Source organism: Arachis stenosperma, chromosome 3 (genome assembly GCF_014773155.1).
Source record: "Arachis stenosperma cultivar V10309 chromosome 3, arast.V10309.gnm1.PFL2, whole genome shotgun sequence".
Lineage (NCBI taxonomy): Eukaryota > Viridiplantae > Streptophyta > Magnoliopsida > Fabales > Fabaceae > Arachis > Arachis stenosperma.
The window spans coordinates 164,157,403-164,259,672 of record NC_080379.1 but is presented as its reverse complement, the minus strand read 5'-3'; the positions used below and the strand labels follow the sequence as shown (position 1 = coordinate 164,259,672).

At 33.5% G+C, this 102,270-nt stretch overlaps 8 protein-coding genes and 1 pseudogene across 10 annotated transcripts; 4 read left to right on the top strand and 5 right to left on the bottom strand.

Moving 5' to 3' along the window:
* Nucleotides 1-9,740: 9,740 nt before the first annotated feature.
* On the top strand, nt 9,741-13,512 carry LOC130970674 (nuclear transport factor 2-like). The gene is made up of 9 exons (XM_057896831.1): nt 9,741-9,848; nt 10,471-10,646; nt 11,222-11,525; nt 11,647-11,882; nt 11,972-12,128; nt 12,240-12,361; nt 12,465-12,530; nt 12,801-12,855; nt 12,955-13,512. The coding sequence occupies exons 2-9, from the start codon at nt 10,473-10,475 to the stop codon at nt 13,218-13,220; spliced, it is 1,380 nt and encodes a 459-aa protein (XP_057752814.1). The 5' UTR covers nt 9,741-9,848; nt 10,471-10,472; the 3' UTR covers nt 13,221-13,512.
* A 747-nt stretch (nt 13,513-14,259) lies between these two features.
* LOC130970304 (uncharacterized) lies at nt 14,260-33,002 on the bottom strand. 2 transcript variants are annotated; one of them, XM_057896343.1, is made up of 12 exons: nt 32,576-33,002; nt 31,634-32,231; nt 28,547-28,622; nt 17,078-17,294; nt 16,279-16,402; nt 16,108-16,175; nt 15,967-16,026; nt 15,706-15,864; nt 15,224-15,370; nt 14,924-15,138; nt 14,699-14,807; nt 14,260-14,615 (listed from the first exon to the last, which is right to left on the bottom strand). In XM_057896343.1, exons 4-12 carry the CDS (start codon nt 17,195-17,197, stop codon nt 14,523-14,525), a joined length of 1,095 nt encoding a protein of 364 aa, XP_057752326.1. In that variant the 5' UTR covers nt 17,198-17,294; nt 28,547-28,622; nt 31,634-32,231; nt 32,576-33,002; the 3' UTR covers nt 14,260-14,522. The 2 variants fall into 2 exon arrangements, with proteins under 2 accessions (XP_057752326.1, XP_057752325.1); XM_057896342.1 differs by having other exon boundaries at nt 31,634-33,002.
* LOC130967191 (uncharacterized) lies at nt 26,623-27,727 on the top strand. Its single transcript, XM_057892007.1, has 2 exons — nt 26,623-27,298; nt 27,354-27,727. Exons 1-2 carry the CDS (start codon nt 26,623-26,625, stop codon nt 27,725-27,727), a joined length of 1,050 nt encoding a protein of 349 aa, XP_057747990.1.
* A 10,471-nt stretch (nt 33,003-43,473) lies between the features above and the next one.
* LOC130967892 (alpha/beta hydrolase domain-containing protein VTE7-like) lies at nt 43,474-47,244 on the top strand. Of its 2 annotated transcripts, none has more exons than XM_057892932.1 (10): nt 43,474-43,704; nt 44,200-44,297; nt 44,388-44,485; nt 44,579-44,631; nt 44,816-44,911; nt 45,049-45,138; nt 45,468-45,560; nt 45,855-45,950; nt 46,608-46,673; nt 46,834-47,244. In XM_057892932.1, the coding sequence occupies exons 1-10, from the start codon at nt 43,528-43,530 to the stop codon at nt 46,987-46,989; spliced, it is 1,023 nt and encodes a 340-aa protein (XP_057748915.1). In that variant the 5' UTR covers nt 43,474-43,527; the 3' UTR covers nt 46,990-47,244. The 2 variants fall into 2 exon arrangements, with proteins under 2 accessions (XP_057748915.1, XP_057748916.1); XM_057892933.1 differs by having other exon boundaries at nt 43,492-43,704; nt 44,582-44,631.
* An 885-nt stretch (nt 47,245-48,129) lies between these two features.
* On the bottom strand, nt 48,130-50,492 carry LOC130965212 (PLASMODESMATA CALLOSE-BINDING PROTEIN 4-like). Its single transcript, XM_057889944.1, has 4 exons — nt 50,235-50,492; nt 49,690-49,929; nt 49,569-49,605; nt 48,130-48,700 (listed from the first exon to the last, which is right to left on the bottom strand). Exons 1-4 carry the CDS (start codon nt 50,284-50,286, stop codon nt 48,412-48,414), a joined length of 618 nt encoding a protein of 205 aa, XP_057745927.1. The 5' UTR covers nt 50,287-50,492; the 3' UTR covers nt 48,130-48,411.
* An 8,213-nt stretch (nt 50,493-58,705) lies between these two features.
* On the bottom strand, nt 58,706-61,682 carry LOC130968140 (14-3-3-like protein GF14 iota). Its single transcript, XM_057893236.1, has 7 exons — nt 61,465-61,682; nt 60,351-60,657; nt 60,164-60,251; nt 59,966-60,075; nt 59,730-59,878; nt 59,565-59,621; nt 58,706-59,046 (listed from the first exon to the last, which is right to left on the bottom strand). Exons 1-6 carry the CDS (start codon nt 61,535-61,537, stop codon nt 59,566-59,568), a joined length of 783 nt encoding a protein of 260 aa, XP_057749219.1. The 5' UTR covers nt 61,538-61,682; the 3' UTR covers nt 58,706-59,046; nt 59,565.
* Nucleotides 61,683-64,829: 3,147 nt separating this feature from the next.
* LOC130968138 (probable methyltransferase PMT5) lies at nt 64,830-69,544 on the bottom strand. The gene is made up of 8 exons (XM_057893235.1): nt 68,473-69,544; nt 68,177-68,312; nt 67,715-67,955; nt 66,419-66,644; nt 66,075-66,231; nt 65,652-65,956; nt 65,292-65,424; nt 64,830-65,035 (listed from the first exon to the last, which is right to left on the bottom strand). Exons 1-8 carry the CDS (start codon nt 68,991-68,993, stop codon nt 64,886-64,888), a joined length of 1,869 nt encoding a protein of 622 aa, XP_057749218.1. The 5' UTR covers nt 68,994-69,544; the 3' UTR covers nt 64,830-64,885.
* A 5,756-nt stretch (nt 69,545-75,300) lies between these two features.
* Nucleotides 75,301-78,210, top strand: LOC130967190 (transmembrane 9 superfamily member 5-like; annotated as a pseudogene).
* Nucleotides 78,211-91,061: 12,851 nt separating this feature from the next.
* Nucleotides 91,062-93,128, bottom strand: LOC130967189 (protein MAIN-LIKE 1-like). The gene is made up of 4 exons (XM_057892005.1): nt 93,057-93,128; nt 91,712-92,454; nt 91,507-91,594; nt 91,062-91,280 (listed from the first exon to the last, which is right to left on the bottom strand). Exons 1-4 carry the CDS (start codon nt 93,126-93,128, stop codon nt 91,062-91,064), a joined length of 1,122 nt encoding a protein of 373 aa, XP_057747988.1.
* Nucleotides 93,129-102,270: the final 9,142 nt, after the last annotated feature.

The window sequence follows — 102,270 nt, the reverse complement described above, 5'->3', positions numbered from 1 at the left end:
TTTTGTCCATTTGACTCATGGGTAACGGCAAGGAAATCCTAACCCTTGTAAATTGGTGATTTAATGAGCTCAATGTTGATTATTGTGATATTATATGAATTAGATCGTATATCTTGTTGAATTGGAGTTAAATTTGTGGATATTGAAAGCTTGGAATTGAATCTTGGGAGCTGAAAATTCATTTGGTGAGGAGTTGGAGCTTTGAAGCTTGAGGAACAGTGAATAATTGAGGGTGTTCCGGGTTTATGGAAGAATCGGCCAAGGTATGATTTTTGTTTCTCGTAGATAATATGTAATGTCGCACGAAAACTTAGGCTAGTTGACCGTAGGATAAATTGAAATATGTAAATTGTTTATGATTAGTGATTAATGATGAGAATTGTTGAACGTTAATATGTTGACATGTCATATATGATTTGTATATGAGGGTTTGTGATATTTATGAATAGTGAATTAATAATTGAATTGTGTAATTAGGTGTGAAACAATTGAGGAAGGATGGAGCCAAAATTGGTAATGAGGAATTGGTTGGAATCGTTATAAGAGTGGTTAGTGATGAATTGATTGTGAACTTGTTGAGTTTGTTACAGGAATTGTGTTGATGAATGTTATTGATGAGTATTGACTTGAAGTATATTAAATTGAGAACTTTGAATTAGTTGAGGAATTGAGAATTGAATAGTTTAAATGGTTGAAAGATTGATTAAAGGTTGATGAGGATTTGGTATTGATTATGAGTATTTTGGAAGTGTTTTGGTTGATAAAAATTCACTATTTTTGAACTATTGACCATTCCTCGGATTTTTCAAACCTTTAAAAACTCTATTGAGGGCCCGATAGCTAGGTTTGGGTTACGGAATAAAAGTAAGTATATTAGGAAATTTAGAATTAGTATGGAAGGAGACTTGAGAAGTGCATGATTGAGTTGAGGCGGTATTATAAGTGATAAATGAGACACGAATTGAGATGGATGAGCATGTGACCGGGTAAGAGGCAGTAGCAATGACCACTCACTCCGAGTATATGTTAAGGAAGTATAGAAATGTTGAGAATGTATGGAAGACGAATTAATGATTGAATGATTATGAATTTTAATGATAATGAAATGTGTTTCTGAATGTGACTCCGGGTAAGACGCAGTGGTACTATCCACTTGCTCCGGGTAAGAGCCAATAAGTCGAGTAAGATGCAGTGGTGGTATTCACTTGCTCCGGGAAAGTTCAAGGCTTTGGGTAAGACGCAACGGCTGAGTTCTGTTGCCGTTTGCTCTGGGTCGAGAATTGTAACACCGCCTGGGTAAGAGGCAGAGGTGAGGTTGTCCCCTGCTCTAAGTACGCGGGTAAGATGCAAGGGTTGCGACGTTGTCCCACTTGATCCGTGTTTGGTGTTCTGTCCACGGTTAACTACCAGGACTTGTCGGGTTGGCTTTATAACCGACAGATGAGACTCATCGGCCATAGGACAGGCATACATCATCTGCATATGTTTGTTTTGTTTGCTAAGCTTTACTTGGGTTTGCCTTTGTGATTATTATGTTACCTACTATACTTGCTACCTGTTATAACTGTATCCTACTTGTGTTTTCTTTGTCTATTTTGTTTGTCTGTGTAACTGAGATGCCCCTCATCTGGCGGAGGAGTGAGGAGGACAGTTCCACCAAAGTTTTGGAGGATTGGAGAAAGTTGAGAGATAAAGGGAATAAATTGGAATTAAGTTAGTGATTGAGTTAGAACTAAGAGCCTTATATGATTACCCTATTTATGGTTTCCAGTTTAATCTTTAAGCTTTTAATCTGAGTATCAGAGTTCTAGAATCGCCTCTGGCTTTCCCGGAATCTTATATATTATGTATGTGGACACCAATACCATGCTGAGAACCTCCAGTTATCATTCCATATATATGTTGTCGTTTTTCAGATGCAGATCGAGATGCGCCTCGGTGAGCGTCTGGAGTTCCCTCTACAAATGAAGTTGGTTATTCTGGGATTACTGTATTTTGTTTTTATGCTTTGTATATATGTATATAGATTCTCCACCCTTGTATTTTGTATTTTGACCCTCCTAGAGGTTAACTTGGAGAAACAGGTGTTTTGTCATATATTTGGGGTCACTCTTTTGGGTTATATATATGTATATGTATACTCTGATCGGCCTTTGTTTCGCAAGCCAGGCCTAGAACTTGTTATTTGTACCTTTGGAACTCTGATCTCACCTACCTTCCCACATTTATCCGATCGTGAGTGTTGCATTATCCTATTTGTATTTCATTTAATTTTTCTTAAAGGCTCTTAGTTAATTCCCTTTTTCAATATTTCTATATATGTATTTCCTTTTAGAGGTCATAATACCTCGCCATCTCCGATTTACGTCCAAGGCGTAAAGCTTTGTGTGGTAGGGTGTTACATGTCAGGCCTCCGGTAGCTCCACAGCAGGCCGCGCAGAGGAATGAGTCATTCACGCTTAAGCTTGTTTGGCTGCGGGACCGTGTCCGCCAGATGCCCCCTACAGACGACCCAGAGACCCTCCGAGAGCACGCTAGGTGCTACATTATGTTACTGATAGGAGGATATCTGATGACGGACAAGTCGAACAACTTGGTTCACTTGCGTTGGCTCCCACTTCTGGAGGACTTCGGGCAGTGCCGGGCGTTGTCTTGGGGCTCGGCCGTGCTTGCCTTGACGTACCAGTCACAGTGTTTGGTGGTACACTGAGGCGTCACGAACATCGCCAGCTGCATTCCGCTGTTGATATCTTGGATCTACCAGAGATTTTCTCAGTGGTGTCTAGCAGATAGAGGGATCTACCAGTATCCTATAGCTGCGAGGTAACAAATGTTTATTTATGTATTTAGTTATCAATTTGTAACTTCCTACGACCTGTTGCATAACGAACTGCTTTTATTCTTTTTGTTGGTGTCAGGTTGGTTGGATTGCAGCAGCATAACATAGATCAACATGAGGCCAGAGTCTTGCGATGGCGGGTATCGATCGATCGGTTACGATTTGATGAGGTTAGTACCACATTTACGACGACCACGTTTTCATTTTAGACATTTATGTTGCCTTATTTTTTACGTCTTGGCTATTAGCTCTGTTACGGTTCTTTTAGTCTGTATAGAGACCGTACGAAGACCCTGCTTTTGCAGGCTCTGTGCCCTCCTTGGTTCTTCGAGGAGGAGGAGTGGGGGACATGGATGTCAGTCGTCCCCTTTGTCTGCTTCAATATTGAGCAGTTTCACCAGGTTGACCGGGTGAAGAGGTAGTTCAATGGAGATCAGCAAGTCTCTAGCCCTCCAGTGAACCTTGACAGGTATATGTGATGTATTATTTATCTTTGCTTACCCGAGTTTAGATTTCAGTTGTGTTAAAATCATCACATGTATGTCAGTCAACCACATCAGATTATGTACTTCTTGTTTTTTCTGATAGGTTCCTCACATCCACTGGCTGGGGTGAGGATGTGTGGTGGCCTTATCGACATTCTGAATGGTACAAAGGCTGGCGTAAGCATTTTGATCCTGGTCGCAGGATCTCTATACAACATATGTTTGACACGAGGCCGACCCGGGAGTACTACGATTGGTGGCGTGGGGCTTGCCTTGTTAGGCATCTGTCAGGCCAGGAGGTTTTGGAGGACCCGAGACTCGCCGAGTTATCCCCCCCGACGTACAGCCCACTACCAGCCAGCCGAGGGACGATCTCCACCTTCCCTGAGGCGTGACGGACCGGTGTAGGCGTGTGACGGAGGTTAGGGTGAATACCCGACAACCTGCTAGGAGGGACAGAGGCGCTAGAAAGCATAAACTTGGCCAGCCGGTTAGGAGGGAGAGGGTCAAGCCCCGTTGGGCGCGGCTAAACGTAGAGTCCAACGAGGAGGCAGAGTTCGACCGCCAGGAAGATTACGGAGACATCCCATCAGACAGAGAGATCTCACCTCCTGGTCTGCCTCCTCCACCTCTCCCAACCCACGCATCGCATCCACTATTTGGTTCCAGAGGATCTCAGCACCGGACAGTCTAGAACACATCACCGCCGGGTTGGCATGATGCAGGTCCTTCCAGCAGCCATAAGGAGGAGCAACTGATTGACGAGATATTCTTCGATGACACCTTTCAGCTTCATGCGACTAACCTGGCAGCGATGCAGCGAATAGCCGACTCATTATGGACCGGCAGGGAGCAGGGTGTCGAATAGTTTCATCATCCATCTGCTTTCGTGCAGAGCTCATCTTGGATCCCACAGATATCATCGATAACTAGATCTTTGTATGGGGCGGGTCTTCAACCGGGATCCTAGTATGGACCCCGCCGTCCTACGATTATGGGCTATTGCTGACCTCATCACAGCCTCAAGTGACCCCTTCGGCAGCTCCACTGTCTCACCCTCAGGGTAATTTACATCAGTATGCCACTTTTCCACCCTCTGGAGGTGTCTACATCCCGTCTCAGCCATACCATGTGGAGCAGCCTCATGATCCTGCTATGTCGCTGAGGCATATGAGAGACCCTCGACCTGCCCGACCTCAGCACTAGGTTCAGCCTCCACCGTGTGGTACCGATCACCGACGTCACTATCAGGATCCCAGCCATAGATGATGTGTTATGTTTGTATTTTATAGGTTAATGTTGTATTGTATATGGTTGTCTTCTTTATTAGTTAGGGTAGCTTGATGCGAACTTCTATATTTTAAACTTATCACATTATCATCTTGTTTATGCGTAGTCTCTTTATGATGATGTTTTTTTCATTAGTAATCATGTCCGCAAATAGTTTTCTTACTACAAATCTTAAAAAGATACAAAATCAGTTTATATGAATACAACCGAACTACTGTAATAAAACTATTACAATAAAGCAAAATAGCAACAATAAGATTGAAATGCTACAATAAAAGGATGAAATACACTAACAAGAGTTGCCAACACTAAGCATCGCCTGTGGGTTGATTAGGACAACCCCTTCTAGTATGACCGACTTGCCTGCAGAGGCCACACCGCTTCTCATGTCGCTCGACTTCGTCCATGTCATTCCGAAATTTAGTTGACATGGGCCTTCCAGTTGCCTTCCGACACATGACTGGGTTAGGATGCAGCATCGTCCTATACCACTTCGGCCACAATGACTCATCCGGTATCAGTGGAAACTCCATCTCGTAAAACTTGAACATTGTTTACTGTCTGTAAACTTGATGCACATACGGGGCCCACTTAATACTAGCGGCGGCACACCCGGCAAGTGCATGGCGGCACGGATAATGAAGAGACTGGAATAGTCCACAGTCACATGTTTCCGCTGATAGCCAAACGCAGAAGGAACCTTGCGACCAACCCTCGAACGACTTTAATTCCTCCATGATAAACACAGAGGCCCGCCTATCACAATGAGTGACACGCATCTTTGGGATGCCTTCTCTGTTCTTCTCAATGGCAGCCATCAGCCTCTAGGAGAAGTGGTTTTCAGCCGCCAACTTTGACTGCGCCTCCCTGCCCTTTGTTACGAATAACTTCTGCAACCTTTTGTACGTGATGTGCATGATGGCAGAAATCGGCAAGTACCGTGTTCTCTTGAGAACTGCATTTATGCACTCTGACAGATTTGTTGTCATATGACCAAACCGTCTCCCATTGTCGCAATGTTGATGCCAAATCTCTTTGTTGAAATGACCAGCCTAGTCCGCCATCGTCTGGAAAACCCCTCTCAAGGCATCCATGTACCACTCATACCCAGCCTTGCTTGGACTGTAAGCAGCGTTTATAAGGTATCTCTTGCCCTCGACTGACTTAAAACAAGTCATGAAGTTCGTCGTCATGTGTTTGATACAGTAAGTGTGGAACGCTCTAGGAGAATGCCAACCACTATCATTGACACTGAGGGCGGCCTTGATGGCCTGCAATCTATCGGAGATAACCAGTAGGCCGTCTTGTATGGTGACATGGCATCTCATATTAGTAAGAAAGAACGACCATGACTCGACAATGTCCAAAGTAATAGGCAGGATGTTGCTATTGTCGTCTTGTGCCACCGCAATAAGCAACACTCCACCGTATCTGCCATACGGATGTGTGCCATCGACAAAAACAAATGACTTGCAGTACGTGAAAGCCTCAACACAGGATGAGAAAACCCAAAATACTTTGTCGAACATGCTACAGTCGTGGACCAGAAGGTGTCCATCGTAGTACGGTCCGGCCCGTATCTCACAAATGGTGCGAGAAGAATCACTATCGGCACTATCTGCTACGTATTCTTCGTCTAACTCTTCGTCACCCTCCTCCACCTTTTCCACTGGAATGGCAACATGAATGAGTGGTGGTGCAAGATGTCGGTTGTCTTGTTTGTAGGTCGAGTTTACAGAACCACCACGACCAACATCTCTAACCTCTGCGGAAAGCTCCATCACTTGTTCCGCCACAATTCTCCCATGGATGTCGAACATGAGCCGCACATGCTCGTCCCCTAGAAGCCGAAATAGTCGAAATCGAAAAACTCCATTACCTATAGATGCCAGCAACCTATACTCCACCCTTACGACCTCCTTCGTTTCTGTACTACCGAGGTTGCTCAATATCAAACTCTTCAACTTAGACAACGTACTTACACACTAAGTTCGTAACAGTATTGGATTGTCACACTCTAATATCACCCGATTGTCACCATTTCTCATATGACAATTGGGGTAAACACACAACACTATGTAAACGAGGTACTGGCCATTGTTGCCTTGTTTTTGTGAGAAAAATGGGACAGAAAAAAATGAGATAATTTTGCACATATCTCATTTACAGTATAAATAAAATAAAAAAGTATTTATTTCGATAATAATTTTTTAAATTATTTATTTTAATAATTATTATAATTAATTTATTTATTAAAATAAAAAAAATCATTTTCAATATCATGTTTTATCCCATTCTTAAAACCAAATGAAGCCTGCATCATAGTGTCCACGAGCCCCTTCTTTGGCCAAATAATTTGCCACACCGTTCGCACTTATTTGTATAAGAACAAATCGCAGCTGCCAACGTAGAAGATACTTGAGCTCAAATTTCTTTTAACAACAATATCATATTCTCATGATCTTTTTGGATAGCACCAATGATTAACAAAGAGAAAGGCATTCATTAAGTCAATCTGGTAGATCACATGATTAACTTCCACTTCCAAGACCATCAGCAAACCACGCCAAATCTCTCAAACTTCAGCTCGTAGCACAGTCATTCCAAGGACCTTTTTTCAACTGCCATGAATTTAATTCCTAGCTTCACTGCGAAATATACATCCAAATATAGTTAGCTTTTTTTTCTTTAAAGATGCTTCCGTCACACTTTAATTTTAAAATTTTAAATTCTAGACAGACTGATGAAGTGACAGGCAGCTAAATTATTTGATGTTCTAAAATGTGCTTTAGTGATATATGAAATCTTTTTTAAGCTATTATCATGCTTTTAAACGTAGTAGGGGAGACAGTGAAAGAGGAAAAAATAAAAATTAGAGATCAAAAGATTTTTATCAAAAATAATGAAAATGAGAATTGTAACCATTAATATCGTTGATATTAAGATTTTTAAATTAATTTTTTTATTTTAAAATTTAACCTGAGTTCATTAATATTTAAATAAGATTTGTTCTAAACATTTCATTTTTATAAATTAAGATCTATATTTACATTTTAAATATAAAGAAATTTTTGTTTTCTTTTATAAAAGATATAGTTCATTATAAAATTAACGAATTACATTATGAATGATCAAAATAGTCGATAATATTAAAATTGAAAAAAAAATAACATATATATTTATATATTAATATATATTAATTAATTTTAGTGATTAATTTTAATATATAAATAATATTTTTTAAATATATTGAGAATATTTTTTTGTTCGTTAACAAAAATAAAATCATTTATGTCAGGGTTAAAAAATTTGGGTGAGGAATGGGTGCTTTATTCAAATTGCGATGTTCCAATAATAATAATACACACGAGGAAAATAAAAAACCAAACCGAAATATAATGAAAATTGATAGTTGTTTAGAGGATATTTTCGTCATTTTAAACTTTAAAGACAGGAGGTAGAATCGTATTCAAAGATTTAAGAAGAATTATATTATATCATCTTGGATATTAAGAAAATTGAGAGTTTGTCTAAAAAATAATAATGTTAAAATGACGGTAATTTATAAGGTCTATTGGATTAAGTCAAGATAAAAAGAGGTTTAATAGTATTTTTTAAATTTAGTAAAAGACACAAATTTAATAAAAGACACATATTTAATATTAATTTTTAGAAAATTTGATTTAATTTTGATTTATTTAGTAGTATTTTTAGAAATTTTTTATTTAAATCAAATCTGATTTAAATTAGTTATCATATCTTTAAGATATTAAATTTAAATCAAATATGATCTAATCAAATAAGATCAAATTTGATTTAAATTATTTATCTTATCTTTAGCAAATTTAAATTAACATATCTTTTAATTAGTTTGTTAGAAATCTATTTAAACACTTGTTAGTGAGATAATTTACACAACTTTTGATGAATAAAATTTTTATTGCATTATACACGTTTTTTATTGTGTGACTAAGTGAGGTGAGTGCTTCATTTATTGGATAAAGAAGATTGAAGGATTCAACCTAAAGTGATTCTTCAACTTTAACCTTCGGATTTTAAGTTGTCAAGAACAAGTTTTTTAAAGCTCTAGCAGAGAATTCTTTCTAGTGACCTGAATCGTTAAAAATGGGTATCTTAAGCGAATTCTTTTATCTATCGTTTATATATTTCTGCTGTATCTCTTTTTTTATTCTTCTATATATATCTTTTTATATCGTCCTTTTGTTATCTCTTTATCACTTTTTAATTTAGTTGTGAAAGGGAGAATGGTGTAGGACACAGTTATAGAATGTATAGATACTTTACGCAACTATAGTGTCAGAACAAAAATCAGATCGTTAGATATTTGGATCCCTCCGATTTGGTAGGCTTAATTTTTTTACAAAAAAATTGGATAATCCGATTTCTTCATTCCTTGTTTCAAAAAAAATAACTGTTCCACATTCATGTCTAGCACCCACATCCTTCACAACAACACACAATCATTCACTTGCTTCTCATATCCAAAAAAAGGAGCCTTCCTTTATCCTTTGCTCTAATTTTTTTTATCAAAAATTCTAAAATTAAAAGAGAGTATAACACTAGGGAAAACCTTGAAAAGAAACTTAACAAAGAAGTAAGTCGAAAGGAGAATTTGAACTTGAATATACTACTAGTTGTGGAAATTTAATCCAAAATCTAATTAACTCTAAGTCGTTAATGAATTTCATTGAATAAAAGATTAAAAAGTTCAAAAACGAAAAGGTAAAGAAAAAACTTCTCAAGAATCAAATTTACAAAATCAAATAAATTTAGTAGTTAGCTGACTTGATGTCGATGATGATATTCCAATATTCCATTGATATACTATAAGGGAATTCATTCAGGTCAAAATCCCCTCCGTGAATATGCATATATGGCATGTGTGTTTTTGAAATTCAAAACTCGTAGGTACACATTGACACCGATTTCTTCGCCATGGCCCACATCCTCCTCTTAAAACCAAAATCAGAAACAACATTACAAATAAATAAACCCGGTTCATGCAGAGAAAACTAAACAAACCGGGTTGGTCCAAATCGAGCCGAACCCAGAAAAACCGGATATAAATATATTCGGTAAATTTGGCACTCGTTGGAGCTGTAGAGATCTCACTCTACTCAACCGCCTCCTCTCGCACTCACCTGTTCTTCCCTCTCTTTCTCTCTCTGTCTCTCTCCTTCTCTCGTTCCTAGGTTTTCATTTTCCCCTCGGAGGTACCTCTTCGTTTCTGTTCTTCACCCTTTTTTTAAAGCATAATAAATTTCACTTCTTACTACCCCCCTCGAAACTGACGAATTTTAATTTTTGTTTCTCTTATAAATGTTTTGAGCGAAGACAGTTGAATGCTACGGTTGTAGTTTTGTGCTCTTTTTGACGATCGATTTGGTTTCGTTTGTTAGACTGGTGTGTTGGGATTTATTAGGGCTTTGATTTTTTCCTATTCAAAAATAGCTTGAAACGGATCATGGCTTAGGGTTTATATTTATTGTTATTTAAATCAATTAACTATAGCTGCTGGATTTTTTGTTTTTACCTAAAAAGGCTGGATTTGAATGCTTTTGTGACGCATGGTCATGTCGTATTCATCTGTAGCTGATGACAGTAATTATTCTGCCTGCATTAAATATATACAGCTAATTAATTGAGGTTAAGGAGGGTAATTGCATTCTTGTAGTATTCTCTTTGAACAGTCTCTTCTTTATTCCTCTATTTGTTATAAAGGGTTTCGGAAATAATTTATTAGTTGTGGTTGCTGTAATGTTTGAGTGACTGATCGTCTTGTGTCATTAGCCTAACCCATTAGTCTCTCTGTGGTTGATGTATTGTTTGATGCAGAGATGGCAGTGTCTGATGGATCCCCGACCCCGCAGATGGTTGGCAATGCTTTTGTGGAGCAGTATTACTCTATCCTGCATCAAGATCCAGGCCAAGTTCATAGATTTTACCACGATACCAGTGTCCTAAGTCGGCCTGAAGATGACGGTACCATGACAACGGTGACCACTATAGAAGTAAGTAGTATTAGCTGACGTTGCATCTCTTAAGCAACATGAATCCAAATTGACCCGTATAATTTCCCCAGCTGTTAATATCACCCAAGCTTTTGGAATTGCATGGTTCTAAATTACTGTGTGTCACGATTGTCGTTGCAATCCAGGTGATCTTGATTGTTTGTCACAATTACTATAGTTAAAGAAAATGGCATGGAATAACAGTTAGCCATATGGATGACTGAGATGAACCTCATTAGCACGGCATTATTGATAGTAGTATTATATATTATATTTTTCTATTGGGTTTTCATATTTTAGACTAATTTGTTTGTCTTGCTATTCAGTCCTATACACTCTTCCATTGTATATCCAAATCTTTGTTTATTCGAAACTTATCCTGAATGAATTCACTTCTGGTAGCCGTTTGAGCTGTCTGTGGTCTATGAGAAATAAAAATCAGCAGTGAATTGTCCATGCTAGTTTTTCACTGGGATTTTATGTGTTCCAATTAATTTATTTTTCTGTGGTGAATTGCAAATATAATTAAGCATCTGCTCTTTTCTTTTTAATTATTTTACTTTATTATGCAACAGGACATCAATAAAAAGATACTATCCCTGGACTACACAAGCTTTAGGGTAGAGATTTTGAGTGCTGATGCTCAGCCGTCTTATAAAGAAGGGGTGATGGTTGTCGTGACTGGCTGCTTAACTGGAAGTGACAATTTGAAGAGGAAGTTTACTCAGTCATTTTTCCTAGCTCCACAGGACAAAGGATACTATGTTTTGAATGATGTATTTAGATATGTTGATGAATACAACTCAATTGAGATTGAGTCTGTGCCAGTAAATGATGTTGCTGAAAGTGCCCAAGCTGATGCTTTTACCCCTGAACCAGGTAATTCTTCTGTTTACATATTATGATTGTAAAAGATGATTCCATTCCTGTTGCTTGTCACTGTGTGGTGTCTAATATTCTAATTCTTGTTTTAAAATTTTGATTTCGACTGTGAATATAGAGCCAATCCCTGTTCCTGAAAACATTCCACCTAGTCAAGCAGCTACTGTGGATGCTGAAACTAGCATCAGCAAAGAAGCAAGTCAACCACTGGAGAATGGAAAATTGTCTGCTGCTGATTCTGTTGTTCCAGTTAATCATGTGAAAGAACCAAACTATCAGGAACATCAACCAAGCATTGAGAAAGTTGCTTCTAATATGCAGGATGATGCTCCAAAGAAGTCTTTTGCATCCATTGTATGTTAATTCCCCCAAGTTTATTCTGTTCTTATTTTATTGTTGTGTAGCATTTGACTTATGCCACACTTCTAAATTCTTTACTTTAGGTGAATGCATTGAAAGAAAATGCTGCTCCCTTCCATGTGAGGACATCCCCTGTGAAACCTGTAGAACAACCACGTGTATCTAATGTGCCTGCATTAGAACCACAAGCACCTGCACCTGTCCCTGACAGTCCGTTGGAAAAGAACACTGAGAATACAGGTAATTTGCTCCTTTTATGGTTAATTATATTTCATATATGTAGTTTATATTTTGAATTTGTTGTCAATTTATTGGGGAATTCTTTCCTTACTTGTCCATTTCTTCCAACAGGGAAGGCTTATGCAATATTTGTTGCAAACTTGCCATTGAATGCAACAGTAGAACAACTAGAACGGGTCTTCAAGAAATTTGGGCCCATTAAACGTGATGGTATTCAAGTGAGAAGTAACAAGGTCAGTATATTTAAAGCCCTTTTTTCTAAAATAATGTTAATCTGTTTTTTTGAATGCACATCAGCAAAACCAATGCTGATAAATATTTTGTTACCCTTCGCAGCAACAAGGATCCTGCTTTGGTTTTGTGGAATTTGAATCTGCTACTTCAATGCAAGGAGCCCTCGAGGTATTGACTTGCCTAATATCAAATGTCTTAAATGCCTTTCATTTCTTATTAGGCTTTATATCCTTTTTGAACTTTCTAGGTTTGGGTTTGTTGTTTCTAATGGTTTGTGTTTCTTATCATGGAAAGCATGTGATTCATGGCATTTGTAGCTTAGTTATTGTGTTTTTTAGTGATGTGTTTCCATATTTTATTATATTTTAATGCATGAGTAGCGTAGATGTCTTTTGCAAGGTATGTCTGTCATTTAATCTAACGTGGATGTATTTTCAGGCCTCTCCTCCAGTTATGTTGGACAACCGTAAACTTTCAATTGAAGAAAGGCGAGGTATGTGACCAACATTTCTCTTGTTAAATTGACAATATTGTTGAAACCAACATGTCACCTCATATTCTCTGTTATTAACATGCATTCTTGTTATTTCAGCCAATAATGATAGGGTGAGATATCCATCAGGACGGGGTGGATACCGAAATGATAGAAATGAAAACTTCAGGGGCCGTGGCAACTTTGGAGGTGGTCGTGGCGGAGGTGGCGGCGGCTATCTGAACAGGAATGATTTTGAGAAGCGGAATGAGTTCTCTGGTCGACCTCGAGGAGGCAATGCTAATGGTCGGAGCAATGGAGAAGCTGTTCCAAGGAGTTATGCAAATGGAGGGAAGGTTGCCCGTCAACCAGTGAAGGTTCAGTAAAGTTCTTCATTTTGTTGGCAATTGAGTGAACATTGGCATTCTCCGATAGATAGCGGCTTTAGGGATTTTGGTGTGCAATTGGATTAGAGTTTTTCTTCGTTGTAGCTGTTGTGATCCTTCTACTTATGAGTTCGTTGGCTAAACCAAGTTATTACTCATACCTTCGTCTCCCTTGCTTTTTTGATCTCTTCCAATTTTGTTACGTTTTGTATCTAATTTTCTTGAATAATTGTTTGGAATTGGTTACGGTTACACTCCATTTTTTAATACAATTTTTTTGGTCGCTTATTCACGAGTAGTAGTCTATTCATACAATTGATTAACTGAATGATGCATTAGTCTTTCCTTAGACATAAAAAAAAAACATTTCTCTCGTGTAGAGGTTACTTCGAACGTCATTCTTAATTTCTTACAAATTCCTCATGATTACTGAACATCCTTGCAAAAGGGTGACAAATTAACACCAAGGTGGATCATTTTGAGTAAAAAAGTTGTTTAGACCTGCTCTTTTGCCGCTATGTGACTATTTTGGTTTTGTTTTTGTAAAATTGATTTTAGGTTGCTCGATTTTGATGGAAATTGAATTATTTCTTATCATGAGATAAAAAAATTCACATCTAAAATAAAAATGAAAGAAATTACTAGTGTATTTAAGTTTCCAATATCAAGAAGGGCTCGATGGATTTAAATTATATATTATATATAAACTTTTTAGGTTTAACTGAGTATTTATTTGGGTACTATTAAGTTAATAGTAAAAATTCTTTAATAAAAAAATTTTAAATTTTTTGTGGACAAATTTCTAATAATAAAAATAAAAACATTAAAAAAATTAAAATATTTTTTTTTGAGAAGTTATAATTTATATTTAAAAAAAATAAAAAAATATTTACATAATAAATAAACATAAAATATTTTTATATTATTATATTCAAATATAATTAATAAAAAAATTATATAAAATATTTAAATAAAAAACTACTTTTATTTTTCTAAATTTTTTTTAAAAAAATATTAAAAAAAAAATTCTTAGAGAAACTCATCCCAACACGTCCTAAATTTCATTGTCGCAATAGCAATAATAATAATAACAATAGTCTGTAATTCTGTATATTGATAGGGACAAAATCTACATTACACACCCCTCTCCCACTTGAAAAGAAAACGATAAACTTCGTCAAACTCTCTTCTCTTCTCTTTCTTCCCGTTCTGTAAAAGATAACTCGGCGTTTGAATCTTCTACAAAATCCTGGCAATGCTTAGCTGAGACTTCCGATTTCTGAGCATCTAACTTCTAACAATTTACGCATCGACCTTGACCATCTTAGCTGCCCCTCTAGAAACTTCATGAAGGTAGTTTCCAAATACCCTCTGATCCAAAATCATGTTTGGAACCTGGAGAGAAGATTCAAATGTCAAGAACCTTAAAACAAGGACAGACAAACTAAAACAACCGAGGTCCGAGGAGAGGAGAATACCTTGTCTCCAAAGAAAATCTTCGTATTATTAGCAATGGACTCGATAAACTTAAGCTCAAGAAATTCAGGGGTAAGCTTCAACTTGTTTGCTTCAGCTTCCTTTGTTACACTAAAATCTCAAAGGCAACAGAATTAATCATTTTTTTTTTCTAAGACCATGGATTACAAAATGAAATATGAAATTCATAAACTTGCATCAAAGAAATTAGGAATATAAAATCTCACCGGTAGAAATCTGCATCTGCAAGACTCTTTTCACGTGCCAGATACATTGCATTCTCGATTTCTTCTTGTCGTCTAGCACTATCCTTTTCCAACAACTTTTGCTCCATAAGGATCCTGCTAACATTAGCATTCTTCTCAGCCTCACTAATAGCCATCTTCTTGATTGTCTCTGCCTCCTTCTCAGCTACTTTCTGCTTCTCAATAGCAATTAAGACCTATCCGATAATATGCAAAGCACATTGCTGGTTAGCCTCATTCAAAACAGAGAAAAGGACATACCGTTTACAGTAAAAAATAAACCTTAGTACGCTCCTCTTCCATTTGTTCGAAGTTTCGCCTTATGCTATCCGGAATTGTGGGTTTTGTTACACGGACACTGATGATCTCAATACCCGGAGCATAGCGGGTGCAGTCAACTTGAAGAGCGTCTTTCATCTTTTCATCAATCTGAAAGGGCTCCAATGCTTGCCTTGTTATGATTTTATTAAGAACAAAGAAATGGAAGGACATATTGATTTAATTCATCTATTACAGAGGAGAAAAAGCCACAAAGTCCAGAATGATAAAATCTTTAAGACTTGCATAAAATCCTTTCCTGTGGTCTGTGGATGACAATAGGAGCCACAATTTGCTAAGCACAATTACATCGTTCAACTATGAACCCTAGACAATTACATTGGCTTAAATTGAAGTCCCAGTAATTTTTGCCCCATTAAAAATCTGTATTAAATTTAAATTAAACTGTTGGTTTTAAATTATACTTGTAAAAATTCAGACCTAACCTGATCAAACACATCTATATAGACTTGTTGAAGACTGTGAGAGCTGCAGAACTGATTAATCTCATGATGAATTTTATCATATATCCATGTCTTATCATACTCCACACCATAATTGAGCAATGTCTCATAGACAAATTCTTTGCTGAGTCGGTTAACAACCTACAAAAGAATACACATCATCGCATATATAATTAAGGATGTAAAGGGTACACCACTGGTTAATCAGAAACATTGCAGAAGAAAAGATGCACTCGTTAGTACCTCGATCTTCCCAAAATTAATCATGACACCACCTTTCGTACCACATGGTATATCTGTCACCTGCGACGGTAGGTGTAATCCCAAAATTGAACTTATAGAGCAAAAATAAATGACAATTCAAAGTTGTTCTAATAAATTTACCATATCTGTCTGAAGTGTCACTTGTACAGGTTCATACTGAGTTATGAAAGGCATTTTTAGATGGAAACCTGGAACAATATTGACCGAGATCAGAAGCAAAAACTTGTTGGCAAGCACATATTGAAGAAAAAAGGAAAACATTGAAGAAATAGAGCAAAGAGTGTTTGGTACCTGGATCCGAAATGGTTTTCAAAAGGGCACCTCCCCTCCAATATACTCCAACATGGCCTTCCGGAACTTGGTGCAGAATGGATAATGAATTTTTGAAGGATGGTGATCCCGAAGGAACCAGAACCTGTAGATAATATCTCGTATTTGAAGAGATGTTTTCCAAAGTAGTAAACAGTACAAAGAAAACGATAACCAAGCCTTATTATACTAGTCAATTTTGGTGAGAAACCCTATCCAATTCACTAAAACTTCCAACCTAGATAATATTTACAGCGCCAACCACAAACGAAAATAGTAAAGCACCAATAATGCACTATTGCATTCTTTGAACTGATTTGCTTCCCGAAAACATAGTAATAAAGAACTAATGACATAAAGAACAATGCATTACCACAATAGACCATTCATGATCATTTTGAGTTAGGTTAGAGTACCTAAGGGTTTCTCAACCTAGAAAGCAAAGCTGCGACTAAGAGCAAACATGTCTATTGACGAGAAATCTTCCAATAGTAAAAGGAATTTAACTTGTGAGATATCCAGAAAATCGATGAATGAAAGGGAAAGAAACGGCACTATGCAGGAACGCAACGCGAGGCATAAATCAAAACTAATTGGTACTTTACTTGCTACAGTTATAGCAAATCAGAAAACCGAATTGGTAAAGTATCCATTGGACGAATGAGATTTGTCGCTAGGAGTACAAGATCAAGAGCAACAAAAGCGTGAGTTTCCAGATGCAACATTACATACTGATGGAATGCTGCAATAGTGCAAATGTGAAGTGGAGAGATACACATACCATGGCGACAATGGCGAGGAAGATGAGGAAGGGGACGAGAATCGAGGAGGTGGAATCAGGTTGGCGCGGCATCGGAGGAGTGAAAGGTGTTTGTGGTCGTTGCGGCGGCGGGGTATCCATGGCGGTGGAACAACGAAACAAGCACGCCCTTAAACTTAACGTCACTCCCTTTGATTATCTGAGTTGTGTTATGCTATGTATACTCTTCTCTGCGTTTCTATTTGCAACATTTATATAAACGGTTCAGCTAACTCCAATTAGCTAGAATAAAAAATTTAAATCTTCTCAATTTTAAATTTGTATTTTAGAAAATAAAATATAATCTTTTATTTTTAAATAATATTTTTTATATTTTTTTTCAACTTATAAAATAAATAATAAAAAATTATATTTTTTTTAAAATAAAATTTAAAATTTAAAAAAAATATAAATTTAAAATTAAGTTCGTTAGGAGGCAAATAAAAACAACTTCCTAGTCATTATCTTAGTTTTTCAAATTTTAAATTAAAAAATAAAAAAATGACTTAATTGACTTGTTATATAATTAATTTTTTAGATTTTTTGTTTAAATAAATAATTATATCTGTATATTTTAAATTATAAATATTATTACTGTACTAAAGTAGGAATTTTGTATAAGTAATTTCATAGAAGATGGCAATGAAATTTCACTCTCTCTTTGCTTCTTTTCTCCCATCATAAGATGGCAAAGTGTTAGAAAGTAGCGAGTAATTTAATATAAAAATTTTGTAAACTCATTTCGAAGAAGTTGCTTGTAGTTTGTTGAGAAACATCAGGTGCTTGGCCACATGGAAGAATGAAAACATGACTCTGATATAGCAATAATAGCATCCACTATCTATTTAAAATAGAAATCTTGAGTAGGTTGAAGATTTTAGGTTATTTAAGTGTCATGATTTTAGATTATTCATTACTGTTTATGTCATGTATGTATATATGTTAATACTATTAATAATTTTTAATAATGGTTATCACACTTAATCTATAAACATATTGTTTCTCCTGCATACTCTTTTTTAGAGGGAAATTATGGAGGGATTTAAAATAAAATTTCATGTAATTGTAGTTTGAATTTCGAATGTATCCGCCTTCTTTGTTGTTTGTATAAGTACATATACATATATCTACGTGTAAAAATATATAATCTAACATGAGTAAAAGATGTGACTTTTTTGAAGAAATCTCAAAAAAAAAATAGATCATTAAGATTTATGTTGTAAGGATGTAGTATGGTCTTCCATGACCAAATAGTAGTGAAGCTGGTGCTTTAGAAATTGCATTGCACGACTTGAAGGTTTGTTTAAACCATGTCAACTTCTAAATTATTATCCAGAATTTGTTCAAACTATCTTATAACATTATTGTTATTTTATTGTAACCAGGGCAGTAGGATACATTGTACGATTCAAAAATCAGTTATACGACTGTTCCGGCCCATTCTGTCGGAGGGACAGCTATATAGTATTTCTTCTTTTATAGTCCAAAAGAACAATATGTGGATGAAGTGCAGATAGATTCAGTATGAGATCACATTATTACAAAGAAGCATGGTTGTTCACAAGGTTGTCAAACTCACGAGTCTAAATAAATTCTTAGAGCTGACCTAAACTCAACTCGCAAGTTTACTTGTAAACTTGTACAAGTTCACCTGTTATGAAGTTTACATATATATATATATATATATATATATAATATTTACTCAATTATAACCTTTCAAAATTAATAATATCAATCTTAAAGCACATAATAAATTAAAATAATAGCATACATTATAACAAATATTTTAAAATACATATTCAAATTCTCTATAATTATTCTTATACAAATACAACATAGAATACACAAAATTAAAAATTCTAAATTAGTAATACTAAATCTTTAGTTGAACATTGAATAATATCAAATAATTAAATTAACTCTAATCAAAATAATTAATTACTAATCAGCCATGAATGGATGAATCATCTAGCCATCTAACATGAACAATAAGCAATAGGCTAAAATTAGAAGCAATAAAATTTAAAAAGAAAAAAAAACAAATCAAGAAGCAAATGCTCAAAGAAAAGGCAAAAGACATATAAAAAATAGAGGATCCAGAAGAAAAGAAGGGACAAAATCCTAGCAACAGCAAATCGAAGACAAGGGTGCAGCAGGCAGCCGCAGTAGTGGTGAGGGTGCAGTAGCAGCACGAAACAACGGCGACAAATAGTCATGAATTTCACGATGGTGCAAACCAGAGCAGAGATAGGACTGTAGGAGAAGTAGTCGAACTTGTGAACGGTGATAGCACGATGGAGTTGCGGATAGTGGAGATGTGAAGAAATACAAAGCAGAGGGCAACATAGGTAAAATTCACAAAGACAATGGCGCAAATCAGAGCAGATGTAACAGACACAGTCGAACAACGGCAACTCGACAGGGAACGGCGACTGCGACAGAACATGGAGAAAGTGAGACTTGAGAGAAACGACGTAGATGAGTGAGTTTTCTTTCTTTCTTTGGGAGTGTTATCGTAACCCTAATAAAAAAAGTATTTTTTTGTTTCAAAATGATGCCTTTTTGAGCAAAAATAAAGAAAAACACAAACTCGCTAACTCGGTCCTAAACACACGAGTTTATCTGAGTTTGACCGAATCTAGCCGAGTTTATTCAGGATAGAGTCTATGCTCGAGTCAAGTCGATTCCATATCTAAACTCGTAAACTCGAGAGTTTGACAACAATGGTTGTTCATATCCCTCAACCACTCTTTCTGTTTCAACCATTTACATTTAAGAGTATTGCGTCTATCCTGCAAGAAGAAAGGCTTGATCAGAATTTTCTTTTTGGTAATAGTTTAGTCCAGACTCTGTTTAATGTTATTTTTTTATGATTTATCCATTAATATAGAACATCTTTTTGCATTATAGATGTACTAGCAGAGGTTACAGGGAAGGAAGGTTGTTAGTGGAAGACCTTGAGTAAGTGTTGTGTATTTAAAGCCTTATGACAATCAGGTTGATGTACAACTCATTTAATTGTTATCAAATATGCTAACAACTTCCAATATATCAGGAAGAATTCTATTAGTTGTACCTTATTTGGTTCACTGGTGGACTTAATACAATCTTATTTAGATGGTGACAAGACTGAACCTCTCATAGTTGCATTCCAACTATTCAGAGCAAAGGAATGAATCTAATTCTATAAATGATTTAAAATTTTAATTAAAGATGCTTTTTAGAATAATGTAGATATTTATTGTTTTGTCTTAATATTCAGGAAACATTAGTATTCAGAGTAGTTTTGACACGTCTAACATCCACATAAATCCCAATATTAAGGAGGCCGAACTATTTAAAAATGGGTATATATCTGTTAATAAGTTCGTGGAAATAAAATATCATGTAAATTTACTCAATCTTCTGTTATATAGTTTGGTGGACAGCACTCAAGGTGATAGTTGTTTTTCATCCCAGAGAATAAGTCATATGTCATCCAGTTCATATCGATCTACTATTGATGAGCTCAGAAACGGGATATGCAAAGTTGAAACAATAGACAGTGTGTTGAATGCAAGTGATGTAAGCATATAAAAGAACCATATATCCTTTTGAATATGGCCATACACCATTATTTATTATTTTAAGAACAGCAATTTTTTTTGTTTAGGTTGGATTTAAATGGATACTATGTACGATTGTTGACTATGATGTCGGGAGAAATGATAGGCTCTTCATAGCTTGCAAGTATTATCATAAAAAATGCAAAAAGATAGAGGAGAGGTTTGAATGTGACCATTGCCGCAAAAAGGCAGTTCAGATAGACTTGCGGTATAAGCTTCAAGCTTATGTTTCTGATGCAACTTGAAGTATATGTGTAGTGTTGTGGGATACCGAAGCAAGCCAAATTGTAGGGTTGAGTGCAACCAAAGTCAGAAAAAGCTACAGTCAGGTACAATGAACATATTGCAATTTGTTTATCCTCATTTAAAACATAGCATTAACATCCTATTGATTATTTTAAGAATTTATAATGAAGGATGATTCTGATGACTCTTACCCGAAGGTACTGAAGACGACTTTGGACATGAAGTTGCTATTAAGGATTAATGTGAAAAGTAATAATTTGAGTGGTAATGAAAATGTCTATAATGTCACAAAAACTTGCCTTGATGAGCACTTTATCCATAAATACAGCCAGTCTGTAAATGAACAATCTGTGGAGGTAAGAAAATTTGAAAATAGCAAACTTTACAATAAATTTATATAGTTTAAACAACATGTTTCTCTTAAAAAATCATGCAGAACAAGTCTATCGGATATTGCAGGGGTTGGATAATGTTACTAGCTTGGATTGTACTACTGATGTTGTTTATCTCGGTGATGATGAATCTGTCCAAGGTGGACAGGTAAGTTTTTTAGTGTATAAAAAAGGAAATTTCAATGATTAAAAAAAGTATGATTAAAATGTTCAGGATTACTAACTATTTAATTTGTTTTGATCATCAGAAATCCGTCAATGAGTCTAAGACAATTAACAGCGGCAAGGGAAAAGCTAAAAGAATTGATGCAGGAATTATAGGAGTAGTTGCGAAAGAATTGGAGAGTATACCCTTAGGGCAGTTGTCAAGTACTAAGAAGCCAAGATTGAGTAGTAAGAAAGAAAAGAATCTCTAAACTCTGTTCTAACTTAGAGAGCTAAAAGGATTGATACATGAATTATAGGAGTAATTGTGAAAGACTCGGAAAGTATACTCATAGGGACGTTGTCAAGTACTAAGAAGTCAAGGTTGAGTATTAAGAAAGAAAAGAATCTTTAAACTTTGTTCTATCATATGGTATTTAGTTTAATTAGTAATGATGTTTATGTCTCTAGAAAGTGTGCTTTTAGAAATTCGTTTTCTAATTTATATGATGCTAATGACTTAATCTTTCTTGCATGGAGTAACCCATATCAATATAACTGTTAATTATAAATTATCTATCTATATCCCAAACTTACAATTATTATATTGTAGAGTACAATATATATATATATATATATATATATATATATATATATATATATATATATATATATAATTTACAAGGAACAGATTCAATAACAATTATACATAAGAGAAATCATTTACAAATTAGTAAAAGAACTATTAGAATACGATATATCAACTTTCACTATTCTCAATCGCTATTTAATTAATAACCTTTAGAGGATAGTCAAAGCATGCAACCAAATATATAGATTGTAAAAAAATATATATATAATAAATGACTGCAAATACATCTGATTTTAATATTATATTTATTCATATACAAAAAACTGTTGACAAAAGAGAATCAAAATATATTAAATGTTGGGTTAAATCATCCCTTCCAGCATAGGTAAATCTATGCTCATTCAATGTTTGCTTAACAGTGATATACATTTAAAATAACAAGTAATGTTTTACCTTGGAGTCTGTGAAACCAAACACAGTTTGAAATAGTAACCTTTAAATTTTGTTGGGTATAGTCTTTTTCTAGGATTTATATTTAAAGGTTAAAAAAAAGGGTTTAAACAATAAATTAAAATCACACATGTGACTCCTATATAGCCTAAAGTAGTTACTATAAATACCCTATACAAGGATAATCATCATCAGATTATAAGTATTCATATTACATCCCTTTTGTCCACATCAACATGAGCCAAAGTGCTACCTCAGCAGAGATGAACCTAGAACAAGTTTTTCCAGATGATAACTTGCTTGAAATTTTTAGGAGAAGCGAGTCCAAAACAGCAGCGAGATGCAGGGCGCTAGGTAAAGTATGGAATGCGATATTATCTGAATATAGCTTTATGAAGGAGAACACGTTTGCAACTAAAGGTAAACACTTGAATCTACTTCTTCAGATTGGTTTAGCTGCTTGGGTGTATTCGCCAGATAACATAAGTATGATTGATTGTGTCAGTGGAGCCGTCATACTATGTCAGCTGCCTATTGAGATTGATTAATCTGGGTGGTGGACTGTTATTGGTAGGGGTGGCAACGGGGCGGATTTTTGCTCTACCCGACCCCGCCCCGCTCAACAAAAACCCGCATTGAACCCGCCCCGCTTCTACCCGCGGGTAGTAAAATGTTAAACCCTAACCCGCCCCTGCGGGTACCCGCCCCGCCCCTACCCGCCCCAATAATTATTAAATCCAAAAAATAAAATAAAATTTTAAAAATTATATAACCATTATTTACGTTCATAACATAAATTAAAGTAAAAATTTAAATATGATACAATATTATTAATCATTTTACTAATTATTCTATATATTACATATATTATATATTAAAAATATATATTTTTATATCTATTATATATACAGGGGCGGGTAGGGGCGGGTTTAACCTAAACCCGACCCCGCCCCGCCCCGCTAAAACCCGCCCCGGTGCGGGTGCGGGTAATTACCCGCCCCGAACGGGTAGGGGCGGGGTGGGTACCCGCGGGTTCGGGTAGTGTTGCCACCCCTAGTTATTGGGTCTGAATATGGGATGCTATGCCTGAGATATAGTATCAATGGTTTTAATTATGAGGTGTTGGTTTGGAATCCCCTTCTAAAAAGTCTTTGGTGCTTGGAAGACCCTGCTGACAAACTATGCCGTCAAGCTATGATCGGGTATGCATTTGGTTTCACTCCTAGAACTGATAAGTATTTCATTGTACATGTATCAAAGAGCCATATCAGAGATCGATTTCTTCATTGCAATGTATATGACTCGGCTTATGGAAAATGGAGACATGGTTATATTAAGGATCAAAGGCCGCAGAATCTGGGTGAAAGTTCTGCCGTACACGGAGGCAAGGCCTTTTGGATCAATTGGGTGGGAAGGCAATCCAGTATTGCCAGTGATATAGTTATCTTTGACGTGATGACGTTCGAAATTCAAAAAATTAAGATAAGTGATTCTCCAAACCAGGATTGAAAGCCATATTTTCAATCTATCACTGTTTTCCAAGACAATTTGTGTTTAATGGGTTATGAAATATCCAATATGGAATGCCACACTATTTTATCTAAGGTTGACATTGAAACCTTCAATATTGTTCCTTGGAGAAAGTTTATGGAGAATAGGCAAAGGAAAATTCATTGCAACCCCAGTTTTATCATTGGTGAAGATATAATCAGAGTTCACGAAAGGATTAAAAGTTCAAAGAGGACAAATTTACCTCTTTCAACAAAGGTCTTAGTATCCAAAGTCAATATGATTACTCACAAAAGGAATACCATTTACTATAGTTCATGACCCTATGAGATGTGTCTCAAGTCTGCTACAATTGTATCCCAAGGGTTGCTTATTCTCTGTATAACAGCTCAGACCACCTGCTAGCACGATATTGTCCGCTTTGGCACACAATGCCTCACGGTTTTGCCTTTGACGATAGGGATGATAGCCGAAGCCCCCCCCCCCACTCATTCGTCAAAACGCGTCATGCTAGGGAGAGGTATCCACACCCTTATAAGGCATGCTTCGTTCCTCTCCTCAACCGATGTGGGACCTTACAATCCACCCCCCTAAGGGAGTCCAGCGTCCACGCTGGCATATCGATCCGGGCTCCGGCTCTGATACCATCTGTAACAGCCCAAACCACCCGCTAGTACGATATTGTCCGCTTTGGCACACAAGGCCTCACGATTTTGCCTTTGACGATAGGAATGATAGTCGAAACCCTTCACACTCACTCGTCAAAACGCGTCATACTAGGGAGAGGTATCCACACCTTTATAAGACATGATTCGTTCCCCTTCCCAACCGATGTGGGATCCTACATCCTGAGGGTTCTGTGTTGTTAGTGGAAGTAGTATTATTAGTATTTCTTTTATATTATTAGTTGGTTTATCAAGTGTTGTAATCATGTAGTTGTATCAGTTATTAATAAGTATATCAAGAAGTGTTTCCTAATGTGACTTTTGTTTTATCAAGTGTTGTAATCATGTAGTTGTATCAGTTATTAATAAGTATATCAAGAAGTGTTTCCTAATGTGACTTTTGTTCATATTCATAAGTAGTTGTATCAATTATTGATAAGTAATTGATGAAGTGTTATCACTATTTATAAAATTATTCAAAACATATATTTGATTTATTATGCTATAATGAATGATTTTAAAGAATCAATGTATTCATGAAATTATCTTTTAGTGTTTGGGGTTTATGGATTTAGAATTTAGGATTTAGTAATTAGGGTTTAGGGTTAGGGTTAGGGTTAGGTTTAGATTTTAAGGTTTTGGATTTAGGGTTTATTATTAGATGTCTATATTATTTATTCTAAAGCAGATACCTATTTTAAAAAAGCAAGATTATTGAATATCAATGACTTTTTAGACAATAAATATTAAAGTTAAAAACGAAACATCACTCAATAGCTATTCCAATCCATTGTTCACTTCCATATCAAAAAGAAAAAAAACTCACTCAGAACACTAAAATACGATACAGCAATAGATAGAATTAGCAATATCAGAAGCAACTACAAATCTAAATAGAGTATCTGTGAAGTGAAGCCTACTGCCCTCGGTGCTCACTAACCCAAAACAATCATCAAATAAATCAATATAAACCCTATTGGATGTTCTGATAGAAGATCTTCACCCCTTCAATCATCAAATCATCCGCCTACCTTTTCACTTGCCAAGCGAACAGATTATTTTATTCAAAGATCACGAATCATTGAAAGATGTGGTCGAAAGGCCAACTATCAATCAGTCCATGTTCTTGGAATGGTTTGAAGCAAATCGTGAATTTGAGGAAGCAAAACAGTTGAGCTATGCAGGCTTTCCTTCCAAATTTGTATGGAATGCTAATTCCGAGAAATAGCATCGTAGAAGGTCACATAATGTAATTGGTCGTGTTTATTTTGTTCCTCCTTCTTCGGGGGAGTCATATTATCTTATGATACTTCTCAATTTGGTGAAAGGACCAACAAGTTATGAGGACATTCGAACATAAAATGGTGTTGTTTACAAAATACAAATAATTTTGGGAGGCATATTTTGCTCGCTGTTTGTTGGATGATGACAGGGAATATATTGAAGCAATTGAAGAAGCAAGCATTTGGGGTTCTGGCGAATACCTTAGGAATCTATTTGCCACTCTTTTGTTTTCTAACTCGATGACTAGACCCCTATATGTTTGGGAGAAGACATGGAAAATACTCTCCGATGATATATTTCATAATAGAAGAAGACTACTTAACCATCTAGGTATTAACTTGCTTCTAGATTTTTTTAATTTTTAAATGACATATTTCTATATCAATGTTTGCACTTGATTATTTTTTTTAATGTAGGACTAACAATATCCGACAATGAGTTGTTAAATCTCACTCTCATAGAAATTGAGACAATTCTCGAGGAATAATCGTAGTCTAATGGACTACCCTGACATGCCTTTTCCTAACATTAATTTTGAGGATGGGGTTTCTTGCGATCTTCAAATAATAACCTAATCAATGAGGAATTGTTGTACGACAAACAAGACTTAGGATCAAAGTATTTATTAAATCTTGCGAAGATGACCACTGAGCAAAAGAATGTTTACGATACTATTATCAATAGTGTCGACCGGGGTGAGGGTGGTTTATACTTTCTATATGGCTACGGTGGTACAGGAAAAACATTCATTTGGCAAACTCTTGCTGCATTTTTGCATTTAAGAGGCCAAATTGTATTAACAGTTGCTTCTAGCAGTATAGCCTCTTTGTTAATTCCTGGCGGTAGAACGGCTCATTCTAGATTTGCAATCCCTTTAATTGTTGACCAATTTTCAACTTGCAACATTAGACAAGGAAGCCAATTAGCCGAGTTGATAGTGAAATCTAAGTTGATTATATGGGATGAAGCTCCAATAGTTAATAAATTTTGTTTTGAAGCTCTTGATTGTACCATGAGAGATTTGCTTAAGATTGTGAACTCCAATAGTAAAAATCTACCATTTTGCAGTAAAACAGTTGTGTTTGGAGGTGATTTTCGACAGATTTTACCTGTAATACCTAAAGGTTCGAGACAAGATGTAGTTAATGCAATTATCAATTCATCTTATTTGTGGGATCATTGTAAGGTGTTAAAGTTGACTCAAAACATGAGAATAAAGGGATCTAACAACATTGAAGGATCTGATCAAAGTTTAAGGGAGTTTGCAGATTGGTTATTGAAGATAGGAGATGGAAAGATTGGTGAGATTTCTGATGGTTGGTAGAATCAAAATTCCATATGACATCTTGATAAAAGATTGGATTAATCCAGTTGAAGCTATTGTAACATCTACATTCAAGAACTACATTGAGGATCCAGATGACGAGAAGAATTTACAAGATAGAGCCGTGTTGGCACCAACACTTCAGACTGTAGATGAGATTAATGAACATATGATGAAGATTAATCAAAGACAGCATGTTTTTTGCTTTAGTGCTGATATGGCTTGCAAGTCCGAGACACAAACAGATGTTGCTGCAGCTGTTCACACCCCTGAATTTCTCAATGGTCTCAAGTCTTCCGGTCTTTCAAACCACGAAATCAAATTGAAGGTTGGTATATCGATTATGCTTCTTAGAAACATTGATCATTCTTCGGGTTTATGCAATGGGACACGATTGATTATTACTCAGCTAGGAAAATGAGTTATTGAAGCCAAAGTAATTACCGGTAGTAATGCAGGACAAAAAGTGTTCATACCACGTATGAACCTGTCCCCTTCTGATCATAGGATCCCCTTTAAATTTAACCAAAGACAGTTTTCTATAATGGTTTCCTATGCTATGACCATAAATAAGAGTCAAGGTTAATCTTTATCTAATTTAAGTTTACTTTTAAAAAAGCCTGTTTTTAGCTACGGTCAATTGTACGTGGCTCTTTCTCGAATAACAACTAGACAAAGTTTCAAGATACTAATTTCCAATGAAGCAAGAAAAGAGTCAACTGTGATAGATAATGTTGTCTATAATAAAGTTTTTAGAAATCTAAATTGAAGGTAATATTTCGAATGTATTTTATTTCCTTTAAAAAGTATTATTGTGATATGAATATTTTTCAATTTTATCACAGGAAACCTATCATGCAGAAGAAGGAAGATTTTTGTTTATAGAAAGGTGCTAATATAATCTTAGATTTATCATATTTTTTGTTTTAATCATATGTTTTATTGCTTTATTGTTATTAGCAAAATCTTCTTTGAATGACTTCTCAAGGTTGATTCTAAGATTTTTAAGGTCAAATTTATCCTATCTTTTAAGTTATGATAGTTACATGTATCTTATAATATTAGTATGATTCACAATATATGATATATATACTTAATTCTATTAAATTTATATCTATTTAAAGTACAGAATAACATACGCATGCAAGATTATCCATCAGAAACAAATATATTATAATTGAGATAAAGCCAAGAAATTATTTGATGTCTAAATAAATCAAGTATATCTTGACTCACTAACCTTATATGTAGTTATCTATCATATCAGCATCTTGACATGCAATTCTTTCTATCGTTCACTGTTTATTAGTAGTTATCTAGCATAGACAAAATCATAGTGTTATAATCAGGTTAGTCTAAAGAAGAATAAAGCAACAAGTTTACAATTGAGTTCAGTAATAGAACAAATACTCAAAATATGCAGATCATATTAACCAATCATAACTATAATAGCTTAACATCTCTCTACTTTGTAATATAATCTCAAGAATAATAAATTAACCAGAAGCAACTTAACATCTAACAACGGCTTAATTAATAAAAACTCAGGTATGATTTAATTATAAAATTTTTTTAGGTGGTGTGATTAAATGTGAAAACGCCAAGTAAAGTTTTTTAACTGAGGTTTTAAATTTGTGTTTGAGAAAATCAGAAAACATGTCATAGTAGCAATTGATTCTTTTTTTTTTAATTATATAATATCTCAGTGTTATAACGTGGACAAATTGTATAAAGCGTTGTTAAAAAATATGACATAAAATTTTTGAAAATTAAAAAGAATGCCATGACAATTATGTCATAAATAGTTTAATTTAGAATAATATTTTTAATTGGTTAAGTTATAGCGTTACATTATAACACTACTTTTACCAAAAATAATTTTTTAGTAAAAAGTATCTACCATATAATTGCTACTCATTCAGTATCACAAAATAGATAATTGTAGAGTTTATTATATAAAACAATTTTTTTTTTTATTTGAAACATTTAGAATAGCGGCTCAAAGCCAAGGAAAAAAAATCATATGCGTTGTTGAGTATATTATGTAAATGTTTTCTTTTTTAGTTGAGATATTTAGAATAATGGCTCAAAGCCACGAAAAAAATCATATGCGTGTATAACAATAATAATAATTAGCATGAATTCACAAATGGAACAAAACAAACGATTGCATATTAGTACTTTATTTTTTGGAGATTATCAAAAACAAGATCGCAAAATAGTATTTTTACGGGCAATTTTAATTAAAAAAAATTATTGGTCGAAAAGAATATAATACTATGAGTGTAATAAATTTTTTTACTGGAGATCTATATTTGTAGTATGAAACAATTAAAGAATTTGTCAAAATTAAAATGATTAAATCATTAAATCCAGTGACAAAACTACGTTCGTCATTACGTTAATAAGAGGGCAATGACCTCCCCAAATTAATAATTTGTAAATTCTAAGTCTCTAATCTTTTACTTTGGCCTCTCTTAATTTTCAATTTTTTCTCTCTTAATTTACATTTTTCATGTTGCCAAATCACAAAATTTAAGAGCTCCAACCCAAATCTTGCGCAAGTTCTTAAATAATCGTTACACGAGTGTATACTTTTTGAAAAAACTTTTAACTTTTCCAAAAATTAATTTGCAACTTTTTGAAGAAATAGAAATACATGACTTCTCTACTTCTCAATAAGTCATTCTACCACTTATTTAAAAAAAATTTAATTTTAAAATAAAAAAATCTACTTTCTTTCTTCACTCTGTAGAAAAATACTGACCCTTCACCACCATTTTTATGCAAAATTTGCTAGAAGCACTGACCTTCCACCATAATTCCACCATCATTCTCACACAATGTTCCAAACTTCATCATTTTCACATAATGATTCATTTGATAGAAGTAATTTTTTTTTTGTGACTATATGATGGAAGTATTAATCTTCCACCACCATTTTCACACAATATTGCATTTGAACAACTTACTGCATATATTCCTTCTAAGTATTTTTTTTATCATTTTATCACTCTATTTTTTATTATTAAATTTGTATTTAACTTATGGTATAAAATTTCAGTTTTAATTTTATTTTTTTCATATGTGATTTTATAGCTTGCTATTATTTTCATAGTTAATTATAGCAAATTCTCGACCTCAATAAAAGAAAAGAGAATTCTAATAGGAATAAAAAAAATAAAAAACAACAACAAAATATACATTGATACACATTTTATATTTATTTTTTATTTTCACCTACCATATCTACACAATATTAGTGATTAGGTTATGTAAAATCAATATTCAATATTGAAAAGTATTTGTTATCATCGTTATTTTAATATTCATTCTTTTCTGTAAAAAAATTATTTTTTGAGTTATTTATCCAAATGCTACAACTTTAAAAATAAGTACTTTTATAACTAAAAATTCAAACACAAAATAACTTATTTATAAACTGCTATTAATAAAAGTCCTTATGTTTTAAGCTCTTTTTTCAAAAGAACTTATTTAAATTATTTATCCAAACTTAAATTATTTATCCAAACTGGCCTTAGAATTAAAAGTTAAATAGCTTCTCAGCCAGAATATAAGAAGAATATACGACAGAGGACATATTGGTGTGAGAAATGAATATAGAGACAGAGGTGGAGGAAAATATACAACCATAAATTATTACACGAATTCTATATCAAAACAATTATTCGTATAACATCATTTCTAAATATATGAATGGAAAAAAGAAATACAATGAAATTTAAGATTGTACAGTTAACTACTTTCACATTCAAAAAATTAATATTTGTGTTTCAGTTTTAGATGGGTGTCAAAGCCAGTCAATAAAACAGATTCACTAATAATATATATCATTTCGTGTATAAATATATTTTTGGAAAGAAAATACATATTAGGTAGGGACAGCTAAATAAATTAAATAGTAATTTGTCAATATTTACTTTTCTCACTAATGAAGAATGAATGTGTAAAACTATTCTATAACCAAAGATTAATACATAGACCAGTAATTCACTAATAATAAATATCTTTCCATATATGGGTAGGTACAGCTAAATAAATAAAATAGTGATTTTTCAGTGTTTGCTTCTCTCACGTAGAATGAATGTTTAAACTATGTTTTAAATTCCCAAAGACGAAAGAATTTTGTCCGTGTGAGTTTTTTGATAGGATTATCGCAAAGCAAACTTATGTTATATGCACATTAAAAAAAGTTACAGAATCACTTTTTTTACACAATCACAACAAACACACAAATATTTAATATTATTATTAACGAAATTAGAATGTGCATAAGATACATATATTAGTAGGAATAATGCAATACCTTTTAGTCGAAATCTACAAGAGAAACTTTACCGAGAGAAACAGCAGATGCTTTCAGCCAGGAGGCGAGGAATTCAACTCAATAGGAAGGTTAAAAAAAAGTGAAATACAGTAAAAAAAAACAAACACAGTTAGATCCCTGAACAAGATGGGTACAGATACAGATCCCAAACAGCAAATAATGCAATTAATTCCGAACTACTTAACAAAAATATATGAAGATGTGAATATTGAAATATTCTGGAAATTGCTGGGAATATAATTTTTGTATAATATTTTATATAACTAGATATTCCGAAATTATTCCATACTTCTAAACTCAACTAACCAAAGAGAAATATACCAATTATAATGAATAACTCAATCTTTTCAAAGAGATCTTCCGAAAACATATGTGTGAGCTTTGTGCTCTGATTATTGCATTCATAAAGCAAAATCACAAATCACTTATGTGACATACGTTACAATCAGTTTCTTTTCACATAATCACAACAAACACGCATACCTTTTATGTTATTATTAACGAAATTAGAATGTGCGTAACATACATATATTACTAGAATAATTCAATACCTTTTATGCGAGATCCAGAGGAGAAACTGAAAAATATCAATTTCAATTAAGAAAATTAGTTCTTTGAAAGAAGCAATAGAGTTTATTATCGATTTACAATTAACCAATCAAGCAATTAATAATGAATTCTATCCATCTATTAGCAATTATCAATCAATTCTATTAGAACATATTATTTAATTATAATCATACTGTCACATTCACAATATTTTTCAATTGGCAACGATTTCTAATTAGGCAATCAATAATCATATTGTAACGACCGAGTATATTAACAATTAACAATCAATTAGAGCCACTCAACAATCAATTCAAACAATGATCATTATATCATAACCACTCAAGTCTTACGGCAGAGAGATTAAGTAACCTTCGGTGGTCCGCCAACGAGCAGAGACGAATGGTAAAATCCATGACGCAGGTCAGCGTGCAGCGGTAACATCCAAAGACGATGAGAGAGGAGCAGCAACAACCACCCACAGAGACGGAGGAGAGGCGCAGGGTGGCGTGGCGAGGATGAACCACAGCTCGAGCGGAGACGAGACGAGGGAGGCGCGATGAGACACGAGAAGCCGAGTATAGAAGGAGGACTGAGGCAGGGCGTTAGGTGCAGTGATGGCGATGACGGGCGACAACAAGATCTGACGAGCAAGAAGCAGGGAAGCACAGCCACAGGAGGTGAAGAAAGCCGCGGCGACGACGGAGTTGAGCTCCCAGCGCCCAGATCTGTGGTCTTTGTGACCGTGTGTGGCTGTGTGCCGTTAGGAATAGAGAGAAGATAGTGTGATTCATAGAGTTTAGACTAGGGTTTTCTATATTAGCTTAAAAAAACAATTAAAATACCGAACTGGTCCGGGTTTTTTAAACCCACCCGTTCACAACTTTTTACCAAACCGTCCGGTTCACCATCATTTGCCAATGGTGAAAATATGATGCTGTCATATTCATGTCATGAAAATTTTTATAATTATTTATTATGTTAATATTAAATTAATATTGTTTAGATACTTTTTATAATAAATTTTACAAATATATACAAGGAGTTAATGAAAACTATATATATTCTATAATTGTGGTTAAATATTTTTTTTAAATTTTTTTTTATTTAGATGTGATCATCAGTACTTTTTGAACAAGTAATAAACATGACAGTTAAAAAAATTGTTTTCAATACAAAAATTTATATAAACAAGCTTTGTAGGATAATGTATAAATAAAAGACTACATCGATTTTTTTTAATTAAAAGAAAATTTATGAGAATAAATTATTAGCAAATTTATATTATTTGATTTAGTTGATGTATAATCTCCGTTTTTTTAATAGTTATTATCGCGCAACGCGTGGGCAATTGGACCAGTCCAGGAAAAATTTTTGGGTAATACTATTGTGTCGAAGGAAAATTTTGTTCTCATATGCTGAAGAGGCGTGGCACTAGAGCAAAAGTGACGCGTGTTAACATTATTTTTATATTGATAGACAACTTCCGTATCAAAATGTAGAATAAGTAGAAATGTCAATATCATGAATATTAATTACATTAGATTAATTTACTTTTAATAATGATAATTTATTTGTTGGGCTTTATTGATTTGTAAAACATTTAGCTTTGAATTTTTGTGAATATTATCTAAAAAGTAGAAATTAGTCCATGAAATAACAAATTAAAATAATAATAATAATAATAATAATAATAATAATAATAATAATACCTAATAACAAGAAAGAGTTAGGATATCACCATCTAAATTTTTTTTTGGTCGAAATTTATATATATATATATATATATATATATATATATATTCTCATATTTAACTTGTATAATAATAAAAAATAAAGATATTTTTAGTTTTAAAAAATATTTAAAATTAATTATTAGCATTATTTTTATTATATTTTTTATTTTTGAGTTTATATTTTTTTATGAAATTAGTAGACAAAAGTCTATTGAATAATTAAAATTTGTGCTGAAAAATTTTGGTTTTGTTAAATTAGATGAAACGTATTTAAAAAAAAAATTTTAACGAAACCAAAATGTTCCAGAAAAATTTCAATTATTCAATAGATTTTCATCTAATTTTATAAAAAAAATATAAACTAAAAAATAAAAGGAAATAGAGTAAAAATAACATTATTCATTAGTTTTGAATAATTTTTTTCTTTTGAAGCATGGACGAATTCAAAAGAGACCAAGCATAATTTTTTTAATAAAGTTAACAATTTTAAATATTTAAAGTTATTATATATTATATAATTTTATTTTAAAAATAGGATAAATAATTATCTTAAATAAATAATTAAATTATTAAACTCAAAAATAAATAATAATTCTTAAATTGAGATAAATATTATTTTCAATCATTTTTTGATTAAATAAATTTCTAAAATTTTGAAAATGTAAACTTTTTTTTAAAATATTTTTCTCTCTTCATTTTCACACCTATTATCATATAAAAATATTTTATTTATAATAACTAAAATATCTTTACATATTATAGTACATACATAAAAGTAAATTATTTTAAACTTTATTTATTTTTCTCATGATATTAAAATTATAACATATTAAATAATTTCATTAAAACAATTATATTTTATATATTTTATTTAAAAATATGTTTTAAATATATTAAAATAATTTGTTTATATTATTTTATAGTATATTTATTTATGATATGAAGCATAAAAATATAATTTACTGTTATAAGAACTAAGATAATTTTTTTATATAACAAATACTTATTAGTATCTTTTAATTGAAAAATACTAATTATGATTATATATATTACTAAATATATAATATTACATTTAATTATATAATATTTTAATTTTTTGACTTATCTTTTACTAAATTTTTGGATTTGTCTTTGTTTTGAAGGTAAAAATATATTTATTATTATATAAGTTAAATATGAAAATATATATAACAAAAGTATAGTTTTAAATAAAAATTAAATTATTATTATTATTAATTTAAAAGGTTATTATTATTGTTGTTTTAATTTACTATTTTATGGAGCAATTTTTATGATCCTACTTGTTAGATAATATTCACAAAAAACTCAAAGCTACAAAAATTTTTCAAAACTAATAAAGTCCAACAAATAAATTATCATCATTAAAAACAAATTAAACTAATATCATTAATATTCATGATGTTGACATATTGTACTTATTTTACTTTAACACAGAACTTGTTTATAAGTATAGAAATAACATTAACACGCTTTACCTCTTTTCTAATGCCACGCCTCTTCAGCACACGAGAAAAAATTTTTCTTTCAATACGGTAGAATCTCCCAAAATTTTTTCTGAAAATAATCTACTTTTATTATTATTATTATTATTATTATTATTATTATTATTATTATTATCCCGTTAGAAAATTAATAGAGAATCTGTACAATGAACTGCTTATTTAGTTCAATATAGATTAAAAATAAAAATTATCCCATTTACTCTAATTTAAAAAATATTGTTCATTTTTTTTAACCACCATTATACACATTATACATTTTTTTTTACTTCATTATACACCAATTACATTAGTTCCCAACTTCCCATACTTTTCCTTATTATTATTATTATCCTTATTATTATTATTATGTGGTGAAATATATGGTAAAGATGTTGTTTTAAAGATGTGCTATGTGGCAAAATCTGAACCACATATTCTAAAACCACACTTTTAACTTAAAATCGTAGCCCTTTACAAAGAAAAGCGTCACCTAATGGAAAAAACTAGTAAATTAGAAGATTTAAAAGAAGAAATAATTAATCTATCAAAATTAATAGATCAAAAACTAATGATCTTAACTAATGTCAATTGTAATGACACTGAATTTTTAAAATCAATACAAAACGATTTTTCTCAAAATCTTTATTTTACTATAAGTTTTATTGAAGGACTTCAAAAACCTGAAAAAACTTATTTTTCACATGGAGTTTCTAAAAAATGTTATCATGGAGATAATTATCCCCATCTTCATCATACTTTTAATCCACAATTAAATTCTATAATAGATATGCTTGAAGAAATATTAGTTTCTCTAAAATTTCAAAAAAATAAAGAAAAAGAGGAGCCTAATATAATAAATAAAATTGAACAGATACTTGATAAACATTTCCAAAAAGAAATTTCTAAAAAAGAAGAAGTCCAAAATAAAATCGATGCAACAAATCTAAAGATTAGACCACCTCTAAAATTATGAATCTTGATGAAAAATTAGAAGAAGTTACAATGCTTTTTAAACAATTAAAAATGGCTCAAGAAGACAATTTTATGGAACAAGGTTTTCAGATTAAAGAAGAACCAGAAATTTCTGAAAGAGATGAATATGTTTTAGATTATTCAAGTGATGATGAACCAGTACATCCAGTACAAGTAAAAGATGAAGCTGAAACATATGGGAATAATAATCAAACCCAATTTAAATGGGAAACAGGTTTTGAAAATTATGCCTTCAAAAAAGGTTTTATAAGCAAAAATTCGAAATATACTAAAATACCATCTAAATACGTTCCTAAAATTCAAGAACTAGAAGGAGAAAAAATGCTTGATCTAGATTGCAGAAAGAACGAAAAAGAAATTTTCGAAGATTGGATGAACTCTTTTCTATTAGAAGCTTATACAAACCCAAAATTAAATGAATTATCTGAAATGGATATCTGGAATTTCATAGGATTCCATACTAAAGGAACTATAAGAAATTATATGTTATCAATAGATAATAAAATAATAGAAGAATTAGCTGAAAAAACAACAGCTTATGATAAAATAGCACACATAATGAGGATTCTATACAAAGAATTTTTTGGAAAAAATATCATAAATCATAGAAAAGAAATTTCTGAAAAAGAATATTTAGAAGCAAAAAATCATTTGGCCAATATTCAGATTTTCGATCTTTGCTATATAGAATCCTATATTTGTGAATATAGAATATATTATTATAAATTAAAAGAAGAAGATAAAAATCATTATCTTAGCATGTATATCACAAAACTTCCATATCCTGCTAATGAAATTATTATGGGAAGATTTATAAGAGAAATAAATAATAAAACAATTGAAAATAATTTCGGTGGAGCAACATCTGCAATAAGAGAGGAAATAAAAGAACGATGTATGCAAGAAGCTACTCAGAAAAGATTTAATAATATAATTAGAATTTGTTGTCAAGATAATGAGGAAATTCCTCAAAAATATGGTTCTAATAAAAATATTCGGAAATACCATCCTTATAAAAATTTCCAAAGAAAAAGAAAATATCATTTTAGAAAAAGAAAATATTATCCAAATTGGAGAAAAAAGAAATATTTTAGGGAAAGAAGTATCAATAAAAAACAAAAGAACTATTGCCCAAATAAAAAAGAAAACTGTAAATGTTGGTATTGTCAAGAAGAAGGACATTATGCAAATGAATGTCCAAAAAAGAAGGATAAAAAAGACCTAACTAAACAACTGGAAATTGCAAAAACTTGTTTTATGGAACCCTTAGAAGAATCTGATGATGAACTAAAATATATTTTTGAATATGTCTCAGAAACAGACTCAGAAACAAACTCAGGAACTGAGTAATAGTGCTACGTTTATTACTGTAAAAATTACAGAAAAATTTATTAATGCCTTCATAGACACAGGGGCAACAAAATGTTTTGCAAGTTCAAATATAAGACTTAACTGGAAAAAGTTAAAAAATCCACTAAGAATTAGAATAGCCGATAAATCTATACACAAAATTAATTTAAAAGCAGAAATGGTTGAAGTCTTCATTCAAAATTACAGATTCATTGTTCCATCTATATATAAACTAGAATCTGGAATAGATTTAATAATAGGAAATAATTTCCTAAAACGATATCATCCTTTTATCCAAGAATTAACATATATAGTTCTAAAAGCCCCATATGATTCCTCTCTAAATCAAAGGGCAAAATTAATAAAAATCCCAACTACTACTATAAACGAAATTTTAAAATTCAAAATATTTTCAATATTAGAAGAATGTTATTTAAACCTATATTTCCAGATAAAAATTCCAAAAAATGACCTTGAAATCAAAATAGAAGAACTTTTAAATGAAGTTTGTGCTGAAAATCCTTTAGATATTAAAAATACAAACAGAGAATTAATAAGCATTAAACTAAAAGTTCCTACAAGGGAAATAAATGTTCCAAATAGAATTCCCTATTCAGCTAGAGATAAGGAAGAATTTTCATCTGAATGTAAAGATCTTTTAGATAAAGGAATTATAAGACTAAGTAAAAGCCCTCATGCGGCTCCAGCCTTCTATGTTGAAAACAATAACGAAATTAAAAGAGGAAAACGAAGAATGGTTATTAATTATAAAAAAATGAATGAAGCAACCATAGGTGATGTTCATAAGCTCCCAAGAAAGGATTCCATTCTAGAAAAGATCAAAGGAGCAACTTGGTTTTCATCGCTCGATGCAAAATCAGGATATTGGCAACTTCGTTTAGACGAGGAAACAAAGAAATTAACTGCTTTTACTTGTCCAACAAAAGAATCAACAGGAGTATTACTCTACGAATGGAATGTCCTACCATTTGGACTAAAACAAGCTCCAGGTATTTACCAGAGATTTATGGAAGAAAATCTAAAAGATCTAAATGAATTTGTTCTAGTTTACATTGATGATATATTAATTTTTACAAAACAAGATAAAGAAGATCATCTTCAAAAATTACTAATTGTCTTAGAAAGATGTAAGGAAAAAGGTTTAGTCCTTAGTAAAAAGAAAGCTAAACTAGCAAAACAAGAAATAGAATTTCTCGGATTAATTCTATCTACTGAAGGGAAGTTAAAACTTCAACCGAATGTTTTAGAAAAAGTAGATTTATTTCCTGATAAGATGGAAGATAGAAAACAATTACAAAGATTTTTAGGATGCATAAATTATATTTCTGATCAAGGATTTTTAAAGAATATAACAGACTATACTAAAAATTTATTTTCAAAAATAAGTATAAAAAAGATTTGGAAATGGGAAGAAAAGGATAGCCTGCAAATTAAAAAAATTAAAGAACTTTGTAAAAATCTTCCAGAACTTTATATTCCAAAAGAAGATGACTATTTAATAGTAGAAACAGATGCTTCAGACAAGACCTGGTCAGGCTGTCTAAAAGCTAAAAAAGCTGAAAGAAGCTTGAACAAAGAAAAAGAATCACTAGATTCTAAACATTCCTCAAAGGAATTACTATGCAGATATATTTCTGGAACATTTACACCAACAGAACAGAGGTATACTACCCATGAAAAAGAAACTCTAGCAGCAATAAAAACTATTAAGAAATGGAGAATTGATCTACTTCCCAAGGAATTTACATTACGAACAGACTCAAGTTATTTAACAGGTTTTATTAGATATAATTTACAAGCTGATTATAATCAGGGTCGTCTGGTAAGATGGCAAATGTTTTTATTACAATACCCAATAAAAATCGAGTACATTAAAGGAAATAAAAATATTATTGCAGATACATTGACAAGAGAATGGAGTTCATTGTCCACACAATGAATCAAGAAATCCAGAAGCTTGAACAAGAGCTTGAAAAGTGCAATCACTGTCAGCAGCTAAGAGCTCAAATCCAATCCATCAAGAAGGTCATCGAAGCCATGAAAGTAACCCAACAAGCAACACCAATACCAATGCTGACAACACCATCAGAGTTCAGCCAGCTAAGCGTGGTGGACCAGCCACAAAACCAAAAACCAAAACTAATTTTTTTCTGAAAAAATCCCTGAAAATAAAACTCTGGCAGAAATAGTTAAAAAATCAACTCAGGACAAAAAATATTATGTCATCTATAATGGCCCAATGAAAGGAGTCTACGACGATTGGGCTAAAGCAGCCCCATTCACCCACCAGCCCAAAACTATTCACAAAGGAGGATTCTTGACAATAGAAGAAGCAAAAGAATCCCTCAGAGAATATGAAGTGCTCCACCCAGAGCAAATTCTAAGAAGAGCTGAAAAAGCTCCAGCTCAAGCCCAAAGAACTCCAGTCCAAGTTCGAACAGGAATGCTGAAAAATATTCCCACAAGGGCCGAAATAAATGACAAAAAAAGGGTTTGCAGATCAAACTGTAGAGAAACCTTAAATCTGGTTCTAAACTGGACTCTAGACAAAAGAGCAATATTGAGATATTATCCCATTAACAAAGAACAGCTAACAAAGCTGGTAATCTTCCCAGAGGCTTCACCCTCTGATACATATCAGTTTTTTCAATACGGACTAATTGATACAATCCTAATTTTTGACAATTTAAATATCATTAAAGAATTTCCTGCAGGTTTTATAGATGCAGTGAAAAAATTTAAAAATATGATTGATGCGAGAGAACCAAGGGATATATCCCTAAAATTTACAAGTAGTCAGCCAATCTTCAATGAAGAAGGAGAATGTCTAATCCCAGCATTTCAAGTAGTTTTCATGTCAGTCTTCCCCGGAGACTTTCAACCAATAGAACAAGTTCAAGATCTATCAATTTATAGCGACGAAGGAAGATTGGCCAGCACATTGGCAAGAGTCTTCGAAAGAGCCCAAAAAATAAACAAAGAATCCAGAACAAGAATAAATTACAAAAGCAGAAACACTCTATTTGTTTCTAGTAAGAAAAACCAAATTGAATCAAGAGAGATGAGACTCCTAGTGGATTTTGAATCAGCATTTTATAACTTTTCTGGGTTACTGGAAAAGCTTCCTGACGGGATAAGGAGGAATCTATGCCATTTACTAAAAGACAAAGAAGACCATAGGTGCCAGCTGTGCACCTCAGAAATGTCTGAAGAAAGCAACAATGCCGAAGACCCCACCCACGTGGGAAAAGAAGAGGATGAAACATCAGAGTCATCCATCAACATTATTGTTGAATGACGTGAGAGCTTACGTCACAAAAGCACCAATAATGTAGTTGGTGCAAACTAAGTGCGCAGTGACGCATGCAATAACGTCACAAGAAGGGTAAGGATGGGATTTGTCCATCAAACCCAACCATTATAAATAGAGTGATAAGTCATTTGTTAGAGCATCAGAAATCAGAAAGCAGGAAGCTTAGAGTACTCACAGGCCAGGAGGGCAAAGAGGAAGTAGCTGAGGCGATTCTGGAGTCTGATCCATTAGAAAAATAATTCTAAAACTCCCCTCTGGAGTTAAATTGTAAAATCTCCCCTCTGGAGAAAAACACCTATTGTAAAATAACATTAAATAAAAGTTCATCTCCAGAAAGGTACATCTTCATCTCAATCTTTTTATATTATGAATTACTTAGAAGATTTGGAAATAACTGAAGAATCTGATTATTATAAAATAACTGCTTTACTTGATAATGAAAAACAAGCTATTTTAAAATTAGAACTAGATCTCAAAGCAAATGAAAATTTTAAACAAAGCTTTTTAAAAGAAATTTTTAATAGAAAGAACATAATATTTTATGGAAAAATGCAGTTTGAAGCACCTGTAAAAATAGAATCTGCTAATGGAGAACTTGAAATAGCTCTAATAGATGAAGAGCAAATAAACGAACAAATAAAGAAAATTAAAGATCAACAAAAGAGATCTAAGATCGGATGGATTCATATTAGTACCATCCAAGTTTTAGTAAAATCAACATATATGAAAGGAATTAATTCACCAATAAGTTTAGCAATTTGTGATAAAAGAATTATTGATCCCACAGATCAAATAATTGGAATTATTCACGGAAATCTGGCAAATGTAAATGTTAAATTTAATACCCATATTGGATATGCTATCCCCTTATCAACAAAGAATTTTGATAGATCTATAAGCCTAGCTTATAAGTTTCATAGACAAAATTTAATGGAACAAAACGACGAACCTTTTTCAATTACATATGCTATAAACTATGCATTAACCAATAGTCATCATAGTATAGAATTTAAAAACAAAGAAGGAATTTATATTGATGATTTATTCCAGAAGGTTGTTAAAACTGAAACACCAAGGCGCAAACCTATTGAAAAACCAGTTTTATTATTAAGAGAACCGTCAAGAAAATCGTGTTCCTCTAGTTTTCGAATAAGAGAATCTAAAATCAATAGTCCTTTAAGTTTATCCCATTTAAAAGATGATGAAAAAGATTCTGAAATAAGAGATTTGACAAAAAAGATTGAAACGCTAAATGAAACCTTAAATAACAAGCTATGACAATAAATAAAGAAGAAATATATGTGTCTTATCAAAATAAGAAACAAGAACTCTTTGAAAGAGAAAATCATTTGAAATATTTAAGGTTTTCTGAAATAAATCAAAGAGCTTTTGAAGCTTTAGTATTATCTTATAATAATCTGAAAAAAGAAGTCGAAGAATTAGAAGGAATAATAGAATCTTTAGAAAATAACAATGAAGCTATGGCAGAAGATGCAGAAATTTTAATATGAAAGATTTTCAAAAAAGTCTTATTTCTTTAAAAGCAATCAAAAGAAATATGAAAACAAGGATAATGGCTATTGCTATAAAAATAAGAAATTTGGCAACCGAATCCTCAGATTTAGAAGCAGGAATCAAAAAGGTAAATAGGAAGATAATTAGAACAAGAAAATTAATACAACGTTTTAAAACTAAAAAATCAGTCAAAAGTCTAAAAGAAAATATTAAGAATAAACAAATTTATCGTGCTCGTAGACTGCACTATCTCCACATACAAAATATGATTGCATTACAAGCTTTTGAATCAAGAATACATGTTCAAAATATTCAAGTAATGCAACCTATACAGGTTGAACCCCTAGAACAAGTACAAATTGAATCTGAACAAGAATTACAAGTTCCTTTATCACCTTTACAAAATCCTATAATCTAAGAAGCATATAAAATGCCTGGTTTAGCAAATCAAACTCTACAAGAATTAAAAAATGATTTAGATTTTCAGAAAAGTCAAAAAAGATATTATGAAGTAAGATTACAGAATAGTAACATTTACACAAGAAATAGAGAAGAAGTAGAACAATTCTGTAGAAATTGTATAGAATGCATATCAAGAGAAATAGAAAAATTGTTAAAAGAAATAGAAGATTTTAATAGTGCAAACCCAACCCAAGAAAAATATTTCAAAAACCAGCATTAAGAAAAATTGGTATCAGAGCCAAGTTAACGATTAAGGAAACACTTTCCTTTTAAGTAACATTTTTAGTGACACGCTTTCAAAACCATAAAAGACAAAAATCTTTAAATTTGCATCTGTACACTAGATGCCCCCTTATTATGTGTGTCTGTGTGAGGCGCATTTTATTGGCACCTGAGTCAGTTAGCGGTTAAAAATTCGCAGGCTTGAGAAAAATGATGGGTGCTTTATCATTGGCATATCCATTCAGCAGAGTCACAGCCACCAAAGTAAGTGAAGCTCAAGCTAAACCTAACAATGGCTTCCCTTCGTTTCTTCCGAAGCAAGTTCACACTATCAAAGACCCCTTTGCTCGAAACCTCGCCATGCGTATTCACCGCCTACCCGTTTCTGTAACAACTAAACTACTTACTCATTACTTTGCTCTCTCTGCGTTTCACTTTTCGTGATTCAATTCTTTTGCTCTGCAGACTCACATGTTCATTTTATATATGTTTTAAAGTTGCTATTAACTGTGGTTATTGGAAATGACTAGCTGCTGTTGTTTGTAATTTGTGATTATGATTAATATTTTCTGACAAGGCATAATTCTCTAAAGTCTAAACCCATGGATATACAAGAATTAACACTTCAATTTGTTCCATAAAAAACAGAATTTATCTTTCAATTGGCTAGAGTAGCTGAAATTTCAGAAAGTAATCCAATATTGTCAACTTCAGAAAATTGTTCAATGTTTGATAATGAATTGTTGTGCCTGCAGGCGGCTAATATGGCCACCTCATGAATATATTTGAATTCCACTCCATAATCATCATCGTCATCATCATTATTATTCATAAATCTAATTAGTATATGGATCATTCTCTATTTCAATATGACACAATCAGGTTAAGTTCTCAGAGAATCCTATCATGAGTAGTTGTGTGAAGCCGTTAATGATACAGAACAAGGCAAATCCAGTTGTCCTTCTTCACGGTTTCGACAGGTACTCCAAATGTGCAACAGACATAATTAGATTCTACATTTTTGTGCTAAGACTAGCCCTGGATTTCACTCTCTTTCTTATTATTTTCAGCTCATGTTTAGAATGGAGATATACATTTCCATTGCTTGAGGAGGCTGGTTTTGAGACATGGGCCTTTGACATTCTCGGTTGGGGATTCTCCGATCTAGGTTTGTTTTTGTTACTTACTCTTCCTATTTTATGTTTGTTCCTCTCCCTGATTTTTCATTTTAATGATGCTCAGTTTGTCTTCTTTTCTTCAGCAGAAAAACTTACTTCATGTGATGTGGTATCAAAGCGCGAACACTTCTATCAGGTGCTTAATAAACTATGTGAATTTGAGTAAGACAGTTATTCTATAGGGTCTGACCTGTTCCTCAGCCTATATTCTGAAGGAATGTTTGTATTGCCAATTTTCAAGTTTCATTCAATGTGTATATTGTTGTTTTTCTTGCAATTGTTTCGGATTGTATTGAGGATGGATTTGATTTACCTACCAGTTTTGGAAGTCTTACATCAAAAGGCCAATGATATTGGTTGGACCAAGCCTTGGCTCCGCTGTCGCCATTGATTTTGCAGTCAATTATCCGGAAGCTGTATGTGCTATCTAATAATTTAAATTCAGACTATCAACAACAAGCCAGTTTCTGAGTAATTTATTTTACATTAAGCAAAATTTTCATTTAGTGACTCTGGTGTGAACTTATCATTCATTTGCAGTTCATCTTTTCAGGTGGAAAAGCTTGTTTTGATTGATGCTAGTGTATATACAGAGGGAACAGGAAACCTAGCAACCTTACCTAGACTTATAGCCTATGCCGGGGTGAGTGTTTTTCCAAGTTACTAAGCATAAACATGTTGCCCATAATTATCATGAAAAATCTATCATATCTAAGCATCATGACTGCCATTGCTTTGTATTGGAAAATATTACCAGTCTAATAATTTTCACTCCTTTTTCTGCTTAAACCTTATAATGGCAGTAATTTGTTTTTCGTAATGCTTATTCATTGGTAGATTCTATGCAAAGACAAGTTCAATCTCTTAACCAGAGTTTTACTTTTGTGGGGAAAGATACGTATGGGAGTGGTGAGGATGTAATCACCCTTATATGATGCAACTTACATTCACCTCTGCTCTCTCTTCATTCAGGCATATGTATTGAAGAGTGTTCCATTACGGTTGTATGCAAACTATATGACGTTCAATGACATTTCTTTCAGTACCAGCCTTGATTGGACTAATGTAAGTTCCCAGGTCCTAAAGCTATCATGTTCTTTGATCACATTGTATATATACACCCGATAATCTATATATGTTTTCTAGTTAAAAAATTTGCCATTTGGCACATGCAATCCTCGACCCTTATACTTGCCTAGCCATATAGGAATGTGTCCTGCCTGGAACTTATTGTGTATGTTCAAGCATCCACCAAAGTGCCCTCATCGTACTAAATGGCACTTATACTTGCACGTATTTAAATTGCAAAATAAGGTTGATTAACATGGTCTTTATATATAATATTATAATTCTTATCAGATCGGCCGCTTGCATTGTTTGTTTCCATGGTGGGAGGATGCTACAGTGGATTTTATGATTAGTGGTGGTTATAATGTTGTTTCCCAGATAAGAAAGGTATTTTCATTGCAGTATTACAAGTTCGTAAATGTATGTTGTAGTGGTGACATTATGTTGTTACGGCATTGGAATATGAAAGTTTCATCATTCTTTTGATGAATATATATCAAAATTTGATAATTCCATAAAGTTATGTGACGTTTTCAATAATATACCCTATCCCCATGACCAAAATAAAACAGTCTACCATCAGTATGACTATAAGTTCATATTTTGGCCTACATTTCTCTGTGTGCTTGGGAATATACTTACCAAAAAATTTTAATTGTATGAGTCATACTTTGTTAAAATGTTATTATATCAAGACACATTCAGGTAAGGCAATATAGTATTGTATTTGAGACTGTCTTTGCACTGAAGTACTGTATACATTACATCCTCAGAAGGTTGCTATCATTTATTAGTCTGTTGTTCACTGATAATGGTGAGAATTGAAACTCTCTTGCAAGGTGACTAGTGTTCCCCTTTATTATACTTTTCAAATTAAAACAGTTATGGTTCAAGTTTATCCTCACATGACTAGAAGCATAACTTTGTTAATATCAGAAACATGCTTGACTACTTTTGAATGTAGTAGTTTTCTTCCATAATTGTATGTCCAGAACTTAACATCTTCCTGAATAAGATGTTTTATATTTTGTATATGTTTCTCAGGTAAAGCAGAAAACACTTGTCATTTGGGGAGAGAATGATCGGATCATCAGCAATAAGCTTGCTGTGGTTAGTTAGTTCGTCTTTCTATATTATTATAAGCAAGAAACACATAACATGCCACAAAAATGCCATGATTTTGAAACATAACCCTCGGTTATTTTTGTTTTGGGTTTATTTGACTTAATTTTGTTCCTTGATAAAGTTTACTGACTATATCATCTTTCAGCAACTGCACTGTGAGTTATCTGATGCAATTATACGCCAAATACCAGATTGCGGCCACCTTCCACATGTCGAAAGACCGGCTTCTGTCGTCAAATTCATTATTGAGTTTGTTCAGAGAGAAACCAAGTTAGTAAATCAATGTGTTTCAGCAGAATGATCACCTTTTTCCACTCTCCAACAGAGAAAATTACTGAACAGGTAACATTTTGCAAAAGGAGCAAGCTGGTGATCAATAGAGTTAAATATGTTCAAAACAACATTGTTATGCTCGAAACTAACAGGAGACAATCTTGATTCTTGATTCTTGTTGGAATTCCATATCCCTAACATTATGTATTAGAGAATGTGTAGACTGTTGTTCTTCATTCAGTCATAATTTTTCTTAGCTTAACCATGATTTTGTTTTGTGACATTGGCACACTACTAGTAAATTTTTATTAGGGTGTTACTATGATTGTTTAATTTATTCGTAAGTAAGATTTCAAATATCCAAATTTCTATCTTTTATACTAAACAGAAGGTTGGAAAATGTTAGGAATCATTCTAAGCATAGGTTAACGACTTAACTCTGCCATAATACTACAAAAATTCGATCAAGTTTTTATGTTAACTAGATAACTGTCAATCTTTTGACGGCCTAACTTAGGTCAACTATGTAAAACTTTGCAATAGTTTAAACTTTAAATATACACAGGATTCTACTTTTATATTAGAAGTTTAAAACCAAATTAGGTAGATCAAATCTGTCTAATTATATTATTTTTTCCTAGTTTGATTCTGTTCAAAATTACTAAGATGTCGTCTAAAGCATGCACCTTTATAAATTTTTTTATTTTCTCATTTGTCAGCTACGCATGTTGTTACATCAAACTAAAGTTATTCTAAGTTGGTGTATTGAGTATTGACTTGGAACATCCATAAGAGAAAACGTTCCCACGGAATGAATGATCAGCAGCCACACCCCCACACGAGAAAGGAAAATCACAAATGAAATCGTGTTCCTCATTAGTCATTGAAAAGACCTTTGAACTAACTAAACTTTTTCATTAGGAATATGAATGTTGCAATTTACAAACTGTTTTTCAGGTTTTTTTTAACCACTTGCAAAAAAAAAATGTATATGCGGTACCATGGCAGGTAAGAAACAATCAGGGTATATATCATACTAATAAAAAACTTGTGCAGCTGAAAATGAAAGAAAGTGAATGAATGAATAACATGTAAAGTGCTGTGCTAATCATGCAGGATAATTATTTAAGAAATGGGAGAAGAAAAATGGCAAAGTGGCATGGAATCATAGATTAAAAAAATAATTTATATATGGGCTAGGAGGTTCCATTAAATTAAGAAATAGTGCCTCTCATAGTCATAGATATACAAATGGAACAAAGCTAAGAAAACTGACTAGGTTTGTTTCTACACTAATATGTAGTCAAAATCAATCAAATATAAAGTGATGATAATGAAGCCAAATTCCCCTACCCTTTTTTATTCCAAAAAAGAAAAAAAATTGGGTTTTGCTTGAATTGATGACTATGGTTGCAAAATCTGGTCCATACATATGCAAAACAAGTTTAATCTAGACCCTCAAGACTAACAATAAGGTAACAAAAAGGGACATTAGAAACATGGTTTTGGTGCCTTGTAAAGGACTCAAAGCAGCTCCACTCCCATCATTGACACCAGTTGAAGATGATGGACTTATTCCAAACACACCAGTAGGACTCCCTGTTCCAAAACCGGTGCCGGTGCCGGTGCCGTTGCCGGTGCCGGTGCCGTTGCCGGTGCCGGTGCCTGTTGATGGTGTAGTGGAAGGTGATGTTCCTGGTGTACCGGTTGAGGGTGTTGTAGAGCCTGATCCAGCATTGCTGCAACAGAACCATAGAATAACAATATCAGCAAATAAATTAAAGACCTTATGGATTAATATAATACAAGAAGTATCAATCAATAACAATAACTCTTGTGTAACTCAAAAAATGTTTGTTGTACTCATTTTTTAGAGGGCACCATTGATTTATTAGCATTTTCTATCTGATAAAAATTTAGCGAGATTCACATTTTATCTAATGGTAAATGATAAATGAGTTGGCATAATACTTGATATAAAAAAATAAAATAAATATCCTATCTAAGAATATTATATATGAGAGCACAGATGTAAAGATCAAAGTGGTTGAAGTTGACAAGAATAATTGTGGAACATCCTAATCATGACAGCTAATATTTCAATTTCAATAGAACAAGCATATGACACGGCTTAGCTCAACTGGTGGAAATCTAGAAGTCCTGAAAAACAAAAATTTTTAGCTAAAACTGTCAAATAACGCAAGTTTAGACTAATTTTTTTCAGGGTACATAAACCAAACAAAAAAAAAAAGTTTCTTTTACTATAACCCAATAATAATAATAATAATAATAATAATAATAATAATAATAATAATAATAACGGTTTTGACTAATGTTGTAAAATGCAACGTTTTTTCAATGCTGAATAAAAGCAGTCAATTTTTGAAATGCTTTTGTATATTGCTGAAACCCACCAAAGATTCTAATAAGCTTAGCCACCCACCCCAAATGGAAAAGTGGAATAATCCTAAAAAAAGGAATCATGTTAAATCACCTTTACATCTAAATGAAAAAGATATTCAAGAGTAGGAACTGAAAACACTCCCAAAACAAACTAGTTTCATAGGATCAAAAGACACATACATAATCAAGTCAAGATATACATACCTAGGACTTGAGGGGTAAACACAACCAGAAGATGTAGCTGCAGATTAAAAATTAAGCAAATAAATTAGTAAAGAAAAATAAGGAAGAGAAGAATAAAAATTAAAATTGGAGTTGTACTTACAAGGTGGATTTTGACTAGTGGAAGCAGCACCAGAAAAATCACAGCTGTCTTGAGCATTACCCTTCCTTTGGTAATAGCTATTAACAGCATAGTTACAGTGATCTTTCACAGTGTTTGGTTGGTAACAAGCTCCATTTTGGAGAATAGCACTACAATCAGCTCCATTCCCACAAGCATAATCTATTGCTTTCTGAAGTGCTTGATCACCTACACCATCTTTGCATAAACAGTACAGAGCATCTGTTCCAGAAAATAAAAAAGAACAATCAGCTTATACAGCAATCAAAATATGCAATTCAGAAATAGCAAAATCAACAAGGGAACAAAAAACATGTTTAGAAATTTCCTTAACTAGCAACTAAAATTCACTCTCTCAACTAGAATTACATAGCATGTCTTTGATCATCATAGTAGAAATCCACCTCACAAGAACTTAAAGCAAGAAAAAGCAATAATCAACTATAGGAACTCATGATGTCAGAGAAAACATACATGGATCAACAGCTATCTATAAATTTTGAAACTTCAAAAATAGAAAGACTTACTTGAATGGCCAGTGAGGGCCAAGAGAAGCAGGAAATAGAGGAAAAGGGCCATGAAAAGGTAGAGTAAGAAAGGGAGAAGAAAAGAGAGAGATAAAAGTGTTTGGAGAATGAATGAATGAATGAAGAATCTGTGAGGGACAAGAGAGAAGTGTTGTGGTTTAGGTGTCTCTATCAAACTATATATCACTATGGCTTGTGTTTTACATCATTTAAGTGAATGATAAAGGCATTATTATACAATATAAAGGCATAAACTGGGAGGGTACTGTTCTGGGGAATTGTGTACAGGATTTCGTTAGTTTTATAATTCACTGATTACTTTGTCATGTTTTCAAACAGCCAATTTTACTGTAAAAATGTTTTTTTTTTTTTTTTTAGAGTAAGGCCACATATTTCTGAAAATTTACATTTTGAATAGATTAGTTAATAAAATCTTTTAAAATAATAAAGGTAATAAATTAGAATCTTCTATTTTAAAAGGCTTGATTGGGTGCTATTTTCGAAAAAGATCTTTTATAAAAATAAAAATAATTTTATGTTTGAATATTTTTTGTAAAAATTTTTTTTATTTTTTAATTATATTTAGATAAATTAAGATAAAAGTACTTATTTATTTATTTATTATATGAAAAATAACATTTTAAAAAAAAGATCTTTTAAAAAAAATTAAATGGTAGCTTTGCAAAAAAATATTTTTTTTCTAGTATTTTTATTTTTACTATTAAAAATTTGTCAAACACATTACAAAATAAAAAAATTATTTTTTAATTAAAAAAATCTTTTTTTTATCAATTTAACGGCGTCTAAACAAATACTAATCATAAGACTAATTTAAAAATAGTGTGATCACATTTACTATTCAAAAGATTTTATTAATACTTTTTTTTAAAGACTAATTTGTGTGAATTATAAATTTTTAGAGATTTATTTGTCACTTTATTTTTTTTAATTGTTTATTAGTATTGATTTTGATTCCATGTATTAAAGGGAAGAAAGAATCAAAGAAGTGAACTTCATACAAAAATATATAAAACACACATATTTTTTAATTAGTTCTATCTAAAATTATTGAACAATTTTGAGTCGTTGAAAATGGTTTCTTTTCCGTTAATATAAGGATTTTTTTACTGTACTCGCTGGTAGTAAATAAGATTAATAATTAAAGAAAAGGTTAAGGAGAAGATAGGACCACTTTTATATAAACAAATTAAACAATTACAAACAGCATTTTTCTTCATCAGTACTCTATCATCAACTTGTGTGATCAAATTAAAAGTTTAATCCATGTTATAATGAAATTAAATCCACATTAAAATATTATATAAGAGATAAGGTTGATATTCCATAAAGAGGCCTAGCTAGACATGTATGAGATGTTAAAGTAATATTGTGAGTTCAACCACCATGTTAAATATATATCTTTTATTAGAAAAGTATAAAAATAAGTTTGATATTGATTTAGTTTACTTCAGGATTTAAATTTAGTATATCAAAATTAGAGAATATTTTTAGTTTAAAAAAGTGTTACCAAGAAACTAATAAATTACAGTATTATATATATATATATAGAGAGAGAGAGAGAGAGAGAGATCTAAGCCATTAAACTTGTGTTTCCTTAAAAATTTCCTTAATGCTTTTCATGTAGATTTGCACTTTAATTTAGAGGGGTAAAGAAGGTTATGTTCCGCGGCAACGACTTGTCAATTGGCATGGAATTCCAAATATGGGAAATTTTGTTTGAATTAGCATTTATATGTATATGAAATGTATAGGAATATTTGGCACAATTACAAAGATAGACCCATATGTGAAAAGCTTCTTTTCAAGAATTCTCATTCCATATATTGCGTGGTCCTTTCTTCTACTTGTGCGTTGGCTTCGAGTTGGAGCAGCACTTCACTTTAAGTAGTTGTGGGAAAAACTATCGAAAAATATCCACGAATTTTAACAAAAGTATTTATAAATTAAAGAAATTAATTATATATTTGTAAAAGATGAATTTTGTACGATAAAAATATTTAAATTTTAATTTTTTGTTGATTTTTTAATAAAATTCTCAAACTATCTCACCTTCAACCTCAATTCACTTTTTCAACATTCTATAACCTAACCTGCACCTTTAAAACTTTTGTCATAAAGTCTAAAACTATTCCTACAATAGACCAAGCCGAAATCAATAGTAATGGTGGTGGTGGTGGAGGATCAAACCTCAATCGGTTTAGTTATAAGTTTACCGAACCCTCTTTTTGCATGCAGCAGCACTACGGCCCTCTTTCTTCTCAGGTGCGCGACGACGGTATTCTCCTCGGCTGGGTCAGGCGTGCCACGACAATGTTCTCTTCGGCTGGAACAGGTGCGCCACGGCAATGTTCTCCTTAGGTTGGGTCACAGGCATGCAACGAAGATGTTGTAGTCACCTTAAGAGTGAGAGGGAGAAGCAGTGAGAGGGGAGGAGATTAACGATGACGGGGTAGATGAGTGGCGGACGACAATGAAGATGTAGGAGGAGAGTTATGTGACTCTGTGAGGGTTTTTGAGAGAAGGAGAGGTGAGGAAAGAGGAAGAAGTGAGAAGAGAGGAAGTGACGGTAGAATGAGATTATGGTGGGGTAGTTTGAAAATTTTATTAAAAAATTAACAAAAAATTATGGGTTTTTTACTTAAATAAATGAAACAAAAACCAATTTTACTGAATTTCCCTAAAACAAATTTTCAAACGTGTTTTTCCCTCTTCCTAATATTATGTAAATTGTCCTAGGGTGATAAGGGTTATGTAATACGTTAAATATGACACCCTAGAATGATTTATGTATGCATGGCCTAGGGGATTCACGTGTAAATCGTCATAGGGCTGGCAGGGTTACATTTATGCATAAATCATCCCACCCTGCCAGGAGTCATGTGAATTTGGGGTAAAGCACAAAGGCCTGCCATGATTCACATGCAATAGCGTAACCTAGGTAGCATGGCACAATTTATGGTCTTTTTAGAGACCCTCAAAGTCTAGGGACGATTAATGCTTGAAGAGTTACCCTAAGGTAGCTGTAACGAGTTATTGCTTGAGTCTTCCCATAACACACAGTGGCGACTTACGTTGGTGCGGGAGGAGCCACCATATTCGGCCAACTTTGGGAGAGAAGGGTTGGGAGGAAGACAGCCCACAGCGGTGGAGGAGGTGGCAGTGAGCAGAGGCGTGGGGCATTCACTAGCGACGGTGCGGCGGCGGCTGGGCCAAAGGAACCATTGGCCGGCGTAGTGAGGCACAAAGTGATGGGTTGCGCGTCAAAGTGGGAGGAATCCGTCTTGCGGGAAGGATGGCGGCCAACTATGGAGATATGTATTGCCTTAATGGTATTGCGCATGTTGTCGGATTTAACGATGACGAGGTTAGTCATTGGAATGTAAATTTAGTTGAGTTGGTTAATTTCATGGCTCTAGTGATTACACTAATATGTTGATGAATATTAGTTTGAATATGCATGTTAGAACACTTTTTAATAAGAATTTTGTGGGTTTGACTGTTTAGTGATTTCGTAGGTTTTTTGTTGGGTTAAATGATGTTAAGAGTTCAAATTTTTTAATGAGGCATGGATAAAGTGGTCGATAATTTTATGCTTGTGATGTTAGACTGGTGATAATTTTTTTCTTGTGCTGCTAGAAGTGTGATACTTTGATGAAAACATATAATCTGGCCTTTTTAATTTTAGTAGCTTATTGGATAAACCTTTTATGCTGATTAATTTTTTTTTGTATAATGACCGGTTAAATTGTTTCACTAATATTTATGTTTTATCAGCCAACTCAATACGTTAGGAGCGTTCGTAGACAACAAAAGATGATAATGCACGATTGTATACTGTCGTACTTAGATCGTGCCAATTTACTGCATGTTGCAAGGTTGAATGATTATTGGTTCAAGCTTGATGAGCTGCTTATTAATGCATTCATGGAGCGATGGCGTCTTGAGACCCATACGTTTCATATGTCGTTCGGAGAGTGCACGATAACACTACAGAATGTGGCATACCAGTTTGGCCTCTCTATTAATGGACATGCAGTGAGCGGGTGTCTTAGTGACTTCGAGCGGTTGATAGAGGGAGGGAAGCCTACCTGGGTGTGGTTTGGAGAGCTATTCGGAGAACTTCCACCGGATGATTGTATCGATGACTTCATGGTTTCTTTTTCGTGGTTCCAAAACAAGTTCAAAGTCTTGCCCACCAATGCATCGAAGGCAACGGTACAGATCTATGCACAGGATTACAGATCTATGACCTGGGGTCCTACACATTCCGCATCTCTTCGGTTGATCCAGCTCAGTCTCATCCATACTATTCCTTATCCTGGTACTCCGAGGACTTCCAACAGTAGCTCGCATCATGCCAGAGTCGGGGATCACATGAGGTCCCTCATAGACGGTCAATAGCTCTTCCTGAATAGGCGGAGAAAATGCCAATCAGAGATGACTAAAATGCCGTGCTGGGGAGTCACATGCTGACAAAATTGGCCAAGGAAAAACTTCTACGAATCTATGTTTTCGCCTTCGACTAACCTGAATGCTACTAGGAGAATGTTCGAGTTTCTATCTTGGGCAATAGCCACTAGCAAAATACCTCCATACTTCCCATATAAATGAGTACCATCGATGTATATCAATGGCTTGCAATACTTGAATGCCTCAATACACGGAAGAAACGTCCAAAATAATCGATGAAAGAAAATCGTCGTTCCATCCACCGTATTACCTGCCCTCACTGGTGAAGTACGCAACACCGTTATAGTGCCTGGAATATACAACTGAACCCCGGTGATCCAACTTGGTATGTGGTTGTAAGACCACCCTCCCAATCTCCATATATCTGAGCAATGGCCTTCTACTTGGCCATCCAAACCTTTTTGTAGCTGGGGTTGAAACCAAACTTTGACAACATCGCATTCTACAATACCTTAACAGAAACTGATGCATCCGTCATGGCCAATAATAGAATTAAAGCACAGATGACATGATAATCGAGCTGCCTGTGATCTGTTGATATCTCAGTTGCTAGACATGTGTGCGGTCCGTTGTACTTTTTAACTTTTTAGTAGCCTTTTCTCTGCCGTATAGTCACACGTATCATCCAGTTACATCCATTTCCAAACTGCACACACTTCCCATGATACTTCAATTGGTCAGACTCAATCACTTTATATTCTATACCATGACGAATATTATAACTCTTGATTGTCAGTACAGCTTCGTCTTTGGTTTCGAACCGTTGCCCGATTTTAAACTCGTCCGTGCCAATCATACTAGGCCTATCTCCGTGAATAGTAGGGTCCTGTTGATCTAAAAATGCAGGCTGGTTCATTGCATCAAGGTCTAAAGTGGAAAAGTGTCGATGGTACTGCTGCGTCTGACTGCTTGCATAGGTTTGTGCTCCCCTGGTACGTGTGGTGTCTTCCTCGCCATCGCTTTCATCACCAATAATTGGTGGATCCGAATCCGACCCATCATCGCTTATAACCTCCGCAAATGGATCTCTCTCTCTCTCTCTCTTATTTCCATGAATTTCGGTGCACCGTCTACTACAGATACTGCTCCCATTGCAACTATGAGCTGCCCAAACGTACGCCCATCACCCAAGTCATTTGTCGGAATGGGCAAATCAGTAGCAAATGATGGTGATGAAGCAAAAGGAGTCACCGGTTGCCTAGTTGGAATGGCGCTGGAACTCCCTTCTATGACGCTAGTTGGCGGATTCGGAGCGGATCCACCAGAGCTACCCTCTATATCAACCATTATGGCAAACAACTCTATAGCGCCCAAGTCAGAAAATCTTGCTTAACTGTGGAATATAACTCGTATGTCGTTATCGCCAAACATCTCGTACTTTTCAAACTTAAGATAACCTTGCCTCAGTGATATAGGAATACAAAAAAAATAATTGTTTCACACATTTTTTGCCACACTTTTCTGTCTCTTGTAATATACTACTATGTAATTTCATCAAAGTCTTTGACAGATTTACAAATACACCTATCTGCTTTTTAATAGAGAACATAACACCTTCACTTGTGTTTTTATCAATCTTCCCTCGATGATGAATTAACAAAAATATACTCTCATCCATCTCTCCCTAAACTCACAAAGCTTCAAGTGTGATTTGTTTACGACACACTCGTTTATTTATAGAGTTTTTATCATCATAAATCGTTTTAGGCTCCTCGGGGTTACTACGTTGCGTGTAAATCATGGCAGGCCTATTAGGTTTAGCAAAGAGAATGTAAATTGCGCCAGGGTTGTTAGGGTTAGAAAAGCACATTAATCGTGGCAAGCCTTTGTGCTTTAACCCAAAATCACGTGAATCCTACCAGGGTGGGACGATTTATACTACTCAAGTTGTAACCATGAGTACCTTGGCACGATTTATGGCTATTTTAAACTAGGCCATGCATGCATAAATCGTCCTACGTTGCCATATTTAATGTATTACATATCTCTTATCACCCTAGGACGATTTACATAATTTTAGAAAGAGAGAAATACGTTTAAAAATTTGTTTAAGTGGAATTCAGTAAAATTGGTTTTTGTTTCATTTATTTAAGTAAAAAAATCCAAAAATTAGCATTTGGATATTTTTGTCGTACGAAATTCATTTTTCATAGGTACAATGTTAATTTCTTTAGTTTATAAATACTTTTATCAATGTTCATAAATTTCATAGGTACTTTTAATATTTTTTGGCAGTTGTGCATACATTTTTTCTTAATTATTTATTGAAAATTATTTGCTCAATAATTTCATATTAAAAGAAGTGAGGATAATTATTGTTATATAAATTTAATTTTAATCTACTACCAATATAAAATAATTTTATATATATTTAATCGTATAATATTACATCACAACAAATAATTATTTTTTATATTAATTACGTGAATAATCATAAAAAAATAAATATTATTAAACGACTAAAATATTTTAAAACTCTTATTATATATTGTAAGCTTTAAGTTTTAACCTCAACAATTTAGTGTTGAATAAACTAGCAAAAAATAAAAGCAAATGGTCAAAACGCCGTACATCTATTTATAGTAATACTTTAGAGTTTTAATGGTTTTTCTCTCTGAGATAGTTAAATAACATTCTTCTTCCCTATTTATAAAATCTATATTTTCCTCTATTTTTATGACTTGAATAATAAACAAAATATATATATATATATATATATATTATGTATATAATATTATTACATAGTAGTTTGGTCTAATAAATTAAAGAATAGTTATTTTAATCTTATACAAAAAAATAAAATATATTTTTTAAATAAAAAGAAGAAAAATATTATTTATCTATCTATCTCTTAAAAAAAAAAAAATAAAACATCATATATAAAACTCTTGAAACACACTATACAAAACTCATTTATTTATTGCCCAAGATTACTACTTGCATTGCAATTCCAAGATTGCTTTTAGATTACTTTGTATATATATTCCTAAAAAGTGCTTAATTGGGGGTTTGACCATTAGAGAGGCAGAAAGTTACTGGACCCATGGACAGCACTTCAGAAAGGAGTGAAGGATAAAGGTTTGATTAGTTCATGGGGATATTTGATTATTTTCGTTATAAAATTAATAATGTCACTCTCAATTTAATGTTTATTTTTTCTGATAGAGTTGTATATTTATTAAAAATAATATATCTCAAATTAAAATGACATCATCAATAATTTAAGAATAGTAATTTTACTCCTTAATTAATTACTTAATCAATATCAAATTGAGCCTTATTTTTTTTGGTGGCTGGGTAGGGTTCGCCAGGGTGAATATTGAGATGGTAAATGTATAATAAATGCTACTACTAACATGTTTTAAGGGAATTCAATTATAATATCTAAATGAAATATGACAATAATAATGTGTTATTTTTTTTATGCTTCATGAACACTAAAAATTTGAAATATTTAGCATTCGGAAAAGTATGAGGAGCCAATGAGATATTTATACAATGTGTACAATGGAGGTTTGTAGAGTATTAGAGATATAATTATTAGTGTTACATTTTCCCATCAGCTGAAGCTTTTGGAATGAGTGGTATCATGACATGGTATTAAAGCGCTAGATCCGAAAGGTCAAGAGTTCGATCCTTGGTGAACCCAAAAATTAAACTAATTTTTCGAGAAGATGTTTATTATCCTTTGTACTCGGATGGTTATTCTAAATAGTAGCTATTTAGATTTAGATAGACACATAAATTCCTAAATATTCAGTTTTTATAGATTACAACATATATATACATTTGGTGAAAAAAAGTTTTATTTTTTTAGATTATTAGACATAAATTCTCGAATATTTGTTTGTCGGTAACTAATTATTAATCTCTAGGTTAGATTTTCTTTCCATTCAATACTTCGATTGTAACTTAGAACTCATTCAAAAACAAGAAAACAAAAAAAAAATCATCAAACCAAGACAATAGAATTTCTCCAATAACAACAAAATCTATTTAATAGTGGGAAGACAAACATTTTGGAGTGAATCAATTAAAAAGTAATCATCGAAAAAAATAGATGCTTTTAGTAGGTGAACGTAAATATGACTCATCATTATATTGTTTCAATTTACTACTTAATTAATTAAAAAAAAAAAGCAGTAATAATAAAAGCTTTGGTTGTTGGATTGTAAGGGAAAGCGCAAGAATTAGGAAGTGGCTGTGGTTTGCAGCTCTGCATTATATTGTCCGGTCCAGATCCATTGCAACAAAAATGCTGAAAAGTTGCCTCTCTTGCATATATCTAGGATTATTCTTATCCCTAGCATTGCTGCAAAATCTAAATTAAAAGGACAAAAAAAAAATCGTCAAAATTGTTTAAAAACACTATGATTAGTTGATTAAAATAATATTTTTTTTGTCAATGAGTTATAACTCAAATGACATAGTTTCTCTATACTCATATAAAAAGTCACGAGTTGAAATTTCTCTACCTTCAGTAAAAAAAATTATTTTTTTATAATTAAAATGAGTTTTTTTTTATTTACTTTGAGATCTATTAAAAAATTAATATATATAAACAATTTACTTGAAAAGAATTGGTATTTCATAAAGAAGGGAGTATAGTTATTAAAAAAATGTTAGAAGATTATGAAAATTTAGTGTTTTTAACCATCATTAAGTCATTAATTCAATTTTTTTAATTTAGTTTTTTTAAATATTAATAACTAACTCATGCCAAAACCAATAAATTTTGATAGTTATCTAACATTCCTCTAGTTATTATATACTATTTCATATTTCTCTTAGATTTTAAGTCGAACAAAATTAAGAATAAAAAATATTCCAAATACATACCTTAAGACTCAGGTTCAGCAGGTTTTGATGCTTCTTCTACTGGTTTGAATTCTTCACCTGCATTGAATGAGAACATTTACTTTTTGAATGCAGTGTATATATTATCAGATATTATAAATAACTAAAACATAAAAGCTTGATATTGGCATGAATATAAAGAAATACCTCCATCCTCAGGCAAATCGGAGGTCCAGAGAGTGAGATTGTCTCTCAACAATTGCATGATCAAAGTGCTGTCTTTGTATGACTCTTCACTCAATGTGTCTAACTCCGCAATTGCCTCATCAAATGCTTGTTTTGCCAAATGGCAAGCCCTTTAATTCAATTTATTTCAGTAATAATCCCAATACATAGCTAGTAGCATATATAACCAAATCACTCAAGTAACTAATATATAATACCTTTCAGGAGAGTTCATGATCTCATAATAAAACACTGAGAAGTTGAGTGCAAGTCCAAGACGGATTGGATGTGTTGATGGAAGATCTGAGTTTGCAGTTGCTGAAGCAGCCTATACAATGCAAACAAACATACATAATATAGTACTCTTTTGCATCCATCAATAATTACATAAAAAATCAATTACTCGTATAAAATACCTCGTATGCCTTGAGTGACTGTTCAGCTATCTCTTTCCTTTCTTGCTCAGTCTTGAACTCGGCAAGGTAACGATAGTAGTCACCTTTCCTGGATTACAAAAACAAGGCAAGACGCGAGAATGAAATCACTCGTCTCAAAAGTTTAAACTGATAGAAAAAAAGCAACATGAATGATTATATCTTATACATCTTGTAGTAGAAAACAGTGGCTTCTCCAGAGTGGGAAGAAGGAATGAGATGGTGGTCAATGATGTCGAGAATATCACTGCAGATCTTGGAAAGCTCCTCCTCCACCTTTTGGCGGTAACCCTTGATGATTTTGACGTTGGCCTCATTCCCCTTTGACTCTTCCTTCTGTTCGATTGAAGACATGATGCGCCATGAAGCTCTTCTTGCACCAATCACGTTCTTGTATCCCACTGACAGCAGGTTCCTCTCTTCCACTGTCAGTTCCAGATCCAGCTTTGCCACTGTCTTCATGCATTCTACCATCTCTGCAACACATTCCTCGAATTCTTTAATAATTAATAATATTCGAAAAAGTATAGGTAGACAATAAAAAAATACTGAATAATAAATTGGATATTCATTTGATTAGCTGTATGGTTATTTTAATATTAAAATTTAGATAATTAATTTGGAGGTACAGTATGTTTTTATTTTATTAATAGTTGTTTATGTTGTTCAAGATGATTATTATTTACCTAATATTCTCATAATATTCACTAATCATATAACACTGATATTATTTTAAATTGATTATATATTATTAGAAATTAATTTTGATGCTAATATAAAATACGACATTGAAATATAAAATAAATATTAAAAATAAATTAAATAATACATATATTATACATAAATATATAATAATTAATTTAGTATACATAATATTTTTATATTTTTATAAAGTATTTTAGATCAATTTTTCTTATGATAATACTTAATAACACATTTTGTATCTAAAGATGGATCTCACCACCATATCTTATTATGCAACAACTCTCGTAAATTTGAAAATAAAAAAACTAGTTATATTTTTTTCTAATCATATCATCCCTCCTAATTTTTGTCCTTTTCTTAATTAGATTTATGAAAGCTAATGGGTTTGGTATTCGCATTTGCATTTGCATTTGCATTTCTTTTTTGAAAAAATCCAACAATTCCGAAGGTGAGTAATATAATACATTCAGCAGCATAAGCATGATGTGATTAATCATAAAAATGAAATGAAATAATGTTAATTAAGATTAAAAAAAAAAAACAAATCATAACAAGGAATGGTAAAAACTAAAAAGGACCTTCATATCTTTCAGCCTGCTCAGAAAGCTTGGCTAGGTAAACCTGAGTCTCTCTCTCCTTCTCGGTAGACATTGTTTGTATCAGAGAGAGATGAAAACAACAATAGCTTTGTAATAATAATGTGTGTTTGGTGATTGTGAAGAAAAAGAAGAAGAAAAAGAATAAGAATGCGTGAAAGAAGGGAAGGTGGGGTGGAGTTGTTATAAAGGAAGGAGCAAGTTGTGGAGGAGAATGTAAGACCGAATCTGTGCCGTTAGATTATTTTGGAACCGACCAAAACGGAAATCAACCTCTTCACTGCTATGCTGTAATTCCATCTACTTTAATTGTATTCTTTCTTAATAATAATCATACGCTGATTTGGATTTATATGCACCATACAATAATGCATACATACGTGTATATACGGTAATGTATATTCAGTATTGTTGCCGGACATGTCTTCTTTATAGGGTGTACAACTTCTGTCTCCTTTGACTTTGACATGGGGCATGTTAAAAATAAAAATAATCAAGTTTAATTGGAATAATTTGATTTAGTTTCCAATTCAAATAAGAAATAAAAAGTTATAGACTGTCTTTATATAGGGTGGAAAGAGTGAAAATGGCCGAACTTTTGTTTGATTTGTCAATTAACTTTTGTAGGAATTGATCTAATTGAAAGGTTGAGGAAAATGAGAGAGTTTTATAGGAAATTTGTGTGTTCTTTTATAGAAAAAACTTTTATGTGCATCAACATTATTTTCTAAAAATTATAAGAGAATAAAAGCAATGTAATTAATATAGGAGCAACTCAGATAAAGACGTATAAAATATTTTTTTTAAAAGATATTTTTTAATAATTAAACTTTAACATATATAATCAATTAAATTGTATTATTTTTATCACAATTAGGCCAGACAATTAATTTGACAAAAAATGATAAATTAAATCTTGAATCGGTCTAAATTAATATTATTTTTTTATAGAAAATGACTACAATACTCTTATTATAAAAAATGATTAAAATACTCTTATTTTTTATATATCGAAAACTCTAAATTCTAACCCTACGTGGCAAAAAAGTAAAGGGTTAGAATTTATGATTCTCAAAATTAATATATATAATAGGAGTATTACAGTTATTTTCTATAATAAAAGTATTATAGTCATTTTTTATAAAAAAAATATTAATTTAGATCAGTTTAAGATTTGATTTACTATTTTTTCGGTTAAATTAATTTGTCTGATCTAATGTTGACAAAAAATAATACGATTTAATTAATTATATGTGTTAAATTTTAATTATTAACAAATATTTTAAAAAAAAATAGACGTCTTTACGTGAGTAGGTCCAACTAATATATTATGTGAACTAGGTTCACCAAAAAAGAAAACACAGTTGGCTAACCTAGAGATGAGTTTTTCAACGTAACATAGAGCATGATCTTACGTATTAATATTTTCATCTCTTGATAGAGTGAGATTCTTTGTTCGATTCATAGAATTCGAATATGGACAACAAAAGTATTCCATCACTAAGAATATAAAGATATGCCGATGCAAAGCTTTTAAATTAGAATATGATATCGAAGTTGTTTTAGTTGCCAGAACAGAACAAAGTTAGATTGGCTTATTTTTTGCTTACATCTATGTGTATGTAATAGTGATAGGCCATGATCTACCAACTCAAAGTTATGGCGTGTTTGATTTTGGTGAATAATAGTTATTAAACTTACAATGGTGAGAGTTGATATAATATTTGGGAGGACAAAATTAAGATAAAGTCTAGCTTATTTTTGTATAATGTCATTCTTTTGACCAATACCCAGTAGTAGCCGGCCATAATGGTGATGTGATATGAAGTACGAACACAAACCAATTACCAGTTTGCTAAACAAGCATGATCCTTCAAAAGTCAAAACCTACATCAGCTGGATTGGGATGCATGGACAGAGTAATAGAAAATAAATATAGCTTTAGAATTAATTAACATGTGTAAAGTAAATAAGCTACCCCTCAACTTCAAAAAATAATGAATTCATATCACGTTATAACAGCTGGGTCGATTCAATTTATCATTCTTGAATAGTTGAATTGATAACCGCTTGACTGTCAGATCGCATGTAAGATAGAAATAAAAGGTTTCTAAGTTCTGCTTTGTAATATCGAAACATAATTTCATAACGATTAAAAATCACTTTTTTTTTTCGTGTTAACTGTTAAACCTGCAACATTAACAGGTGACCTTTTTTTGTTTTTGGTGATACATCGGGGCCTAGGTCCCCCCCCCCCCCCCCCCCCCCCCGCGGCGGGCGGTCTATCTTTTGCAATCAGAGCATTTAGCAGGTGACACTATCACTCTACCAAGGATTTTCTATTTTTCTGTCCTAAACGGGATTCCATCTGAATTTAGTTTTCTCTTTTAATAAATTTAACTTTGGGCCCAGTCAAAGCGGAAAAGAAAACAAAAGAGAGAGGGAGGGGGGGAATCAATTATTTATTTATTTATGTTCTGGTGGGTCCAACTCAATTTTCACCTGTAAAACATTACATAAAAAAAGGATCTGCAAGAGCATTATCATTCCAAGTGCATTTTATTTTGAGTCTTAATTTAACAAGTGTCTCTTAAAAGACATTAGATGGAATCAATGGAATTACAGCAAGACAGAGTTTTTAATGGAATTACAGCAAGACAGAGAGTTTAAGATCATCAACGGCCGACCGAAGTAGACCAGATGAACCCAAGTAGATGGAGTTGCAATATCAATTTCATTCTTGGATTTCGAGGCCATTCACAATTTTTTCTCAAAAACTAGTGAATCAATGATTCAATAAAGAAATCATGAAGGGAAAAAAATGCTAAAAGATATTAGATGAATGAATTACTACAATCAACATTAACAAAAAAAATTAAATGGAACTGAATTCAACATGAACCTTCACAATCTACAGCTTCCTCAATTCCCTGACGCAGTTGTGGAAAACATGGGGAACGTCAAGGCTTTGAGCACTCTATATACAAGACGTGCCAACTAAAATATATCCATTTTCTGTAATGTTACAAACAGGGCAATTATCAATTCGTCGCAGGCACTCAACATAAACATTAAGATGCAAAATTTGTGACACCGTTTTTTTTGGGGGGATTGGTTATGATATCATACACTCTTTACAACATGCAACATGGTACATGGATCAATATCCAAAAGTGTCACCATCATGACCAATGCAAATGTATTTCTGCCTAAACAAACACGGAGTTTTGTTTGTTTTAGTGCAGCCATAATTTTCAATTTTTAAGTCTCATAAAAGATCTCTACCCCCGTTTAACTAAAAAAAGGGAAAATGCTATACAGATTAGAAAGTGATTGTGAGGAATTACCAGACCAAAAGAATCGTGATCATATGCAATGGTGAGAAATACTAGTCTTCAACCAATTATTTTTTCACAAACTGTTTCTGGCATACAAGAAGTCGTTGGTCACTGCCATTCTGAAGATCAATTAACCTGGCCTCCCAACGTAGCTGTGTTGCAAGCTTCCGAGCCAACTCTATAGCCCACATAGTATCAGAAAGAATTATCCATCCCTAGAAAATGATGGCATGTGATAGACAATTAGGATTTTATGGACCATTCCGATATTCTAATACTTAAACTATATGTAATAAACCAACAAACTATCATCACAACAATAAAATGAATACGCATCATTAGTGTCACATGGCAAAAACTGAATACGATCTCTGCTCTCTTTTTCGTCAGTAGTTAGTACAGAGTACAAAATCAATGATGAAACTTTCTACCATAGTAACCATGAAATTGTAAGTAACGGGGATGTTGTACCTCTGGACGTAATATTCTATCCATCTCCAAGAATAATTCTAGCATGTTGCAACTCTCTGATGCTAGATGTGAGATGAGACCATTCGCATGAAGCATGTCATATGTCCGGGGGTAGGTGGGGAAAGGTTCGCACCTTGAGATCAATAGCCAGATTAAACAATGAACTACTCAAGCCAGAAGAAGCATCAACTTTATTTTACAATGAGTTTTGTTGATGAACTCGAACGAAAAGATGGTATAGAGGAGGAAATTTTGAGGTTTGAACAGTTGGATGTTCTTCAGAAATGGATTTTGCTATATAACATAAATAAAGCAGTTTGAAACCCAACATGCATACACAAATAACAAATAGCAACTTACCAGTCATGCATAACACCAACAAAACCTCTATCTAGTATAAGAGGAAGTGCATTAGTAGCCCTGGCGGGAACAACATTCATAACCCACACCGATTTTTTCTCCTCTAGAAGAGCAGCATTTAAACCTCCATAATTAGCGTTCATATCCATAACATTTCGTATCATGTTATATGGAGGCATTGGGTCTTCATCTCCAGGTCTCTTTGGATGGTCAGAGAAAATTAGTGGTGTAAGCAATGACCAATAATTATTGACTGCTGATCTCCAGAATTGCATGTCTTCATAAAATTCTTCAGGCTGAACTCCTGCAATGATAGAGGGAATTTTGAAAAGGCAAAGCATTTTAAAACAGGAATGAAATTACGGAAGAAAAGCAGGTAGAAATATGCAGATTGCAAAAAGCTGATAAGCCACAATACTTTCCATGAATTTCAAGTTCAGCTGGGCTCAGCTCAGATCCAATGGATCTGTTCTGTATTGCAATCCAGTGCCTGCTAGAGGTCCCACTGATACATGGTACAATAGGATGATAATATAAATGGGTATCATCTCCTTTGCATAGCTGTATACCACGCTGCTTCCTACAATATAAGAAATAAACTTCAACAAAAAAACCTATAGTTGGACGAGTAAGTGTTTCAGAATATTAGCAATTGAGTTTTAAAAAGGATTGGAGGAGTAAGTGTTAATATTAGCATTCTCAAAGAAACAGCTATTGACTAAGATTACTAGTCATTTATGTTGTTCACATTATACCACAATCCCTACCGAGATGAATAACAATCAACATCAGCAGTCTTTTGCCAGATAAAAGTCTCATCTTGCTGAGCTAGAAGAGTCCAACAGAGTTGCTGGGTCAGCTCTTCCATTGGGTTCAACATGATTCTATTTTTCTCCCGTGATGAACTGCCATGTGGCCTGATTGTGGGCGATGTTAGAACAAAATATCCTCCAGGTTTAAGAACACGGTCAACCTCTATAAGGAACATTCCATCTGTGGGATGAAGTCAATGTTAGTGAGCAAAAGAAAGAGAGAAGTTCATGCAGAAGCTATACTATATTCACGATGTTATAAAAGTCATTGCAAGATGGAAAAGTAAAGAGAAATGGAAATGATAGAGAGATTACAGAGAACGGAAGTGAAAGAAAAAGAAAAAAATACATATGATTCTCATATGACCATTCTTACATCATTTCAATCATCAACTTGATTGAGACAAACAAATTACTTACAAATGAAACCAACATTATATTATTTAATAAACCCAAAAAAATTTAAATGCCAAAAAACTAAGGTATAATCCAGCCATGGAACAATAGATCACATAGACTACTGGCCATAAAGGCATAAACTATCTAACACAAACAAGAAAGTGAATTAGGCCTTGACTATAATGATATCCATTCCCTGATACGTCATATAGAAGATACATAAATATGAAACACAAAGGCTACAGAAATTGCTATCCAAAACCTGAACAAAAAACTTATTACTGTCCGTCGTCAAGGATCAACAATCCCAAAGTTATAGCTATTAGTTAAAAACCCCTTCATGCACGAGCCCTAAAAGCTTAAAGAATGGATAATGTATAGGGCTGTAGGCCCACTTTATCTCGTAAAGAAAATGATAGTCATAAAGAGTGGGGAGACAAGTATCATGACATATGGTTAAAGATGCTCTAATTACCTGTCAAGAATCAACTAACCCAAAACCGTCAACTGTTAGGTAGTGGCTATGAATAAATTTGTAAACAAGGTTCAACAGATAGTGTTATATTAAGGATCAGTGTTAACTCAATCAACTATTTGGCATTTGACAGACATTCTTATTATACTTATACAGCCATGCAGGCTTCAACGGCATATGTGATACAGCTTAATCATCTTCTCTCATTTGTTATTTAACAAAACTTTTGACAAAAACTATACCAAATGTCAAAACATGACACCATACATCAACGTGAAAAGAAATAATACTAACAAGAGGAATTGAACATTATATATGTGACTAAAAGGAAATCTACAATGCAAAAAATGAGAGTAATGCTCATAAACCATAATTACTTTTTTCATCCCAAATGATGCCACATTTAGCACAGTGAACCATGCCATATGATAATGACGGATATGGAAGCTGTCTTGCAATAAAGTTGCCAATCATAGCAGGGATGCCTCTCTCAAGTGCCAATTGGACTTGGCTGCCAGTTGCCTCATATGCCGCAATACAGACTGCCATTATTTTCAGTGACAACAAATGAGCTCCAAAACTACCAAATCCACAATTAATATCTAGTACAGTTTGAACCTGTTACAATGAGATCAATCTAGATCAGTCACATATATTATTCAGCCAAACAACATGATCCTTGATTAGAATCAGAAGACAGAACAGAGACAGCTGCATATCAGAATCATTTCTTAACTTCCTATACATGGAAATGTCATACCCAACCCCTTTCCCTCTAAAACATTATATCGTTCCCCAAAGAACACCAATTTTCGGATTATGATATGTAGAAGACTTACACCAGCTTGGAGAAAATCAGCATCACTTCCTAAACCTATCATCTCTGCAAGCTGGCGAGAGTAATCTTTCACACCATCGAAGATCAAGCCATCCTCTGAGTGAAAAGCAATTTGGTTCTCTTCTAGTAGCATCAACCTATGGAAGTTGACCCAAGAAAAAAAAACAAGTGCAAACAACAAAAGTATGAATCACAACAGAGAAAACCTATCAAAAACTGGAATGCAGGAACAGTATTTTAATTTTTGACCCAAACAAGGTCATCCTTCGCACTCTATCCTACAATTAAATGAAGTACCTTTTGGTCATACTTCCAGAGGAAAGAAACTGATCTTTGCTTAACTTCACATTCCCACTCCAGATAACATCCCGGCCAATCGGCCATTGCAGGGGAATCTTGTAATCCTTGGGAGGGCGAACCAAACACCTCTCCAGTCCCCTCGACGCTTCGCAATGCCGATCAAACTCCTCCCCTCCTTTAAACCCAGACAACAAATTGGCAGAGACATTGTGGCAGGGCACAAAGTTCTCCCTCTCCTTTCCACAAATTCCCAGTTCCCTCGGCTTAGCGCCACCAGCGGACGACACAGACGTCAGCTCCAAATAATCAGCGGCTGTTTGCTCTTTTATCCTTCTGTAGTTAGAGTAGACGATTGATGCCGGATTACGAGTTGCTGAATCAATGGCACTGGAAGAAGACGGAGAAGAACTTAACAATGCAATTAGAGCTAGCACGCTGATCAGACACACGACTAACCAGCTCAGTGGCGGTTTTGGACCAATAATTATGAACAATTTATTGAACCAGGAGCTTCTCATGTCCAAAGAAAATTCTGGAGAACTTCACTTCTGCCACTTCTCACACACGCTCAAAACAATATATTTAAAAACCGCACTAAATTTTGAATTCCGTGAACCCTAATTTTCGAATCATAACATAGCTTTAAAGCGTGAATCCTCCTTACTCTCCTTGCAAGCATTGAAACAAGGAGCTCGGCGCAATAACAAGAATAAAACAAAGTTCGAATTTTCACCCGCCGAAACAAACGATTCTGAATCTGAGGAGATTATCAAGCAATGCTGATCGCGCAAACTCACCGATCAAAGATTCGGATCGCCTCTACAGAATTTGGACTAGTCACTACTGAATCCGAATTTTTTATTATTGTCTTTTTTTCGGAAACGCAACGCCAAGTAAATCGAATCAAAAGCAAAGAGCGTAGAATTGGCAGTGAATGGAAATGGAGAATTAGGGTTTTTGGTTGAAGAAAAAAAATGTGTAGAGAAGAGAATGCGATTTGATTGAGCAAGGAAATTCCTCAACGGTGGAAGAAGAGCGCTATTTCCGGTTATGTCAAAAGTCGTGGATTGCTCCTTTTCCTCTTTTCCTTTTTCTCTTTTTTTTTTTCTTTATATATTAATAATAAAATAGTTCATAGTCCACACTCCACACCAATCATTTATTAATCAGATCCAAATGTTTTTATTAAAAGAAGTAAAATTAATTAATCGAAATTAAATGCGCTATGTATGTCTAGGTTGCGTTTGATCAAGATAAGATACTAAAAATAAAATATAAAAATTAATATTTTTATATTTTATTTAATTATATATTAAAATAAATTATAAAAATTTTTAAAAAATATAATTATAAAAAATTATAAAATAATTAAAAAATAATAAAAATTTATTTTTTATTAATATTTTTATATTTTTATCATAATAAATATAAAATATATTAATTTAATATTTTTATTTATATTTTTTATTTTTAAATACAACAATGTTAGAGAACCAACTCTATATAAGTCAATAATCAACCAACTGATAAACCAGAGGCACCGATAATTTTAACCGGATGTTGCTACTGATATAAAACATAATTAATTATATGGAAAGCTCGCAACCAGTTGATTTTTGAAGGTTTTACTTCTATGCCGTCTGCCATTCTAGCAAGCTCTGTCAAGGTGCTCCGTGAAATCCAAAGAACTCCCAGTTTAGGTCGTCATCTCCATAAGACAAGCTCTTAGGTGCATTCAATTTGATTTATCATTATTTTTTCTTTAAGATTTTTCTTCGTTTTTCGACCACGTACCGTTGGATGAATACCTTCAGTGTAGTGTTTTTGGGAAATCCCCACCTTTTATTATGTTGTCCTGCTTTTGGACATCTTTGCATTTCATTTTTTAATAATTAATGAAATATAACTTATTATCTTTAGAAAAAAAAAACTAATGAATGATCAAAGAATCTGTTCCGTGATTATCTCCTAACACTAGTATATCTTCCCTCATGTTTTGAACGTGATCAACAATAATTTAACAAACAAATTAAATTATAAATTAATAAAACTAATTATAATTAATTATATTGTTCCATTCTTGATTGATTATTAATTGGTTCATATACTTTTCCTTTTAAATATAATTTTACAGCTCTATAATTTTGTCCTTACCTATAAAAAAACATAACCTAACTTCTATTGTATTGGGTATTGGTGTAGGAGGAATAATAACGGTCTAACAAGAATATCAGTGTTAGTTATAGTATATATATGTCTAATATTAAATATTTTCTTCCTACAATAATCGATTTTATTTACGTTGAATAACTAAAATTTTATTAACAGAATAATCAACCATCTTTTTTTTTTAAAGCAGAGTCCATTTAGGCTCAAAAATAGTTTAAACAATAAATAATTATATTAAAAATAATTTATAAATAAGTTATTTTATATTTAAAATTTTAATTTTAAAAATGTTTATTTTAAAAAAATGTGATAAAAAATAATAGTATTATAAAAAAAATTATTTTTTTAACTTCTTTATAAATTCCTAAATAGTTTCTTAGAAAGCTGCAATTTGGTTTTAAAAATTACACCAGACATTAATACTACTACTTTTCATAAATCAAAAACTCGAAAAAATTACTTTTGAAACTTCCTAAACGAGTCCTTAGTAATTAATTGTTATTACTTATTAACAAAAGAGAAAAAACCAGTTACTTTCATCTTTTATTTCTTTCCTAGTTAAGAATATGATAAAAGAAATTAAATTGAGTTAATTTAATGGTTAACTTATTAGCTCATTTAAATAAGTGTTGGGACTTTAACCTATTGAAATGGAGAATACCAAAAAAAAATATGTATATAATAAAAAATATAATTAATATAGTCTAAAATTTATTGATGATACATTTATATGTAATTGAAAATATCGTTAAGTAGTCTTTAAATATTACATAAATTTGACAACACATGATATTCATCATGAGCATTAAGAGAAGAGTAAACTACTATTTCTACCCATAAAAGTTGAAAACGCTGATATATTTACCCATAAATGATTAAAATTACTATTTGTACCTATAAAAGATTGACTTTCGCATCAAAATTATCCAAACCCTAAATAATTACATAAAATCCCCAAACTATCCCCTTCTCTTCTCTCACACACCCATCCTCACTCATTATCTGCAGCACTTAAACCACCATTACCGTAGCATCATTTTCCTTCTTACTCTCTCTCTCTCTCTCTCTCTCTCTCTCTCTCTCTATCACTAACTCACTCACTTTTTCTCTCTTATCTCTTGAACATTAACATAACCCAGTCACTATCCTCTTCAAAATCACAAAAAAAAAAAAAAACAAACTCAGATCAAATTGAAGAATAGAACATGCACAGATTCAAAATAAAACCCTAATTTCTTAGAACCTTCACAAAAAATTGACAATTTCTCATATTTCAGATCACCATTTTCATTGCAAATAACACAAAATACTAATTTGATTTTGGCGACACTGGAAGGAGATGACGAAGACGCATCGCTAGGAGGAGAAGAGAAAAGTGATTCTGAGAGAAGGAGAAGACGAAGATACGACAGTTGAAAAAGGAAGGAACTCAACGCTGAAGAAGTTGGGGTTGCAGAAAATAGAGAATTCAAAATTGCTGCTTCCTGAAGTCATAAACCTCCCAAAGAAAAAGAAGAAAAATAGGAGGGGAGGAGAAGATGGAGCTCGCGATGGCAAAAGAAGAAACCACCATTAATGCACAAAAAATAGAGAATAACGACAGAGAATAGAGAAACATCAATAGGAAAAGAAGAGGAAGAAAAAAAGTGCGAAGAGAGGGGAGAGAAAGAACGATTGAAGAAGATAGAGGAGAAGGAAGAGAGAGAGGGAGAGAGAGAGATAGTGGAAAGGAGTGAGTGAGGGTGGGTGTGTGAGAGAAGAAAAGGGGGTAATTTGGGGGTTTTATATAATTATTTAGAGTTTGGATAATTTTGCTGCGAAAGTCAATCTTTTATGGGTACAAATGGTAATTTTAGTCTTTTATGGGTAAATATGTCAACGTCTTCAACTTTTATGGGTAAAAATAGTAGTTTACTCTTAAGGGAATTAAGTTGAGTCTTTATGAAATTTCAGTATTTCACGCTTAAATTAAGTTATTTTTTATTAAAAAAATTGAATTGAGGTAGTATTTACTATAGTTGTAAAAACGAATTAGATCGGTCGATTTATCCGAAAAACCAGTAAATCGGATCTCCAACCAATATAATTTAGTCTCTAGATTGTGTAAAGACAAAAATTGGTTAAAGTCGGTCCAATCTACCTACTTGAATGAAAATTCTAAAATCGATAAAGATGTGGTTTAAACATGGTTCTTCTTTGTTACTACATATTCTCCTTGTCACTGAAACTATGCTATTCTTTGATATTTTATATGCTAATTATTAATTATATAATAATAAAATTGTGCAATAAATTTTTTAGATATTATTTTAATTTTATATTCACTTATATTTAAATTAATTATATTTTTTATTAGTTACAATATAATTATTTTTTTATGATATGATTATATGTTATTTATTAATATTATTTTTTAATAAATACATGTAGTATATAACAATATAATAAATATAAAAATACTTTAATATAAAAATAAAATTTAAAAATATTTATTATAAAAAAATTATAATTTTATATACTTATTTAATAATAATTGGATTATAACTTGTTGATTATAATTGGTTGAAATTTGATTATTATTAAAATATTAGTGAAGATATATATTTTAAATTTTAATTTTAAATTTTTTATTATTTGTTTTACATAGAACCAGTTCTATCAATTTAACCAATAACTCATCAGTGAGACCAATAAATCAATTATCTAACCGAATCACTTACCAATTTAATTTTAACCACTATGATATTTGCCGATATATTCATCTGCGAATCACATTGCAAAGACAAATAAGTGCCAAAAAGCACTTAACAAAAACAATATCCTTTTGTTCTTGTTAGTAAATACCTCCAAAATGTTGTCATATTTCCTTTCGTACTTATTATTTTTTTTCACATATTTTAAATATTCGTGATATAAAAAATTTAAATATTTTTAAAAATATATTTTTACTTAATAAAAATATTATAAATATTTCATAAACTATTATAATTATTATAGAGTAATTAGTAGAATATTAAAATACTTTTTAATTTTCTAATAAAATTATAATGTGAATAAGTGAAGTTGATTAAGTCTTTCTTGTTATATCAAAAAATAATAGAAGATTTAAGTGATTTTATTCGATTCAATTCTCAAATTATAGTATAGATAATTTAAGTTGAGTAAATCTCTTTTTTTTCATCAAAAAATTAGATATAAAGTAGAGTATATTTTTTTATATTTAATTTTTTATTGCTTTTGTTTTTTATTTTAATTTTAATTTATCTTTTCATTCAATTTTAATTCTTTTTTTGTTTATCTTTTATTTTATATCCATTTCCAAAAAAAGAACAATTATTTCTTTTTCCAACACTTTTTTCTCCTTCTTTCAACTCATAATATAGTATGATTGGAGTAATGGAATTGGAATTTTGATTTGATTTGTAGATTCATGGAATTTACATTACATTATAACTAAGATCAAGTCTTGTTTATTGTTAAGAGAATTTGATTGGAGATAAAATGGTTTGGTAGTTAATAATAAAAAAAATCTCTTTAACCATTTAGATATTAATATAAAAAAATGGTTCGAAAAAAAAAATTATGATAGTCTGACAACAGTCTAAAATAATTAAATAACATCTTACGATGACTTTTCAGCAATTAACAGTGATGGTCTAATAATGGGCGCTGATTGTTTAACAAAAATTTATGTCATAAATAAAGGATTTTTTATTTTAATAAATAAAATAAATATAATAATTACTGAAATAAACATTTTAAAAAATAATTACTAAAATAAATTTTTCTCTCTTATCTCATTCACACTGTAATGAAATAAGACACGTGGATGTGATATGTGTATATCTCGTTTACACTGCAAACGAGATACGTGCAAAATTATCTCTTTTACAATGTAAACGAGATATGATGGGACAAATTATCAGCAGCTATAAAAAAGATGTGTAACCTTTGTCATTCTCCACATACATTTCATATCTTTTTTTCTTCCATTTTTCTCACAAAAACAAGGCAATAGTGGTTAGTAATAGCGCGTACATAGTTGTGTGTGTTTACCCCAATTATCGTATGAGAAATGGCGGCAACGGGACAATATTTGAGTATGACAATTCGATACTGTTGCAGACTCAGCGTGTAAGTAGGTTGTCGAACTTGAAGAGTTTGATATTGAGCAACTTCGGTGGTACAGAAACGAGGGAGGTCGAAAGGATGGGGTATAGGTTGCTGGCACCCATAGGTAATGGAGTTTTTCGGTTTCGACTGTTTCGGTTTGTAAGCGACGAGCATATGCGGCTCATGTTCGACATCTATGGAAGAATCATGGCGGAACAAGTGACGGAGCTTTCTGTCGAGGTTGGAGATGTCGGTCGTGGTGGTTTTGTACACTCGACCTACGTACAAGACGACCGATCTCTCGCACCACCACCCATTCATGTTGCCATTCCAGTGGAAGAGGTGGAGAAGAGTGACAAAGAGTCAGACAAAGAATATGTGGGGAATAGTGCCGATAGTGATTCTTCTGATGGGGGCGAGGAGGAGGAGTTTGTACCGGAGACGCCCGCTGAGACTGCGGCGCGCCATGTCTTGCCTCCACCCCACCCAATTCCAGCGCTATCAGCAGTATGAACTCACTATCATAGTCTGGATCTGGACGCCATGTATGAGAAGACTCCGTTTTTCAACACGGGGAAAGAGAATTACAATCTAGACAGTGGACTAGAGTTTCGAGTCGACCACAGGTTCAAATGCCGAAATGCAGTGCTGCAGGATGTGAAGAACTACAGTATTCGCACATGTCTGCTGAGTATTGAGTGATCAAGTCGGACCGATTAAAGTATCATGTATAATGCCGTCAAGCTGCGAATGGGTGTCAATGGAGTCTCTGTGTTTGCCCTTCGACAGAACCTCAGATACTGATGAGTTCAAATTTAATTGAGGTTTTGAGTACTTTTGTGGAATACATTTAGTAGTTTTGAAATATGGCTGAGCTAATGCTTTTCTATTGCATTAGGGAGGTCTTGAGGGTTGGTGGAGCGCACAGTTGTTTAGCACCCAACATGTCTCGGGACTATCGACAATTGGATAATAGTTTCATCTGCAAGGTTATACTGTCGTTGATACAGTCCAATCCCTCCGTCAGCATCTCGGTCCTGCAAGGTGCGATTCGAGCGAGATATCACTTTAAACCCTCCTACAGAAAGGTGTGGATGGCGAAGCAGAAGAAAATTGCACAGATCTACGGGGATTAGGAAGAGTCATACAATAAGGCGTCGAAACTGCTTCATGCATTGCAGATGGACACCTTTTGATCCGCAATTGTAGCATATTCGACAAAGTATTTTGCACTTTTCCGTCCTGTGTTGAAGCTGTGAACGACATATATTTAAAGACGTCTACCAGCCTTATCTCGTTTACAGTGTGAACAAAATAAGAGAAAAAAATTTATTTTGATAATTATTTTTTAAAATAGTCATTCAGTAATTATCATATTTATTTTATTTATTAAAATAAAAAATTCATAAATAAAGAATTAAAAGCAAAAGTATCGATTCAAATTATACATTACTAAAATAAATATTTGTTTTTAAACCAATTTAATTCAAATGATTTCAATTCAAATATGATCTGACTATTATAATTCACCTGTTATTTATTTATAAGTCGAATATTAATATATTTTATTACTTTATACATTGGTTATATAAGAGTTATTTCTGATGAATAATTATTTGATTGATAAAATAGTTAATAACTGAACCAACGATTATATAGATATCAATATCATACTATTTATAAAAGAATAATTCAAACAAAAGAAAAAGTATGTAAAAAACTCATTTAGATATTAAAAACTAAATAGAGGGTCGAAATGTCTTTTGTACACTTTTTATTCTTAACCCACCAAAGTATAGAGATAATGCCCAAAATGTTCCCTAAAATTTTCAATTTGCATCAGATAAGTCCTCCACTTTTTAAAATTGCCAAGTGCATCCACAATTCTCGGAATCGTGAATCTCCGTTAGTCCAAAAGTTACTAGACGTTATAACACTGCTGATGTGTGCAGTTAAATGCTTAGTTGGCAATTTGAAAAATGACACCGTTCAAGGAGAAGAGGCCAAATGATGTCGTTCCTATCAAAAACACTTTCTTCTCTTCTGTATCATCTCTTCATCTCCTTCAACTCGTAGTTACCGAACTTCACAAATGCCCCTCCGTGGCACCCCTGGTTGTGTTAAGTGAAGCAAGTTTTGCATGAAACATCATCGTATTCGCACATTGCAGAAGATGAAAGGTGAGTGTTTAGGTTTTTGTTATCTCTCACTATCACTCTTTTTGATACAAATCTTGAATGCCTGGATGTAATTTATATTGAGATAAATTGCTCCAATGATGTTCAAAACATTATAATAATAGAAAAAGAAAAAAATAAAGGAATAAAGGGAGTAATTGGTAAAGTGAAGCGTAAAAAAGATGGGAATTTCAATTCTGTTATTGTGACTTTTTATTTGAGCAGTGCTTTGTATGAATTTAAGTTCAAAGAGGACAAAATTGATGAGACATTATGCCAAAAATGGATATGTTGATGAGATTACAAGCTTCAACAAAGCTATTAACTGTGACTACTACTTCCGGTTTTACTTGGATGACCTTCTATTTTGGAGGTTTATTGGGAAGTTTGAGGAGGACGGTTGGAGTCCTGTTAAGGGAGGGACAAAGTATCACTTTTTTATGCATGTTCAATTTGATGTTCTTTTAATGGAGACCAAGTAATAGAAGTGAATGTATTTAGCGATCCAAATGGTGCCATTGATATAAGTAATGATGTTGATGTTGATGTTGATATAAGTTCACTTATTGAATTACCTGAAATGTAACTGCACTGCATTTTGAGAATAGGATGGATAGATACTTAAAAACTTCTTTGTTGTTCAGGTACTCATCAGCATCCTTCTATGGCCAGTTTGTTGAAAATGAATGGGTAATTTCATATACAATTAACATGAAAAATAAATGATGTCTCATTATATTTTTTTATCAACATCCTATGTCTATTATGTTACTTGATTATGATTCCAGAAAAGTAGTGTTAATTTAGCAGTGATTCTTTACATTAGACTAGTTTTTGTCATAGCCTCTATCTTCAACATTATTGCAATATTTTATAGTGCCACAATTGCTCTACGTTTTGTTCCATTATTGTGATTCTTATTATATTCATAGTCCTTGCTATCTCCTTGCTCGTGTTTGATGGACTTGTTGGATACGGCTTTAGAATTGAGTTTTAAAACCCTTCTTCCACAAAAAAATATCCTAGGAAGATTCAGCAATTTGCTTCATATAGGAGAACACCATTTCAAATGTTTATTGGCGATCTTGTGTCATTTAGTGCAATTATCCTGTAGTTACACCAAGAATATACTAGTATGTAGGACTACAAAATATACACTCTTTCTAGCATTTTGTTCAATACATTTATCGCTGCCATTGTCATAATTGCATTGGTCAATATTGGCCTGACATAAATTCAATTATTTGTGGAAGACCATGAATGGTGGTGGAGGTAAGTTATTTTGCTAATGAAAGTACTTGCAGAGTGAATGTTTTGAGTGAGCAAAGAGAATTGTAGCTTGTAGCAACACACTAACATGTTCTTCATCAAGCACTTATAAGGAAAAAAATTACTCACAATAAAATATGGTTTCAGTCTAGTAAATGAGAGAGTTAATTATGGGTCACGCAGAACGAGCAAATAAAAGAGTTTTAGAGAGAAAATAGCGAACAACGCAGAAGAGTAGATGAAGAACATATCAAAACAATGAAAATGAACATTTGGAGAGTTAGGGTTTTATAAGTATGAATGGATCAATTTGAGTTTTAATCAAATCTGGGACACCAATTTGAATTAAACTCATCGTGTGTCCACGTCAACGTACAGTTAAGTGCCAACTTAATACTTAACTGTACACCTTAGCGCCGTTAAAACGTTTCTTAACTTTTGGACCAACGGAGATTTACGATTCTGAGAGTGAAGGATTTATTTAGTCATTTTAAAAAGTAGAAGACTAATCTAAAATGAGTTAAAAATTTCAGAAATCAAATTAGACATTACCTCCTAAAATATATCTCACTCACAGGAGAAAAATTGAAGAGCTGAAACTAAGGTTAGACTAACTAGTAATTATACCGTACAAAAGTCAACCAAGTAAGAACAAAATAAAATCAATTTCAAAAATATTCAGTTTGAAACTCATTAATCCTATCTCCCAAACCTTTTTATGTCTTTGTAGCCAACAACTCAGGTGGTTACAAATGGGACAACTCTCTGCTTGTAAAGTCCTCCATCACAAATGATGTCACCATCTTGAGGCGACTTTCATTTTCGTAACCCCAACCAAAATCCTATATTTATATGTAATAAAGTTGATATTCATTTAATTAAATTAGATTGGTCCTGTCACTAAGTCTAGAAGAATTTCTATTGCTCATCATTATCTGTGAAATTGATTGGGTAGTTTAATATAATCTACTTGTAACTTAAAAGAGAACGAAAAGAAAAAAAAATGATTAAAGATGGGATAAATTTAGAGAGTTAGAATTATATTTCATGAATTAAATTGAAGACTAATTTAGGTAAAAAATTCGTTTGATGTTATTCATTACGTTAACTAATAATTGAAGTGTCACTTGATCATCTAGTTTCTATCAATTAAATGCAAAAAAAAAAAAAAAATCGAAAAGCAAGTTGTTCAAGCACTAATTTAAAAGACTAAGCTAAACATTTAATTACTCAATATATTACAGTGTCTTAGAAAAAAAAAAAAAGAAAAGAAAACAGCAGCAACAGTTATACGAGTACTCAATAAATCTAAATTAATATTATCTTGAGGGTGTGTCGGACATGATTGGGAGGAACACTTTCTAATAGGTGACCAAAAAGACAATTCACACCAGAACAAATTCAGCAAGTGAGATATATAACAATGCAGGAAAATATCCAGTAATCAATGGAACAGTGAGAATGTAATTGTAGTAAATCAACAATAGTAGTAATCCTGACTCAGGGAAGACTACTATAACAACCTTCCATATGAAAATGCCTATCCTCCTCCACTACACTCCTCTCCCCTTATACACATGCATTCTCTCTATTGTTGTAACTAACTCTCCACCTCAGCATACTATAAGAATCCCCTGTGATGCACCCTCACATTACCCTTCATAATCCTTCATCCACACAGGTGGTTTTCTTATTCTTTTGCTTGTTGGATCTGCAAGTGGTACATTCGGCCCATCATGAGTTGTCGGTTCTGCAATTGCTGTATTCGGCCCATTACCAGTGGGTTTACTCGTATCAATCACTCCCCCCATTACAATGACCTTGTCCTCAAGGTCTTCCGCAGGGTACATTCTCACCAACTCAGCCCAACTCACCCATGTTGCTTCCTCTCTTGGTGCTCCTTGCCATTCCACCAACACTTGAACATCCTGAGACCCATCATCAAGCTGCAAGGTTCTACTGTCAATAATGGCTACCGGCACTGGTTCAAAAGGCAGAGAAAGAGGAAGCTCGTTGATGCCTCCTGCCACAACAGACTCACCCTTAAACTCCTTCAGTAGTGAAACATGAAAAACGGGATGAATTGCACTTCCAACTGGCAACTCCAGTTTGTAAGCGACAGTTCCCACTCTTTGGAGCACCTTAAATGGTCCAAAATATTTCTTACCAAGCTTCAAATGTCTTCGTGTCACTATGGACCCCTGCCGATATGGTTGAAGCTTTAAGAGAACTAAATCACCCACATTGAATGATTTTTCACGTCTATGAGAATCAGCTTGGCGTTTCATGCGTTCTTGGGCTTGTTGGAGGCGAAATTGGAGTTCCATGTCAAGAATCTCCCTGACTCGCAATAGATCATCTACGTCTTGGACCAAAGAAGAGTGACTAATATAGCCGGGTATAGTTCTGACAGGAAACCCATACAAGGCCTCATGTGGTGACATTTCAATGGTGGAGTGAAAAGAATTATTGTAACAGAACTCTGCCCAATTGAGGTAGGCAGACCACTTGGTTGGGTGAGCATGTGTAAACACACGCAGATATTGCTCCAGGGTCCTATTAACAACCTCGGTTTGCCCATCCGTCTGAGGATGATAAGCCGTGCTATAGAGCAGCTTAGTACCACAATGCTGAAACAGTTCTTTCCAAAAACGACTAAGGAAGAGAGGGTCCCTGTCTGAGACAATAGTGGCTGGGAAGCCGTGATACCTCACCACGGAATTGATGAATTTCTGAGCGACCACTTTGGCAGTAAACCCCGTCTTCAATGGCGCAACTCGTGCTGTCTTACTAAACCGATCCACCACTACTAACACTGCAGTGAAACCATTGGAATTTGGTAGTTTGGTGATGAAGTCTAAACTAATGTCCTCCCAGGGCTTTGCCGGAACCGGAAGCGGTTGCAAGAGTCCTTGTGGCTTGGCAGTAACATACTTTGTACACTGACACTCCACACAATGATTAACAAATCGAACCACATCTTGGCGCATTCCCGGCCAAAAAAATAGCTCACCCAATCCTTTATACGTTTTCAAAATACCGCCATGCCCTGCAGTCAAGGCTGAATGGAACTGGTGCAACAACTTCTCACGTATATTAGCAACATTCGGAACCCAAATTTTACCGCGGTATGTCATCAGCCCATCCTTGAATACATATTCAGGAGGTAATGTACCCCTCTGTAGCTTCTCTTGCAACTGAAGCATCTCCTCACTCTCGTTATTAGCCTGGAGCAGGGTTGGTAAAATATCGGACTGCACTGCTGTGAATGCTTGGAGCTGTGTGTGATGCTCATCATCCCCTAGCCTGGATAGCGCATCCGCAACTTTGTTAAACTTCCCAGGGCGGTACTCAATCTCGAATTCATATCCAAGCAATTTAGAGAGGTAGTGTTGTTGTTCCGGGGTAAGGATCACCTGCGTCATTAGCTCCCGCAAACCTTGGTGATCAGTTCTGATTAAAAATTTCCGCCCCAATAAGTAATGTCGCCATTTCGCAACAGCTTGAGTTACTGCATATAGCTCTCGGACGTATGCGGATGCTTGAGATAACCGAGCCCCCAATTTCTTGCTGAAGTAGGCTATGGGGTGTCCTCCTTGGGATAAAACTGCCCCAACCCCAGTAGTCGAAGCATCTGTCTCCACTATGAAGGGCTGTGTGAAATCAGGGAGAGCCAACACTGGAGTATGAACCATCAGCTGCTTCAATTGATGGAAAGCTTGATCAGCAGCGATATTCCATTGGAATGCATTCTTCTTTAGAAGTTCTGTCAATGGAAACACTCGCTGCGCATACTGTGCCACGAATTTCCTATAATACCCCGTCAGCCCTAAGAAGCCTCTTAATTGTTTTAGAGACTTAGGAACAGGCCACGCTACAATTGCTTCAATTTTGGCTGGATCCACCTTAACCCCTTCGCCCGAAATCACATGCCCCAAATACTCAATTTGTTGTTGCAGGAAGGTGCACTTGGAACGCTTGGCGAAGAATTGGTTCTCTTTCAAGATTTGTAAAGCTTGAACTAAATGATCCAGATGCTCCTCTCGGGATGGGCTGTAAACCAGGATGTCGTCAAAAAATACCGCAATAAATCGCCTCAAGTATGGTTGGAAAATCCTGTTCATTGTCGCTTGGAAGGTGGAAGGTGCATTAGTAAGCCCAAAAGGCATCACTACAAACTCATAGTGACCCATATGAGTACGGAATGCTGTTTTGCTTATGTCTTCTTCACGCATTCTGATCTGATGGTACCCACTCCTGAGGTCAATTTTGGAGAAAAACCTAGCTCCATGCAGCTCATCGAGAATCTCATCAATAGTAGGGATTGGGAATTTATCTTTAATTGTTATCATGTTCAAAGCTCTATAATCGACGCAGAATCGCCAACCACCATCCTTTTTTTTTACTAGCAAAACCGGACTTGAGAATGCACTCTGGCTATCCCTAATCAGCCCCGCTTGTAACATTTCCGACACTAACCGCTCCATCTCCTCCTTCTGAAAATGGGGATATTTATATGGTCGAATGCTTACTGGCGATGCACCCGGTGTAAGGTGGATGGGGTGGTCAATAGCTCTACGAGGGGGTAGTTGTTTTGGTTCTTCAAAAACATCATTAAATTCCTCAATAACTGTTTGGATAGCCACTTCCTCTACCTCCGGAACGGGCTCTTCCACCGATGGAATCGCTGCCAATTGAAACAATGAAGCAATGTTACTACTTCCGCTGAGTTTCCGTAGCTCCCTGAAATTAAGCTCGGTCTCTCGTAGCAATCGTTCACCCTGAATGTGATCCATGTTCCCATTTCCTTAAATTTCATAAACAGCTCCATGTAGTTAATTCGGATGGTGCCTAATCTCATCATCCAATGTACACCCAACACAACATCGGCTCCTTTAAGGTCCAATACGTACATGTCCGCGGAGAATTTGTATCCCTGCACCAATAGTGATAGGTCTCGACATTTTGCAGCACAGTTTATGGATTCACCATTACCAACCATTACCTTTAATGCAGGTGTAGGGGTGAGAGACAAATTGAGCTTCTTAGCTACGGACCCCTTGATAAAATTATGGGTGCTACCCCCATCGATTAAAATCAGCAGCTGCTTGTTGGCGTGGGTACCCTTCACACGCAGGGTCTCAGGGTGAAATTCCCCTTCAAAAGCATTGAGACTAATCCGCGGATTCTGCTGTTCATCCTCTTCCTCCTCTTCTTCGGTGTCTGACTCATGTACCTCTCCATTACCCTCTGTCGTTCCGTGCAACAACTCCCGAAGTTCCTCTTCCCCAATGAGCAATTGATATGAAGCCTTGCAACGATGTCCCGGTGCATATTTGTCATCACAATAGTAACACAATCCTTTTTCTCGTCTAGCCCGAATCTCAGCACTTGTTAATTTCTTGAATGGTGGCTGGGGTGCTTTGGTGGGAGTGTTGGTGGAATGGAGATTTGCAGGGTTTGTGGGGTTGGTAGATGTGGGATTAGTTTGAATTTTCTGATTAGTGTAAATGGGATTGAGAGTGCGGTTGGGTGCAAATCGGGTTGGGGCTTGTTGAGTAATGGGCTTATTAATAGTGCTTCTAGCTAGGCCTGCAGTTACCGCATTTTTTTGTTCATGCAGTTTGGCGATGGAGACAGCTTGTACGTAAGAGGTAGGTTGAGCCAAGAGCAATTCACACTTCAATGGCTCCTTGAGTCCGGCTACGAATAGTGAGATTATCCATTCTTCACTCAATCCGTTGACTCGATTGGTCAATTCTTCAAATTGGCATTGATATTCTTCCACCGATTCACTCTGCTTCAACTCTTTAATGGCGGTTCGGGGATCATAATAGAGGTTCTTTCCAAATCTGAGGACCATCGCCTCCAGAAACGCTTCGCATGTATACGCCATGTTGTTGTTTATCCCCCACCGATACCAAGCATAAGCCGCCCCTACCAAGTGAAATGACAATACCCTGATTCGTTGTTCCATGGGTATCTCAAAAGTCTCTAAGTATTGGCGGGCCCGAAACACCCAATCCTCCACCCCCTCACCGTCAAACATTGGTAGATCGGCGACTTTCACTCTGAGTCGGGGCCACGGTTGCTCAGCCCCCACACTCACAGACCCTGCCCCTGAACCACCTTCCATGGTGTCGTCACCATTGAAGCCATAATCATTCACCTTAAGTTTCAATTTCAAATTCTCACGAAGCAGTTTTTCAATGGATCGTAAGGAAGAGTCCATGTTCGTGAGCTGAGCTTGCGTATCGGCGATCCTCTCGTTAGCTTCCACGAGACCGCGGCTAAGGGTGGTGACCTCTTGCTTATTCGACATAGTGAGCTCCTCTAATCGGTTCAGGCGTGTTCCTTCCGCCATGGCTCCGATACTCTCAATGAAAGCACCAATTAATAGGTGACCAAAAAGACAATTCACACCAGAACAAATTCAGCAAGTGAGATATATAACAATGCAGGAAAATATCCAGTAATCAATGGAACAGTGAGAATGTAATTGTAGTAAATCAACAATAGTAGTAACCCTGACTCAGGGAAGACTACTATAACAACCTTCCATATGAAAATGCCTATCCTCCTCCACTACACTCCTCTCCCCTTATACACATGCATTCTCTCTATTGTTGTAACTAACTCTCCACCTCAGCATACTATAAGAATCCCCTGTGATGCACCCTCACATTACCCTTCATAATCCTTCATCCACACAGGTGGTTTTCTTATTCTTTTGCTTGTTGGATCTGCAAGTGGTACATTCGGCCCATCATGAGTTGTCGGTTCTGCAATTGCTGTATTCGGCCCATTACCAGTGGGTTTACTCGTATCACTTTTCGTCACTCCCTGGATTCTTTTTATCCCATTACCGAATCAAAGACTGCTAGTTTAGTCTTAATTTAGTAAAATTATTTGAAAAGATATTTATACTTTTTGAATGTACAAATTCTTTATCTTATGTTGGATAAATTAAAAAAAATTATGTATTTATATTTGCGGTGTTTAAAAAATGAGGTGTTTTTTAAAATACTTAAAATAGAATTTTTTTAATTAATTTGTATTTAATTTATTAAATTTAAAAATTTTAATATAATTGTATATATTAATTTATTTTTAAATTTAACTTTTATATTTATGTCTAATTTTTAAAAATTATTTTACAAAATATAATTATTATTATTTGTGTTTATTAAAAATTATTTTTAATTTAATTACTAAATATATACGCTATAACTTTTAAAAAGTTATATTTTGAAAATTATTTTTATAAATTACTTTTAAAAAATAAAATTTTACCAAACTAAACTAGTAGTAATTTTTTTTCTTTTAATTCTGATAATCATAATCATTATTTTTCAGAAAGTTATAGTATAAATCTATACTATTGATAAATTTGTTACTTTTCTTTTGTTTTCATAGGCAGGACATTAATTTTTTGTGTGATTCAAGCCAGGGGAAGGGAACATATACAGGCCTCATTAATTACCGGAAATAGATTTTCTCTATTTTTTTAACATTTGAAAAAATAAAGTATGATCTCTCACTTTTAATTTTATAAGGTAGCGTTTGTTTTGAAGTATTGAGACAGAGACTAAGAGACTGAAACTCAATATCGTATTTGTTAGTTTAGAGTTTGGTACTAAAATTTCTGTTTCTGTCTCTAAAATTTCAGTATTTCAGTACCTCCAAAAAATAGGGACACAGAGGACTGAAATTTTTAGAGATGGAGACTAAAACTTTAATAATATTTTATATTTAAAATACTTTCATTTCAATTAATTAATTCCAATTTTACCTTTTGTGCAAATTAAATTAGAGTTGCATTCTTGTTTCAATTCCTATCTCTTATTTTGCACCAAACAGAATACTGAGATTTATTTTAAATCCTGTCTCTTAGTCTCAATCTTTCTGTCTCTGTCTTTCTACCAAACGCTATTTAAGTGAGACTAAAATTAAATTAAAAAAAATAATAAATAATAAAATTAAATACTAAACACCATTCAATTTTTTTTTTTTTTCAGAGAAGATCCACTTCCTTAATCACCAATTCACTATTAAGGGTGGAGGCTACACATATATAGGGATGCCGAAAAGGGAACTACGGAATAGGATTAGGAATTACTAATTTAGGAAGCAAATTGTTTGAGCCCATTTGATAAACTTTTGAATTTTTAAAATTTTAATTATTTTTATAATTTTATTAAATTTATAATTAAATTTTTATATTTTTTAGTTTAATTAAATTTTAATATTATTTTTAATTTTATAATTAAATTTTCTTTATATTAAAAACATTAAAATTAATATAATATTTATTCTAAAATATATAAGATAAAAAATTTAATTATATTTTTAATTATAAATATCTTTAATTTACAAAAAAATATTTGATTAATTCTAATATTTTTTATATTGACAAAGACTTAATTACAAAATTAAAAACAATATAAAGGTCCAATTGAAAAAAAAAAATAAAGAACTTAATTGTAAATTTGGTGAAACTATATAAAGGGGCAAAAAACGTATTTAAGCCATGGGAGTGAAACGTTTACATAAATCAGCCAAAATGAAATCCTAGACACCATTCAACCAGAACCAAATTTTTATATAATTCGAATCAAACTCTCAAGTAATTCGAATTCAATTAATTCGAATTACATGCATGCAACAAATTCAAGTAATTCGAAACAAGTTGTTTCGAATTATAATAACGTAAATCGAATTTAGTTAATTCGAATTACTAGGTTAGCTTGTAATACTACATAATTCGAAACATATTGATTCGAATTATGTAGTAATTGTAATTCGAATCCAATTGATCGGATTATATATATATAGTGCGAATTTAGTTGATTCGAATTACAATGAACCGGAGCTGTATATATATGCTGTGAACTCATGTTGCTCTCAACAAAGAGGGGAGATGGCTAGTGATGAGAGTTTCCTAGTGCTGGTACATCACAGAGGGTCGATTAAGAGAAAAACTCGGTCCGGCGTGAAGTTCACTGATAAGGATCCCCTATGTATTATCATGAGGCCAACAACCACCTACGATGCTTTTGTTAGCTCTGTGCTGGAGAAGCTTGGTCTCGAATGAGTTAAAAGGGTTAAGAAGTTTTTCTATCGCATTCCAACAGCGGTGCTCCATGATACCGTGAAGTTTGATTGTTCCACGATCGGGAGTGATGAGGACTTGCAGGTTATGTTTCTTTGTCGTAGGCAGTTTCCCGAGGTAAGGACACCAGAGTTGTTGGCAAAGTTGGTTGATGTGGTATCTAGCTCGGGTGGTTCGAACCGGAACGCCAATACTATAGCCGCGGTTGCCGGCTCAAGCTCGAGACCTGCGGTTGCTTCATCCTCTGTTCCTGTGTATGAGCCACCGATGCAGCCTGTTGCCTCCCCTTCGTTTGCCGTGGATCTGAGCGGCAATGTTGGAGACGAGGTTCGATATGGGGAACATCTTCCCACTGAAGTGCATTGTCCTACACCGGCTGGTGTTGGTGATGGTTTGTTTGATGATCCAGATGACGATGACGTCGAGCTGGATATGATCGCTGATGAAAGCGGCGATGATCTTGGAACTACTGGTCCGAGAAGGGCTACAGGTGGATCTAGTTCTGGCACACAGCAGTATCCACCCCATTTTTCTGCGTTGGACCTGGATGCCATGCGGCAGAACGAAAATGCTATGCAGGCCTCTGGATTTGGGGCTAGAGATACCGAGGGGTCTGCCGGTATGACCGAGTTCCAGGTTGGCCAACAATTTTAGGATAAAGATGAGGCGCTGTTGAGTGTGAAGACGTACAGCATCCGCCGAGGGGTCTAGTACAAGGTCGTTGAGTCAGACTACCGCAGGTATGTGGGAAAGTGTTCTGAAATTGGGAATGGGTGCACATGGCTGATTTGGTTGAGTCTCCGACAGCGGAAGGGTATCTGGGAAGTGAAGCGGTACAACAGACCGCATACCTGTCTCGCCACCTCCATCTCCAGCGACCATAGGAGTCTGGACTACCATGTGATAGCCACATTCATTATGCCGATGGTTAGGGCTGATGCCGCTGTCAACATCAAGGTGCTTCAAAATGCCATGGCCGCACACTTTGGGTTCAGGCCAACGTACAGGAGGGTATGGATGGCGAAGCAGAAGGCCGTTGCCGTCATATATGGGGACTGGGACGAGTCGTACAACGAGCTCCCTAGGTGGGTTTTAGGAGTTCAGCTGACGATGCCTGGCACAGTAGCCGTCCTCAGGACTTGCCCTGTTCGAGTTGGGGGACAGCTTGACGAGTCTCAGGCTTATTTTCATAGGCTGTTCTGGACTTTCCCCCCTTGTATCGAGGCATTCCGTCATTGCAAGCCGTTAGTGAGTATTGACGGCACCCATCTATATGGGAAGTATGGTGGAACGTTGCTAGTCGCGATTGCACAGGACGGAAACTCCAACATACTCCCCGTGGCATTTGCACTAGTTGAGGGTGAGAATGCAGAGTCATGGTCTTTCTTTCTTTCCCACCTCCGTGAGCACGTGACACCTCAGCCGGGTCTGTTAGTTATTTCAGATAGGCATAACAGCATCAAGGCAGCCCTCGAGGCTCCGGATGGGGGATGGCTACCCCCGGCTGCATACCGGGCGTTCTGCATTCGACACGTTACAGCGAATTTTGCCCTGACGTTCAAGGGAAAAGATGCCCGGAGGCTTCTTGTTAACGCCGCATATGCGAAGACCGAAGTGGAGTTCGACTACTGGTTTGACATTCTGCGCTCTGAGAATCCGGCAATGTGTGACTGGGCGAACCGAATTGTGTATTCGTTGTGGACACAGTATTGTGATGAGGGTCGGAGATTCGGGCACATGACGACCAATATTTCGGAGTGTGTCAACTCAATCCTGAAGGGGGTAAGAAACCTCCTTGTTTGCTCGCTGGTGAAGGCCACATACGGAAGGCTTGCTGAGCTATTTGTCCGTAAGGGAAGGGAGGCCGAGGCTCAGATGGGTACTGGACAACAATTCAGTCAATACCTAGTAAAGTGTATCGAGGCCAACCTGAAGACTGCCAGGTGCTTCACGGTGACTGTTTACGACAGGGATAACTCGGAGTACACCGTGGCTGAGACGACTCTGACAGGTTCATTCTCACTTGGTACGTACAGGGTCTCACTCGGGTCTAAGACTTGTGATTGTGGATACTTCCAAGCACTTCATTTCCCGTGTCCTCACGCACTGGCATGCTGTGCTTATTCACGTCTTACATGGCAGCCTTACGTCCACCAGGTCTATCGACTTAGTTGCGTTTTCGGTGTCTATCAGATGGGATTTACACCTCCCATTCCGGAGGGTTTCTGGCCACCTTATGCCGGGCCTACCGTTATACCGGATCCGAATATGAGGCGTGCGAGGGAAGGTCGTCCTAGGTCCACACGAATTCGCACCAACATGGATGATGCAGATCTGAACTGCCCAAAGAGATGTGGCCTCTACAGGCAGCCAGGACACACCCGTCGTAGTTGTCCACAAGCCGCATGCCCCAGCGGGACTGCTGGGAATTAATAGGAGATTTGGTTTGTCTGTTTTTATTTCTTACTTTATCAGCACATGTATTTTACTTCAATTAGCAACCATTGTTCTCGTTGGAACTAAGTTGAATTCTATAAGTCATGAAACTTGTTATTCGTACCACATATGTATGTTGAATGTCTTTCTAATTATGGAATTTAATAACTAAAATAATCAACACTATCTGATGGGATGACTGATAATACATAACATAACATCAAAGTATATATCATAACATCAGAGTAAATAACATCAAAATACATAACATAACATAACATCAAAGTAAATAACAACAAAGTACATAACAAAACACTGATAACCAATAAAGAATGTACATAATATAAATATAACAACATGACATACACCACTATCTATAAATCATCTAAATAGGTGCGATCCCGTGCCACAACGGCGTGGCACCCGTGTCCTGTAACCCCTACGTATAAGTGGCTCCTCATCCTCAATCGAGTCGTCGCTGTCATCCGGAACTGGTTGTCTCGGGGTCATGGGAGGAACATGCACAGGCCTGGATGATGACGGGCCGGCAACTGAATGTGACCCAAGAGTCTGGGCCGATGCTGGGGTCCCACCAAGGGCAAAAGTATGCGGATGAGGAATCGTGGCAGGCTCGTTCAGATCTACATCTAGAGGTGCCTGTGTCGCTGTCGTGTGAACCCGTCCTCGTGCAGCCTCATCCTCCTGCATGATGGTCCGGATATCCTCAAGGAAATGCAGTCTACCGAACTCGGCGACAATGCCATCACTAGCAAGGAAATCTGGAAACATGGAGCCCGGGCTCACCCATGGAGTACTCTCCTGAAGGGTCTGATCGTCACCGGGAACACCGACGAAATAATCTCCAAGTGGTCCACCCCCAAGCCCAGCGTCAGTGTGACTCGTGGGATCTCCCATGCCAGATCCATACCACTCACCATCATGCCCCCCCTGATGGGGCCTATCAACCCCCGCTGCATCACCTCCTCCAGCTACATCCCCCCTAGGCTGATGGGCACCCTCTCTAGCAGCAGCCCCCTCCTCCTGCCTCCACGACAACGTCGTCTCCCGCCACCCCTAACTGCGTCCTCGACGTCATCCATAGCATGATCAACCCAATTCCACTCACGCTGGCTACGACGTGTCCCGACCCGTGCTCTCCTCTCAGTACGACGTCTGTCAGGAACATCGTCGACTCGGGCCATATCTGGAACTCGGCCTGCACCCCTCTGCGTCGCCTCATCCGGAATAGGAATACCTCTCGGATCCCCCAATAACATCTCCGACGACAGGAACCTCTTTCCGTGCTGATGTCACCATGTCAAGAAATCATGCGAGGGACCGGGGTCGGGCACAATGTCGAACTGTAAAATGTGCTCCGCACGCTCCTGCCAGTGAAGATGCCAGTCAGCTAAGTGCGCCGGGAACCAACGGTCACCTCCTCTCCCATCCTTCGACATCAAGAAGTCGATGGTAAGGGCGGGACGCGATGGGGGCTGAATGCCGCCAAACTGCGGTAAAACTCTATCAACCTGATGCCACTCGACCACCGCAAAATAAATCAGGGATGTCACACACTGCCAAAATATCGTATGACGCGGCTCCAAGACCTTCGGATGGACAACCTGGATGACGTCGAGTGCGCTATAGGGCATTCATATGAACTGAAAAAAACCAATTAATAACAATTTAACGCTTCTGTTAGACAATATAAACTGAAACAACGACTGGAGCTACATATGGTTTCAGCGTACTTACATCCCGAGGTTGTAACAAGTCGATCTTCAGGCGAGCCATCTGCACCCGAGGTCCCTTGTTGCTAATCCCAGGATTGTAACCAGACCATCTGCAAAAGAGTTTAAACATTCTACTGCATTCATCACTCACTCTACAATGCATGAAATTGCTTCCATAATCGAAAATAAATACAATAAGGATACATAACAGAAAACAATAACGGTACCTCGAGGCAAGGGGCCAGCTAATCTCATCATACCCAGTGGGCCTAAATGAAGGAAACCTCCAGAAGATCCAAGACTGCAGTAACTGTAAAGGCGCAGCTAACTTCACGACATGTCTGTTGGCGACTCGGCACATGCACCGGTACAACCATGCTAGTGTCGCCGACCCCCAACTGTAGCCACCCATCTCCTCAAGCCGAGCAACATAGGGTAGCCATCTGATGTGTATACGATTGCCGGACTTGTCGGCAAATAGCTGCGTGCCCAATAACATCATGATATAGGCACGGGCAAAGTGCCTAACTGTCTCCTCATCAGCCCCGTCGGGACACTCTCCAAATGTCTCCTGGAACCAGGTGCAGTTGACTGCGAATTTCTGAACCTGGTTCTCGGGAGGTAAAACACCGAGCAACTCATGGAACCACTGCCAAGCTGGCCTCCCACCCTCAATGTATAGGTGGAAGTCCGTCAGGCAACCACTGACATAATGTCCGTCCACTGGCAACCCTAGCTGGTATGCAACGTCCTGAAGCGTGATGGTGCACTCTCCGAACGGCATGTGGAAGGTGTGCGTCTCAGGCCGCCACCTCTCGACGAATGCGCTGACTAGGGGCTCGTCTAGTCGGAACCATCTGTCGTTCAGTCTCGCAAGATGGTACAATCCGGTCATCTGCAAGTACGGAACGTACCTCTCATCAAGACGCATCCCCTGCTGCCGCCTAACGCTGGATATGCAACGACGAGGCTGGCCAGTAGATAAACCGCATAATTAGAACAGATCCACAAACCACTAACATATACAATTTATTTCGTATAGAACCAAAAAAGAAATCGTGCAACACAACATATATGAAACAAGCAACCAACATTGTATACACAAACCGCTAACATGAACCACGTGCAAAAACCATTAACAAATACAACAATCACTAACAAGTAAAACCGTTAACAAAAACCGCAAGCATACACCTCTATCATAAACCACAACCTTAAACCGCTAACCGTCACTAAAACCACTATCCAAAAACCATTAACAAAAACCGCTAACAAAAAACAATAACAAAAACTACTAACAAAAACCACTGGCCTAAACCACTACCTTAAACCACTAACTCTAACATAAACCGCTATAAAAATCCATTAACAAAAACCACTTGCCTACACCACTATCCTAAATCACTATCATAAACCACTATCCTAGACCACTATCCTAAACCACTAAATGTAACATAAACCATTACAAAAAACCATTTTCAAATACCACTATCATAAACTGCTTTCATCAATCACTACCATAAACCACTAACAAAAAACACTATCAACAGCGCAACATCATAAACCACTAACCTCGTCGTTGATCACCCCGGCGATATGAGCAACTCCATCCAAACGATAAAGCCTCCCCGGATCGTCCCCCATCCCCTGAATATGCCTCTCTTGTCTTACTCGGCCCGAATGTTGGTCATTTTCTCTGGAATTTGGTGGGGTATGAGAATGACAAGTGATTCGAATGAACTTGGTTCGAACTCCTTATACAGCCGAAACCCGTGTAATTCGAATCAAGTAGATTCAAATTACTTATGCTCACCAACCCATACTAATTCGAATCAATATGATTCGAACCCCACTCATGTATCCTTCTCAAGCTAATTCGAATTGATATATCTCGAACTACGCTATTATAATTCGAACCTAGTCATTTCGAATTACTAAGGATTTTTGCATGATAATTCGATTCTTATTGATTCGAATTACCTTGGAACAGTTCTTAAAAGTAATTCGAATTGATTCGAATCACGTGGAAATCTAATTCGAATCCTATTGATTCAAATTATATAAAAATGACTTCTGGTGGATTGAGGTATCAAGCTTTGATTTAGCTGATTTTGGTTAAAGTGAGCTCCCCTTGGCTCATTTGGGTTTTTTACCCAAAGACTAATAAAATAATAAAAAAATGTTAAAACTATTTTAAAATTTATTTTTTATTAATTTTAAAAAACTTATCGTAACTATATTCAGTAAATTAAAATAAAATTAATTTTTAATAAATACAAGTTATAAAAGTTGTATTATAATTTTTTTAATATTTAAATTAATTTTAATATACATAAATATAATATAGAGTATACATAAATGGAAATATTTATTAATATATAAAATTATTTTAAATTTTTAACTTTAAAAATTACAAGGAAGATTTAGTGAAAATTTAAAAGAAAAATTATAATCTTACAAAGTATTTTTATAAGTGTTTTTAAAAATATTTTTAATTTTTTAAATAAAAAATACAACATATATTTTTTTTAATTTATCAAACATAAAATAAAGTAGTAATTTTTAAGTTTTTATCATGTTCTAATAATTCTTATATATAAAATATTGTATATATAGATATTATAAATAATTTATATATAATATCTATGGTGTTTTTTTCTTATAAAAAAAAATAAATTTGTCAACAAATTATAACTCAAATGACATAATTTTTTTTTTTTTGTAAAATAAGGAACTCAACATAACAAATTAACAAAATGGAGCAAACAGAACTAGTTAAACACAACAAACCAAACTTAAAAACTATCGAGACAAACAAAGAAACTCCCCATACTCATTTAGAAATTGCGAATTCAAATCTTATTACTAACTAAAAAAAAAGGGTAAATCCTTGTTATTTATTATTATTTATGCTACACCAAGGTAAAACGTAAAAGTGAATCAAAATAAAAGGAGAAATATATGTTTTGTTGAAGCAAGTTGGAGGCAGGAGTTGTTGGACACAGCTCATAACCGTAACATATGCTGCGTGTCCAGCTACGTACCACACACACTACATTATCATATCATACATTTTTTATGTTTTAACTTTCAAATTAAAGTAGTCTTCTTATCCTACCCCACAACAACGTAACGATTCAGGTAATCAAGTACCTAACTATTTCTTCCATCTATATATCAATTTGATTTTACTGACAAGGGAAATATATTCCAACGTTAAATAAGTGAATTCCTATCATTTATAAGGATGCTGATACTGAATTACTGATATTGCTGCGAGGCCATGTGCTAAGTCATCAATTTCTTATAAGTCATTCATGTTTTCAATCCTATTTTTGTAACCTCTTAAATATTCCTTATTCGGCAAAGTTATAGGAGGTAGGATAAATAAAATTTTGCAATAACTAAATGATAATAAATATTCTCAAAACAAATTTAAAATGTGATCAAAATAATTAAAAATATTTTTTAATAATAAAAAAGCTACAATTTTTATATTTGACAAATGCCAATTGTGTATAAATATTTAGATAATTATTTACAAAATATGTAAAACATAAAAATTTGATTTTTATTTTGTTTTTTTCCATTTTTTAATTTCTTTCATTAACAAAATAAACACAGTAAGCACAAATTTATTAAATTTAAATATAAATTTTTTTATTTTTATAATTGTATATTCGTACAATAAATTGTATTAAAATGTAATTTTAGAAGAAAGACATATATAATAATATTATATTATTAGTCATATTTTTCAATCTTTAAAAATTTATTTATCGTTTATATTTTTTTAGCTATTTTTTGTCAAAGTTATCATTTTAATAGTAAACTAAAAACTTATATTAATTATATTTTCAAATTTTAATTTTAGTTTCAATTCCTGGTTGAGTGGACAAGAAATTATTATTTCTGATATTTAGAACGTGGTGGACAGACGATATTCAAGTGTTTCGTCCTTCTATTCTTAGTTCTTAATGTCACTAGCCATTGTAGCCCTAACTCCTAAAGGTGTGTGGTTCAAATATTATTTTGTTATAAAGATTTTATTTTTATGGAAATTAAAGATATTTAAGAAGAAGGTGAGAATTAAAATGATGGTATTTTAATTCTTGAAAATCAAACTTGCTTAAAAATAATTTTTTAAATTTTGAACCAAATATAAAAATATGATATTTTTATTTTAAATTTTCTAAAAATTATTTATAATTTCTCCAACCACACACAAGTTCCTTTCTTGTGGCTATCGGATTCCAATTGTGTGTAAATTACATAACTAACTACCATTTATAGAAATTTCATGTCATTTTAAATTTAAACTTTTGCAAGTATGGCCTTGCATCATTTTATTTTGTCGTTTTCACCATGTTATTAGATAATTTAAAAAATACAATTCATACATAAAATATTTTTAATTTTCAAATAAAAACACAAAAAAAATAACTTACGTAAATCTTAAACTCTTCAACTCTAATTTTAGACTTTTAAACCCTAACGTCAAAGAATATACCGATATTTAAATCTAAACCGATCTCTAATTTAATTTAAATCGAAAATCGATTAAAACTGTACTAATTTAGATTTGTTTGGATTTTATTTTTTGCAAACCGCTTAGATTTGTTTAGATTTTATTTTTTTTGTAAACCGCTGAATCGAATCAGATTTTAAATCAATCTTTCATAAACAATTCAATCCAATTCAAATTGTACAATTTACTCTAATATTATTTTTTTATTATTATATTTACAATTATAATTATAACATGTTCAATTTGTTATATATTTTTATATTATTTATGTATTATTATTTTTTAATAAATATTTTATATTCAAAATATTATTTATTTATTTATTTTAACTAATTTATAATTTTATTTTTATTATTATGTCATCGTTAATTTTTTAAGATATTGTTAAAATTTATTATATAAATTATTGATTATTTAAAATTTAATATTAACACTGGTTATATATATTTAATTTTTTTAATTTATAAAAAATCCATCTAAACCACTTGAAATTAAATCAGATCGAAACTACTTTTTTTTAAAGTATTCGATTCAAATTATATCACAAAAAAATTAATATTCAGATTGAATAAAAAATTAAATAAATTTTTTATTCAAAAATCGATATAAACCCCACCAAAAACATTGAATAACACTGCCGACTTGTTTAATTTTCTTCGTGGGAAATCTCTCCTAAAACTCGCTAATGATTGGTGTTTCTCAGAACAGAGGTTCAAAATTTCACCCAAAACCTCCCAATAATGATGCCGCGTTACAAGAATTTTCGCCTCATGTTTTTGCGGATCCTTTTTCGACGCAAAACAATCATTGAGAGCAAAGCACATGGTTACACTACATTATTTTCCATTTAAGAAAAAACAAAAAAAAATTGCACTTGGTTCATATATTATGGTGCACTCAGATTTTTTAAACAAGTCAATTTTTTGGCAATAAAAAACATATATCTTCCTTTCACTTGATCTTCATATTTTATTGGCAAACTATACCAATCATAAAAGTAAAATCGTCTTGATACATTATAGTCACCTTCCTATTACATAAAGTAAATTCATATTCATAAAAATAATTTTCAGCACGAGTTACGAACGTTATCAAATTCCTCATCCACTACAAGCTATATAGACATATATTTTCCTCGGATTCTGATTACGAACAAACTAGAAAGTGCAGCTAGAACTTAATAACTTGTATATTTATTGACCTCCCTAATTTCTTGTATTTATTATTTATTTACAGCGAAAGAGAGAGATATAGAGTAGTAGTGATGCATATAAGCTAATCAAGGTCCCTCACGCTCGGGTTCCTGTTCCTTGCTCCAGTCTCAGTCCCACCAAACGCAGCACAAGCAGAATTGTCAAACATCATACTTCCATAATCAATCACGTCATATGGGTCCAATTCCGAAGCGGGGCCCGGGTCAGGCGCACCTGCCGCCCGAGTTCCAAGCTCCTCTCTGCCCCGATCACGATCCTCGTTCTTCCTAACATCAGCCTGCTGCCCACGCTGATCGCCGGTAGCAGGAGCGTTTTGTAATAACTGCTCTCGGCTTGGCTGTTCCTGCGCCATTGTTAGGTTAAATAAAAGACGAAGATGGAAGAGATGAGAATGAATGAGTAGGATATATATATTCCCAGATGCGAGTCGGTATTATTATACGTACTTTCTGCATCTTCTGCCACGTCCATGGAATGAGGCCATTCTTTCACAACACGTATCAACATGCATGTTCCGTGAGGTGGAGACACACTTGTATCCGGTCCTATTTCATGGATTCATCAATCATTTTAAATTCAATTTTCTGAATGTTTCCTATCCTATAAGCACAGGACAGATTCAGCAAACTGAGAAATTAAAATACGTTAATAATTTGTTAATTAAAATACGTTATAATAGATCATGTTATTTATGAGATTTTTTTTAATTAATATTTGTTATATAATTTGGAATAAAAGAACGTATGGATAATTAATTTATTGAATAAAAAAATAGTCACAAAAATTTAAAAATAAAACTTTATAATTTGAGATTTTTTTATTCTTTATGGATTTTAGACTTTTAAATATATAATTATAATGTATTAATAATAAAATACAAAATAAAAAAAGTATTTTGAGCTTTATTTTAAAAAATAAGATGAATGATGAAATACACCGCACTCTAAATAGTTTAAAAATAAATATGGTTTTAGAATATGTAAATTTTTTAAGTTAATTTTTAACTAGTTTTTATGATAAATATTTATTAACATTACTTGTTAATGTCAAATAGATTAAAAAATTAGTTAAATTATTATATTTTATACACTAATAAATTATAGTTAAATATCGGTTTTGGTCTTGAATTGATCCAAAATGTTTAACCAATATGAACACCTAGTTGGACCATCGCAGCACGATGACGGTCCAGTTAGACGTGGCAGCTAATTGAGTTAAAAGACTACGATACACGATCTGTCAATCCAATAAGCCCATTACAGCTTTTGAAATTTGTTAAAAACCCACCCATACAAAAAAAAACATATTCAACACAAATAAATATTGTACATTCAATACCCAAAAAAAAGTAAAATACTTCTAAACCAAAAAAATAATATTGAAGTACTTAACCATTTATAAAAATATTTGTTTGGGTTGTTTATATATCATATTTCAAGCCAACTTAGGTTGGTTGAGTGGTCTACTCACTCGTCCGCTTAAATAAGCGTTGGGGGTTCGAATTCTGCCTTGTACATACAACAATCCATTGGCCAGTGAAAAACCCTTAAATGGAGCTCAAATCCGTGACGGATTAGTCCTTAACCTATCTTTTTGTGAACAATATAGAATATAACACTGAAATTGAGACAATAAAATAAAAATATTAAAAATTATTTTTTATGTATTATGTTTGAATATAATATCTAATATTATGTTTAAATACATATAGACAATACTAAAATATTATACAAAATAACTAAAATAGACATATCTTTCGCATTTTTCTCTTTTTTTTTGTCTATTTCGCCCACCTTTTTTGTTACTTAACCCTTTTCCGTCTCTCTTGTCCTAACTCAACATTTATTTTTGTATTCTTTAAATTTTGTATGTTTCATTTTTAATTGTGTAAATTAAAAAATTCAATAAGTAATGAATTTAATTTTTTTACTCCAATTGAAAGAAAAAGGAGAATACAATGAAAAAAGAAAACCACAAAAATAGAAGAAAAAAATAGCATTTTGTATTTTTTGAATTTCTCTAAAAAAGACAATGCAAAAAAAAAAAACTTAAATTAGAGTTTTAAAAAAAAATAAAAAATATTAAAAATTTTGATGTCTGTCCTTTCAAAATTCTGTGTCAATAATTGTCTTTCATTTAAAGATGGACATAAAAATAAAAAAAATTGTTTTGACATACTGTGTCTATATTTTCTATCCAAACATTTTTTGGATATTTATTTTCTATATCTCTATATCTTGTACAAAAATCAAACGCAAGCTAATTGTTGGTTTTCAACTCTCACTCGAAATATTACACCTAAAAATTATATTGGCGTGCTTAATTTAATTAGGGATTGTTAGTTGACAATCTAAATTAAACTTGGTGGTGAATTTTTCTTAAGTGAATTTATAATACAAAAAGATGCATGTTTCTGTTAGTACACGTAATGCAAATGTGAATCATCATATATAAATGTAAACTTAAGAAATAAGTTCTTCCCAAAAATGGTTGTTTGTCACTATATGATGATTAAGCTTTAAGAATCCTTTGACCTTGTATGAAAAAAAAAAAAAGGCAAGAAGCCGTTGGATGACAAATTAAAAAATTTAATTTTTAAATACTGTCCATCTAAAAAAATTTATATAAATAACTAATTATATATTTTTATTTATTTTAAATTATTATTTAAAAAATTATTTAAACACATAAATCTAATTAAATAATTATATAAAATTTATATATTAGTCTATAAAAATTAACCTTTTAAATTAAATATAATGTCGGCAAATTAATTAATATGTTCACTGGATGATATATTTAAATATGGAGGAGAGGCAGCATACATGTTAACTATACGAATTTAAATTTTTTAAATTTTAAATTTTTATTTTAAAAAGTAAAGTATGATTTTTTATTTTTAAATATTTTTTATATTTTTTTATATTTATTTATAAAATATATAATAAAATATTATATTTTACTCTCTAAAATAAAATTTAAAATTTAAAAGATTCAGATCTGTATAATACAGATTAGATTTTAATTAGACGAGATTGCGGTACTACACTTTTCTTTCATATTTATGTGTCATTCACCCTTTAATCATTGTTCTGATCTCTTCCAAATATGAAAGACATTCATTCAACCAAATTATTATTAGGAACAAATCTGGATTAGCGCTAGAGCTGGTGCATTATTTTAATTCTCATCGCGACGTCGCGTTCTTCTTATCTTTTTAATAAGTCAGACAAAAACACCTACTTTTTGCTCTATCATATTTTAATAAAGGGGTATTTTAGTTATCACTTATGGATCATGCGAGATACCAAATTAATAAAACCTCCATTTTAAATTAAGCATCTTTACTTTAAAAATTTGGCACTTTATGATTATGTAAATGAAAAACAATTTGGAACGAAGATATTATGATATTTTCTATCATAAAATAATAGGTATTCCGATCCTCAATGAAAATGAAAAATGATTCATACACTTTCTTTTGTCAAATTGTTTTGATCCGTTTAGCTAAAGGAATGAATTATCTTGTTAGCTTGTTTGGTCATTGTATACATTTTTTCAATTGATTAGATTGTTTTGTAGAACTCTCATAATTAGAGTGCACATTTTAATTAGTTGGAAAACTTTACACACAACCAGCAAGTTGTTATGTAACTAAAACTTTTTTTTTTTCAAACTCATCCAATAATCATTCCAGCAGCCACTATACATATAGTTATGAGTAAATAGTCTAATTAATCTTTGAAAGAGTCATTTTTTAAATTAGTCCTTAAAAGTTTTTTTTTTATCAAATTCGTTTTTTAAAGATTTTAAATTAGTCATATTAGTAATTCCATCACTTTTTTTGTTGATAAATGTCAAAATTTATTAATGTGACATATTAAATGACACCACAACACATTTCTATGAGCCTTAATTAACTATTAACGTAATAAATTTATAAAATTAAATTAAATTAAAACCTGAGGAGAGAACTTGAGGTATTCAAATCCCTCAATTTGAGGTTTATTTAATCTAATTTCATAAATTAATCATGTTAAGAGTTTTACAAAGATTTGTATCATCAGGAGAGATCATCGGTTGTGGGTTTTAGGGACGGATTGGTAAATCGGATTGATGAAGAAGAGTCGGCGGCTCTGGAGAGAATACCGACAATGGAAGAGGTTAGAGAGGCTATTTGGGATTGTGAATCATCTAAGGCTCCATGTAGCGACGGGTATAATATGAACTTCATTAAAAAGTGCTGGGATGAGATTGGTACAGAGTCCACGACAGCTGTTCTGGATTTCTTTTAGTCATCAAGGTTTCCTTCTGACTTCAATATTACTTGGGTGGCCCTTGAACCGAAGTACACTGGAGCTAAGAAGATCAAAGACCTCCGCCCGATCAGCATGGTAGGCTGCATATACAAAGTAATATCCAAGGTGATGGTTAGAAGAATGAGATCAGTGATGCCAGGTCTAGTAGGGGAGACTCAAAGCGCATTTGTGAAGGGTCAAAAAATTCACGACGGGGCACTTATTGCATGCGAAACAGTGCAATGGTTGAAGATGAGGAAGAAGAAAGCGGCAATCATTAAATTAGACTTTCAGAAGGCTTATGATCGGGTAAAATGGAACTTTGTAGATATTGTGCTGCAAAAGATGGGTTTTAGTTGGAGATGGAGAGAATGGGTTAGGGAGTGTGTTGGTACAATATCTATGTCAATCACTACAAGAAAATGGAACATTTGTAACAAAAAATTTGTATCAAATTTAAATTTGTTACAAAAAAATATTTTGTAATAATAATTAGTGATCATCTTTTGTAACAAAGGAAACAAGTTGTTACAAAATATGATGTTTTATTTTGTTACAAATTATGTTAGTTTTTGTAACGAGATGATATTTTATTACAAAATATTGTAATATTTTGTAACAAAAAAATAAGTTGCAAAAATTCAAAATATTTTGTAACAATTATTTTTTTGTTTCAAAAACTCCTATTGTTTTGTAACAAAACAACTTTTTGTTTCAAAAACTCCAATTGTTTTGTAACAAAAAAT

Bases quoted from the DNA above. Each gene is read 5' to 3' on its own strand.
- LOC130970674 (XM_057896831.1), top strand. From the start codon at position 10,473: ATGGCAGTGTCTGATGGATCCCCGACCCCGCAGATGGTTGGCAATGCT. The intron at 10,647-11,221 runs GTAAGTAGTATT...ATTATGCAACAG, and splicing joins CAACGGTGACCACTATAGAA to GACATCAATAAAAAGATACT. The intron at 11,526-11,646 runs GTAATTCTTCTG...CTGTGAATATAG, and splicing joins TGCTTTTACCCCTGAACCAG to AGCCAATCCCTGTTCCTGAA.
- LOC130970304 (XM_057896342.1), bottom strand. From the start codon at position 17,197: ATGGATACCCCGCCGCCGCAACGACCACAAACACCTTTCACTCCTCCG. The intron at 16,176-16,278 runs GTACCAAACACT...ATATTGTTCCAG, and splicing joins GAAAACCATTTCGGATCCAG to GTTTCCATCTAAAAATGCCT. The intron at 14,616-14,698 runs GTATTCTCCTCT...TCTTCTCTCCAG, and splicing joins AGATTTTCTTTGGAGACAAG to GTTCCAAACATGATTTTGGA.
- LOC130967191 (XM_057892007.1), top strand. From the start codon at position 26,623: ATGACCACTGAGCAAAAGAATGTTTACGATACTATTATCAATAGTGTC. The intron at 27,299-27,353 runs GTTGGTAGAATC...GGATTAATCCAG, and splicing joins GATTGGTGAGATTTCTGATG to TTGAAGCTATTGTAACATCT.
- LOC130967892 (XM_057892932.1), top strand. From the start codon at position 43,528: ATGATGGGTGCTTTATCATTGGCATATCCATTCAGCAGAGTCACAGCC. The intron at 44,632-44,815 runs GTGCTTAATAAA...TTTACCTACCAG, and splicing joins AGCGCGAACACTTCTATCAG to TTTTGGAAGTCTTACATCAA. The intron at 45,139-45,467 runs GTGAGTGTTTTT...CTCTTCATTCAG, and splicing joins GACTTATAGCCTATGCCGGG to GCATATGTATTGAAGAGTGT.
- LOC130965212 (XM_057889944.1), bottom strand. From the start codon at position 50,286: ATGGCCCTTTTCCTCTATTTCCTGCTTCTCTTGGCCCTCACTGGCCAT. The intron at 49,606-49,689 runs GTAAGTACAACT...TTTAATCTGCAG, and splicing joins CACTAGTCAAAATCCACCTT to CTACATCTTCTGGTTGTGTT. The intron at 48,701-49,568 runs GTATGTATATCT...GTTCTGTTGCAG, and splicing joins GTTTACCCCTCAAGTCCTAG to CAATGCTGGATCAGGCTCTA.
- LOC130968140 (XM_057893236.1), bottom strand. From the start codon at position 61,537: ATGTCTACCGAGAAGGAGAGAGAGACTCAGGTTTACCTAGCCAAGCTT. The intron at 60,252-60,350 runs GTATAAGATATA...TTTGTAATCCAG, and splicing joins ACTGTTTTCTACTACAAGAT to GAAAGGTGACTACTATCGTT. The intron at 59,622-59,729 runs GTATTTCTTTAT...CATTCAATGCAG, and splicing joins CGATTTGCCTGAGGATGGAG to GTGAAGAATTCAAACCAGTA.
- LOC130968138 (XM_057893235.1), bottom strand. From the start codon at position 68,993: ATGAGAAGCTCCTGGTTCAATAAATTGTTCATAATTATTGGTCCAAAA. The intron at 68,313-68,472 runs GTACTTCATTTA...CAACTTCCATAG, and splicing joins TCTGGAAGTATGACCAAAAG to GTTGATGCTACTAGAAGAGA. The intron at 66,645-67,714 runs GTAATTATGGTT...TTCATCCCACAG, and splicing joins CATCATTTGGGATGAAAAAA to ATGGAATGTTCCTTATAGAG.
- LOC130967189 (XM_057892005.1), bottom strand. From the start codon at position 93,128: ATGGGGGACGATCCGGGGAGGCTTTATCGTTTGGATGGAGTTGCTCAT. The intron at 91,595-91,711 runs GTACCGTTATTG...ACTCTTTTGCAG, and splicing joins AGCTGGCCCCTTGCCTCGAG to ATGGTCTGGTTACAATCCTG. The intron at 91,281-91,506 runs GTAAGTACGCTG...GAGTGGCATCAG, and splicing joins ACTTGTTACAACCTCGGGAT to GTTGATAGAGTTTTACCGCA.